Source organism: Stomoxys calcitrans, chromosome 4, assembly GCF_963082655.1.
Source record: "Stomoxys calcitrans chromosome 4, idStoCalc2.1, whole genome shotgun sequence".
Taxonomy (NCBI): Eukaryota; Metazoa; Arthropoda; class Insecta; order Diptera; family Muscidae; genus Stomoxys; species Stomoxys calcitrans.
In genome coordinates this window covers 61,948,298-62,092,476 of record NC_081555.1, presented here as the reverse complement: position 1 = coordinate 62,092,476, position 144,179 = coordinate 61,948,298, and the positions used below count along the sequence as shown (strand labels likewise).

Below are 144,179 nucleotides of genomic sequence, written 5' to 3'. Positions count from 1 at the left end.
CCGCCAATTATCATTAATCGTTTAATACTTTTTCTCCTTCGAACTGGCCATAAAATAAACAAATGGAAAACACTATTTTTATTGGCCGAAAAGCAAACAACTGTTTCAGTAATGATGATGATTGCGATTTTCTCTGATCGTATCGATAGATTATCAGTGCTACGTTTAATGTAGGGGTAAAGATTGGGACCTCCTTGGGAACATCCAATCACTCATTTACGATCGGCAGTTCAATGACTTGGCATTCTCCATTTGTCTTTATTTAAATATAAACATCCAGAATAAACAAATATATCAAATGAATATCGTTTCCCTGTAATAATGCATGCTATATATTTTAGTGGCAGTTTGATTTTATCAATTCTTTCCATTTCCAGCATAGTCGAATGTTAATAAAGTCAAAACATTGTTTGGCCTTGAAGCTAGCAATGAATTTTTCCTTAATTTCAATTTTATTTTACTTGTATTTTCACATGAAAAACAGATGAACGCCTTATAATTTATTTTTTTTTTAATTTCTAACTAGCCCACCCACCCAAGCACGCTCCCATGTACAGTGGCGGCACCCATTGACAAAAATCAAAAAAAAAAATGGTATTGCGATTTTGGTGCAAAAATGAATTAAATAGTTTAAAAAGACATTAAATTTTATTGTTTTGAAGAGTTTTTAGTGTTATATAACAGTACATTGTCTAAAAAGTGATGTAAAAGATGACCTATCAAAGTGATGACATTGATGATTATAACGGATGGACGAAGAAATATTAAATATTTTTTAATGCGATTTTGATGGCTAGTAAAAGCTTTAACTGAAGCTTAAAACATCTCATGAATCGATTGTGTAGATCGAATTTAAACAATTCGACAATTTTTCGGATATATTTAGAGTTTTTCAATATCGAGTTTTAGGGCATTGACCCTGCGAGTTTCCTGACAAACTATACACCAACATGTTGACTGGGATCTACAAATTACAACTAAAAACAAGTCGGCTGCAGAAACCGTGTGGCATCAATTACCCTAAGTCAACCTCCATGTTTAGTAGTAATTCTATGGCCTACATATAAAAATTAAAGTTCTATGGGGTTAAATATAAAGATAAAGTTCCTTGTACACTCTTATAAAGAGTCGGGAGACTAGACTAGGCAAAGAACCTAAAACGATGACATCAAGCAGTGCAGTGACAGGAAAGTCAATGCAGTCTAAAGAACAGGGAGCAGACGATGAGATCATCACCTACTCCCATGATGCCCATTTACTGGAGAACCAATGATTGAGGCGAGACTACTACATACGCTCTGATCACTTTATATGTCTTCCGACTCTCCAACACCCCCGAGCTGCAACGGCTAGTGAGGAAAGCAAAACAGACAGGAAAAGAGGTACTTATAGGGTGCGATGCGAACTCTCACCACATTTCGTGGAGTAGTACGACCTAACAACACTTAATATTGGTAACACCGCTATCTTTGTTAATAGGATTAGGAAGGAGGTATTAGATGTGACGATATGTTCGGAAAATCTAATCGATGAGGATCAGGATTGTAGGGTCTCCATGGAACACTCTTTTTATGACCATCGCTACATTATGTTTAGAATAGCAGGGCCAGCGCCGAATCCGATAAGCTTCCGGAATAAGCTGAAAACCAACTGGACAAAATTCGGAAGGCCACTCAGAAGAAGACTTGGGCAAGATAATTTAGATTGTCCAAGCATAGAAGAGATTGACGAGAATGTGAACAGGATTACGACTGCACTTGTGGGATGCTTCGAAGATAGTTGTCCTCTTCGGGAAAGGAAATCAGCCCAAGAAAAACCTTGGGTGACCGGAGAGATTCGCAATATTGGGAAAGAGGTAAGCAGACCTTCGCAAAAAAACGGAAGTTTATTGGGATGTGTATTACACACAGATCAAGGACTACAATAAGATAACCAGAGCGGTAAAACGTGCCTCCTGGAAGCTTTTCTGCGAACAGGTCGATAGCGTTAATGACGCCGCCAAGATAAAAAAGTTTCTCCCAAAAACCCATGTCCAAACTGAAACTTTAGTAGACGAAATGGGAGTGAGAGCAGAGACAACGGAGGACATGTTAAGGCTTTTGATGAAAACCCATTTTCCACAGGATACGACGGGACTCACGGAGACACCGCAATCTTGGAATAATGACATTGGTCGAAGGTTAATAATTTCGGAATTTATGGTAAAGGAATCCTTGCGGAGCTTCAAACCATTTAAGTCACCCGGACCCGATGGAATATTTCCGGTGTTACTACAGAGAGGCAGACTATCGGCACCTCATCTGGCCGAAATTTTCACAGCGTGCCTAGGACTTGCATATATTTCGAAAGCCTGGCAGGAGGCAAGGGTGGTGTTTATACCCAAGTTTTCTACTCAAAACCATAGAACGTATTGTGGACACCATGATAAAGAGTAGAGCATCCAGCGAACTGCTCAAGTACAAACAGCATGCCTATGTCAAGGGAAGGTCGGTGGAGACTGTCCTGCACGAGGTTGTACATAAAATAGAAGAATCCTTCTATGCCTAAACGTACACACTGGCGATGTGACATCGAGGGGACTTTTAACAATGTGCTGACTGACACTCTGATCCAATCCTTAGACTAGTACCGGGTGGACCCGGTCCTTAGATACTGGATAAACCTTATGCCAGGGAACAGGTGGATAAATTGTGTGTCCCATGGCATAAATATAAGGGAGAAAGTGGCACAGGGCACGCCACAGGAGGGCATTTTATAGCCACTCCTATAGGTAACCACCATATATGACCTATTGCGGATGCTGACTGAGGAAGCTACGCAGACGATGTTTTAATACTTCTAAGGGGTAAGGATCCGAACGAGCTATGCAGAAGGGCCGAGAGGGTCTTGCATATGACACATGACTGGGCTACACCCACAGGGTCTCAATATTAACCCAGAGAAGACTGAAATATGCCCGTTCACGAGGAAGACGAAGGTGGGCTAATTTCACGCACCACATTTCCTCAATAAGATGATTTCGATATCTGACAAGGTCAAATACTTAGATGTGGTGTTGGACAGGAAACTGAATTGGAAGTGTCACATTCAGGAGTGTACTGAGAAGGCTCACAGATGTTGCGGCAGCCACTGCGGCTATGAGACTCAAGGCGGTGGGAGAATGGATTGAGGATGGGAGCAGCTCATACCATCGCGGTATAATCCAGACGACGATATGAAACCTGGAAGGAAGGGAAGAGTGTGTGTGTGTCGAGACAAATTTAGAATTTCTCAATATATATGTAGAATTTTAGTGCCTTGTCCCAGCGAGGTTCCTGACAAACTATGCACCAAAATACCGACTAAGAACATCAGGTTACAACGAAAAATATTTCAGCTCAGAAACTTGCAGATGAATAAGTAGTCCTATTTATACTAAATCAAACACGATATGAACTAAGAATTTTCAATATTTTTTAAGATTTAGTACTTTGTACAAGCGAATTTACTGACAAACTCTACATTATATTTTTGTTCCCATGCGTTGTATTGTTATTCGTCTAGCTGAATTCTCAATATTTTCATTTTTCTCATATTGTATGTATTATTGTATGGTGACATCTTATCTAGACACAAACCATTAACAACTTTTTGATATACCACACCAATTACAATTACATCATTTACAAATTAAAATCGCTTAAAAGTCTAATCAGTTGTTGAACTAAATTGTAAAAAATTAAAAATAAAAAAAACAAAACATTGTAATCATTATCAGTTCAAAACCAAATTGTCCAGTACGAAAACTAGAGGAACCAATGGTTGCTTGCTGGTTGTGTTATACCCCCTATCACGCAGTGTGTCGATTTAGCTGCTCGAACTGTAGACAACATATGCGAGGACAATGGCCTTCGCTAATGCTGCCAAAAAGGCTAAATTTTTGATGTGGCATTTTACTTTTTTTTAAATGCCCGCACGGAATTTGTATTGGTCAACAATGATCTCATTGCTTTGACTAAAAATTTTCAGAATAAAAAATACCTTTGAAAGTGCGTCCTGTTTGGAAAAATGTTTGGTTTCGCGTGATATCTCGTTGCGGAAACGTAAAAATACTTCTAGTCCTGTAATTACTAACGATTCTTCTTCTACTAATATCGATACAAATTCTAAAAATGCACCAAACAACACGTCGAACATTGCTCTATCAAATTCATCAAATGCTATGTTATCAAATACATCAATCAATGTTAATGCATCACAATCATACACCTTCTTTATCTACTCCAACTGCTTCAAACCAGCTAACCAGTAATGATTCCCCTGCTGCAGCTAAAGACTCCTAAACAGCTACTGGTTACTGCAAACAAAAAGACTGTGCTTGCTGCTAGATTCGCGCCTGAAACAACCATTGAAGATGTCTCCTTCTATATAAAAAAATGCGGAAGTCGTTTTAAATGACTTTTAATTTAAATACCGGGACAAACGAAGCAAAGCATCATTTCGAATTATTGTTCCTGAGGAATTTAACACTGTAGTAAATCCAAATTTTTGGCCACCTAAAGCATTACGTTTTTGCCACATACCTTGAATAATGTTCCAAAAAACTAGAAAATTCTTTCGATAATAACATTTCTATAGCATTCCAAAACGTTATAGGCTTAAATACCAAATTATGTACGCTTTTTTCAGATAGCTTTGATTTTAACTTTCACATTATAGCTTATACTGAAACATGGCTTCCTAATAAGGTTAACGATATGGAGATATTTTGTTCAAAATACTCAATTCACAGAGGTGAGGAAAACTGGCAGCGGTGTGCTGATTGCAGTATCCGCCAAATTACCCTCCGAGCAGATAACAATTCCATGAATGTCTGGTATTGAAATTGTGGTTGTTAGAATCCTTTTGAAGAATGTATTATTATTTGTCCCTTGTCCTTACATTCCATATTCATCTTGAGCCTTACTCGAAACACGTTGAAGCTATTACGTCTGCTTTTCAAAAATCCCCTTCAAATGACGCTTTGATTGTCTTAGGTGATTTTAATATACTGTATATGTAAATCACCTAAGCGGTGACATACCGGTATACCGTCTATTAAAATCACCTAAGCGGTGATATACCGGTATACCGTCTATTTCTTGGATACGCTCGTCATATTCTAATAGTTTAATACCAGTTGTTACTAGTGGTATTTCTAATGATTTCCTTATTCTACTTCTGACTCTTTCAGGTCAACCTTATGTATAAAATTGAATTTGTGTTTGTTTGTTTTTTGGGGCGGACCCTCCCCCTTACCCCAAAAGTACTACCAAAAAATAAAAGTAAACCGGTCGGGACAATATGGGACTCAAATGAAAGGTATTCAGGAGTAGAGTACGAATTTAATTTTTAAAATTGGGTCCAAGTAACTGGGGGGCCTCCCCACCGCCCCAATCAGGAAGGAGAAATAGGCTTTATAATTTGTTGATTTTGGAAGAGGGCGGACCCTCCCCCTTTACCCAAAAACAACACCCAAATCAAAAATGGACCGATCGAGAAAATATGGGTATCAAATTAAAGGTATTGGAAAATAGAATGCGAATATGGTATTAAAACTTGGGTCTAAGTACCCATTGGGCCGCCCCGACCCTAAAATTCCCCAAACAGACATATTGGGCGTTCATGACAATATGGGCCTTAAATGAAAGGTATTCGGGAGTAGAGTACAAAATCAGATCGAAGTATATATTCTTGATCAGCGTAAAAATCTGAGACGATCTAGCCATGTCCATCCATCTGTCTGTTGAAAATACGCTAGTCTTTAAAAATATAGATATTGAGTTGAAATTTTACACAGATTCTTTTTTTGTCCACAATCAGGTTAAGTTCGAAGATGGGCTATGTCGGACTATATCTTGATATAGCCCCGATCCGCGGATTTAGGGTCTTAGACCCATAAAAGCCACATTTATTATCCGATTTTACTGAAATTTGGGACAGTGAGTTGTGTTAGGCCCTTCGATATCCTTCTTCAATTTGGTCCCGATCGGTTCAGATTTGGATATAGCTGCCATATATATCGATCTCTCGATTTAAGGTTTTGGGCCCATAAAGGCGAATTTATTTTCGCCGAAATTTGGGACAGTGAGTTTCGTTAGGCTCTTCGACATTCTTCTTCAATGTAGTTCAGATCGGTCCAGATATGGATATAGCTGCCGTATAGACCAATCTATATATTTAAGGTTTTGGAGCCATAAAAGGAGCATTTATTGTCCGATCTCGCCGAAATTTGGGACAGTGAGTTGTGTTAGCCTCTTCAACATTTTTCTGAAACTTGGCCCAAATCAGTCAAGATTAAGATAAAGCTGTCATATAAAAGGCGCATTTATTCCGATTTCACTGAAATTTGACACAGTGACTTATATAAGGCTTTTCGACATCCGTGTCGTATATGGTCAGATCGGTTTATTTTTAGATATAGCTACTTAAAAGACCAATATTTTGTTATACACAATTGAACAATGACTTGTACTTATAAGTATTTGGTCCAAATCGGAACATATTCCGATATAGCTGCTATTAGGAATAAGGTATGCATTTTCCACCGCATTTTGTCGAAATGTGGTTTACATGTACACCCGAAATTAACGCCTTTTTATTTTTTAAGATATCGTATGGGGGCGGTGCCTCCCCCTACCCCAATAACGCCATCCAAAACCAAAAGTGGACCGATAGGCACAACATGGGTATCAAATGAAAGGTATTGGAAGTACCCAGCGGGCCTCCCTAACCCTAAAACGCCTCTAAACAGATATTTTCTACGTTCATGTCAATATAGGCCACGATATTCGACACTAGGTTAAAAATATGGCATAAAAAATTAGCTACAAGTAATGGGAGGTCACCCCACCCCCAAATACCCCGAAATGGGCATATTAGCAGACCATGTCTATATGGAACTCAAATGAAAGGTATTTGGGAGTAGATTACGGATATGACATTAAAATTTGTGTTTAAGTCTAGGGAGTAGATTACGAATATAACATTAAAATTTGTATTTAAGTCTAGGTGGCACTTTTCTTTCCAAATATAAGTCAAATAAGTTGATTGGCCCATTATGAAAATATGGGACTCAAATGAAAGGTATTTGAGAGATTATTAATAAAGAATTTTTCATCAATTTTCAGGGCAAAATGCCGGTGGCCGCCACAGCCCAAACATTTCATATTTACTGACCATGGCAATATGGCCATGGCAACATTACTGAACATGGCAACATTAAATGGATAAAAGAAATAGTAATGTTTAGCGCAGGATGGAAACGATCCTCTGGATAAGTGGCTGAATTGGAAGATCATAAAGAATCGAGTAATTTACCAAATGAATTATATACATTACTAGCCGAACAGGGCCCGCTCCGCTGCGTCTTCTTGAACTCTGTAATATGTTTTTAGGGTTGGGACACTTCGCCTTGAATGTGTATATCGAATTCGTACCACTGTAGCCTATGTCCGCCTGTAACGCTGAACGCCTGCGTTCAAATCCTGGCGATAATATCGTACAAAATTTTAAGCGGTGGTGATCCCCTCATAATACTGCCGACATTTGCCATGCATGGTTTTGTAAAAAATTCTCCCCAAGGAGATGTCGAACTCCATTCGGACTCGGCCTTAAAAAAATTCCCTTATCATTGAGTTTAAACTTGAATCGAAAAGCTTTTAGTGGGAGAAGAAATGTGAGAAGTGTGCCCCTTCTCGGTTCCTGGGTAAATTTTTACTCCACTCCCAAATACCTTTCTTTTGAGTCCTATATTATTGTATTGGTAAATATTTCCGGTTTAGAGAGATACTTGGCGCTTTATACTCTACTTTCAAATACATTTTATATGAGCCTCATAATGGCATGATCGGTAAATAAGTTCTGTTTGAGGGTGAGATGGACCCCAGAGACTTTGTCCCGAAAATGAGTATCAATTTCCCGAAAATCAATCAATTTAAACATGAAATAACTTTTATATAATAGAGAGGTGTTTTCGGTTGGGACAGTTCCCCAAACACATGGCTCCTCAAAAATTCGTTTTTTTTTTCTCTCAAGCACCTTTCATTTGAGCTCTATGTTGTCGTGATTGGTCTATATACCCATTTGGTGGGTTTTGGACGGCCCCCGAGGCATCCGAACCCAACAATAAAAACCATGTTTTGTTTTGACTGTGGAAGTGAAAATAAATTTCGAAGGAATCACATTACCAATCTCCGAGAGTGCTTTTTAGGGGAGGGATGGCACTCAGACATTTCGACTCAAATATAGATATGAAACTCGTGCTGCACTCCCAAATCCATTTAATGTGAGCCCCATTTATCGGACAAAACTATATATGGGAACTATCTAAATCTGAACCGATTTGATCCAAATAAAGCACATTTGAAGAAGATGGTGATGTGCAAAATTTCTTTCAAGTCGAAGCAAAACTGTGGGTTTTGTTGTCTTATATACGAAAATAGGACAAACAGTTATATATATAGTTCCAATTTTCGCGGGTTATAGTGAAAGGATCAACACCATTTTGTATATTTCAAATTATGTCCCTGCCACGAACTCATACTAAAAATTGCAGGCCGAAATATCAATGTTTACTATTTTGGTCACCTCTCCCATACAAGTCCCACCACTGTGAGATATGATCTAAATTTATATCTATAATCTAAACTACTAGGTCTCATGGATGTATCTCGACTTCTAATATACTGCACATTGTTGGCATACACCACCTGTCAATACCTTTCGGTTGGATTCAGTGAATTTTTCAAAAATTTATGAGCCGCACAGGCACTAGCCCAAAATGTTTTTCTTTTAATTTTCATTTATTATTTGTAGGATTCGTACCCCATGACCCATATTGTTATTATCGAGTTATATGTCATTTCAGATGCTTATTATTCTTTTACATGTAAACGGAACAAATGTTTACCCTGCTGCTATATACCCTACATTTGAATATCATATTGCCATTATTCGGCTAGGTATAAGGTATAAGGCGGACTCTCAGCTACTTATTAAATGTTATTTTTTTAAACTTGCATCAAGTCCTTTTTGGAGGCCCTTTTCAAGTCTAGATTACGCCACATACTTTTGGAAAGCTCATAGCCTCCTCTTTTTGACTATCTATCATTCATTGTCTTTCGGGCCTGGTCCTGAAAACTTAGCTTACATGTCGCTAGAGGCATACCACAGATTCCCGTTTCTCAGGAATGTGTAAGGTTGTCCCTAGTCTTGCAAACTCGTCCGCTTTACAATTCCCTGGAATATCTTAGGTGAATTTTGAGTTGTTCAGCCATCTCGTTGAGAGATCTGCGACAGTCGAGGGCGGTTTTTGTATTCAGAAATATGTTCTCTAGGGATTTTATTGATGCCCGACTGTCCGAGAAGATATATATGTCAATAGTCGTTATAACATTATATCTTAGCCATTCCACCACATCCTTAGCTGCTTGATACACACTGCAATGGTCGGGTAACCGTTTCGATATGACCAGTTCTAAAACTTTAGAGTACAATCAAAGCCCACCTGGTCGTCTAGTTTGGAACCAGTCGTATAGAAGTCTATGTTAATTCTATTACCATGGATATCGTAGTTCCAATCGGTTATATCAGGAATAGTGCTACAGTAATTTTTATCAAATAGCGGCTAAGGTAGGGAGTAATCCACAATGCCTGGAATATTGGACTTAGTATCAACGATAACACAGTGTCCGTAGCCGCCACATGACCAACGAGAAAGCTCCCTTAGCCTCACGGCAGTGGTCGCTGCAATTTGTCTAGCTACAATATCAAGAGGCATTAGATGTAGCATTGAATTTAGTGCATCAGATGGTGCCGTCCTCAGTGCGACTCTAATGCACAAACATATTTTGGATCCGGTTGACTATTGAACAGTAGGTGTACTTTTGAAGCGCCGTCCACCAGACCGCAACACCATAAAGAATTATCGGTCTGACAACTGCAGTATATACCCAATCCATGACGAGCGGTCTAAGCCCCCAAAATTTGCCAATGGCTCTTTTGCAGGTATATCGCCTTTCTCGCCCTTTCCAAAATGTTGGATTTGAAGTTCAATTTCCTGTCCAACAAAACACCTTGGCATTTTGCGCTTTCTGTAAATGGAACATTCTCTCCTCCTAAGAAGACAGTTGCCACTGTAGTTAACGGCTACCGTCTTGCACGGATTTACTCCTAGACACCCTTCGGTAGCCCACTTTGCACTTAGAGCTTCCTGAAGAATATCTCGAAGAGTGCTCGGAAATTTTTCCATAACGGCAATAGCCACATCATCTGCATACGCGACCACTTTTACACCGTTTTTTTCAGAGACAAAAACATATTGTTAATGGCTATATTCCATTGTAGAGGAGACAGTACACCTACTTGAGATGTTCCTCTGCTGACCCATCTTTTTAGATCCACAAATCCCAAGCCAGCAGTAATGGTTTTACATTATTGAAAGCAACTTCAATGTCAAGAAATGCTATTATTGTATATTCCTTGACAGCGAACCCTCTTTGAAGCCGACTAGGTCGTGAAGGGCTGTTTCAGTGGATTTGCCTGTACTATATGCATGCTGCTGCAGCGACAGGCGATCTCCGCGGATCTACCTCTCAAGAGTCATCGGCATAAAGGATGACAAACTTACAGTACGAAAATCTTTCGTCTCCGTGTGGAAGGGTTTTCCTACTTTCGGAATGAAAATGATCTTGTGTCCCTCTATCCCACACGTATATATGACATGCTGATACAAGCAGAGTATATCTCCCTTAACCAAGGAACCATTCTATCAGACACAGCTTGTAATTCAACCGGTGATACATCATTAGGGCCTAGCGACTTAAAGGAGGCAAAACTTCTTATCGCCCAAAGGATTTTCGGCTCAGATACAATTTCCCTAATAACATCCGACGCATGGATACAAGTTACAACCTCTTCTAGAGCCACGTTGTCCGTTGGAGAATTTTCCGGGAAATATATATCAACGAGTAGTTCTATTGTCTCCTGACTAGACAGTGTCCATACATTCTTTGACTTCTAATAATACCCCACCGTAATAGGTCTCGAGGACAGAATCTTCCTTAGTCTAAAAGCCTCAGATGTATCCTCCACGGAGCTGCAGAATACCACCCAGGATTTGTTCTGAGCCTTTCTCAGCTTTCCCTTATATTTTTTTAGCTCAGCCTTATAGATGTGCTCTTGTGGCTTTTGCTCTGTTAAAGAGTTTTCTGCAGTTCTTCCTTAGACCAACCAGCTCTGGGGTCCACCATGGCGGTCGCTATTTGCCGCTCATTGTCTTGACACTAGGACATTATGACACAAGCGAGTCATTCAAGGACTCCGTTATCCGCTTAACCATTATGTTTATATCCTCCGTTGTTGCTGCTTCCTTTCTCCCTCTCCCATTCCCCGTACTTTTGAGTAGTTTAAATTGCGAAATTTTTAGTCCATGAACCATTCTTCCGCACACCCATGGTTTCTGGATAAGAACCACGTCAAATCCCCCTGCCTTTAGTGTCGTCGAAGCGGCCTTACAATGTTGGAGATTTATCTGCAGAAACCAGAGCATAGTCAGGATTCAGAACTTCCACCACTGTTGTGTTAGACTCGTCTTCTGATTTCGCCAGGAGTTCATCCTCACAAGATTCGTTATATCTTATCATGATGAGCTTCCGTACGCATCCAGGTGTAGGTGAGAAAACTGTGAAACCTCTCTTCCTCAGGACACTGGACACTTGCAGTGTGGACGATTCCTCCTTAGATGCTTCACTAACTGCTGCTGTCGAAGTACTTTTTGAGTTCGGTCCCTCCCCACTAACACACACCTTGAGCCCTGTCCAGATGACCCACCCACACAGGGCTTGTCGGGTCCCGTTTCGATGCCTTCCCCTACTGTCTCGATTGTGGCAGGGGGATTTTCAGTCTCCTGCAATTCGCCAGACATTAGCGATGTGGTCTATTATCCCTCGGGCAAATGTTCAGCAACAACTGCTGAGTCGTCTCAGGATTCCATAAAACCACCGCTTCTATAGACCTTCAGTTTCAACTTGCTGAATCCGTAGGATAAACCCCTTCAGACTTGTTTAGGTCTGGAAGACAGCCGAAGTTTAGTACGAATACTGCATGTCTCCGGTCACCATCAGCCTCATCCAATCTTCCAGTAGGTGGTTGAAAGATTGGGATTACATTCCCTTAGTCTTCCAAGCATCGATTCATTATCTGAGGAAATCCTTGGTATCCAAGCATGCGTTATTGGTCGGGAAGGAATATCTTCCTTCTTGACTAAATATAGTGCTGCGCCTGGAAAGTTCTCACCAATCTTTTTTAGGGCGCAACGATACACTTCATTTGAGCGTTGATAAGCGAAGGCAATTAGTCTGTATCGGTCCCGATACAAGCCTACATCGTCACAACCTGGAGGAGACCCAGGAAATTCCGCAAGGACATCGGAGTATACTGATGACAGTCCATTGACTATACCACTCCAATTATTCCAAAAATGCAGCCCTCTTCTTCTCCCTTGTCGGCAACTGCCATCACCAAACTTTCCCTAGCTACTTTAGCAAAGGCTCTTGGACCCATCTATCTTACCTATTTCTTTAAGGCATGGGACGCCCTCCAAGCGACCGCAGACTTTTGGCGTGTAATTTTGGGGTAACCTGTGCAGCAAGTCCCCTGCTATCAGTACAATAAAAACGTATGTTCTTATAATTATTTTCTTTAATCGGTCATCACAGCAAATTTATTCCTCTAGCCGAACGTAGAATAGATGGCCAAGCGCCTCGATCTTCTGCGCTTCTTCTCTAATCTCTGACACTCATTTTCGAGATGTCGCAATCCACGTGGTCACTCGAACGGAGTTTTGATTTTCCCCTTTTGCGTTTTCTTTTATGATCGCCTTTAAAAGACTTCTTTGCTGGAGCTTCTTCATCCATTCTTACAACATGATTTTACAATACGCCAACGTAACCGTTGTATTTTGATGCGTTTAACTATGCTATCGTTATCATACAGCTCGTGGTTCATACGACACCTATATTCTCCATTAACGCAGGCTGGTATATATATTTTACGAATGATTTTTCTTTCAAACACTCCTTCGTTTTATTTCAAAACTGCTGTTTCGGTTACAGTGGTGCAAAGTTGTTTCTTTTTCGACACATTCAAAGGCTGCAATTGCTTCCTCCTGTGAACGACCCATAATAACGATATCATCGGCATAGGGGAATAGCATGTGTTCTCTTGCGAGTAATGTGCAATGCCTAATCACACCTTCCCGTATAGTCTTCTTCAGCAGAATATTAAAGAGGTCACACTATAGGCTATCACCCTGTCTGAAACCTCGTTTGGCATTGAACGGTTCGGAGAGGTTCTTACCTATTCAGTTTTGTAGGAATATCAAACTCAGACATGGCTTGAAATACCTTTGAACGTATAAAGCAGTCGAAGGCGACTTTAGTCAACGAAAATATGGTAGTAGTCAACGAAAATATGGTAGGTGTTGATTTGTCCTTCTTGGGTCTTTCCAGGATTTGACTCAGTGTAAATATCTGGTCTATGGTGGACTTAAAAGGTCTAAAGCCTCGCTGTTAGGGCCCAATTATTTCGTTGATTAAGACTATACTTTTACACACTACTCACAGAGAAAATATATGAAAATATATATATGTTCAGTTTTTAACATATTGTTGTTGTCGCGACAATGCCATTGTTGTGGTAAATATACATATTGCAATTTGTATCACATAAACCAATTTTTGACAATATAAAACAACAAAAACCAACGAAATTTCAGAATAAGGTCCAAATTTTACAAAATAATATAGTTGTCGTTTGTCATATTTAATTTTTTTTTGTTCAAAATATGGTAAAGAGCGTGTGGCAAATAATAGCAATCTCCTATGGTGAGATGTTAAAATGACGGGTGTAAAATACACGGGTGAGAAAAAAAAATTAACTTTGCTGTGCCAACCGACCATTTTTTCTAACACTGACAAATTTTGACGTTTGTCAAAAAACAAAATTAAACAAGATGTGCACGCCACATAATAATACAGGAAAATGACAGAAAATAATAATTATATTTTAATTTTTGTTTTGGAAAAGAGGAAAACACGGCGAGAAGGCAAGTAATGTTTTTTTAAACACATCTGTATTAATTATTTCCCAATTTTAGAAAGTTTTGTATATGGAACCTTCTTCACGAACCATTACTTCACGAAAAATGAATGCAAATGCAAAATTGTTTCTATTTTTATACCCACCACCGAAGAATGGGGGTATGTTCACTTTGTCATTCCGTTTGCAACACATCGAAATATCCATTTCCGACCCTATAAAGTATATATATTCTTGATCAGCGTAAAAATCTAAGACGATCTAGATATGTCCGTCCGTCTGTCTGTTGAAATCACGCTACAGTCTTCAAAAATTGAGATATTGAGCTGAAACTTTGCACAGATTCTTTTTTTGTCCATAAGCAGGTTAAGTTCGAAGATGGGCCAAATCGGACTATATCTAGATATAGCCCCCATATAGACTGATTCGGCGATTTAGGGTCTCAGACCCATAAAAGCCACATTTAATATCCGATTTGGCTGAAATTTGGGAAAGTGAGTTGTGTTAGGCCCCCAATATCCTCCGTCAATTTGGCTCAGATCGGTCCAGGTTTGGATATAGCTGCCATATAGACCGATCCTCCGATTTAGGGTCTTTGGCCCATAAAAGGCGGATTTATTATCCGATTTTGCTGAAATTTGGGACAATGAGTTGTCTTAGGCCCTTCGACTTTCTTCGCCAATTTGGCACAGATCGGTCCAGTTTTGGATATAGCTGCCATATAGACCGATCCTCCGATTTAGGGTCTTAGACCCATAAAAGGCACATTTATTATCCGATTTTGCTGAAATTTAGGACAGTGAGTTGTCTAAGGCCCTTCGACATCCTTTGCCAATTTGGCTCAGATCGGTTCAGATTTGAATATAGCTGCCATATAGACCGATCTCTCGATTTAAGGTTTTGAGCCCATAAAAGGCGGATTTATTGTCCGATGTCGCCGAAATTTGGGACAGTGAGTTGTGATAAAACTTTCGATATTATTTTTCAATTTGGCTCAGATCGGTTCAGATTTGGATATAGCTGCAATATAGACCGATCTCTTGATTTAAGGTTTTGGGTCCATAAAAGGCGCATTTATTGTCCGATTTCGCCGAAATTTGGGACAGTGAGTTGTGTTAGGCTCTTCGACATGTATCTGCAACTCGGTCGAAATCGGTCCAAATTTGGATATAGCTGCCATATAGACCGATATCTCGATGAAGAGCCTTGGCCCAATAAAAGGCGCTTTTATAATCCGATTTCACTGAAATTTGACTCAGTGACGTATGTTAGGCTTTTCGACGTCCGTGTCGTTTATGGTTCAGAGCGGTTTATTTTTAGATTTAGCTACTAAAATTTTGTTTTACAAAGTTGAACAATGACTTGTACTTACTATATAGCTGCTAGGAGTCATAAGGGATGCATTTTTCCCTTATTTGACGAAAGGTGGTTTATATATTGGGTTGCCCAAAAAGTAATTGCGGATTTTTGTGGAAAGAAAGTAAATGCATTTTTAATAAAACTTAGAATAAACTTTAATCAAATATACTTTTTTTTACACTTTTTTTCTAAAGCAAGCTAAAAGTAACAGCTGATAACTGACAGAAGAAAGAATGCAATTACAGAGTCACAAGCTGTGAACAAATTTGTCAACGCCGACTATATGAAAAATCCGCAATTACTTTTTGGGCAACCCAAAAATATTGGCAACCCAATATATGATAAAAAGTGACAATATACTTACAATATATATCATGGAGGAATGTGACTTCCAAAAGGAGGCCACAGCCTTCACGGAAGGGGAAATGGTGTGGAACATGTGTGGAACTCTGTAAAGGGTTCACCCATTCAAATGATGAGATGCGAGTTTAGAGGGGACATCTTTACGCTGCGTTTTGCGTCGGCGGAATGTATTGATACCGTCAAACAGCTCGTAGGAGGTATCCACGCTCGCATCCCAGGGAGCGAAGCTCGAACTTGTGAGAAAGTAGAACATCACCCAGCTCACAAAGACGACGGTCTTCATCAAAGGATCGCGCAGTAAATTTGCGACGGAACGTATGTAGGGATTCTTGGGGGGAGCAAAATCAAGGTTTAGTCGCAAAGAAGTGAGAGGCCTTCCACAGGGAGCAGAAGGAGGAAGGAACTCTCTTTGTGGTTAGCATTGATCAAGCCTCCGTGACTACTTTGGCTAAGACTAAAGGCATGACGCACTACGGGAGCAAGGCTGTATTTTTCAAGATTGGGAAGAATAGAATAGGCAGAAATCCTCATATTCAGACATCAAGCCGTGCAGTGGCGGGTGACTTAATACCGCCCAACGAACAGTGGGCTGACGACGAGACAATCACCGTCTCTCTCAATATAGGAAAGAGTAGGATAAGCAAAGATCCTAATCCTAAAATATCAGGCAGTGCAGTGGCGAGATACCCAATTCAGCCTAACAAACAGAGACCTGCTGATGGATCCATCACCGACTTCAAAATTCGGAAGACTAGGATAGGTAAAGGTCCTAATATATGCAGTCCAAAGAACAGGGAGCAGACTATGAGATCATTACCTACTCCCAAAATGCCCATCTACTGGAGGAGAAAATCAGCAATGGCAAGATTCATATTGCCTTAATTCAGGAGCTATGGACGAACAAAGTTTCTGGAGTGAATCATATTAACTACAAATTATTCTATGCTAACACTGGTAATCGGCCGAGGACCTGCGTTATTTGTCATAAAAATTTTAATAATATATTTTCCCCAGATTTGTCAACGATGCAACAGTGGTGAGACAGGGAGACGGTGAAACATACCTGTCATCACTTTATATGCCTTTCGACTCTCCAACAACGCCCCCACGTCGCAGCTGCAGCGACTGGTGTGGAAAGCAAAACAACAGGAAACGAGGTACTAAAACGGTGCGATGCGAACTCTCACCACATTTCGTTAGGTAATACCAACACTAATAAGCGGGCCAAGCCCTGGCAGAGTTCTTGAATACTAACGAACTTATAACACTTAATATTGGTAACACAGCCACCTTTGTTAATAGGATTAGTGAGGAGGTATTAGATGTGACGATATGTTGGAAGGTTCAAAACCAACTGGACACAATTCGGAAGACTACTCAGAAGAAGACTTGGGTAAGATAATTTAGATTGTTCAAGCGTAGAAGACATTAACGAAAATGTCAACAGGATAACGAGTGGACTGGTGGGGTCATTCGAAGATAGTTGTCTTCTTCGGGAAAGGAAATCAGCCCAAGGAAACCCTGGATAACCGGGGAGATTCACAATATTGGGAAAGAGATCCGCAGACTTTTTAACACAGCACGTCGTAAAAAAGCGGAAGTTTATTGAAATGTGTATTACACACGGCTCAAGGAATATAATAAGATTAACAGAGCGGCAAAACGTGCCTCCTGGAAGCTTTTCTATGAACAGGTCGATAGCATTAATGACGCCGCCATGATAAAAAATTTTTCTCTCAAAAACATTGGAGTGAGAGCAGAGACAACGGAGGACACGTTGAAGCTTTTGATGAAAACGCATTTTCCACAGGATACGACGGAACTCACGGAGACACCGGAATCTTGGAAGAATGATGTTGATCTAAGTTTTATAATTACGAAATTAATGGTGAAGGAATCCTTGAGAAGTTTCAAACCATTTAAGTCACCCGGACCTGATGGAATTTTTCCGGCGTTACTACAGAAGGAGGCAGACATTCTGGTGCCCCATATATTCCGAAATCCTGGTAGGAGGCAAGGGTGGTATATATACCCAAGCCCGGCAAGGCAAGCTATGCGATACCAAAGGCCTACAGACCTATAAGCATTACGTCCTTTCTACTCAAAAAAAACTGGAGGTATGCATTGACATGGAGGGGGCTTTTAACAATGTGCGGACCGACACACTGTTCCAATCCTTACACCAGTACCCGGTCGTTAGAGCCTGGGTAACCATTTTCCAAGAAACAGGTGAATGAATTGTGTGTCCCATGGCATAAATATAAGAAAGAAAGTGGCACAAGGCACGCCACAGGAGCGCATTTTATCGCCACTCCATAAATGACTTATTACGGATGCTGACTGAGAAGGGATTTGAAGCCATCTGCTTGACAGATGTTATGATACTGCTGAGGGGTAAGGACCCGAACCAGCTATGCAGAAGGACCGGAAGGGTCTTGCCTATGGCATATGACTAGTCTAGACCCGGAGGTCTCAATGCTAAGCCAGAGAAGACTGAAATATGCCTGTTCACGAGGAAGACGAAGGTGGGCCAATTTAGCGCACCACATTTCCTCAAAGAAACGATTTCCATATCAGACAAGGTCAAATTCTTAGGTGTGATCTTGGATAGGAAACTGAATTGAAGTGTCACATTCAGGAGCGTAATGAAAAGGCTCACAGATATTGGGCACTATGCAGACCTGCGTAGGCTCAAAATGGGGCCTGCATCGGAGGATAGTCAAGATGAAACTGAAGGTCTATATAAGCGGTGGGGTTGGGGAATCAAGAGACGACTCAGCAGTTGTTGCTGAACACTTGCCTGAGAAACTATCGACCACATCGCTAAAGTCTGGCAGACTGCAAGAGACTGAAAATCCCCCTGTCACAATCGAGACAGAAGGGGATGGCAACGAAACCGGACCCGACAAGCCAAGCAAGTGGGTAATCCAGTTAAACTGGGCTCAATGTGTGCACCAGCGGGGAAACACGAAACTCAAAAAGTACTTCGATTGCAGCAGCTAGTGAAGCATCTAAGGATCCACACCGCAAGTGTCCAGTGTCCTGAGGAAGAGTGGTTCCACAGTTTTCTCACCTGCCCCTGGATGCGTACGGAAGCTCATCATGACAAGATCTAACGAATCTTGTGAGGATGAACTCCTGGCGGAATCAGAAGGCGAGGCTAACACAACAGTGGTGAAAGTTCTGAATCGTGACTATGGTCCGGTTTCTACAGCTAATTCTCCACCATTGTAAGGCTGCTTGTGCGTCACTAAAGGTCCTCCTGATGACAGGGGGATTCGACATGATTATTATCCAGCAACCATAGGTGTGTGGGGAGGAATGGTTCGTGGACTAAGAATTCCGGGATATAAGCTACTCAAGGGTACGGGGAATGGGAGACACAGAGCCTGTCTCCCTTGCAAAAAGTAGTTTAAATGTTTTTCTTCTTCCGTTCCTTCTTCCACTGAAGATTTAGTAGTAGCTTCCCTATATATGGCACACGATTCATAGATGCCGCCTTCAAATCTTAAGTCGATGGTTCAATCCGCTTCTGTAGGGAAGAAGACCCTCATTATAGGAAATGATGCTAATGCACATCACCAGATATGGGAAGTTCGGATGTCAGCGTAGGGGTGAGCTGCTTATTGAATACATTATAAGTTACAGTCTGGCGGTTTGCAATAAAGGGGATGAACCGACCTTTAATATCAGGAACAGGCAGGAGATACTATTTAGATATTACCATTGTTTTGGAAGATATAAGTGGAAGAAAATACTGCAGATGTGGTCCCTCGGCTAAACAGAAGAAAGGCGGGTTGGGACCAGAGAAGGAAGTGAAAACTACGGATGATATAAACACAATGGAGACCCTGAATGACTCGCTTGTGTCAGCATGTCCTAGTGCCACAAGAACATCACACGATTGGGACATCTATAAGGCTGAGCAAAGAAAATATAGAGTTGGCTGAGAAGGGCTCAGAACAAATCCTGGGTAAAATTCTACAGCTCAGTGGAGGATAGATCTGAGGCCTCTAGACTAAGGAAGATTCTGTCCTCGAGACCTATTACGGTGGGATGTATACAGAAGTCAGAGAATGCATTAACAATGCCTAGCGAAGAAATACTTTAAATACTTGTTGATACGTATTTCCCGGGAACTTCTCCAACGAACAACGTGGCGCAAGCAGAGATTGTCACTGATATGCATTCGTCGGAGGTTATTTCCCTATTGTGTCTGAGCCGAAATTCTTTTGGGTGATAAGAAGTTTCAACTCTTTTAAGTCGCCAGGCCCTGATGATGTATCACCGGTTGAATTATTGGGTTGCCTAAAAAGTAATTGCGGATTTTTTAAAAGAAAGTAAATGCATTTGTAATAAAACTTAGAATGAACTTTAATCAAATATATAATTGCCATTTTGTTCGATAACCTTTTGCATTCTTCCTGGCAAATTTAGTATTCCACGCTCATAGAACTTCTGGCCTTTATCTGCAAAAAACTGAACATAGTGCGATTTTATAGCCTCATCATTGCCGAAAGTTTTACCTTTTAAGGAGTTCTGCAAAGATCGAAATAAATGGTAGTCTGATGGTGCAAGGTCAGGGCTATAGGTGGCCAAGCTCACTCAGTTTTTGGCGAGTGACTAAAGATGTGTGCGGTCTAGCGTTGTCCTGGTGGAATATGACACCTTTACGATTGACCAATTCTGGTCGCTTCTCCTTTATGGCTGTATTCAATTTGTCCAATTGTTGACAGTAAACATCAGAATTAATAGTTTGGTCCTTGGAAGCAGCTCAAAATATACCACACCCTTCCAATCCCACCAAACAGACAGCATAACCTTCTTTTGGTGGATATCAGCCTTTGAAGTGGTTTGAGCTGGTTCACCATGCTTGGACCATGATCGTTTTCGACTAACGTTGTTGTAAACAATCCATTTTTCATCTCCAGTTATGATTCGTTTTAAAAACGGATCGAATTCATTGCGTTTAAGGTGCATATCACAAGCGTTGATTCGGTTTGTTAAATGAATTTCTTTCAATACATGTGGTATTCATTTTAAAATTGACGCCAAACAAACAAATGTAAACAAAATTTCGCGCACTTTTTTTCTAAAGCAAGCTAAAAGTAACAGCTGATAACTGAAAGGAGAAAGAATGCAATTACAGAGTCACAAGCCGTTGAAAAAATTTGTCAACGCCGACTATATTACTACCATATTACCGACAATTACTTTTTGGGCAACCCAATACAAGCTGTGTCTAATATACTGTTTCCCTGGCTCAGGGAGATATACTATGCTTGTATCAGAATGTCATATACCTGTGGGATGAAGGGACATGAAGGTCACTTTCATTCCGAAAGCAGGAAAACCTTACCATACGAAGGCGAAAGATTTTCGACCTATTAGTCTGTCATCCTTTATGCTGAAGACTCTTAAGAGGTTGGTGGAAACATATCTTAGGGCAAAGATCCCTGGAGATCGCCTGTCACGGCAACAGCATGCATATAGTAAAGGCAAATTCACTGAAACAGCCCTTCACGACCTAGTCGGCAACATAGAGGGTTCTCTCGCTGTCAAGGAATATACAATGGGAGCATTTCTTGACATTGAAGGTGCTTTCAATAATGTAAAATCGACGTCAATCATAAAGGAGTTGGAGTTTCTAGGCATCAACTCCACCGTAAAAAAGTTAATTAATAACTTACTAAAAGATGCATTACGGCAGTTTTGGGGTCTGTGGATCTAAAAGATGGGTCAGCAGAGGAACGCCTCAAGGAGGTGTACTGTCTGCTCTGCTTTGGAATATTAATAATATATTATTGTCTCTGGAAGAAAAAGGTGTGAAAGTGGTCGCATATGCTAATGACGTGGCAATTGCGGTTAGGGGAAAGTTTCCCAGCACGCTAAGAGTTATACTTCAGGAAGCTCTACGTGCAACAACGAAGTGGGCTACCTAAAGTGCAAGCAAGACAGAAGTAGTTCTTTTCAACGGGAGATACAAGTTGCCTACAGCGGAACCTGTCTCCTTAGATGAAGAGAATGATCCATTTACAGAAAGCTCAAAATACCTCGATGTTTTGCTAGACAGGAAATTGAACTTCAAGTCCAATATTTTGGAAAGGGCAAGAATGGCAACTCTTGCCCTATACACCTGCAAGAGAGCCTTGGCAAAAGTTGGGGATTGAGACCGCGTATCATGCTTTGGATATATACTGCAATTGTCAGACCTATAATGCTATATGCCTCTGGACATTGTGGCTACCCAAACTGTAGCGACCAATGCCGTGAGGTTAAGGGAGCTTTCTCATTGGTCATGTGGCGGCTACAGACACTGTGTTTTCCTTGATACAATATCCGATGTTCCAGACAGTGTGGATTACACCCAACCTGAGCCGCTTTTGATAAAAAATAGTGTACCACTATTCCAGATAGGACCGATTGGAACTACGATATTCCTGGCCACCGAAGTTACATAGACTTCTATACGGATGGTCCCAAACTAAACAACCAGATGAGCTTTGGGGTGTACTCTAAAGATCTAGAACTGGTCATATCGAAAAGATTACCAGACCACTGCAGTGTGTATCAAGCGGAGATCAATTAAGGAAGTGGTGGAATGGCTAAGATATAATGTCTTTACGACGATTGGCATAAATATCTTCTCAGACAGCCAGGCAGCCATTAAATCCCTGGAGAACGTTTTTCTGAACACAAAAACCGCCCTCGACTGTCGCAGATCTCACCAACGGATGGATCAGGTAGCTTCTTTACAGTAATATTTCACCAATTAAAATCATCTCTCCCAACAAAATTTCTAAAAAAATGCCTAAAGTAATCAAAACAAGTAACAGCAAACATAGAAAATAGCATAAACATTTTTTCAGCATATTTTTATACCCACCACCATAGGATGGGGGTATACTAACCTAGTCATTTCGTTTGTAACTCCTCGAAATAGTGATCTAGGGCCCCATAAAGTACATATATTCTTGATAGTTTCGAAGTTCTGAATCCGTCCGTCTGTCGAAATCACGATAGCGGTCGAACGCGTAATGCTAGCCGCTTGAAATTTTGCACAGATACTTGGTATCGCTGTAGGCCATTGGGAATTGCAAATGGGACATATCTGTTCAGCTCCCATACCAACTCCTGTTTTGACTTCTTGAGTCGCAATGTTTGTCCGATTTAGCTAACATTTTCCAGATAGTGTTCTGCTATGACTTTAAACTACTGTGTCAAGTACGGACCAAATCGGTCTATAACCTAATATAGCTCAAGAGCTTTAATTTTTGCTGGTTTGACAGAAGTTTGGTATGTAGAATAAAATTATGCCCTTCAACCAAGTTTATTTTGTATAAATTTTTAGCAGAATTCATGGTGGTGGGTTCCCAAGATTCGGCACGGCCGAACTTAGCACGCTTTAACTTGTTGTACCTAAAAAAGCAGAATTTGTTTGCTGACTTAGTGGCCGAAATGTTTGGTAATACAGCAGCCTTATGTTTCCTGAAACAGCAGTAATGTCTGCTTTTCCATTTTCAGCAGACAAAAACTGCTGTTTTAGCAAACATTTTTGCTGTTTTGAATAACAAATTTGGTTGAGTGTAGGAATGGAAGAGGTTTCCGATCGTATACCTGAGAAGATACTTGAGGTCCAATGTGAGGCACTGCTGCCAACGGCACAGTCTTGGATTGACGGAACCCTATTATTGCTATCTGGAAGATCATGTTATGGATGGACCACGGATGGATTAAAGCTAGAGAACAGAGTGGGGCTGGGGGTCTACATTGAGAACCGAGGAACTGGGATCTGTTTTAGACTGCATGACCAATATTACGGTCCTGCAAGCGGAGATCCGGGTGATCACGGAATGCGTGAGGTGGTGTAGTGTTAACGCGAGGACATCTTTGCAAATGCAAATTTGCCCATGAACATTCCACTAAAGAATAGGGGAAACTTTTCATATACCAATAAGTGCAGTCCGATTCAAGTTTTAAACTAATTGATAAGGAACCTCTTTGGGGAGAAGTTTTAACACGACACAGTACCTCACAAATGTCGCCAGAATTAATAGTGGATAACGACTGCTAAAATTTTTTCTGATTTTCTCGCCAGGATTCGAACCCAGGCGTTCAACGTCATATGTGGACATGATAACGTCTGCTCTACGGTGGCCTTCATGAACATCTTTACGGACAGTAAAATGGCAATAAGGCCAATAACATCCAGGACTGTAAGATCACGAACAGTGTTGGAATGTAAGAAAGAGATTAACGCCTTCTCTGATGATGGCACGATCCGCATCATTTGGATACAGGGTAACAATTTGCAGTGAAGGCCAGAGAACTGCCGTCAATAAACTTCGTTAACCCGAAGCCTTTTGGGTCGACGCAGTCAGAGTGAACTGCGTGGGCGACGAACGCATGTAACATTGTGGAACCGCGAAGAAGTCGGTAGGACGCGAAAATCCTATGGGGAGATCCAGATCGTGAGAAGACGGACCTTTACAGAAAGGAAGTAAGAAAGACTATGATCTCACTTATGTAGAATCGTTGCGGCAAGTAATATCTTGTGTAGGGCATGTTGGGAAGATGATGAGACGTTGAAGCATTTTCTATGTCATTGGCCGGCTTTCGCGTTTAACAGAACTGACACTTAGTTAAGGACACAATGCCAGATATAAACGAACTTTGGGGCGTGGCCCAGTTGTGTTGAGTGGAAGTTGGGCAAATGTGTTTTGTTGTAATACTTGAATGTCTTCTTTTGGCAGAAATAAACAAACTCCACGTTTGTTTTCTTTCTTGCTGCGTTACAAAATGCCTTTTTGGCAGATCCTAGCGACGAGTTTCGTGTGGTGCCAAACGAAATCGCGATCTAGGAAACCAGTCAAACCACGGTCTGCAGCAGGACAATATCCGATTGTATACAGATAGAATATTATGCCCTCATTCACAAAACCTAATGCAGCTTTAAAATAGTTTAAATTGACAGATTTCCTTTATAAATCTCTCATATAAACTCTTATAAAATCAACTGTTTGCTGATTTAAAATCAGCAAACAGTTTTGTGAATACCTGTGTTAATGTTATACATGAGCTACATGTTGACGTGGAAACAGAAATCAAGGCGTTTAGAAAGCAGAAACTATGATCCAGATTCGTCTGTCTAGACGGTTATAGGTGTTAACTTTGGGTAAGTCGTACGTTCTTTTGACACCGACGAACCAATTTATATATCCAAATACTTCCTTTACACGAATTATGGACTATATTCGTTTTTCACCGTTGAAAAACCCTTGTTTTTTCCAATTACTTTTTTAAATACTATGCAAATCTTATAAATAAAAATCAATTTGTGCTTGTTTGTAGGTTTGTTTGTTTTTTTGTGTTTGTATGTTTGTGTGTTCCTTATAGACTCAGAAACGGCTGAACCGATTTTCTCAGATTTTTCACAAATGGTGCGTAATGATCCCGTGGTGAAAATAGGATACTACATTTTTTGACATCTGAAGGGGGGCGGACCCTCCCCCTTACCCTTATTTTCAGAAACGCCAGATCTCGGAGATGGGCGGTGCGATTTAAGCGAAATTTTGTGTGCTCTCATATAATACCCTTAAAATAAAAATTTGGTATCCAAATTTCGGATGGGGTACCTAGGGGGGCCGCCCCACCCTAAAACCTACCAAACTTATATTTAGACCAATCACGACAATATGGGACTCAAATGAAAGGTATTTAGGATAAGAAAACATATCTGATATCCAATTGTCGGACCAAGTGCTAGGGGGGCACCCCAACCCCTAAATCGAATATATTTACCGACCATGGGAATATGGGACTCAAATGAAAGGCATTTGCGAGTAGAATACGAATCTGATATCCAAATGTGGGACCACGTTTCTGGGGTTCCACCCCTTCCCCAAAACACCCCCCAAACAGAACATATTTACTGACCATGGGAATATGGGGCTTAAATAAAAGGTATTTGAGTGTAGAATTCGAATCTGATATCCAAATATGAGACCAAGTGTTTGGGGGCCGCCTCTCCCCAAAAACCTCCCCCAAAGGGGACACATTTACGACCATAGCCACATGGGGCTCAAATGAAAGGTCTTTAGGAGTAAAGCACAAATCTGATATATATTATATATTATTCGGGAAAAGTGTCTATGGGGCCACCCCACAACACCACCCCACCCCCAAAACACCCATTAATCGGACATATTTACCGATCATGGCAATATGCGACTCAATTGAAAGGTATTTGCGAGTAGAATACGAATTTGATATCCAAATGTGACCACGTTTCTGGGGGTCCACCCCTTCCCCAAAACACCCCCAAACATGACTTATTTACTGACCATGGGAATATGGGTCTTCAATACAAGGTCTTTGGGAGTAAAGCACGAATCTGATATCAATATTTGGGAAAAGTGTCTATGGGGCCACCCCACCCCCACAACACCACCTAAATAGTAAGTATTTGCTGACTTTTGCAATATGAGTCTCAAATAAGAGGGTTTGTAGAGTGGAACACGCATCCGATTTATATTTTCAAGGCCAACTCACTGAGTGGCCGCCCATCCCCTAAAAAACCCCCCAAGTCGGTCATGTTTGCCGACTATGGAAATATGGGGCTCAAATTAAAGGTATTTGGAAGTAGACCACGTGCCTGATTTCAACATTAGGGACCAACTGTCTAGGGGACGTCCCACCACCATAACAACCCCCAAATAGGCCGTATTTTCTTACCAAGACAATTTGGGTCGTAAAGAGAGTGGAACTAAATATTTATAGTTTTTAGGGCCAACACCCCAAACCGGAAATATTTGCTGACATTTGCAATAAGGAGTTTTAATGAGATTTGAAAACGAATTTGATATCCAATTTTGAGGCCAATGGCAATATAGGGGTTCGAATAAGTGATATATAGATATATGAGAATAGAGCACGTTGCTGATATATTTTACGGGCTTAGTGTTTGGGCGACCACCCCAATCTCCAAAACACCCCTAAATCGGCCATATTTGCCGACCATATCAATGTGGAGATTAAATGAAAGGTATTGGGGGGTAGAGCAAGAATTGATACCCATTTTCGGGGGTCAACCCCTTTCCCAAAATACCCCACAAGCAGCAATTTTTTAGTGACCTTCGCAAAATTGGGCTCAAATAAAGGTATTTGGGAGTAGAATACGAATTTGATATCTAAATTTAGGACCATGTATTTAGGGCATCACCACTTCCCCAAAACATCCCGCAAAGGGTAAAAATTTGTCGACAATGCCAATATGTGGTATTTAAGATTATAAAACGAATTTGATAACCTATTTTGGGCCAGGTGTTTGGGGGACGCCTCATCGTGTAAACTCCCCTAAACCAATGGCAATATGGGGTTTAAATAAATGGTTTTTGAAAGAAGAGCACGATGCTGATATTTTTTCAGGGCCAAGTGCCTGGGGGACCACCTCACCCCCGAAAACACCCCCAATCAGATATCATGAGAGTAGCGGGCTGAAATAAAGTATTTTAAGAATGGAGTACACCTTACATCCAAACTTAAATTCGTAGACCAATAAAGATCATATGGGATTCGGACAAAGGCACTTATATTGTTAAACAATAAATATTCCAAGAAAACTTTTGTTCCATGTAAAGTAAAAGAAGGCACAGCGGAGCGGGCCCGGGTCAGCTAGTAACAATGATAAAATAACAAATTTATTAAAATTTTACCATAAGTAATGAGGGAAAGTCCCATTGAATGAAATCAGCAAGTTTTTAATAGAATTGAAATTCTCATGCATAATACCGTGAACGAAATCAGAACTCACGACACTAATCACAACTCGCAGGCCACTAACGAGTCACAGAACACGCACGTGATACGTCCGGCTCACGAGAAACCCTTGACTAAAGGCTAAAACAGAAAGAGAGCGTGAGGTTTGTTTTATAGCGTTGGGTTGAAAAATGCAACTCTGCAAACCAATCCCACAAGAGCAACGCGCAAAAGTTAAACTATTTTTAATTTTGATCCTAAAAAAACTACTTTATGTATGGCAACACAGATTGACATTCGATATTAGTTGTCACAGATCTTTAACTTTTGCGTGTTGCTTTTGCTTTGCAGCAACGCTCAAAAACAAAGTTTTGGCCCTAACGACTGAGGCTGGTACTAGGTTTTTTTTTTTTTGAAAATTTTCCCTTAATCGTTCTTTCGGTGGATTGAGAAGGTTGCCACATTTGATTTTTTTGAGTTTCTTTGGCCAAAATGTTGTCATTAACATATAAAAATTCATATGGCACCAACCAATTTATCAGCTGCTTACGTACATGTTTACATACAAATGTGAGTGTGTGGACCGTACTCAAATTCATATATTATGTTGCAATTTCAACCAAAACCCACCCCTTCGAAATTAATAAATAATGAATCGCGAGAATATTTTAAAAGAAACAAATTCAGCTCTTGTTTGTAAAAATAATCATATTTTGTAATATTTTCATTAGTATAAGTTAAACTTTTCAAAAGCCTTTGCCAGCATCTTCCACTTGTATAAAAATAATGTCGTTGTAATAGCAAGACCAAAAGCACAAAACTTTCACAATCGATATTACTTCGTACAGATTTATTGCAATAGCTTCTTATGAAAGAAACATTTATTTTTTATATACAATATTTAAGAAGTATATTTTTATATATATTTATATTTATATACAAATATTTTCTTATTAATATATAAACTGAATATAGTACCAACCTTAAACGAAAAATAAAATTTTTTGCATGCGTCTCAAATCATACGGTATTTTAACGTTCGATTTTTTAAAGCGATCTGGATGGTTCAATGGCTGGGAGGAATCTTCCTTCTGTTCCTGTGGTATCACCATGAATGAGAACGTCTAAGTGAAGTAATTGCTTCTATGCATTAGCTAGGAATATAAGATTGAATTTTCGTGTGTTCCATTGTTATTGTGAATTCACATTTTTAAAATGTTTCCACGATATTTACTTGGTTTTTTTTAAGTATTTTTTGTAAGTTAATTAATTTCTACATATTTTTATGGCTGGCAACTCTTTCCATTGGCTCTGCTATTGCAGCTCTCTACATTTCTTAAATGAACAACTCACCATGCTATCTCATGGTGAATACTTTTACTACTACCTTTTGGTAACAACTCTTCACACTACAAAAACAACAAGCGTAAACAAACACGAATATAACACATACGACAAGGCACGCACACATACAACATTACAACATGTTATTTCCCTGCAAACATTTTCAGTTGCCAAATAATCTCCTGTGAATCTTCTAGATGTAGATTATGATCACGGACGAGCTCCTCCGTCGTAAAGTATTGTGTACTCAAGGCGAATCATCCGGAAAAGTACTCTGCGAATCTTCCTTATAAGTTGCTAACGAGTAAGTCAAAAGAGTCTTAGAATACATTAGAATCGTGTGGACGAGTAACAAATTAGTGTTTTGGCATCAAATATGTGTTCTGCAAAAGTTGCGCATTACTCGCCTGAACCAGTAACAAATTAGTGTTTCATAACTTTTATTAAATATTGTTTTCTTGGGCGATCTTAAAATGCATACCTATCGAGATTAATTTGTCCATCGATAACACATCAACTATGAAAAAAATATTAAAAATGTTGGTATAACTCGTCAAATTCGTTGCAAGAGAATCCTATATTCTTTACTTAGAATTGCTAAAACATCCGAACACCACCCAAAGGATTGCCCAATGATGTCCTAAAAGAGGTTTTAATACGGAAGAAAATTGCGTAGAAATCTAGATGATAGTTTTATTCATCGCGGGGACAAACCTCTTCCAAAATGATGAAAAATGTTTGCAGTATTATCATTCACCAAAGAGCCTGCCTGCCAGCGATGCACACATAGGAGAGTATCTCAAAGAGCAATGAAAGGCAGAGACAGAGTATAGCAAACAGAATTAATTTACAATTCGAACGGATCGAAGCGAAGGCACGGACGGTTTTATTTTTTTTTTATTTATTATTGTCTGTTTCTCCTATAATGCAATAATAATATAATACGAGCGGTGAATAAAAAAAAGAACTCGATACAAATAGCCAACGGCTTAAAGCAACAAAAAAAGAACATCGAAACAAATAAAAGCGGTGAAAAAGAATTTGATACAAGTAGACTACGGCTCAAAGAATACCTTGTGTTTTGAAGAAAACTCATTTTAACGGTAGTTAACAAAATCTATTTTTATGTGATGATGACGACACTGTTTTTAAGTGTAACAAATTTTTTTTTAACAAAATCCTATTTCAAAGGAAAATGCATTTTCTTTTTCTCTTATTTGAGTGAAGAATGTCAGTGAGTGATGATTGTGTGTATGTCGAAACCAAACAAGTAAAGTACGTCACATGCATACATCTGAAGAATGTGAAGTACTTGCAGCACACATAAGTTAATGTATATATCGATAATAGTAGTAATATGAGAATGAACAAACACACTGCCGCCGTCATAATATTTTTTTGCCTCGTAGTTGCTTCATAATTTCTTTTTCAAATCCAAGAGAGCGCAGCAATGTTTAAGTCGGGTTGAGTAAAGTGAGCCTCTGTTGTATCCAACCGACCGACAGACAAATCGAAGCACTCCCATTAGCTTGTGTGTGTGGAGCAAAGAAGTAAAAAAGTAAAAGAAAATTGAAAATATATACTAGCAAGCAATTGCAAAACAATGGAATTTATCAAGTAAAGGCAAGCAACAAAGCTAGAAAAAACAACAGCAACAACAAAGTCAAGTTTGTGAACAAAAGTAAATGTAAAACAAAAATAACAAAAACCTTAAGAAGCAACAAAAGGCGCATTTTCACCAGCAACTGACAACCACAATAGCAGTAAAAATAATAACAACGAACCAAAAAGTTTAAGTTCATCAAATATTTCTCTTTGTTGCAATGACAACATCAGCTATACAATTTGCAAACAATGCATTTTTAATTAAACACACACACACACAGTGAAATAAAAAAAAACCCTTAAACAAACGACCACCACCGCCGACGACACAAATAAATGCTCATAATTTTCCCGAGAAAAGCTAATAAATTGTGTGAGAGTGTTTGAGAGCAAAATACTCGAGAGTATTAAAAATTTTAATTGCATTTTTATGAATGAATTTATAGCGTTCATTACAAAAACAAAAAAAAAATCTAGCGTAGTCTGTTTTCTACAAGCAGGGCAACGAATCAACTGCCCTGATCGCTGAATAAAATGAAAATGTGTGCGTTTACAAAAGAAAACAAGAATAGTTTGTGTACAGGAGGAGGAAAAAGTATCGTAGTTGTAAAAGCCGAGACAGGCCAGTCCAGAGGATTATGGACTCTTTTCTACGCATTAGGCATCATAATCACCGCTATACAATTGCAACGAAGCCCACTGCCCTGTCAGGCTTTGGTTATGATGGAAACCCCAACACCACCAATGCAACAAACAAACGACAATTTGGCAGCTGCCACTGAATACAACAACAACTCCACATATTTGACATATCCAAACCGAACAACGACAACAACAATATCAAATAATGCAACTAATAATGTATCACCCAACTCACTCCTTGGTAGAGCGCAACAAAAGTTTTTAGCAACAAACTCACTACCGGCACCCTCATCGGCGCCTCAACGCATGCCACCACCCCGTGTACTATTGAATAAGTGTTGCCACTTTGGGGAATATCTGGACAAAACGAAAACCTGCGTGGCCGGAGCTTCTGACAAATGGATACCATTAATTTATCTGATAAACCGTAAAGATCATTTTCGGCCTCAGGGCTCCAGTCCGAAATTTATAACATTTCAGGATAACATCTTTCCTATAAGTCAGGCTCGGAGTGATGACGACGATAACAATGATAATTCTCCGGACACTGTAGACTGTACTGTAGAGGATTTAGTTTTGTTTACTGGAACCGATAAATTTGTGATATTCTCGAATGGTTCGCTTTTTCTCTCGGAACGTAGTGTCCTCATGCCACCCTCTCGTTATTGTGTTGACCAACAAGCGGCCTTGGTGTGCTTGCCGAAGCCAAAACATCCAGAGCCTTTGCTAAAGCTTAAGAAATGTTGTGGGCCCCATGGCATATATGACAATCAACAGAAAACCTGCCACTTCAATGCCTCGCGCAACAATATTCTGGATTTGCAGCTACCAGAAAATATCACGTATCAGACGATCTATGGCTTTCCCGAATGTCATGAGGATTCAGTGAAATATGCCATTGCGGGTGATTGGTCTGGTTCTCCACTACTCTCCCATACAACGGGTCATTTGCATTTGCCTAACCATCAATTGAATCTAAGTTCATCCGATTATTGTTTGGAAAAATTACGCTCGAATAATGAAACCTCGCCCAACGAAGCAGTAAAGGTTTTTGCATGTTTACATCACTTTGGAGTGGAGAAAAACGATATCAGCTCCAGTAATAGGCGCCAAATAGCGGCTTTAAGTTTTGGTCTAGTCATATCAGTGATATTTCTGGCTGCCACTCTGGTGGCCAGTTACTTAATGCCCTCCATCCATCATGTTCTGCATTGGAGATGTCAAATCTATTATGTCTTCTGTTTGTTTATTGGTGACTTTCTTTTAGCTTTTAGTCAGTTATTTAAGCCATTGATTTTGGAGGTGGCCCTGTGCCAAATAGTAGCTAGTACCATGCATTTCTTTTTTCTGGCGGCCTTCTTTTGGCTTAACACCATGTGTTTCAATATCTGGTGGACATTCCGTGATTTCCGTCCCAGCTCGCTGGAGAGAAATCAGGAGCTGATACGTTTAAGACTCTACTCGGCCTATGCCTGGGGTATACCTATTATTATAGCCGCCATAGCTGCGTGTGTTAATTTGGTTCCCGATTCACCTCTATTACGACCTGGTTTTGGAGAACACAGCTGCTGGTTCAACGCTGAACATTTGCCCATATTCGCCTATTTCTATGGACCCGTTGGTATTTTACTAAGCATCAATATAATGCTCTTTATATCGACCACCCATCAGCTGACCTGTGGTCTCTGGAAACGAGATGATGTTAAATCGACCACTGAGAAAACAGCCTTGGGCAAAGTTTGTCTAAAACTCGTCGTGGTTATGGGTGTCACCTGGATTGTGGATGTCTTGTCATGGATTATCGGTGGCCCTGATAGTGCCTGGTTTGTCACCGATCTTGTCAATGCCCTACAAGGTGTCTTCATATTTCTTGTGGTGGGCTGTCAACCTCAGGTATGGTCTGCCTGCCGGCGTTTCTGTTGTCCCCGCTCGCGCCAAGAGATTACCAATACCACAAATGGTGTTCAACATTCTTCTTCATCCCAGGGCTTACCTTCGATGGGAGCATGTGGTGGTGAAATAACGCAAAATACTTCAGTTCATCATAATACAACAATTGGCAGCAATGCTGGCAGTATAGTCGCCGCAACAGGAGGATCAGGGAGAGCAGGAGATGGGGGCGGTGGTGTTGGTGTTGGTAACCATACCCCAGCCACAACCGCAAAAATGAAAATTCCCATGGAGACTGTATGCTAACAAATGAATGGTAAGTAGGCAGGCAAGCAAGCCTATATTTGTTTTTGTTTCATTTAAATTTACAATGCATTCCTCACACTCACTCCATTCGAACTCTAAACGGCGGCATGCTTTATTTTGCTTCGAGTTGTAGGGCCACAAACAATGATGTGGAGAAGCAGAAGGGAGGTTGGGGGTTCTTCCCTCACACAATACTGATGGGGAGTAAATTTATGGTGTATCGTAAAATTTATATAGTCATACAGGTCATCCCAAAATGGATTACCCCAAAAGGATTTACACTTGTCCGCTGGCCCTTTGCTGCAACAGCTGCTAGGGAGTACTACGCAACTGAACTTGATGGTCGTTAGACTTTCCACTTTATATTTTTTTCTATTATGGAATGCATTTTGTGGCCATAATTTGTATAGACCAAATGGATTATGCGATTATTTGATTTGAAATGCATTATAATTAAAAACCCAAGACCATGCTCTTGGATTGGTACTTTACATTGGGAGATCCCATAATGTTTCACATTGTGAGCGGTTTACCCCCATCTCGACTTTTATGGTACCATTATTATCATCATTTTGGAATATAAAACTATATCAACTATGTCTTTCTATACACTTGAGTTTTCCCATAAAATTTAAGTATAGACGAAGGGGAGGGGGTCAAAACACGTGTTTTACATGTTATGTCAACATTTCGGATTTATTGAAATAAACCTTAATGTTCAAACAATTATTCTTAAACCATCAATTGGGATTTCAAAGTTCGTGTCAATATACAAAACTCCGGGCATTTCACAATAAAAATCTTCATTGTATGAAATAAATGAAATGAAATGAATTTTCCTTACTAGCTATGGGCAAAATATCTGTAAGTTTTAAAATGCATGACATCTTGTCAACTATGTTATTTCTTAAGGTACGCAAAAACTTTTCCAAATATCCCCTTTGTTCTCAAGCTTAAAGAGATGTGAGTAAAAATATGGTTAGATGTATCGATATTTCTGCCTGCATTCATACCAATCTTAATTAGAATTTTTGAGTGACTCGAAATTATGATTATGTTTAATGGAGCTTGCCCACCTACATGAGCAAGTCAAGCTCCTTCCGGTCCGATCGCCGCGGGAACAGAGTGGCCATTGATTATTTGAAGCCGCCAATAATTTGCCTTGACATATCTAGCATCATAGGCACCCAGTACTTTTGAGCCGGTGCCGCCCGGCCTCTCACTGAGACTCCGCTCGATACCGCTGATTGTCCGCGACCACCGTTGCAGCTGCTACGTATAGAGCATTCCACTATCCGCCAAGCTTCTCGTGACAGCAATGAACACCACACACATCGGACCTCAATGTTCCAGCCTGTGTCGTGCTCCCGTGCCGGGAATGCTGTATCCAGATGGTAACAATTCGCATAAAGAAAATGTCATAAAATCTTCAAACTTTTTTTTAAACTTTTCCTTTACTTTGTAGTATTTGTTTTTTTTTATTTTCACAAAATTATGGTTTAAATAAGAGCAGCAGAAATATCTGATAATAAAATATAAATAGTTATAAACCTTAGGTTATGTCTAAAATATACTTGTGCAGTCAATAACTTGAAAGGAGTTTCTTTAAAAGTTAAAACAAAACTTTCTTTAATATGATGAAATCACCGATTTATGTTCGTTCCATTTTTTATTGTTAATACAATATGTAGGTATATAAATACCTTCTGTTATGGACTTGAGTTTGTAAATAAAAAATCCCTTTTGTTTCAACAGTCCCGAATTTTCTTAATTTTACAGTCCTTGTGTTTTCCTAACATAGCGATACAAAATTTTCAATGTGTAAGGACTTTTCCTTCAACTTATCTCAAACGCGCAACGACATCTTTTAAAGGGGGTGTCCATTTCATAGCTGGCCACTTTTATGTTTGACCTGAAAAAATCTTAAATTATGATTTTATATGATTCGTCCTTCGCACTTAAAAAGATGTGACCAACTGTGACCCCTTCTATTTTTTTACCTGATTTTGTACAAACCTTAATTAGAACTTCTAAGGGCCAATTGCCATATGCATCAACAAAAGCGATTACCTAAATTCGTACTGCCATGGCGTTAGTTTTTTTTGAAAACCAATTCTTGGAAGGCGTTTCAAATAACAACTACGAGAAGATTTCTTGTCATAGGGACAAATATTTTAAATGGACGTGAAGTAAATAAATGTAATCTGCAAATGCAATTTTGCTAATGAACACTCAGCGATTCTTTTAATCAATGAGTGCTGTTCGATTCAAGATTAGGTTCAATGATAAGGAGTTCGCCATGTTAAGCTACATTTATTTAATTTGGACTAACTATCCCTTCTTTAAAATAAAAACATTTGCAAAAACGACACCAAAAGTTTTTGCAAATAAAAAATTAAAAATGTGGGGATTTTCCATTGAGTTGGAGCCATATTTTAACCAAAGAATTCTTAAAGTTATTGTCTTCAAATGCGTTTTTTTATCGTCCTCTCTACTAAAGCTTTATCTCAAATCAAGTCTGGACTGTTTTTCACACATCCACTGCTATTACCACTACCATTTAAATTGCCCACAAATTATTCCAGATCAATATGGCAGAAGCAAAAACTCGACACAATGCATTTTTGATGTGCATTTTCAAATACCATTAGTTTTGAACTTATGCATTTGTAAATATTTACACAAAATATATAATACACAAAACAGCCGCCAATTAAGGAATTGTTTGTTAAATGCTTTGTGAAGAAAAATCACTTCAAGTTGGAAATCATATTTGCATACTTGATTGAACACATATGGGCAAAAAAATACGAGCTAATATTTTCCTTTTTGATGTTCGATTAACAAAAGTCCACGGTCTATTGTGTAGCTATACATATGTGTGAATTGTCGTAATTAAGATTTTGAAAAATTGTTTACCATTGTAGATAAAAATATATCCAGCTATGTTCTCTTTTTAAAGTTACGATCAGTTTATATGATTCTATGTATGTACTACAGGAAATCTTGAGAAAACTTTACGCATATCTTTATTTTTGAGACTTTAAGGTTAAGTGTTTGTTAAAATTAATGTAAATTGTGTTTGGTATTCAATATTTGGAAAAATTTAATTCAAAATTAGGGCTTCATGAGAGTTCTCATATGATTGAAGCTGTAAACAGTCGGGCGAACATTGGTTGGTCAAATAATCATTTATTTCCTTTGGGACAAATCAACGAACCTTATTCGGGGAGGCTCTAGCCGGCACTCACCGTGGAAAACGCCATAAATTTTCTTTATTATGTTTCTAATTTTATTTCAGTGCTATAAAAAAACACTTAATAATGTTAACTTTAACTTGCAAAAAACAAAATTTGATATATTTCTCAAGTGGAATTGTTCTGAATATGTAATAGGGTAATATGGTATCCAAAGTAATGGAAATTTTGCCCTTACCAAGTGAAGTGACGCCGAATATAGGCCATATGGTGCTCAAATTAAAGACATTTTTGAGTAAAAGTTTACCTAAAATGGAAAGTCTTAAAGCAATTTTTTGCGAAGAACTTATTTAGAGTACTATGTTGTCTATATCTTAATGGCGGAAGGCCCCTTTGGGGGGCCCCAGCACCAAGAACGGACTTTATATTCGTGCTCCTGGGTAATTTTAGAGGGGTGTGCAAAAAATTTTATATATTTTGCCATTTTCCCGGTAATATGCACCTTTGCTTAAAAATAAGAATTGGAGATATGGATTTGATTTTAAAATTGAGCCCTTATGATGAATTATGCTTTTTATTACTGATAGAAATATAACTGACTTGCATAAATGGCATGCGGAACAAAAAAGCTTTAATTCTAAAAGATTTTTTATAAAATTTACTGAACAAGTTCAATGTGGATAATTGTATCAAAATTTAAAAATAAGCCCAGAATTGTGGTAGTTGGTGTCAGTGCTGAACTTGGTATGGATGTTGGATGGTAAAAAACGTACACTTTACATACAAAATTTCAATTCCAATCGCGTGAAATCACAAAATTAATTTATCCAATTAATTTTTTATTTGAAACTACTTCAATCACGAAAAGTATAATATCAATCAAAGTTTTTGAAAAAGGCGGTTGAAAAATGTTCAATTAAAAAAATGATTGACAATTTTTAAAATTTTCAATTAATTTCTTAATTGATTCAATTAAAAAAATAATTGAAATTTCCGAAATATCCAATTAATTTTTTAATTGGATCAATTACAAATTTATTGAAAATATGCAAATGCCATATTAAAATTTTTGCGAAAAGCTCGCTTTTTAGGGCGCACCCTCGCTTTCCATGCAACATGATTCACATATGTAAAACTCCTGGAACACGAATTTGAGGTTTACGTTTGAGTCCAGGATCACTCCTTGGAAACAAAACACTTCAGTCTTTTTTGTTCCAAAAATGCAAAGGAAAATATTGTTTATCGAACCATTACCATAATTAATATACAGTTGAACTTCTCTAAAACGAACTTGCTTATAACGAATTGTTCTCTATAGCAAATAAAAATTTAAAACAACTTTTTTTCCAGCCATTTTCATCTATTTTTAACCTCTATGCAACGAATTGTTTTCAATGCGCAAGTTGAAATCCTGTATAGCGATTTTTTTTGCAAACGAAACGAAATGAGTTTTGGAAACGAAACTCATTTCATGTAGATCATTAACGCAATTGCAGACAGGCACAAAATAAAAATGCCTAGTTTCTCGCATACACCCAGCAAGGCTTGTGATGGATTTACGTGTTCAAAAACAAACGTTTTGTTTGGCGTGTAAAATGGTACAGGTTTAAAAAAGTGTTTGTAGTGGCCTGTCGACTGATTGGAAAATTACGAACAAAAAAGGAAATATATTAGTCCAAAATAAATTTTGTAATGATCGGACGACAGACAAAACAAATTTCAAAACGTAAAGGTTGATCTATTGAAGAAAAATACCATATTATATATCAAATGTTCATGACGGCTTTAAAATAAATAGGAATATCGGTTAGAACACTCTCAAATATTTACTCCCAAATACCCAAAAAATCAGTTGTTTTCAATGAGTTGGCGAACGAATCGAATGACAAAATGAAAAAGAATTAGAGGTGCAGGCCGTTTTTGTTTAATGGAATAAGATCCAATTTTCAATCACATTTTATAATTAAAATTTTTTAAGATTCAATTTAAAAATTTCAATTACGATCAATTAATTTTTTAATTGAAAACGACAAAAATTTAAATTATAGTCCTAATTTAATTGGCCCATTTAAATTTTTTATTTGAAAACAAATTTATTTTCAATTAAATTTTTAATTGAAAAAGAATTCCGTGATATTTTTTTTCTGTATATACTGTGTATACCTTCTTCAGACCGAGAATGGAATGTTATGGTTGAAACTACTTGACCGAGTTTAATTGTGGGAAAAATCACACCTCAACAACTGTAAGTTAGCCACTTTTTAACCGATTTAAGAAATGTCTTGTTTGATTTGTATATAACATTCGATATTTCTAAAAAAAAAGAACAATTCATAGAAATCCGTTGTGAAACAAAGAAGTTATGCCTGAAAATCTACGAAGCCTCATTTTTCTCTACATTTGTCGATATAAAATCACTTTATTTCGTTTTTTAAGAAGAGAGAATTGGTACGTCAGAAACTCTGAATAATTTTAGCGCATCACAGTGGTATACGAAAACTCAGCTTAATTAGGTAAAATCCAATTTTTTTTCCCTTGAAGAAGTTATGGAGTTTTTTCAATATTGACAAGCTCATTAGAGAGAATTGTAATTATTTTTCATTAAAGAAATAAATAAACAGTGATAATAATAAGAGATTTCGCACAATTTATATATTTATGGAAATCTTACCTATTGATCCGTTTGATTTTAGAATGGGGCATATAAAATAGACTTGTTTGCCAATACCCATCGAACGCAAACTTGACCACTTCCATGCTTTGTATACAACCCCAAACATTCGATACGGCTGGCACGCCATGAGTGAAGAATGAATAAGTGAGCGAGCGCGGATATTTTCACGCACAGGCATGTACGTGGAAATTGTTCATTAATGTTCAATAATGGCATTATTTATGCTCAAACATCAAAGAGCAACTGGTGTGGAAAATCCAAATCGCTACCCCTCAAAGATCGACAAATGGCGAAGGAGGAGAACAGGCATGCCACATGGCATGGAAGAAGCACATCACCGCTCGTTCAATAGTCTCTTCTCCACTGATCACCACCGTTGGAGACCACAAGAGCAAACGACGCTGCAGAAACAAACTAATGGCAACAGATAATTGCTGTGTTTTATTTACCAGTCTAGCAGATTCGCTAGCTTATGGATAATAAAATTCTCTTCCTGCTAAATGCTTTGTACTTTCACGTTGGCAGCACTGACACCACATCCGAAAAAACCAAACATCCACAAAAAAAACAAAATAAGTCATTTTAATTTTAAAAAAATATTTCTCGGAGTTCATAAATGTGATTTTATTAAAATCCTAAGCAGCTTTGCCACTTTAGAAAAATAATCAGTGAATATTTAAATTTAATGATGACACCATACCTTTTAATAAACGACGATGTTAAGCGGCGATAAGATTAGCCGCTTATCTAAACGCGGATAGCATTTTTCTCCTAACAAACTAAGCGAGAAAATCCGCTTAATGGTTAAATAAAGCACCCCTAATATTTCTTAGAATTCAACAGAGGTGTCTCTCAAGGTTCTACAATATATTGGAGCCACTTCTGTTCTCTATGTACATCAATGATTTGCCACATCAACTTGAAAACTTTCATATATATGCAGATGATGTGCAAACTTTATTCATTGTCCCAAATCGATTCCAAATTATCAGATGGTGTACTGAAACTAAACCACGATCTTTACAAGATGCATACACGGGCCATAGCGAACAAACTTCTTCTCAGAATTCTATACCAAACTGTTTACTCCCACAGCAACATATTTGAACTCTTCTTACCAAATCATACTTACTACCAACACTGATGTATGGTTCTGAAATGTTCGGAAGATGTGATTCAAGAAGCAAACAAAGATGGCAAACAGTCTAACTATAACGCCATAAGATATGTCTACGGCCTTAGAAAATTTGAAAGCTGCTCACTATTTTCCCAGCGATTGCAAGGGATTGATTTTATCAATCAACCAAATGTCAAAGTGCTTATAATGCTATATAAAATCATATACAAAATAGTGCCAGACTATCTTTACAAGAAACTGGAGTTTTGGCAGAATAAGCAGAAGGATACTGATCGTCCCCAAGCGACACAACTACTAGTGTCCGAATGGCATTTCTTAATTCAATCCGTCTATGAAACTTTTTACCAACATCCATACAATTTTTAAGCAACGAAAGCATATTTAGAATGTCCTTATTCAATATGTTTTCAAGATTTTTATACAACTAATAATTAGTTTTTTTTTATACCCTACATCATAGGATGGGGGTATACTAACTTTGTCAATACGTCAACTAAACGACGGACAATTATATGGTGTTTAATTATATCCGTGAAGATAAAGTTAACTTTAGCCAGCAGAGACTCAAACCCACTCAATTAGCAGCACCCTGTTACGAGCTTAGCAGAGCTTTGCTAACAATTTAACAGAAAAGATTTAAAAATAAAATCAAGAAAAATAATGAAAAAACTCATAAAAAACGACAACAAGAGCATTAAAAGGACCACAAACATTGCGAATTTTGTAAAAAATTATCTAACAAAGTGAAAAATGCACAAATCTACAACATCAAAAAGTCCAAAGCGAAAAGCGGAAGAACTAAGAGGGGTGCTGAGTACCCACTTATAGTGAAGGAAGCTCTTGATGCCTAGGATCTAAATCAAAAAGCAAAATATCCAAAAAGTCGACAGTATTTGAGATAATTGGCATTTAAAGTTAAAGTTAAAATTAACAGAATGGCCCACTGTGTAAAAACTAAGAGGGGTGCGGGGTACCCACTTATAGTGAAGGAAGCTCTTGATGCCTAGGATATAAATCAAAAAGCGAAATATCCAAAAATTCGGCAGTATTTGAGGTAATTGGCATTTAAAGTTAAAGTGAGAATTAACAGAATGGCCCACTGTGCAAAAACTTAGAGGGGTGCGGGGTACCCACTTATAGTGAAGAAAGCTCTTGATGCCTAGGATCTAAATCAAAAAGCGCAATATCCAAAAAGTCGACAGTATTTGAGATAATTGGCATTTAAAGTTAAAGTTAGAATTAACAGAATGGCCCACTGTGTAAAAACTAAGAGGGGTGCGGGGTACCCACTTATAGTGAAGGAAGCTCTTGATGCCAATAAACTTGGTTAACCCCAAGCCTTTCGGGTTGACGCAGTCCGAGTTAAGAGCGTAGACTACGAACGCATGTAGCACTATAGAACAGCGAAACGGTTGGCAGGACGACGAAAATCGTATGAAAAGAAGTAAGAAGCAGGTCAGTATTGCTATTAGTATCATAACACCACACATAGGACTGCGAGCTAACTTATGCAAAATCGGTGGGTATGTGTGATACGGTGGTATCATGTGTAGGGCATATGGGGAGGATGATGACACGTTGTAGCATTTCCTATGTCATTGCCCGGCTTTCGCGGCTAACAGATACCGGCACTTAGGTTTGGACACAATGCCAGACATAAACCAATTAAAGGGCGTGTTATGAAAAACAATTAGGGATTTTGTAAGCAGCACGGAGTTTCTGAGTTAAATGTTCTTTTTCGAGGTTACTTTTTAGTATATAGTGGCATGGGGCGGATTAATATCCGTACCCTCTTTTCAACCTAACCTAACCTAACCTAACCTAAGAGTGTCTTAAATCGTCACAACGATCTGCTTATAATCTGCGTTTAGTCTCCTATCTTCAAGTCAATGATCTTTCAAATCAAGTACATGTTGGACTCTTCCGCATCATATATACCGAAAACAAAGACTGGTAGATGCGGGTGGAAAATTATGAATGTAATTATTAGTTTATTCCTTAAGTGATAATTTAGCATTGGGCATTTCCTGTGAATGATTAGTCAACTTCGTGGACGGATAACATCATAGTGACTGTAATGATCTTTTCCGTAATTAGCCATATTAAGATCTACTTATATAGGTCGTATCTAGGGAGATTTGTGAATGCCATTGTGAAAGCAGCCATCTATTGTGTTATGGTCCGGCTGATGTCTATCCCTTTTATAAAATTAAATGAACAGATTAACAACTTCCTTTCTGTGGCTGCTGACGACTAATTATCTAATTTACAGATTGATACACTTTCTTCCTCTAAGTAGAGTACAAGAAAAGGGCTCCTATCTTTGCAGAGAAGAGCAACGCATTGTTCCCATGCCTTCTTTGTTTAAATAACAACATACCCTCATAATTGGAATTTCCATTGGAGCTAATTTAATTACATGCATGTCTGTATGTAATTTAATTAATTGAACGATTCGCCAGAAGATACATGAGGGCTCTGCTTTAAAATGTCCATCAAAGAAAGTTGAATGAATGGAAAATTGAAAATAGAAAATATTGGTATGGCATTGATTTCGAACTGCTATGTAAGAAAGCAATTCGATACTTGTTTCATTTCAGTCCATCATCATCATTCAGTTTGAAGAGCTATATATGTTTGTGTTTTATTTTTTAACTATCTTCGATACGCCACTACAAAATGCTTTGTAGTGAAGCAGAAGAAATAAAATCAATTTTCCAAATTAAATTTAAAAAAATCGACTATTATCACAGACAAAGCGTAAAAGAAACGTAAATGGATTTCAATCACGAAATTGTTTTATGCAATTAATTTTATGTGTCAATCGAATCGCCATTAAATAATGGCGAAAATGAAATTTGTGAGTCGATTATGGATTGCAACCCAACTTCACTTGAGTTGCCAACCGGGAAATTTGTTATAGAAATTTCCATTTCTGTATTGAATTGCATATTTTTCTACAATTTACTTACTAACTGAACATTCAAAACACCGATATTGAATGGAACTAACAAAAATTGCTAATTTTATTCTAATTTTAACTTCATGATTTTATCTTCTTCTGAGTTGCCATTCTTTGTTTGTTTTTTTGTACGTGCAATATTTGTGAACGTCAAAATGCCCACCGTGGATTTCTTGCATTGATAAATTTTTTGTCAAAGGGCTGAATTCATCCAAAATCCACCTAAACAAAAAAATTCATGTTCCACTATTCTGCGTAGTAATTTCTGAATAAGCAAAACAAAAATAATGACCCAAAACAAAAATAATACCTTACTTAAAATTTCTACCCCCGAGAAGTCTTGAACAAACGGGGTGTATGAAATGAACTTTAATTTCCTGTTTTCAGCCCTAAATTCAACCCTCCTCAAATGTTTTCATGACGAAACAAAAGTGTCCATGTGCGCATTTCTTGTTCTTTTCAAATTTATATCCATTTCCCGTTGATTTTAACCTATAGCCCTTTGTCTGAAGCGCTTGTTTACATGAAGTGGTGGCATAGTACATACATCTATAAGAGTCGTTCATTCGCAACGACTTAAAGATACATGATAAATGAATTTATGATTATTACAAATAAAAAACAAGTAAGGACGGACTAAAATCGGGCAAAGCCGACATTTTGATACCATATACCACAGAGTACCCTCTGCAGGCTTAGTCGTCGAAATCAAAGTTAGTTTAAATTTTAAATGAAGAATTGTGGGAGTCATAGAAAAATTGCTGTGCAGTGCTGTTGTGAAGATCGGTTGATTTATGCGCATGCGAAGGCTAGAGAAGTAAAATCAGGAAATGCATATAGATGGGAGAAATTCATCAGTGTTTTGAAGAGTCACATAAGAAACAACCATGCAAAATTTCCTGAGAATCGGTTTACAAATCATCAAATTATTGAAAATCTGTTAAAAATGTCGCCGACAAAAGCTCCACAATGAAAATCGGGCGATACATATATATATGGGAGATATATCTAAATCTGACCAGATTTGTATGATATTCAATGGCAATGTCGTGAGTCATAAGGGAACCTTTCGTGCCAAATTTCGTGAGAATTGTGCCATTACTGCAATGTAAGTCCAAACCGGAACATATATATGGGAGTTATATCCAAATCTGAACCTTTTTTGAGGTCCAGAAGTGAAAATCGGGCGACACACAGAGATATGTCTAAATCTGAACCGATTTCTGGCGATAAATGTCTGTGCCACATTTGAAGATGGATGGATGAAAATTGCGACCTGTAATTTGTGCATAAATTAACATGGAGAGACAGACTTACCTCAGGGAAATAATTATATGTGCATTATATATTTGATTTTTTTTTTTAATAGGAAATACAAATTATTTAAAATTGGTTTAATAGCAAATATTTATGCGTGCATAATTTAAGTTTTTTTTATATTTCATAATGTGGGATTATGCTTACTCGATTGGCTCAATTAATCAAAACACTTATATTTAGTTAGTCAAAAATTTTAAGAAAAAGTTTAATGGGAAATGTTAGGGATATTTAAATGATTTACAAAATATAGGGTTGAATAAAGGAATAATATATGTCGGGTTGAGAGTGTAGAGAATTGTCTTGGCACGTCTTTACAATTTTGTCGTCGTAACAACTGAACTGTGGTGGTTGATTGACGCATGTATAGACCTATTTTCGCTCTTTCTACAATAATATATTGTGTTTTGTCGTAAACTACATAGTGAGTACGATATTTGTTAGTCCTTGTTTACACAAAAATAATATAGACCTAAATTTGACCGATTAAATATGGCATTGACATATAAAAACTTGTTTAACAAGGTGTTAATTGCTTTAACAATTTTTGACATAGAAATTCGATTTTCTTTCTTTCTTTCATACGTTGAATATATTTTGAATTGTACGAAGTAAATTATTATTTAAATAGTTTGATCAATACACAAGATCAGGATTATATTGCGTTCCCTTTTACACATGTAATGTAATGTAATGCGAAAAGAAGTGAGAATAGTTCAACCCGTCCCACCACCTCGGGTATATATGTAAACCAGCTTTAGTCATAGTCCGGTGAAAAATGCATAATTTATGCCGCTATGATATCCAAATATGGTCCGATTTGACCAAATTCGGCATGGACATTAAGTAATCTAATAAGTACAAGTCATTGTTCAATTTGTAGAACAAAATATTTTTCTTTTGGGTAGCTGTATCCAAATATAAACCGATCTGAACCATATACGACACGGATGTCGAAAAGTCTAACATAAGTCACTGTGTCAATTTTCAGCGAAATTGGATTATAAATGCGCCTTTTATGTGACCAAGAGTTGAAATCAAGAGATCGGTCTATAGGCAGCTATATCCAAATCTAAACCGATCTGGTCCAAATTACAGAAAGATATCGAAGAGCCTAACAAAACTCACAGTTTCAAATTTCGGCGAAATCGGACAAATAATGCGTCTTTTATGGGCTCAAAACCTTAAATAGGGAGATCTGTCTATATGGCAGCCATATCCAAATCTGGACCAATCGGGCCAAATTGAAGAAGGATTTCGAAGGGCTTAACACAACTCACTATCCAAAATTTTGGCAAAATCGGACAATAAATGCGCCTTTTATGGGTCCAAAACCTTAAATAAAGACATCGGTCTATATGGCAGCTATATTCAAATATGAACCGATCGGGGCCAAGTTGCAGAAAGATGTCGAGTGGCCTAACACAACACACTGTCCCAAATTCCAGCAAAATCGGATAATAAATGTGGCTTTTATGGGCCTAGGACCTTAAATCGAGGCATCGGTCTATTTGAGGGCTATATCAATGTCAAGAAATGCTATGATTGTATATTCTTTGACAGCGAGAGAATCCTCTATATAGCCGACTAAGTCGTGAAGGGCTGTTTTAGTGGATTTGCCTTTACTATATGCATGCTGCTGCCGAGACAGGCGTTCTACAGCGATCTTTGGCCTAAGATATGTTTCTATCAATCTCTCAAGAGTCTTCAGCATAAAGTATGACAGACTAATAGGACGAAAATCGTTCGCCTTCGTATGGTAAGGTGTTCCAACTTTCGGAATGAAAGTGTCATTTATGTCCCTCCATCCCACAGGTACCAGTTACAACCTCTTCTGGCGCCACGTTATCCATTGGATCATTTTCCCGAGAAATGTGTATCAAGGAGTAGTTCTGGTGTTTCCTCACTTGACATTGTTCATACATTCTCTGACTTCTGAATATACCCAACCATAATAGGTCTCGAGGACAGAATCTTCTTGAGCCCAGAGGCCTTAGATATATCCTTCACGGAGCTACCGAATTCCATCCAGGATTTATTCTAAGCCTCTCAAGAGTCTTCAGCATAAAGTATGACAGACTATTAGGACGAAAATCTTTCGCCTTCGTATGGTAAGGTTTTCCAACTTACGGAATGAAAGTGTCCTTTATGTCCCTCCATCCCACAGGTACCAGTGACAACCTCTTCTGGCGCCACGTTGTCCATTGGATAATTTCCCGGGAAATGTGTATAAAGGAGTAGTTCTGGTGTTTCCTCACTTGACATTGTTCATACATTCTCTGACTTCTGAATATACGCAACCATAATAGGTCTCGAGGACAGAATCTTCTTTAGCCCAGAGGCCTCCTCCACGGAGCTACCGAATTCCACCCAGGATTTATTCTGAGCCTTTCTTAGCTCGCCCTTATATTTTCTTAGCTCAGCCTTGTAGACGTCCCAATAGTGTGTTGCTCTTGTGGCTTTCGCCCTGTTGGAGAGTTTTCTGCAGTCCTTCCTCGGACCAACCAGCTCTAGGGTCCACCGTGGCGGTCGCTGTTTGACCCTTGGCTTGGCACAAGGACATACTGACGCAAGCGAGTTATTCAGGACCTTAGTGATCCGCTTGACTATTATGTTTGTATCCTCCGTAGTTTCCACTTCCGTTTCTGGTCTAGAAGGGGTAGACATGCAGAATATGTGTCGAAATTTATCCCAATCCGCCTTTCTTCTTAGCCGAGGGACAATTTTTGCAATACTTTCCACAAGCCTGAAACTAATATAACGATAACAAGAAGCTGTGGTCATCCAACACTGCCCAGTTGCATATTCTTGCGCTTGTGTCTTCCGATAAAAAGGTAATATCTAGTACCTCCTGCATATTCCTGGTAATAAAGGTCGTCTTGACCCTTTCTTACAAATCGCCAGATTGCAACTTAAAAAATATTCGATAAGCAACACACCCCTTTCGTTGACATCCAAAATTACCGTATGTGGTGATGCGCATTAGCATCACTTCCTACAATGAAGCTCTTATTCCCTACAGACGCGGCTTCAACCAGCGACTTAAGGTTATATATAGGAAAGCGAGCCAGGATTGAGACTTATTTATTGGGTTGCCCAAAAAGTAATTGCGGATTTTTTAAAAGAAAGTAAATGCATTTTTAATAAAACTTAGAATGAACTTTAATCAAATATACTTTTTTTACACTTTTTTTCTAAAGCAAGCTAAAAGTAACAGCTGATAACTGACAGAAGAAAGAATGCAATTACAGAGTCACAAGCTGTGAAAAAATTTGTCAATGCCGACTATATGAAAAATCGGCAATTACTTTTTGGGCAACCCAATATTTCAAGGCTTGCTATTACTGTATCCTCAGTGCTTATCGACGGAAGAAGAAAACGATTTAGACTACTCTTTGCAAGGATACAGGCTCTGTGTCTCTCATTCCCCGCACCCTTGAGTAGTTAAAATCCCGGAATTCTTAGTGCAATGGTGCCTGGATAAATCCACGTCAAATCCGCCTGCCATCAGGAGGACCTATATTGCCGCCGAAGCAGCCTTACAATGGTAGAGATTTATCTGCAGAAACCGGACAATAGTCAGGATTCAGAATTTCCACCACTGTTGTGTTAGCCTCGTCTTCTGAGTCCGCCTGGTGTTCATCCTCAGAAGACTCTTTAGATATTGTCTTGATGAGCTTCCGTACGCATTCACGTGCAGGTGAGAAAGTAATGGAACCATTCTTACTTAGTACACTGGACACTTGCGGTGGGGACAATTCCTCCTTAGATGCTTCAATAGCTGCTGCTGTCGAAGTACTTTTTGAGTTCCGTCCTTCCCCGCTGGCGCACACTTTAGGAAAGTCCAACCGGATGAGCCACCCACAAAGGGATTGTCGGGTCCCATTTCGATGCCTTTCCTTCTGTTTTGATCATGGCAAGGGGATTTTCATTCTCTTGCAATCCGCCAGACATCGATGTGATCAATAGTTCCTCAGGCAAGTGTTCAGCAACAACTGCTGAGTCGTCTCCTGATTCCCCAACCCCACTGATTTATAGACCTTCAACTTGTTGTATCCGTACTGGATGTCTCCGGTCACCATCAGCGTCATCCAATTTACCAAGTCAGTGGTTGAAAGATTGAGATTATATTCCCTTAGTATTCCAAGCATGGATTCAAGATCTGAGGGAATCGCCTGAACAGATCTCACCAATCTTTTTTAGAGCGCATCGATACATTTGAATTGAGCGTTGATCCCCGAAGACAATTAGGCTGTATCGACCCCGATACCAGCATACATCGTCACAAACTGGAGTAGACCAAGGAAATTCCGCAAGAACATCGGAGTATACTGATAATAGTCCATTCACTATCCCACTCCATTATTCCTAGGTATGCAGACCTGTTCTTCTCCCTTGTCGACAACTGCCATCACCAAACTGTCCCTGGCGACATTAGCAAGTGTTCTGGAATAGGTTCAGCCTTATCCTTAAAAGTCGAACCAGATCTCTTCATCAAAAGCTCCTGCTGACCAGTCATCTGTCGGCTATTGGGCCCTGGAGCAGCCGCTCTACCAGTCGAGGTTTCAGTAGCGTGCTACGACGTGATACCACCACCGCAGTTGTTGGGTCTTGGGATTCCATTCTAAGCCTACTCCCGGGCTCTAAATCTCCCGCTCCACTAGAAACTAACGCAGATTATCAACCACCTAATGTTGTGCGCTCTAAATAAAAAAGTAACCTCGAAAAAGAAAATCTAGGTTAGGAAATCCTTGGTACTTGGTTTTCCATGCCACCCCTCTAAGTTGGTTTAGGCCTGGTATAGTGTTCCCATCTAATTGCCGGTATCTGTTAGACGCGAAAGCCGGGCAATGACAAGGAAATGCAGCGTAGCAGACGGGCTCAAACCCCTCATCAGTCAGTCCGTAGGTCATTTATGGTGGTCACCCATAGGAGTGGCGATAAAATGCCCCCCTGTGACGTGCCTTCTGCCACTTTCTCCCTTATATTTATGCCATAGGACACACAATTTATCCACCTGTACCTTAACATATGGTTTATTCAGTCTCTAAGGACCCGGTCCACCCGGTACTGGTCTTAGAATTGGATCAGTATGTCGGACGGCACATTGTAAAAAGCCCCCTCGATTTAAATGCATACCGCCAGGGTGTACGTTTTGGAATCGAAGGATTCCTTTATTTTATGCACAACCTTGTGCAGGGCAATCTCCAACAACCTTCCCTTGACATAGACATGCTGTTTGTATTTGAGCAGCTCGGATGTCTTACTTTTTATCATGATGTCCATAATACGTTCCATGGTTTTGAGTAGAAAGGACGTAAGGATTATAGGTCTATAGGCCTTTGTTGTCGCATAACTTGCCTTGCCGGCCTTGGGTATAAATACAACCCTTAACTCCTGCCAGGCTTTCAGAATATACGCAGGTCCTAGGCACGCTGTGAATATAGTTGCCAGATGAGGCGCCAAATAGTCTGCCTCTTTCTATAGTAACGCCGGAAATATTCCATCAAGTACGGGTGAATTAAATGGTTTGAAAATCCGAAAGGCTTCCTTTACCATAAATTCCGTAAGGATAGGCCTACGATCAACCTCGTTATTGCAAGATTCCCGTGTCCCGGTGAGTCTCGTCGTATCCTATGGAAAATGGGTTTCATTAAAAGCCTAAACATGTCCTTCGTTGTCTCTGCTCTCACTCCCATGTCGTCTACTAACGTTTCCAGGAAGCACGTTTTGTCGCTTTGTTAATCTAATTGTATTCCTTGAGCCGTGTAATTAACTTCCGCTTTTTTACGACGAAGAGGGCAACTATATTCGAACGACCTCACCAGCGCAATCGTTTTCCTGTTAACAATTTCGTCAATGTCTTCTATGGTTGGACAATCTAAATTATCTTGCCCAAGTGTTCTTCTGAGTAGCGTTCCGAATTTTGTCCCGTTGGTCTTCAACTTATTCCGGAGCTTACCATGGAGACCCTCCAATCCTGAACCTCATCGAACAGATTTTCGGAACATATCGTCACATCTAATACCTCCTCCCTAATCCTATTTACAAAGGTAACGGTATTACCAATATTAAGTGTTATTAGGTCGTTAGTATTCAAGAACTCTGCCAGCGCTTGGCCCAGCTTATTAGTGTTGGTACGACCCCACGAAATGTGGTGGGAGTTCGCATCGCACCCTATTAGTACCTCGTTTCTTGTATGTTTTATTTTCCTCACCAGCCGTTGCAGCTCCGACGTGGGTGGCGGCGTCGGAGAGTCGAAAGCAGATAAAGTGATGCCAGCTATGCTCAGTCGTCTCCCTGTCTCACCACTGTTGCATCCGACGTTGGCAACTCAGGGGAAAATATATAATTCAAATTTTTATGACAATAACGCAGGTCCTCGTCCGAGCATCAGTGTTTGCATAGATTAATTGGAAGTTGATATGGTTCAGTCCAGAAACTTTGTTTCGGGTCTTGCATGGCTCCCGAATTAAGGCATTATGAATCTTGCCCTTGCTGATTTTCTCCATCAGAGCGTGTGTATTAGACTCGCTCCGGTGGAGGTTTATCTGGATTACCTCAATCATTGGTCCTCCAGTAGATGGGCATATTGGGAGTAAGTGATGATCTCATCGTCTGCTCCCTGTTCTTTACACTGCATTGACTTGAAAAAAAAACCTTTCTCCCGTAGTGCGTCATGCCTTTATTCTTAGCCAAACGGAGACTTGATCAATGCCAACCACAAAGAGAGTCTCTTCCTCTACGACCTAACCTTTGTTTTGCTTGGCCAAGAATCCCAAAATGCGCTCCGTTGCAAATTAACTGTCCCATCCCTTGATGAAGACCGTCGCCTTGGTGTGCTGGGACATGTCCATCATTCTCACCAGGTCGTTCTGTGCGACCTTCCAGAGAGCGTGGATACCTCTGACAAGCTGTTTGACGGTATCAATACATTCCTCCGACGCAAAACGCAGCGTTAAGATGTCCACTCTGTACTCGCAGCTCATCATTTGTATGGGTGGACCCTCTACAGAGTTACACACATTTTCGAAAATCCGCTCGTTAACCAGATCCTCCACTTGGGACTGATGATCTGGTGGAAACCTACCGGATGCACAGCCGATATTGATAACAGCTCATCTCTGTTGTGCTTCATTACCACTCTGGCGTAAGAGGGCGGCTCCTTACCATTGGAATAACGCATATTTGTTACTTCCCAAGAGTTCCAAGTGCCGCTAATACTTTAAGGGATACGTGGCCAGCACTCTTGCGAAGAATCCCCTTCAATATATATGATGACCCTCGGGTCCATCATACAATTCGAATGGGGACTGTTTGATTTTTAGCTCCGCAAACGTTATTTTTCACTAACGCACATATAAATATTTTCTATGTTTTAAGTTATAGTGGTAGTGTATAGTATAGTGTAGTGTATAGTGTAGTCCTAAACGACTGAAATTAATAATAATAATCTCAGTCGGTATCCTGCCTCACTGTAATTATTAAGAAATTTCTCAGTCTTTATTAAAGACTTAGGCTTTAATATGATTAAGCATTCGGTTCGGTTTCGGATTGTATTGTATGGAGATTTATCCTTTAACGTGCTAACAGCTGCATAAAATTATTTGCTCATGAGCGATATAAATTTGTGTACAGTTCTTGTTTGTCATCGCGGAGATTCTCTGCTATCTTTCCTATTTTGATACAGTCTTTCTTTTAATTCAAAATTTTTTAGTGAATAGTTTTGTAATAACTTTCATTACTACGCTAAGTTGAACATTCTATCTAGTAAAAAATGCATTTAGCATTTTTTTCAGATAAAGTTTCCATGTATAACGATTTTTACATTTGCATTCTTGAAATCACAATTCACAATTTTAATTCAATCTGCCATGCGAATCTATGTTTCAACCTTCAATTACCATGCCAAATCTTTCACATAAACTGATCTTTTTTTACTTCTTGGGCATTAAGCATTCTTGAGCATTAAGTGAGTTTGATCTGTCGATATAATTCAACCTAACTAAATATAATTTAAGTGAGTGTGATATCTGAAACAGCTCCTATATAAACCGATTTCTTATTTCAAATAATATTGCAGAAAATTGTAAGATTTTCTAAAAACGTCGTTTAGTTATATTCATTTGACATAGCGAACGCGATCCATTGAGTATATATATTATATTATATATATCTTCTATATCTATATATAAAAGGGTTACATGGCTGACAGGTTGCTGACTGACTAATCATCGCCCAGCCAAAACGGTTAAACCTTGAATCATAACATTTTGCTCGAATGTTGGTCTTGTTTCATAGGCACGGGATAAGGCTGGATTTGATGATATTCGTTCGTTTAGGTACTAAAAAGTACGATATGGTACATATTTTCCCATCGTGAATGGAAAGGGCTTGAATTATGTTCACGAGCTCAAAAAAATGATAAAAAATAACGATTGGTAAAAAAATTACAGATGGAGCTAGAGGTTTGATATTTGGCATGTAGGTACAAGGAGAAAATATATAATGGGTTACTAAATGATCCATAAAAAATTCGTAAATTTTGGAACCAAGAATTGAAAATGGCTTATCTTCGCCTACATTAAACGGGGCCTGCTAAAATTAAGTAATTTGACTAACATTATCGCAGACTTGATAAAAATACAATACGGTGTAATGGGCACTTTAAAAGAATATATAGGGCAACTAGAAGATATTTAATTCGCATATTGAGGTACTCGAACGTACAAAATGGTAGCAGTTCATAATTTTCATGGAGAAATTAATCAATTTTTAATTTTCTTCGTTCGACCCCATCACTCATATGTGTTTGAAACCTTTTCGTTCAATGCATTTAACTGAGTTCAAAGTTTTTCCAACATAGATGTAGTATTTTTTTGCATTCTCAATAATAAGCGCTTATTTCAAAAGCAATTAGCACAATGCACATTGTCCGCAGCCTCCATTTTTTGTTATCCGGCGTTTTCCAATTTCCTACAATTGACTGCCCGTTGCAAATGCGCGTTAATGGCAATCGTTTTTTCCTTTCCATTCATTGCGTTTTATACTCATGAGGTTTTACAAAATACTTTCTTGTGAAAGCAATTTGTAAACATTTACATTAACTTCTGATCTCAATTTTTCTTTTGTTTTTACGACTTTCGACGTTTGTTGTGTTTTATGTGCCGTTTGCTGATGTGGTTTGCGTTGCTGTTGGCTTTTCTCGAATTGCATTTGCAAGGCAAAGAAATGTGGTTCCTAAAACGAAATGTTTTCCATAACGATTTATTGCCTCATTTCACATGTACGAGTATGTATGCTTATCTGGGGTGGAAAAGTCATAACTTTTGTACTTATTTTCGTACATTATCGAGGAGTTGTGTAGTACACCCACGATTGATTTAGTGGTTCTATACAAATACGATGTCGATTTTTCATGTCAATCCAATTGTCTAAATCGCAGTAATTGAGCCATATCGGTTTGTATTTTAATTCTCGTATATATGTGGAGGCCACCTTAGCGAAGAGGTTAGGATGTCTGTCTATGACGCTATGAACGCCTAGGTTCGAATCCTGGTGAGAATATCAGAAAAAAATTTTCAGAGGTGGTTATCCCCTCCATTTGTGAGGTACTTTATCATTTGGAATGACAGCCATGCAAAAATTTCTCCACAAAGGGTTGTCGCAGTGCGGCACTCCGTTCGGGTTCGGCTATAAAATGGGGCCCCTTATCACTGAGCTTAAACTTGAATAGGACAGCTCTCATTAATATGTGAGAAGTTTGTCCTTGTTCCTCCATAGAATGTTCATGGGCAAATTTACATTGTATATATCCCATTCAAAGTTATCCGCCTATTTGACTTAATAAATAGCGAGTAGAAGGCTTATTTGTTACGTAAAGTATTTAAATGTTTTCTAACATCCCAACCAAATAGGGTCTGAACGGTTCCAAATGCCTATGGATTCGCTGGAGGTAGTCTTATGGAATACCACAATTCGGCTCAGGTCCGTAGATATATTTCGTCCCAATATAAACTGGATCCCACTCTGACGAAGACGTTAGCGTTACACGTTTTCAGAAAATAAAATTCTTTCATATTTTTTTGTTCTTTTTTTTTTTTCTTAGTGCAATAAAGAGAAGTAATCTTTCAGCCAAAAAAGTGCCATTTTAGTATCATTGAAAACTTTGTATTTACTTAAGCTTCTTCTTTTTATCATATCTACCTTAAACACTCTATAGAATCAAATGAATAAGAAAAATATGCACACACAATATACATACATGTGTACAGTAGAGTCGAGATAGAGTGAATTAATTATGCACTTTATCCACTGTTCACTTAATCCAATAAGTTCACTTTAACTAGGTTGAGCAAACAGTTCAAACTAGTTCGTTTTAAATATAGTGCTAAAAAATACTCAATTTGGAGTGAATATAAAGAAATTCTTTACCTATATTTTTTTTTTTGGGACATATATTGAGTTCTCGAATATGATGTCCCGAAATTTATGTAAAACTAAATTATTTCCATAATCGATGGTATTATTCTCTGCCCATTTAATTCCCATATCAAAAATGTTCGCTGCTACCTTGGCAGATTCCGACTCTTCTGGGCTAGATTACTAGTCTCTTCATCGCCATCTGAAGAAATTATTATATCAGGAATGTAGCCGAAAAGATTTTGTATAAAGAAAAAATTTAAATTAAATTTATTCTTAACAAAAAATTGCAGTTCTTTAAAATGACAAAATTTCATATTTCAAATATTCTACAAAGTCAACATTTTGCTGAGGTCATGGCGGCCTAAAAATGATTTTTTAAGGACAATATTGTAATGAAATTCTTAGCAAAAACAAAATTTTAATGAAAATTTTTCTATGGTATGGTATTATTCTCTGCCCATTTAATTCCCCTATCAAAAATGTTCACTGCTTCCTTGACAGATTTCGACTCTTCTGACACTCCTAGATTAATAGCCTCTTCATCGCCATCTGAAAAAATTATTATACCAGGACGTAGTCAAAATGATTTTGTCTAAAGAAAAAATTTAAATTTATTCTAAACAAAACAATTGCAGTTTTTTAAATGACAAAATTTAATATTTTGCTGAGGCCATGGCGGCCTAAAAATTATTTTTTAAGGACAACATTTTAATAAAATTTTTTCTAAACAAATTTCAATGAAATTTTTCTGAAGACAAAATTTCAGCGTAACATTCTCGAATGACAAAACTTCAGCGCGGGCCGGACCGTGCTGAATGATATTTCCGTCGGGTCCCATGGCTGCAAAAACAAAGTTGGCTCGGTAGAATACGGGCCGGTGAAATACCCAAGCGATCAATAGGTTTCATATCATGGCATTAAATTTGAATTTTCCCTAAGTATGTCAGAAGTTAAAAATAGAAAATATACTAAAGTATCAGGGAACAAAAGGAAAAAACATAGAAAACATTTATAGAACTGTCAAATAAACCTATTTTAAAGCTTCATTAAGTTTGGTGAATACGGCTGGTAATGTTTTGACTGCCATAACATATTTTCATAACTTACCTCCACTTACTGAAATATGTTCTCGTCGTTGTTGAAAACCTAGAGTTCTTTCGACGCGATAATATTCAGATTTTTAAAATTTTTCTTTTAACTGCACTTTCATCCACACACACATGTACCACAAAAAAATAACGGAACCAAGTAGCAATTGACAAAAAGGCACCAATTTTTAAGTTCGCTTTACACAGGTTTCAAAAGTTAAGTCTTTGGAGAAGGTAAGGGTGAAATAGGGTGCGGATATTAATCCGCCCATGCCACTATGGACATACCCCTAAGCCAGTCATCGGCTTGTTGTGCGCTCTAAATACTTAATAGTAACCACAAAAAATAAAATTTATGTCAAGAATTCCGTGCTCCTTACAAAATCCCTAATTGTTTTCCATACTACGCCTCTTAGTTGGTTGGTTTATATCAGGTATTGTGTCCCCACCTAAGTGCCTGTGGCAGTTAGCCGCGAAAGCCGGGCAAAGACATAGGCAATGTAATAGCCTCATCTTCTCACAATCCGAATCTCCCCATAGGAGAGAGATTTCGAGAGTTCGTCAACCACGCTCTTAACACGGACAGTCCTCAGGCCTTCACTGCCAAATCGTCTGCTTTTTCATTCCTCCATTCATACTAAAGAGACGTTCACTCTATCCCGACTGTACTGTTTTCGTGTTTATTCTTACATTTATCCATATCAACTATATATCTTTATTGGCATATTAAGAAAGTATGTTCATATGTTTGTACACATCTATGTACATACACGTACTCTGTTTTCATTCATCGTTCAAACTAGTTTATCTGCCATTCCTTCTATCTATCACACAAAGTTCAAACAAAACAAAATTTCCAGATTCTCGTATCTCCATCGATTGCACACATGAGGTTCGCTTTGAACAAACACTATATCGCGGTGTTGCCAGAGGTTAAATGTGTTTTTGAGCTTCTGGGAGATTTCCATAGGAACTCAAGAGAGAAGACAGCCGCACTAAAATGTTCCATGTTCGTTCTCCTGAACGAGGAACAGCTTTTCGAGATATGCATAAATAATAAAATAATCAATGAAAATCACAAGAAAAAGAACTATTCTCTTAGTTCACAGATTAATTTTTTTTTTTGTAAAATACTTAAAAAGTTTTATAGTGAAAAGAAACAGCCCTTCACGACCTAGACAGCTACATAGAGGATTCTCTCGCTGTCAAGGAATTTACAATGATAGCATTTCTTGACATTGAAGGTGCTTTCGATAATGTAAAACCGAAGTCAATCATGAAGAGGTTGGAGTTTCTAGGCATCAACTCTACCGTAAGAAAGTTTATGAAAAACTTACTTACTAAACGATGCATTACGGCACTTGGGATCTGGATCTAAAAAGGTGGGTCCGCAGAGGAACACCTCAAGGAGGTGTACTGTCTCCTCTACTTTGGAATATAGCTATTAACAATATAGAATATTATGTCTCTGGAAGAAAAAGGTTTAAAAGTAGTCGCGTATGCTGATGACGTGGCAACTGCGGTTCGGGAAAGTTTTTCAGCACTCTAAAAGATATACTTTAGGAAGCTCTACGTGCAATAGCAATGTGGTCTAGGTACAAATCTGTGTAAGACAGAAGTAGTTCTTTTCAGCAGGAGATACAAGTTGCCTACAGTGACACCTGTCTTCTTGGGAGGAGAGAATGTTCCATTACAGAAAGCGCAAATACCTGGGAGTTTCGCTGGATAGGAAATTGAACTTCAAATTCAACATTTTAGAAATGGCAAGAAAGGCAACTCTTGCCATATACATAATCAATAATAAAATAATCAATGAAAATCACAAGAAAAAGAACTATTCTCTTAGTTCACAGATTAAATTTTTTTTTGTAAAATACTTAAAAAGTTTTATAGTGAAAAGAAACAGCCCTTCACGACCTAGACAGCTACATAGAGGATTCTCTCGCTGTCAAGGAATTTACAATGGTAGCATTTCTTGACATTGAAGGTGCTTTCGATAATGTAAAACCGAAGTCAATCATGAAGAGGTTGGAGTTTCTAGGCATCAACTCTACCGTAAGAAAGTTTATGAAAAACTTACTTACTAAACGATGCATTACGGCACTTGGGATCTGGATCTAAAAAGGTGGGTCGGCAGAGGAACACCTCAAGGAGGTGTACTGTCTCCTCTACTTTGGAATATAGCTATTAACAATATAGAATATTATGTCTCTGGAAGAAAAAGGTTTAAAAGTAGTCGCGTATGCTGATGACGTGGCAACTGCGGTTCGGGAAAGTTTTTCAGTTCTCTAAAAGATATACTTTAGGAAGCTCTACGTGCAATAGCGAAGTGGTCTAGGTACAAATCCGTGTAAGACAAAAGTAGTTCTTTTCAGCAGGAGATACAAGTTGCCTACAGTGACACCTGTCACCTTGGGAGGAGAGAATGTTCCATTACAGAAAGCGCAAATACCTGGGTGTTTCGCTGGACAGGAAATTGAACTTCAAATTCAACATTTTGGAAATGGCAAGAAAGGCAACTATTGCCATATACACCTGCAACGGAGCCATTGGCAATAGTTGGGGGTTTAAGCCGCGCGTAATGCATTAGGTATATACTGCAGTTGTCAGACGTATAATGCTATATGGTGTTGTTGTCTGGTGCACAGCGCTTCAAAAGTCCACCTACTATTCAATAGTCATGTGGATCCAAAGGATGGCTTGTTTGTGCACTTAATGTAATGTAACAACTAATGCCTCTGCACATTGACACATAGACAAATTGCAGCGACCACTGCCGTGAGGCTAAAGAAGCTTTCTCTTTGGTCATGTTGCGGCTACGGATACTGTGTTATTCTTGATACAATATCCGATGTTCCAGGCTTGTGGATTATACCCTACCTGAGCCGCTTTTTGATAAAAAGTACTGTACAACCATTCTTGATAGAACCGATTTGAAGTACGATATCCCTGGTAATAGAAGTTACATAGACTTCTATACGGATGGTTCCGTACTAGACGACCAAGTGGGCTCCACAGATCTAGAGTAGTAATATCGGAAAGGTTAGCCGACCACTGCAGTGTGTATCAAGCGGAGATCCTTGCAATTAAGGAAGTGATGGAATGTCTAAGATATAATCATCCTTATTCCCGTTGTCGAAGGCGAAAATCGACAGCAGTCATAGTCGAAGGCGAATTTCACATTTCACGGGCCGGACCACCCTAGATGATTTCAAGCGGATATCTTGAAATTTTTCTTTTAAAGATAACATTTTAATTAAATTTTTTCTAAAGACAAAATTTTTATAAAAACAAATTTTAATACAATTTTTTCTAAAGACTAAACTTTGAAGATTTTTTTTTTAAAAAACTTCGCATTTTGCGTCACTACATTTTACATAAACATTTTTAAAAGTCTTTTTTACGATTTTCTGTCTCAAACGACATTTTCCCTTAAAATTACAGACGAATTCGATAAATTTTTGAAAACACAATTTTAAATAAAATTTTATATATTCATAGCATTTTTTTTAAATATTTAAAAATCGTTGAAAAAAAATCTTTTTATTTCCTATGCCCTACAACAAAACAAATATTTTCTTAATATTTTATGACCATTTAGCTTTCAAAAGGAGATTTATTGCCATAAATTTATCAAATGCCACAAGACATTAAAAGGGATTCCAGAAATCTCACTCCTAAGAATTTTGAAAAACTTTTTCGTTTGATTTTTGAGATATAAAAAATTGCTGATTTTCGCCAAGCCAATTTTTCCCCAAAGTTAACGGACAAATTGTTGTAACTGATTTAAGTCGTCCACTTTACGCACATCCAAATTTCATTAAGCTAGAATTTTTATATTTATTATTTGTCGTTAATGGGTAAATGGAAATTTTTTAAAGACCGAATCGCAATATTATTTTTCAAAAGAAAAAATTTTTGTGATTGTTTTAAACGAAAAGTAGTTATAAAAAGTTTCCTTAAACCAAAATCTTCATGGAATTTTCTTGCCAAAAAATTTTTATTATGAAATTTTTTTCGAAAGACAAACATTCAACGAAAATTTTTCTTAAACATAATTCTATATGATTTTTTTTTTAATTCTCGTTTTATTATTTTAATTGAAATTTCATCTGTAGGAAAAAATGTTTTAAATGAAATATTTTGCTTGTTAGTCTGAAAAACTTTTCCAAAGAATAATTAGTAATACTTATGTAATTATAAACTATTTGAATTGCATCAGCAATGAAATGAAAAATTTTAAGGACTCGGAAACACAATTTTAAAACCCCGAAATAATCACCAAGATTAATTAAGATTTTTAAATAATTATTTCAAATAAAACCATTCATTTTCTTTCTTGAAATTCCATTATTCAAAATAAAGTATTTAAGGCAATTGATGCGAAGTGACGTAAATTCTAGTAGAAATTTAATAGTTCTGTTGGTTTTGACCATAGATTTGAGCAAAGTGAAATATTATTTAAAACATTTTAAAATTTACTTTTTGAATTTTTGATTTTCTTCCAAGAAAATCTTGTTACAATGAAAAGATTTTGTGAATAATGACTTCCTTATGTGTTATGTACAAATATCTTTAATGAAATTCGACGAGTCAAATTGTTTTTTCAATGCTTACAAAAAGGTGGGAATTAAGTTCGTGTTTCACAGTGAAATATCCATGTTTTTCATCATTGCATTTTTGGAAAACTTCAAAAATATCACTGATAACATATGACTTATATTTAAATTTTATCATAAATAGGGTGTTGGCAATCAGTACAAAATTCAGCTCTGACTTTATGACCAAATGTCACCGCCGATGGAATTATTTGAGGTAACCGTACCAATTTCTATACCTGCGTCCCTGTTTGTGAGGTACTATACCATACATAGAAGACATGTAAAAACATCTCCCTAAGGATCTGTCGCATTGCGGCACGCCATTTGGACACGGCTTTAAAAAGAAGGTTCTTTATATTTTAGCTTAAGCTTGAACCGTACAGCACTCATTGATATATGAGAAATTTGACCCTGTTCCTTAATGGAATGTCAATGGGCAAATTTACATTGTTATTAAAAATAGTTAAAAAGTTATAAAATCGTAGACAATTAAAAAAATTATGAGATCAGACGTAATATACACGGCTACCTTTTTTACCATCTGAAAACAGCAGAAAATATATGCTTACAGCAATAAATTATCGGGCTCCCATATTCACCTGGCTTGCCAGACGGCCAACCATTCATCCAGTCAACAAAAAACGTTATCTGATTTTGAAAGACGGCCATTATCGTCATTGTAATTCCTCCAACAGCAATGCATCACATGTAACAAATAACCTCCAACATTAGAGGTGTGCACGTGAGTCGTGAGTTGCCGTGTCACGCGTGAGTCACGTGATTCGTGATTGAGTTCTAAATCCAATCAGGTGATCGTGCGTGACCGTGATTGAATTAAAATTCTTTGTGCGTGAGCGTGAGTGAGTGAAATCACGTTCACGACTCACGAGCAAATCACGAAAAGTAGTTATAAGGATGATTTTCTCGCGAGTACTTCGTGAGCCGTTAGTGTCTCGTGAGCGTGCGTGAGTAAAATTTTCGTCTCGTGAGCATGCGTGAACGTGAATCGACATAAAAAGTCGTGCGAGACTATAATTTTTTTCTCGTGAGCGTGTGTTAGCGTTGGTGGAAAATCACCCACGCGCACATCTATCCCACATAAAGAGAGCTCATTCGTATTGCAAGCATGTGTTGATTAAAGAATAATACAATAATTTTATTGTTTTTGATGCTGTGCTTAAAGCAGCTGCCGCTTACTGCTACGGAAATGTGTGGGTTAAAAATTGCCTTTAAAAAGCACTACCCATTAGCCGAAATTCTTCATCCACCCATGTTTCCATTTGGAAACTTAAAATCAATCTCCGCCACGAGGTTTCCTGTATTCACTTTCACAAAATTTGCTGGGGTGTTGTTTTCATATTCGAATGCTTTTTGGGCGATTTTGCAAAACAGACCACTTCTTTTTGAATTGTGCTTTCTGGCCAGTGTTTTTCTTCACCAGAATTCTTAATTTCCTTCCCCAATTTTTTTGCAGCCCATAAATGTTTTATGGCATGCGCCAATGATTTCTTTTTTCATGTCCATTGTTTGAGTTATTTTCCACTGGCGGCAGCGCTAACAGCATTGGTACACTTCTCCGTTTGCTCGATTGGACAGAAAACCGATGCAAAAAATACGAATTTTCCAAAAATTTATTTCGTTGCGAATTTTTAAAGAACTCATAAACAATTTTCGTTTCCTATAGTGGTCATGGTGAAACCACAAGGCACACTCATGCTAACATACTTTCTGCGACTACCAGGCTTTCGAAAACCAGTGGGTGGGTTTGTTGCCACTGTGAAGTATATGTGCCAGCCCATCTGTTCATCAAACCGTGAAAATTCAACTTGTCTTACCTTAGATCTCGAGTAGAAACGAAAAGACAAAAGAGGAAACATCGAATAACATGATAAGCATTTAATTTGACCGTAAATAACAGCATGGCGTGCAATTCGAAATGAAAGCGATTAGAAAGCAATTAGAAAATACACGAATGAAGAACCTGTAAAAAAGAACTGAGTTGATTCAAAGTAATAAAAGATTGAGTTTTCTTTTGCCACTATCTGAGCCGCTTCGGATCCATTTCCTTATTTCCCTTAGATTTCTTAATAAATTGTTGATCCAAGAAATACGTTTAAGGGAATGGTATTCTCCAAAGGTCGTTCATTTGGCTAGGTTAGGTTGAAAAAAGAATGCGGATATTAACCCGTCCCATGCCACTATGGACATACATCTAAGTCAGTAATCGACTTGATGTGCGCTCCAAATACTAAAAAGTAACCTCGTAAATGAACGTTTAAGTTGGTTTTTGTCGCATTTTGATAATAAAATTCAATAATTTGCAAGAGTTGATCGTTTGTAAGAAGATCCATGGCTAAATTATAGTTAAAATTGAAGATATTTGACAGTGAAACAAAACACGAAACGTGCTTGAGCTGTTTAAGCCAGTGTTGCCAAAAAGATAATAGCTTAAAAATCATACTTTATTTTCATTTGTGTGTTTTAGCGCTATGACTCAAAACTTTGTGATTTCACTTTTAATCGCAATGATCTCATATTTAACGAAATTGTTTTAGGCTTGATGCCATAAAGAATTTTAATTCGAAACGGTCTTCCAAGACTTGGAAGAAGCAAGATAAGATGTTAGCAAAATAATCAGCAAGAGTTGATGTAATAATATTGTATCGAAAAAAATTATTTGAGCAAAGAAATGTAAAAGGTAACATTGTAAAATCCCAATAAATAATTTACCATCTAGAGGATGGGAATGCTACGGTCTATGTGTAGAGTATTTAGTACAACGTTTGCGGTTAAGGAAAATGTTTTGAAAAATTGGGTCGGCAGAATAGTTTTAATTCAAATTGAAATTTATTTGTGATATCAACACAATATATAATCTTATATGTGGCAGCGTTGGTCTTATGAATTTGATTATAAAATTGTAAAAAACATACATATGTATATAAAATTCATAATTTAAAAGTTAATAAAATAATTAGAATTATATAATTATTAAACCAACTGTATTCTCATTTAATTTTTATATTTTGTTTTGTATATAATATAGAACATAGAATACATTTTTTTATATTATTGGTAATAAATAAACAGCTCTTTCCTGAAATGCGTGGGGTTGCTTAGCGGTGAATATTGAAAGGAAGGTTATCCAGAGACGTATGGTAGCTATTCTAGGTGGTACAATTTTCATCCTTCTGTTGCATCCTGCAAATTTTATGTGTTCAAAGAGGTGTGAAGAAGACTTCTTATGCTAAGGTAGTTCTTGAACGTTACATTTAATGTGCATATAGTGAAATCTCTTCATGTTGTCATCTGTTAAAGATATATCTAGCAATGTCGCTGAATGCAAAATGTAGTTTTCGACCATCTTCAAAATTGCTGATAGAAAAAATTTCGCAACCAAATAGCAGACTAGGAATCAGATAATATTTTGGCAACAGCATGCGAATTCGTAATGGCGTTGAGTGACGAATTGCTCAAGGATTGCGCAACGTTCCCTATACTTTGTCAAGTGTTTTACTTATGGGATTCATTCAAGTCAAATTACAATTAAAATTTATACCCAAGTTACAAACAGTATCGACTAGAAGTATTGGATTATCATTAAGATTTTCTGTTAATCTATCAAGCCATAGTTGCAGCCTCTCTCTTTTCGGTACCCCGATTGTCTGTCAGATAGCAAGTTCTTCTCAGCTAAGAAATCACCAATTTGATCACACTTAATTCGCTCAAGAGCCTTAGACAAGAAAGGCAGTATGTCATTTGGACGGCACTTCTATTTGGTTTTGGTCCAGGTAAAATTTTTGCGATTTGCTCGCAATTAGAAAAATCACTTTAGTTAGTATTGTGTTGAAGATGAATATTACATAAGGGATTAGGTAATGCATTATTATCCGAAGAAAATGTGAATAAATATCTTCTATGTCCGTAGCTATGGATTTAATATTAAAGATGCTTTCGAAGACTTCATTCTCATCAAAATGAATAAATGAATTTTCAATAGGAAGTGCTCAGTTGCTTGTATACATCTGAAATTGCCTGCCATATAAAAGAAACGTTCGTTAAGTTCATTTATGTTGATACAAGCTGTATGGAAAGTTTCACCAATGCGAATTTCTTTCCATTTGCTTTTAGCATCGACAGCATTTTGAAATTTGTGTTGTTGTAAGATGATTTTGCTTTTTTAAATGTTTAGAAGTTGTTTTTCTTGCAGATTTGAATTGGCGATGAAGAAAGGGGGTTTTAAACCGTTTGTGTTTGTACGCAGTATTCCTTTCATCAATCAGTCTTTTTTATACGCTCATTAAACCATGGTGGTTGGTTTTAATTTGATTTACAACATTGCAGTCATATGTTTGAAAACTTGAAGGCAACCGTAGCGCAGAGGTTAGCATTTCCTCCTATGACGTTGAACGCCTGGATTCGAATCCTGTCTAGAACATCAGAAAAAATTTCAGCGACGTTGAGCGGACGTTTTGTTATTTCGCTCCGCAAGAATTTTTCTTTAACTCGTAATAGGTCATTATTTTTGGAAGAAAAATTTAGGTCACTCAAGGATAGCTACGATTGTGGTATCCATTAGGCGGTTGATGATCTACGTCTGTTTCCAGTGGAGCGACAGATCTAGAGCCCTTACGTAGGGTTAGAATGGAACCTCGACTGGTGGAGCGGCTGCTCCAGGCTCCACTAGCCTACAAACGACTGGTCAGTAGGGGCTTTTGACGAAGACATCTGGTTTGAGACTTAATGACGAGACCAAACCTTTTCTATCTTCGCATGCCTATAATTTGCCTAGGCCGTCGGCCTTCTCAGGCAAACCAACACGCTCTTTAAGTGGTTGGAACAATATAAGACGCATCGCTCTCAGGTTTATGGATAGTCTTGGTGCGAATAATCTTAAGACTCTAACTGTTAGGTGGAGAGACTCCCTAAATTGCGCTCGGGGATTCGCTGCACAGGCTAGCCCAAAGACTACACGTTTAGATTCGGAAACTGCATCGCAGTCAGCCAAAAGCCAAAAGAACTACGACGAACAACAGTAAGATGGGTCCAAGAACCAGTTGGGAGAAGAACAGGGCTGCATACCTAGGAACAATTGGAGTGGGATAGTCAATGGACTGTCATCAGTATACTCCGATGTCCTTGCGGAATTTCCTGGGTCTCCTCAAGTTGGGGACGATGCAGGCTGGCGATCAACGCTCAATTGAAATGTATCGTTGTGCGCTGAAAAAGATTGGTGAGATCTGACCAGGTTCAGCACTAGATTTAGTCAAGAAGGAAGATATTCCTTCTCGACCAATGGCGCATGCTTGAATACCACGGATTCCTCCAAATCCTGAAGCGATACTTGGAAGACTACGGGAATGCAATCCCAATCTTTTAATCACCCACTGGAAGATTGGTAGAAGATTGGCTGGAGGGCATCCCATGCCTAAAAGAACTAGGGCGAACAATAGTAAAATGGGTCCAAGACCTTTGCTAATTTCACTAAGGACAGCTTAGTGATGGTAGTTGCTGACAAGGGAGAAAAACAGGGCTACATACCTTAGAACAATTGGAGTGGGATAGTCAATGGACTACGGAATTACTTGGGTCTTCGTATGTCTGTGACGATGGATAATGGGATGGAAAAAGATTTGGTGGAAATAGTCTTTCATTTTTGGACAGATAAAGATGTCATCACGAAATTGCTGATAGCTTCGGTGTTAACCAGTTGATTTGTAAAATTTCAGGGTCCTAGAAGGTCCGGGGGCCCATTGGTGGGTCTTCAAAGTTGGTCACCTCGGGCTTACAAAATTTTGCTCGCGCTGTTTAAACGCATTTATATCCCGATCTTCAAAGTTTCTTATTTGCTGGAAAGTGCTCGAAAACCCCAAAAAACGTGCTTTGATGTGCGGGATATCTTTTATAGCGTTCAAGAAATTCGACTAAAAATTTTTTTTTAAATTTTCGCAGAGGCTGGTCCTTTATTTTGTTACTTGTGAAGGCATTTCTCAACCGTGTTTCTTAGACGACATGCAAAATTTCAGATCCCTAGAAAGCCTGGGCCCAATACGTGGGCCCTTTGATTAAGTCAACCCCTACCAATTTTTGTTTTGTTTCGAAATGTTAATTTGTGGTCCAATTTACAATATTTGATGAAAAGTGCTTCTTAAGCCCTATAAAACACATGCATTTTTGTGCGAAATATATCTAATTGTTGTGGAGATATTAGGATTACGAACAACTTTTTTCGTTTTTTTCGCAAGACCTAAAGAGGTGTTAGACTTGTGTTAATGCCGTTCTTACATCGAAGATACTCCTTCGCTGTATATTAGACATTGAGCCCGTCTCGAAAAAAAAAAATTTCATGGGATTTGATTGTGTATAAAACATGAAATATATTTCTTAAAACATATGCAAATGCAAATTTGGTCATGAACATTCAATTATGATATATCATTCCTACTTTTTGTAGCCAAGTCCGAACGGTGTGCCGCAGTGGGGACAAGTTTTTACATGCACAAAAAAAATTAAAGACTAGCTTAAATTAAGAAATTAATACATTCAATTAAAAAGTATGCTGCAATCGGTCTTATAAAGGAATTTGTAATATTGATTAACACTTTTGCAATTTGGATTTATAATAAGCTCAAAAATCCAATTATAGTGGTTATTAAATCCATAAATTAAATATTTGAATGTTGTTCTCCTTTAAAGCAACTTTTTTGATGTTTTAATAAAAATAAATAATGGATATTTTTCACATGAATAAAAAACTTTATTTCATTAGATTAAATTGCGTATAAAACGTGAAATATATTGCTTAAAAATTTGTATATATCTTATATAACGATCCCAGGCTTCGAAAAAAGAAGAAACATTTTCGTTTGTAAAGAGTATTATAAACTAATTAATTTTTATACATATTGAAAATGAGTCGTAATAAATAGCAATTTTAGCATTTTGCATTTTTATCTTCTGTCCTCTGCGCTGTTTTCCAAGTCAATATACCTCTATATGGTAATAAACTTTTAAAATAAGAAAATATAAGTAATATTTTTATGTTATATAACACGTTTGCATTCTACAATTTCCTCCAATTTGTTACTTTTGGAATATGTCAATTTTATTTGTTAACATCCTAATTTTTTCCACTCTTCGCTTTTTTAGCGTAACATGTTTTTATTTTGCAATTATAATTAATTAGATTTTATTTTGTGGAGAGGCATACATTTGCCTCATTCTTAGCTCTTTTCGCAATAGATATATGTGAAAGGGACCACAATTTAATCTTGATCAATGCACAGTTTATACTATTAAACAACAATTGAATTCGTACAATTAAAAATATGTTCAACTTATGTCGTGTTTACCAATCACTTGCGTGATACAAAAAAATCGAATTTCTTATTTCCATATATAATCCGTCAATTTAGATCAATATTTTTTCTGTGTGGCAAAGTACCTCACAAATGTCGACAGCATTAGGAGGGGATAACAATCGCTTAAAATTTTTTAATGATGTTCTTGCCAAGATTCGAACCGAGGGTTTCAGCGTCATAGGCGGCGATGTTAACCTCTACGCTGCGGTAGCCAGCGGTGGTATATATATATATATATATATATATATATATATATAGAAAGAGAGAGAGAGAAAGTGATTTAGTGCTAAGCTTTCTACCTAACTTGTCTACAAAACTAAAATACTTCCGAATTTTATCCAATTTTTTGTACCCGCAAAAATAATAAAGGAGCAGATGGCGCAGATTTTGGCATGTTTGCTTCTGACGGAATAATCAGAAAATTTTAAAAAAATTTCATTCGACTAATGCTGTTGACATTTTTGTGGTAATCACTCAGGTAAAATTGTTCTACGAAAAAGTGCCGCTAAGAATGGTTTGAAAGAAGGTTATATATCATTAAACAAAAACTTGGATTGGAAAGTACTCATTGCTATGAGAGGAGTGTACCCTTGAAATTCAATAAAGACACTAAATGGGACATCAAAATTTTTATGGGTGAATATTGTGTTTTCCCCAATTTTTAACCATTTGAATTTCTTACCCGTGGAATTGCCCATACATATTCTTCAGGTTAACAGATTCTTCGAATGACTTCTATATTGCCCATTGTACGGCCATGTGTTGAAATTTCTGCCATTACTTTGCCACTTGTCTTTCGCTTGGACTTATAAATCAAGACCGAAAGGTTATTCCATTTTACCAATTTCTCTTAAAACAAGTAATAGTTAGTATTTTTGTGTCGTTTGTTTTGCTTAACATTTTAATACATTTCTATTTGCGTCGTCATTCCAACCTTTTGCCTTGTTAATTACGTCGAGTAAATTAATTTACAAAAAAAAAAATAAACTGGAATTTTTGGCATATGCACTGAAAACAAAGTTGGCCCAAAATTAAAGAGTTTTCTTTATTCGTAGGATTTAAGCAATGAAAACGAGCCAAAGAACCAAAACTTCGAAATAGAGATGCTAACTTTAAATTTAATTTCCTATCGACTAATGGACATGACCATCCGTTTCAAATTTTGGAAGCTGATTGATTCTTATTTTACTTCATATTAGACTGTCCAATTATTATTTTTTGAAACATTCTTTTTTTAAACTAAGCATCTTAACCAAAAACTATCCTTTTTGTAAGTCTATTTTGCGTCTGTAACTACTGTTCAATGTTGTCTTGTCCCAATGTCAATTTCCCAACTTTCAACGATATTTTGAAATTCATTTTAGATGTTTGCCTTCAATAACAAGACGCAAAGTTAAGGAAGCAAAGATGTTAACCTACCATTTGAAATAAAAATTTCCTTATATGAAGGAAAATATTTTTCACCAAAGGGAACCTTTAAAGTTGAAAAATTGACCATCTTTAAATTAAGTTTGATGATCTTTTGCTCGAATCTTTAAAATAAGCGCAAACATTTTTTCAGTGTGGCTTGTTCATTCGGTTGGCAAAGGTCATATTCAGACATTGACGGAACTGACTGCCACTCAAGAATACATGTAAAGGGTGATTTTTTTGAGGTTAGGATTTTCATGCATTAGTATTTGACAGATCACGTGGGATTTCAGACATGGTGTCAAAGAGAAAGATGCTCAGTATGCTTTGACATTTCATCATGAATAGACTTACTAACGAGCAACGCTTGCAAATCATTGAATTTTATTACCAAAATCAGTGTTCGGTTCGAAATGTGTTCAAATTTTGACAAATTTTGTTCAGCGATGAGGCTCATTTCTGGTTGAATGGCTACGTAAATAAGCAAAATTGCCGCATTTGGAGTGAAGAGCAACCAGAAGCCGTTCAAGAACTGCCCATGCATCCCGAAAAATGCACTGTTTGGTGTGGTTTGTACGCTGGTGGAATCATTGGACCGTATTTTTTCAAAGATGCTGTTGGACGCAACGTTACGGTGAATGAACACATTTCGAACCGAACACTGATTTTGGTAATAAAATTCAATGATTTGCAAGCGTTGCTCGTTAATAAGTCTATTCATGATGAAATGTCAAAGCATACTGAGCATCTTTCTCTTTGACACCATGTCTGAAATCCCACGTGATCTGTCAAATACTAATGCATGAAAAACCTAACCTCAAAAAAATCACCCTTTATATGAACATGGCAAAACAGACCATTTTTCAGTTTTCTGGTTTTGAATTCAAAGTGTGTACTGATTTCCCATGTGTATACATATTCCATGAGATATATTAGCCTACATTCGAATTTAAATTCGCATTTGAAAAATAAAACGACTTGCTTATTGTATTTTTAATGACACATGTTGTGAATTTTTCCGCTTATGCTAGTGTGGCCCAGTGCTCAACAATTCTCAGTAGAAAAATCATAATTGCAATAAAAGAAAAAAAACCAAATAAACAAGAATTCATGATATGGTGCGGTATAGAGTAGAGTGGGGTTGTGGTTATTTGACATGATATAGAATTTCTGCCATATGCAAGACGAACGTGACTGCGTTACTAAATCAAAAACAGAAAACCCCGATTTTTTGTTTGCTTGCTTTTTATTTGGTTTTAGTGACACATTTTCAATTTGTGGTTATCTGCCTATGATATCAATAAACTATTTGCAATTTCATTTTTTTAATGCACTGTGTAAGCATAATACTTGAAAATAAGAGCATAATTTTTTTAGAATAAGAACATGTTTTATTAATTGCTATTGCCCTTAGGATGGCGACTTTGCTTACTCTACAAAATCTATGTACAGCGGTCAAAAAAAGTATTCATCATTCAATGTTTTTTTTTTAATAAGTCTACAAAAGACAATTGGAATAAAAACATATTAAACTAATGATGCAGTAGTGCTTGTGTGATATATATGTACACAATTTCATTGTTTTTAAAGAAAAAAATAGTATTTATTGGAACAAAAAGGGCCATTTTACAGCTGAACACAAAAAATTAAACAAAAAAAGTATTCATCATTGCAAAAAAACAAAAAAATAAATAACATAATTTAAAAAAATTAATACTTTGTTATTCGACCACCGCGTCTTATAACTTCTTTCAAACGGTTTGACATCGATTGGACTAATTTAGCGGTTATATTTTGGTCTATATTAGTCCATTCCTCCATTATCACCTGTTGCATTTGACTCTTGCTCGAAAAATTAAGCGTTCTCAATTTGCGTTCGAGATGTTCCCAAAGATGTTCAATTGGGTTCAAGTCGGGACTTTGAGGAGGAGTTTTAATGACTTTGGGGCAGTTATACAGCATCCACATCTTGGTATTTAAAGCAGAATGTTTGGGGTCATTATCTTGATAATATTGAAAGTTATTACCAAGCCCAAGTTTTACAGCACTATCTTTTAAATTCCTCTTTAAAATGTCAATGTAATACTTATGACCCATTACTCCATTAATAATTTCAAGATTTCCCGCTCCTGAAGCCGCCATACACCCCCAAACCATTAAACCACCTCCACCATGTTTTACAGTAGCAACTGTGTTTCGTTCTTCAAGCTCTGTATTTGGTTTTCTGTACACTATGACCTTTCCATCGCACCCAAAAAGATTAAACTTGCTCTCGTCTGCAAAAATGACTGTTTTCCAAAATGATTCGGGCTGTTTTACATACATTTTTGCGAAGTTTAGCCTTTTCACTCGGTTTATTTTATTTATAAAGGGCTTCTTACGTGCAGTTCTTCCTCTGTAACTATGCCTTTTGAGTGTATTTCGAATTGTTTGTGTAGTAACTTCCTTCCCTAAATATTCCATAGTGTTTTTACGAAGAATGGTCGCATTTGTCTTCGGAGTTTTCTGAACTTGCCGCACTAGCCAACGCACATCTCCAACTGAAAGTGCTTTTGGTCGACCAGATCTTGGTTTATTGTCAACAGTTTTCGTTTCTGTCCACTTTCTGATGATGGATTGTATAGTAGATCGTGGTCTATTTAATATTTCACTGATAGTTTTTTGAGTTAAACCATTCCTGTGGTGTTTTATTATCAAAACTTTTACCTCATCAGAAACCTCGTTTTGCTTACGACCCATTTTGACAAAAACTATATTTTCAATGAAATTAAATATTTGCTGTCAAGGGCAAAGCCTCCTTTACTAAATAAAACAGAAAAGGGGGATTCCCAAATAATATTTGAATTTGACTTTGATGATAGCACATCAATGATGAATACTTTTTTTGTTCTGTTTTTGGTGTTATTATATAAAATTGCATTTTTTGCGCTAATTAAATTTATTTTTTGAATTTATTTTAAAACATATTACGAAAAATAAACTATTGCATAAAACTGCATTATTTGTTTACTTTAAATTTTCTTCAATTACCCAAAATAAGTGAATTTATTATCAATTTTGCTAATGATGAATACTTTTTTTGACCGCTGTATAAGAGGTACTTAGAATAACATATATGTATGTAAGTATGAAGTGGATTTAAAAAATCAGTGGTAAACAACAGGCAATTAAAGACGCAAAATCAACAGGCATGAAATAATACTATGTGCCGTGATGATCGGTGAACATATTTTCAAATAATTGCAGTATTAGCTGAAATCGAATGATACGCTTATTCATGGATGGTATTTCTAAATCTGAACCTAGAAGAAAATATTGTGCAAAATTTTTAGAAGATCGGCTCTTACAGTGAAAACCAGACGATTCATATCTGATTTCTAAGGAATAAACATCAATATCAATTGTTGTTATATTTGTCCAAACCGGATAAAACACATATAGGTGCTTTATCTAACTCTGCATGAATTTAAGGATCCGAAAAAATGCGATAAGTTCTTTGCTCGCAAATTAACATGGAAACACAGACGGACATGTCTATGTGGTATTAGTGAGAGTTTCTCAGACGATCAGTACGCTTAACAATATCTTCTTGTTTTTTGGATTTTACACTATTATTCACAATGTTAAAATATCCAGTACCACAGTAGTAGTGTATATCCATAGAAATTTCATAGTAAAAATAACAAAAATTTTAGCTCGCTCGCTTTTTTGTTATTGCTTTACTAATGTGTACATGACTGACACGGCCTTTTATATCTTAATTTAAAGAAAAAATATTATGGAAAGTTTACATTCAGTGTTGATGATTAACATCCACATCCACATTTGTATTTTATTTTTTCTTCTAACATCCCCTTTATAATTAAACAGCAGTCATTTTTAGCAAACAACATACTTTTCTGCAATAAACCTGCTGCTCTGGAGTTGCATAACTAATGCTACAAAAGCAGCAAAATAAACTACTAATATTCAGCTGACATTGTTTGCAAATTTCAGCTAACTTTTTTCTATGAGTGTGGACTAGCGTGCCGGTATACTGGTCTGTCTAACTCCAAATTATGATGAAATAAAATTATAAAAGTTCCCTTTCCCTACACTCAACAATAAAACATTTGGAGTATTTGTACAACAAGCAAAATATTTTTATTACGAAGTTTTTCTTTTATTACGAACAGTGTAACGTTTCGCTTCGTTGGGCACTATGTAGACGGGCCGTTGGCTCGAAATGGGGCCTGAATCTGAGGATAGTCCACTGGCTCTACAGGAGCGTGATTAGACCAATACTTACTTACGCCTCAGTAATTTGGTGGACCGCGATGGAGAAAAAGTGCAACATAGTGCAACATTTTGGCATAGGAGGAGTGATAGGGACCACGCTCACTATGGCACTGGAGACACTTCTAAATATCCGACCCATTGACATACAGATTAAGTGTAAGGCAGCCACTGCGGCTATGAGACTTAAAGCGATGGGAGAATGGATTGAGAATGGGAGCAGCTCATACCATCGCAGTATAATCGAGGCGACGATAGGAAACCTGGAAGGAAGGGAAAAGGTATCCGATCGGATACCTAAAATTAACCTTGAGGTCGAGTGCGAGGCACTGCTGTAGCGGCACAGTCTTGCATTCACGGAACCCTAGTATTACCATCTGGAAGATCATCTTACACGGATGAAAGCTTGGGGAAATAGTGGGCCTTGAGGCGTACATATAGAACCCAGGGACTGATATCTGTTTTAGACTTCCTGACCATAATACGGCGCTGCAGGCGGAGATCCGTGCTAATGCGAGGACGTTGAGTGTGAAATATGTGAAGTAAAATGGCCATAAGTGCAATAACAACCAGGACGGAAAGGCCACGAACAGTCTTGCATTGTAAGAAGGAGATTAACGTCTTCTCTGAGGATGGCAAAATCCGCTTCGCTTGGGTGCCGGGCCATAACGGAGTAAGGGGAATGAAAGGGCAGATGATTTTTCGTTGAAGGCAGAGGACTGCCGTCAATAAACTTGGTTAACCCGAAGCCTTTCGGGTCAATGCAGTTCGATTTAAGGGCGTGGGCGACGAATGCGCATGCAACACTGTGGAATTGCGAAACGGTCAGTAGGATGGCGAAAATCCTATGGGGGGATCCAGATCGTGAGAAGGCGTGCCTATTACTAAAAGGAAGTAAGAAGTATTTGGTATCATGACGGGACACAGGACTACGAGCTCACTTGTAAAAATTCGGTGCGGCAAGCAATAGCATGTGTAGTGCATTCGGAGAAGATTACTAGACATTGGAGCATTTCCTTTGTCATTGCCCGGCTTTCGCGTCTAACAGATACCGCCACTTAGGTGGGGAGACTATACCAGACATGAACCAACTTAGGGGAGTGGCATGGAAAACAATTAAGGATTTTGTAAGTAGCACCGAGTTCCTAAGTTAGTGTGTCTTTTTCGAGGTTACTTTTTAGTTTTTAGAGCGCACAACAACCCGATTACTGGCTTAGGTTTATGTCTATAGTGGCATGGAGCAGATTAATATCTGCACCCTCTTTTCAACCTAACATAACCTAACCAACTTAGGGGCGTGATATAGAAAACAATTAAGAAGCACGGAATTCCTGATTCGATTCATTTTTCGAGTTTATTTCTTAATATTTAGAGCACATAACAAGGCCATTACTGGCTTAGGTTTATGTCAAAACTGGCATGGAGCGGATTAATATTCGTATCCTATTTTCAACCATACTTAAGCTATATTTGTCACAAATTGCGAATTGCAAGAATTTATCGCAAAAAATTTACTTTCTTTTTTTAAAAAGACCAACGTTTTCCTTTATGTGAAACGAATTATTTTTTTGCGTGATGTCATCGCATCGGCTAACTAAACCAAAAAATTAATAAAGAATTGTGCTAAATAAAGGCCAAAAATGGAGTACAACTCACATGTATGGGCTGGAGCTTCAAAATCATCCCTGGAGCTACTGGACCTTGCATAGAGGAGAGCGATGGCGTTAATTGGGAACAGTGGGTATACAACTCTATTGCCCCCCTTGAACATGGTCGCAATGTGGGTTGTTTGGCGCTGTTCTATCGGTACTTTGATGGTGTGTGTTCGTCTGATATTCGTCTTCTTATTCCTGATGTAAGGATGTTTGTCAGGGATACTAGACATTCCAGGAACTGACACCCGTTTGTAATTAATTGGTCAGCGGACAGCACAATGCATTATAGAGAGAATTCTTATTTCGCCCGAACAGTTCGTATGTGGAATCGACTTCCGTCTAATGTTTTTCCCATCCACTTTGACATCCGGCGATTTAAGACAAAACTCAATAAACTCTACATCCTTTCCCCCCTCCAATTCCTTATTTCCTTTCGCCAACGAAATGCACTGCATTCATTGGGGACATCCCCTGCGTGTTGGATGATAGAAAAAAATAAATAATAATAAAAAGTTACCACTCAACCAATGGTGTAAATAATATCCAATCTATGTATTTTTTTTTTAGAAAATTAAATTATAAAAAATTATTATTAGCAAACACTCACGAAGAATCAATGCGGCATTTTGGAACCAATCGTGATTTCACTTTTTTTAGACCCAAATGATTCTTTAAATCTGTGTTCACTGAACCCTTCGAAATTCCGAGGTCTCCGTCTGTTAATCGTCGAGTCTCGAACAACAATTCCTTGATTTATTGACATATTAATCGTGAGTCGATGTTGATGGCCATGTTTCCACCCTCTTTGAATAATTTGTACCAATCAAAAACACTTGCTCGAAACAGACAATTATCACCGAAGGGCTTATACAACATTCTGGATGTTTCGGCTCCAGAAATTTTATTCCGCACACAAAAGTTAATAAAACATCTTTTTTGAATAATTTCAGTAATTGTTAAAATCGACGTTACTTTTAATACTTCTTTCTGACGTTTTGTTCTGCCAACAAAACTTTAATTATAAAATTACCTTGGAGCATTTAAACAAAAAGACAAGAAATAAAACAAGCCGTCCCATTTACATAAATTACTTATAAATTACAATTCATTGAGCAATATTCCAAAAATTCATTAAACACATAATTTGTTTTTTTTTACTTTGGGAAATCTAATTTAAGTATAAAACAATTTTTTCAACTGAAGTAGATTGCGTAAAAAGTTGAAGATTCAGCTGTCGTGCAGTCTCATTCTGCATCGAATCTATCTAAAAGCATCCTTTCATGATGCTAACATTTTTGGGAAATGGAGCAACGCGATTGAGTATCTATACCACATCAACTTGCCCCTAACTTCTATGAATTTCTAAATATACACTCGTGTGGATACTTTCGAGCTCGTTCATCCTCAAACAACAGTAGCTATCGTTCGTTTGTTCTCCGTAGCAATTTTTTGCTGCAACGTACGACGAAAAGAATATTCACAACTAAGATTAATTAATTTCAATTGTAAATTAAACCAAAGTCATCCATCCACCCATTTAGAACGTGAGCGACGATCGGCCGTTAACCAAAATGCTTTTTGTCATCCATATCCTTATTAATTTAATTCTTCCCATTCCTCTAAACGTTGAATATGCCTACCAAAAAATTTCTTGATTTTCCCTCATGTCTGAAAGGCATGTCCTCAGACTTTGGACTCGATTACCTTTAGCTGACTTTCATATTCGTTAACATGTCTTTACCTATTTCCGATTCAGCCTTCGTCTGACTACTGCACACATGCGTACACGCCTGAATTACTTTCTTTACCATGCAAAATATTTTGTGCAGAAAGAAAAGTTACAAATGAGATGAACGGTGTATTCAGTTCATCATGCGAATAAATAAATTAAAAACTTCATGCAAATAGTCTATTGGAACTTATTAAAATGTTGGCAAGCATGCAACATTGCCGTTCCCATTTACTGAAGTACGAGACCCGCTTGACAGAGAATGTGTAATTTAGGTATTCACAAATACTAATTAATTCTTTTATGAAATATTTTGCTAGTCCATACGCTTTCTTAGCGATTCGGTACGTTAAATCTGCCGAAAATAAAAAAAAAAAAAACAGAAAAGTTGCTTTCGCCGCCTTTGGGTGGGTTGGTTAACAATCAAGTAATTCTGTTTGTAACACCTCGAAATATTTATCGGAGGCAAGTTTCGTGAAAATCGGTTGAAAATTTTAGTAAATACGCCCTTATAAGTGTAACTTCGCCCTTATAAGTGTAAATATGGGATCTATATCTGAACCGATTTTTACCATAATTCATAGCGTTTGTTTTTAGCGTTTGTTTTCATAGACTGTTTAGCGTTTGTTTTCATAGCGTTTGTTTTTAGGCTTAAATAGTGATTTGTGAACAAATGCAATTTGCACCTTGATTACAAAGAAACTACAGACGGATAGTCATCACAGAAAGGATATGTGGCAGACAGTCATGGCTAAGCCGAATCAGGAAGAAATTCTGAGTCGAACTTTAAATTTAATCACAGTCACAGTATTGGTGCAATGTACTATATGTTTTTTAAAATAATAAATTCTATATAAATGTGGAAAAGGAGAAAATAAAATCTAGGTTCAATTAAAAAATTTGTTGAAATCTGTCGTATAAAGAAATTTGTGTTATTGGTTAACAATTTTGCAATTTGGATTTTTGATAAGAAGCTCAAGAATAAAATTAAAGTGGTTATAACCTCCATAAACCAATTATTTGAAAGTTGCCCTTTCTTTTAAGCCACTTTTTTACTGCTGTAATAAAAATAAATAATTCATATTCTTCAGACGAATATATACCACGTTTGCATTCTACAATTTCCTCGAATTTGTTGCGTTTGGAATTTGTCTATCCCAATTTCAGCGTTTTTCACTATTTCTGCGTAACGTTTTTCACAATAAATTTTCGTTTTACTATGCAATTATAAATCATAAAAAAGATACACCATCCATTTTTCTCGATATATTTTTTTACTTACGACACTTTGTTTATGTATATGATAGAAGCGAGACACATATTTGACTCATTCTCACTTCTATTCGCAATGTATATATAGAATATAATCTTGATCTATGCACAATTTATACTATTGAATAACAATTTAATTCGTTATAAATATGTTCAATGTATGCCTTGTTTACTAATCACTTGCCGCGATCCAAAGGAAAATCGGGTTTCTATATCAAAAATTATTGAAGCAATTAACACCTTGTTTGAAAAGTTTTTTATAGGTCAATACCATAAGTAATCGGTCGAATAAAGGTCTATATTTTTTCCATGTAAGTTAGATTGAAAAGAGGGTGCAAATATTAATCCGCCCCAAGCCACTATGAACATTAGGGTGATGACTTTTTTACAACCTTATATCTCTGTTCCATATATTGATGAGTTTTTATTTTAGAATATAAATATAAATAAAATTTTACATATAAGGTGATTCGCAAAAAATCTCGCCCACAAAATGTGGTTTCTGCGTGATCTTTTACTGTTTAATAGACAATTCATTCGTAATTTTTGAGAAAAAAAAACCAAAAAGTTATCAACCTAATGGACAATTGACTTGCCGGCCAGAAACGTAGTGTAGGCAAAGAATCCTTGTTGAATACTTATTAGGGCAATAACTTTTATACAACTTAGTTTCCCTGCATCATATTTTAATGGGGTTGTATTAAAAATTAAAGAAAATCTTAAATATTAGGAGATCCAATAAAAAACCTCACGCACAAAATGATTAAGAAAATTTAATTTGCGCGCGACATTTTTCAATATTTTTTTTAGTCATTAATAGGTGAAAGTTCATTCATTTTTGCAACAGAAAAAAATTTTTTTATAAAAAAAATTCAAAAATCATCACCCTTTGGATATACACCTAAGCCAGTAATCGGCTTGTTGTGCACTCTAAATACTAACAAAAAAAAAACTCGAAAAACAAAGTCTATGTTAAGAATTCCGTGCTACTTACAAAATCCTTAATTGTTTTCCATACCACGCCCCTAAATTGGTTCAAGTCTGGAATTGTTTCCCTTCCTAAGTGGCAGGGTCTGTTAGCTGCGAAAGCCGGGCAATGATATGAGAAATGCTCCAACGTCTCATCATCCGCATGCCGTACAAATCCTATCACTTGCCGCACCGATTTTGCATAAGTGAGCTCATAGTCCTATGTGTCCCGTTATGATATCAAAAGCTACACTGATCTTCTTCTAATTCCATTCAGTAATAGCCTCGTCTTTTCACGATCCGGATCTCCCCATAGGATCGTGAGAAGACGAGGCTATTTCTGATAGGAAATAAGAAGGAGTACTTAGTTTACCAATTTCATGCCGGGACCTTAAATACTTAACTGGATTCTTTAGGCGTCGTGTCGGCACGCATTATAGGTAATCTATCGCAATAATATTTCGTTGTTTTCTTAATGGGATCAAAAAGGAAATAAATGGAGGGTATGCGTTGCTCTACTTGTCAAAAAAAATCTCCTTAATAGCATGTCACGGGCTAATGTTTATACCCTTCAATGCTGTAAGCCATATTTTTACACCATTAGAATTTCGCATGTGAAGAACGTTTATGTCTTCCGACACCAGCTTAAAATCCAGGCCTGATAAGAGACATACCCCTTAAAAAAATTGATTCCGTGCTTTAAGTTTATTAGTCTATGAGTCCATAAGTCTCATATTTTATCATAATTGCTTAAAATTAGGTTCGAGGAGTACACTCATGCCCTCTTACCTCCACGTATACGCCGCCCCAATAAAAATCAAGCTCCCAATGTTACTTCTTCAAACTAATACAAAAGTAAACTGAGTAAAATTTCACATACTAGAAATTTTTAGTAGAATCCATTGTGGCGGCTAGCCATAAATCGATTTTTTTTTAATATGGACTATGTTACCCCCAGATTCGCATTTGAACTGTTTTAGCATCAATCAATCAATCTGTCCATTGATATACAAGTTTAGATAAAAGTATGCAAAATAGATATTTTATTCTCTCTAGTTTTAGTTCTCGAAATGGGCGTCTTTGGAATTCTCCTTTGAGTCTAATAGTCGAATGATCGAGTGTGTAGTCGATCTATCAGAATTATACTGACTTATTTATCTTCTCCTAAATTGCAACCCCATGGGGAACCTGCTCAGCCGGCTGACTTTGTCATGTTTTATTTTTTTTTTTTTTGTGTTTGTTATTATTTCTTTTTTTACAAGTGACTAGTTTTACTGCCATGGGTGGAGCTCTTTCTTGGTTACAATATGTTGTTAAGTTTACTCCATCCCACTGAAAAAGAAATGTATGCGAATTTGGTTTATGGTGCCCCTAACATACATGTAAATGTGTCTGCGCCGTCGTTTGAGCACCGGTTGTTAATGGAAGCTCTTGCGTAATGCAAAATTTAGTAACAGCGTTTTTTATCGTTTTCCATCTTCGAAATGTTCAAAGTTTATGCGGTCGAATGCGGTTGTTGCGGTTTATATTATTGCTATTGTTGTTGCAGCTGATGGGTACTGTTGGCCAGTTGGCCTTTGTAAGCTGAACTCGAGTTGAGTTGCACGCATAGCACGAACTGAGTGCATTGGATAATAAGGCTTCTCATATGAGCAATTCCAAGCTAATTTCACATATCGGTGAGAATAATTTTTGACTATAAATCACCCAAGTTTTTTCAACTGTAAATATTTAAATGAACTCTTTTAACACCAATTTTGTTTAGACTTCTTGTGAGTCATTGTATAAATTATGGACAGATGGACGATCTGACAGCTGTGAAATTTCAACATCTAAATACAAACAATGCCGTAGAATTAGCATCACATTCCTCTGGCTAATTTCATCACCATGGCCAATAACAATTAAACCAGTCGATTGTAATGGACCACTCGCACAACAATTCAGGATAATACGAAGCAATTAACAAAGACTTCTTTGGCAAATATTGAATTGGGTTTTCGACGTCGACATCGATCTAGACGATTTGTTTTTGGGCAAAAATTTAAGTTTTAGGCATTTGTGATGAATCATCAAAATCTAATAAAATTTATGATCTTATACAAATTTAATATACATATAATAAGCATAAAGTGTACGGAAGTAGAAAGTATACAGTATTTTGCAAAAGTTAAAATTAAAATTCAGTTTAAAATATCTTAATCGGGTGAATTTGCTTGTAGTCGACAAATAGATGATACATTTCTATCTACCTATCTGTTTTTCGTCTATGTTTATTTGTCTACAAAGGCGGGTATAATTTCTGAGAGCAAGAGACAAAGACAATGTATTTATATTGGTTCATCTGTTCAGATTTATTTATAGCTTTTACGTATGCATGTTTACTAGATTTTTACTAACATTCCAACGTAATGCGCATTTCTTAATAAATCTTCACGATATTCGTTCTAAAACGTGTGAGTATTGTGGAAATAGGATCACGCTCTAATAAAGGAAGTAGGAAGGTCTCTAGACAAAAGTTCAGCCTCCAGCCTCCCCTTGCTGACTTTTTTTTTTGGGAAAAATTCCATCAATATTGTGTCTATAAGAAAATTGAATCGGTATGTTCTTCGATCTGTCATTTGAGGAAATATTATCGGCTTTATTTAAAGAATATATGACTTAAATTTTATATTCTCGACCGTTTTAACCGGGTGATAAAACAAACATATTTTTCGCATAGTTTGAAAACCTGTTTTAGGAAAAGGCCAGTTTATTGTTCAACAACCGAGGTAAAATGCAGTTGAGAGACACAAGACTCGAGGATGAAAAATAGGACGAAGAATACAGATAGAGAGAATCCAGGCACGGAAAAAAGTGTTAACCCATAGTCTTGTATCCTGTTCTCGCAATTGCGGAGCAACGACACAAAAGATGCCCGACCGCCTCCCACTCCCTTTCGTCATCACTTACCCTACAGAAGTCCACCTCCCACTGTGTCCAACACGACGTCAAAGATCAAATTGTGATCTTTTTGTTTTAATTAGTCAATACTAAAAATGTGCATATTCCGTATATTATGCTGTTTGTATTGCTTGTATGCCAATTTTTGTCCAACCTCTTGGGCACATAGTTCAAATAAATATTACTTAAGTTTGAATAAGTGATCTGAGATTTTATGCAGATCTATTTTCTTAATCTCTGTTGCTATATATGTAAGCACACTACTCTATAAAAAAAACTGGACATTTTGATTGACATTTTTTCGAAATTTTTTTTTATTCCAGGGTATTTTAAGTGTATGGCTCTGATTTAAATAAAATTATAAAACAATCAAACTTACATACTGATAACAACCATAAAATTTATGTGATGTAGTGCTATGCTCTATGTAAGGGCATTTACTGTTTTATTCTACCAAATAGCTTGGTATGCATATATATTAGCATTATATCTAAATCTGATTTGAGTTACTTAAAATTTATCACATGTTTCCTCATTTACCAATATTTGTGGTATATTGCGGTCTAATCGGTTGATAAATGTAGGACAACAGCATTTACAAGGAAAATCTATAAAACTGTCCCAATACATACCTGGACCAATTTTTTTAAAACTCCCCATACATTTTCTCTTAAGCTTCAACAACATTTTCAGCAATTTTCTGCCCAATCGGTTGTTTAAAATTGATGTTGTGTCACTTTAAAGGGATATACCAAAAACTATATATATTGGAACTATATGGAAATCTGAACCGATTTTTTGGAAATTCACAATATATCTTTTCCCACACAAAAAAATATTGACCTATATTTGACCGATTAATGAGAAAGAGACCGATAAACCAGAGGGATGCACAGTTTGTGCCCAGACTTTAAGTAATGGTGGCGTTTCTGACTCAGATTCAGACAGCGACAGAGTCAATGAAACAGTCATCCCAGCCGAATCGAGAGATGGGGGCAGCGGAATGACGGCGGAAGTGAGCGATGGCTTTGCTAAGATCACAAGCAGACCGAGAAAGCGATCCGGGGCACAACGAAGGAGACATAGGAGTATGTACCGACAGCGCAATCGGGCGAAAGTGCCGGATGCTGGAAGGGATGGAACTGACATTCCAAACACTTCTACGGAATCTGGAAAGAGAATCAGATCTCCCGAAAAGCATAACACTGCTAATATGCTGAAAAAGAAAAAGAGCTCCCCACTTCAAGTTCTCTGGGAAAATGAAGACTCCAAACAGTGTCCTGCAAAGGTAGACAAAGTCGGAACAGGAACAAAGGAAGCGCGAATGGCCCCCGAGTCTTCATGGAGGACTGTGAATTCCAAAAGGATGCCACAGCCATCACGGAAGGGGAAGATGATCGCTGAGAAAGCTAAGGAGCCGCCCTCTTACGCCGGAACGGCAAGGAAGCACAACAGAGATGAGATGACTTATGCAGTTATCGATATCGGCTGTGCATCCGGTATGATTCTACCAGATCGTCGGTCCCAGGTAAGGCATTTGGTATACAAACGGGTTATCGAACATGTGTTGAACTCTGAAGGGGGTCCACCCAAACGAATTATGAGCTGCAAGTTTAGAGGGGACATCTTAACGATGCGCATTGCGTCAGCGGAATGTATTGATACCGTCAAAAAGCTCGTTGAAAGTATCCACACTCCCTGGGGCGCAAAGCTCTACCTTATGAGAAAGATGGACATCCCACAGCTCACAAAGGCGACGCCTTCATCAAGGATGTGGGTGGCGAACACGCGACGGATCGCATGATGGAAATTTTGAACAAGCAAACCCAAGATTTGGTCGTAGAAAATGGGAGATTTTCTACAGGGAGGAGAAGGAGGAAGGAACTCTCCTTGTAGTTGGCATTGATCAAGTCTCCGTGACAAGTTTGGCTAAGACTAAAGGCATGGCGTACTACGGGGCCATGGCGGTTTTTTTCAAGATTGGGAAGACTAGAAAGGCAAATACACTCACATTGAGCCATCTGGCGGTGCAGTGGCGGGACACTCGATAACGCCTGACGGACAGTGGGCCGAATCACTCTTTCAACATTGGGAAGACTAGGATTAGCAAAAATCCTAACACTAAAACATTAGATTAAATTATGTATTTTTCCCAGGGTTGTCAACGTCGGATGCAACAGGGAGACGGTGGAGCATACCTTACATCACTTTATCTGCCTTTTGACTCTCCGATACCACCACTTACGTCGGACCTGCAACGGTTGGTTGGGAGAGCAAAACAGACTAGAAACGAGGTACTAATAGGGTGCGATGCGAACTCTCACCACATTTCGTGGGGTAGTACCAACACTAATAAGCGGGGCAAAGCCCTGGCAGAATTCTTGAATACCAACCACCTAATAACACTTAATAATGGTAACACCGCTAGCTTTGTTATGAACATTAGAGAGGAGGATTTGAATTTGGCAATACATTCGGATAATCTATTCGATGAGGTTCAGGATTGGAGGGCCTCCATGGAGCATTCCTTTTCAGACCATCACTACTTTAGGTTTAGAATAGCACGGCCAACGTCGAATCCGATAAGCTTCCGTAAAAAGTTGAAAACCAACTGGCCAAAATTGGGAAGGCTACTCAGAAGAAGACTTAGGCAAGACAATTTACATTATCCAAGCACAGAAGACATTGACGAAAATGTCAATAGGATTACGACTGCACTGGTGGGGTCCTTCGAAGATAGTTGTCCTCTTCAGGAGAGGAAATCAGCCCAAAAAAAATCCTGGTGGTCTGGGGAGATTCGCAACATTGGGAAAGAGGTCCGGAGGTCTTATAACAGTGCTCGTCGTAAAAAAGCGGAAGTATATTAGAAATGTGTATTACATACGGCTCAAGGAATACAATAAGATAACCTCCTGGAAGCTTTTCTGCGAACAGGTCGATAGCATTAATGACGCCGCCAAGATAAAAAGTTCCTCTCAAAAACCCATGCCCAAACTGAAACGTTAGTAGACGACATGGGAGTGAGAGCAAACACAACGGAGGACATGTTGAGGCTTTTGATAAAAACGCATTTTCCACAGGATACGACGAGACTCACCGAGATACCCGAATCGTGGAATTATAAGGTTGACCGAAGGCTTATCATATTGGAATTGACCATAAAGAAGCCTTGAGGAGCTTAGTACCATTTAAGTCATCCAGACCTGATGGAATATTTCCGGCGTTACTACAAAAGGAGGCGAACTATCTGGCGAGGGATATAATACTTTTTAGGGGTATGGATCCGACCCAGCTATGCAGAAGGGACGAAAGGGTCTTGCAGATGGCATACGACTGGGCTAGACCTAGGGGTCTTAATGTTAACCCAGAGAAGACTGAAATATATCTGTTCGCCAAGAAGACGAAGGTGGGCCATTTCGACCCACCACGTTTCCTCTACAAAACGATTTCGATATTTGACAATGTCAAGTACTTAGTGATCTTGGATAGGAAACTTAATTGGATGTATCACATTCAGGAGCGTACTGAGAAGGCTCACAGATGTTGGGCACTATGTAGACGGAGTAGGCTCGAAATGGGGCCTGAATCTGAGGATAGTCCAGTGGCTCTACAGGAGCGTGATTAGCCCAATACTTACTTACGCCTCAGTAGTTTGGTGGACAGCGATGGAGAAACAATGCAAAAGTGTAAGGATCATACAACAGGTTCAGAGAACATGTTGTCTTGGCATAGGCGCAGCGTTGAGGACTACGTGCCGGGCCATAACGGAGTAAGGGGGAGGACTGCCGCCAATAAACTTGGTTAATCCCTAACACTGTGTTAAGTATTTAACAATGTGGAACAGCGAAACAGTCGTAGGACGGCGAAAATCTTATGAGGTGTGTCTGTTATCACTGGCTCTTAAGTGGGACATAATCGCAGACATGAACCAAATTAGGGACGTGGCATGGAAAAAGATTAAGTATTTTGGAAGTAGCACCGAATTCCTATATAGTGGCATGGGGCGGATTAATATCTGCACTCCATCCATCAGTCTTATCCATTGGGTAAAGAAGTGAGAATGAGTCAAATATATTGCTCGCTTCTATTATATACATACATACACAAAATATCAAGAAAGATAGAAATTATAGCTTATTTAACTCCCCATAAAATATAATTTATTTAATTATAATTGCAAAGTAACAAAAAAAATTTGTGAAAAACCTTACGCTGAAATATTGAAAAAACAAATTAGAATGTGAACAAATAGAATGGACAAATTCCAATCGCAACAAATAGGAGAAAATTGTCGAATGCAAACGTTGCATATATAACAAATAAGTTTTATTGATTTTATCTTATTTTAATAGATTATTATCCATATAGAGATATATTGACTTGGAAAACGACGCTGAGGACGGAAGATAACATTTGTGTTAGATACACATGGTTCTGTAGGCAAATGCTAAGATTGGTATTTATTACGATTCATTTTAAATATTTATATAAATATATTTGTTTATAATACTCTTCACAGACCGTGTCCCCGTCAATGAAGAGAGATTCAAAATTTTTTCCTTTTAAGTATAAAGTGTATTTATATTTTTAAGCAATATATTTCATGTCTTATATTCAATTTAATCCAAGGTATTAAAGAGTTTTTTGTTCGTGTCAAGAACATCAATTTTTTTTAAAACAGTAAAAAAGTTGCTTAAAGGAAAGGGCAACTTTCAAATATTTGGTTTATGGAGTTAATAACCACTTTTATTGAATATTTGAGCTTATCATAAATCCAAATTGCAAAATTGTTTATCAATAAAACAAATGTCTTTATAGGATCGATTTCAGCAAATTTTTTTGTTGAATGTACATATTTTTTAATTTAACCTAGTAATTAATTTTTTCTCTGCAGGTATCGGCAACATTTTTAAGTATTTTAAAATTGTTTAGAATTATAAACTAAAATCAATCCGGACCAAATGACCCATTTGCAACGGCCAACGACCTACATCAATAAGAAGTATCTACGAAAATTTTCCTGGGGATAGCCTCACTCGTTCGAACGTTATTGTGATTTCAACTATCTGTTCAACGGATGGACGAATATGGGTAGAAGAACTTAACCCATTAACGACGAATTCGTAGAAATATATCCAAAAATAGGACTGTCTTAGAAAAATTCTGGCTCGACTTAGGAAAGTGGTAATCTAATGAAATTTGTATTGAACGAGTGAAAACAAATTGTTCAAAACAATTTTCCCGTCATATAAGGTTATATTTTGGGAGAAAATTTCCTTGTCGAAAGTTGGCAATTTTTTTGTAGCTCAAAAAATCAAACAAAAAATTTTCTTAAATTTCTTAAGAGTGAGATTTTTGTAAACCGTTAATAAATTAATGACGATAATCCCACTACACATTTCTTCGCTAAATGGTCATAGAATATTGAGAAAATTATTTCTTTTCTTAAAGCATATTGGCTTAGGCAATGAAATGATTTTTTTAATTATAATTTTTTTTAATGTTTTTAAAAATCAGGTGCTCGGAGTCGATTCCGGAATCGGAGTCGAGCAATCTTCCTAGAGTCGGAGCTCCAAAAATAATATTTTGAATGCTGATTTGAATTTGAATAATATTTTGAATGCTGATGTTTGAAATTCAGCAGCCTTTTTAAGGTTTTGGTTTTCATTCCTTTGCCCTTGCGGTTTTGGTTTTTACTAACAAATTGGTTTTAGTGTAGTTTATTTATGTTTAGTCCCTTTTTTAACCGATCTCGGATTAATCTTCTTAAGATATAAAAAGGGCAGAAAAAATGCCATCACCACATTTTCAAATTGATTTTGAAAGCGAAAGTTCGGAATCAAATGGTTAAAGATATTTTACTGCAATTCAATCTACAAAATAAAATTCGAAGATTCTGAGAGGGCATGTTACGTACACTTCCCTTATACCCTACGAATTTTATTGCTATACCGTCTTTTTATAAACTCAAAATATTTCAGATACAGATTTTGTATTATTATTTCTACATTTCCTTGGTTTGCATTTAAAAAAACGTAAAGTATTGCCGAGTAAAATAAAAATTACTCTAATTTTTTTTTTATGTGGTTGATAAATTTCCTATATTGGCTGTTAAAGACGATGGTTTGTGGTTGTGGGAAAATTGGCTTGTCGAAAGTTGGCAAATTTTTTATAGCTCAAAAAATCAAAAAAAAATGTTCTCAAATTTCTTAGAAGGGAGATTTTTGGAAACCGTTTAAGAGTCTTGTTGCATTTGATGGTTTCTATATTAAAAAAATAAACTAATAACGATAAGCCCACTACTTTTGAAAGCAGTTGCGGTTTTATGTCAAATTTATTAAAATCCACATTTCTTCGCTAAATGTTCATAGAATATTCAGTTATTCAATTATTTCTTTTCTTTAAGCATATTGGCTTAGGCAATGAAATGATTTTTTTTAATGTTTTTAAAAAATTAGGTTCTCCGAGTCGACTCCGGAATCGGAGTCGAGCAATCTTCCTAGAGTAGGACCTTCAAACATTAATAAGATGTTAGTAAATATTTTGAATGCTGATGTTTGAAATTCAGCGGACTTTTTGAGATTTTGGTTTTTACTAATAAATTTGCTTTAGTGTAGTTTATTTATGTTTAGCCCCTTTTTTAACCCATCTCCGAATAATCTTAAGACCCCCCATTTTCATCTGGAATATAGTATAAGAAGTGCAGAAGAACTGCCATCACCACATTTTCAAATTGACTTTGAAAGCGAAAGTTCCGAATCAAATGGTTAAAGAAATTTTACTGATATTTAATTTACAAAATAAAATTCGATGATTCTGAGAGGGCATGTTACGTGCACTTCCCTTATACTTTACGAATTTTATTGCTATACCGTCTTTTTATAGACTCAAAATATATCAGATACAGATTTTGTATTATGGCAGCCCTTACCGACGAAGAACTTCAACTACGTACAACCGGCGGCCATGGGATGTTATGTGGTAATTTTCAATTGCTCTTTTATATTTTCGTAATAAATGCAAAGATTATTTTTATATTAAAATTGTATGCTATTTTTTTACTTGCCTTAAATATATTATATGTATATATATATTTTTTACTTCTGTTTCTTTGCAGACCGGCGTAGTTATTGGAAGGAATTTTCGCGGACAAAGGCAAAATACATCAGCCAAATTATTCCGTTAATAAAACCTCTGCTCATCTTAAACAAAGATTTGAACACACACCAAAAAAGTATAAAACGCAACAAGCCATGGAAGAGACTATCATAAATTACATCGATGCTATGGAAGGGTTGCCAGCATCATTCACATCTTCATCACTGTAAATATGTGATTATTATCATTAATCATGATTAATCTGCTCTGCAAAATACTATAAAGGATCCAAAGATCGAAGGCGAGCATGACCCCTGTGTTTTCGGAAATTTGTAATGATGATAACGATTACCATCATCATCATTATCACCACAATCATTTTTTAATGTAGTGAAAATGATTTTCAACTCTTCCTCTTTGAATGAATACTTATGGATTTAAATTCCATTATTAACCTGTTAACGAAATATGAGTTTATTTAGCCGATACTTGTAAACAGTATTTTATAGATGTCTATGTTTTAAGAAATCCACCCCACCCACGGAATTGAAAATCCTACCTTAACTCTATCCCCAGGCGCCAATTCGATTTGACCAACCAAGTATATAAAGGGTGATTTTTTTGAGGTTAGGATTTTCATGCATTAGTATTTGACAGATCACGTGGGATTTCAGACATGGTGTCAAAGAGAAAGATGCTCAGTATGCTTTGACATTTCATCATGAATAGACTTACTAACGAGCAACGCTTGCAAATCATTGAATTTTATTACCAAAATCAGTGTTCGGTTCGAAATGTGTTCATTCACCGTAACGTTGCGTCCAACAGCATCTTTGAAAAAATACGGTCCAATGATTCCACCAGCGTACAAACCACACCAAACAGTGCATTTTTCGGGATGCATGGGCAGTTCTTGAACGGCTTCTGGTTGCTCTTCACTCCAAATGCGGCAATTTTGCTTATTTACGTAGCCATTCAACCAGAAATGAGCCTCATCGCTGAACAAAATTTGTCAAAATTTTAACACATTTCGAACCGAACACTGATTTTGGTAATAAAATTCAATGATTTGCAAGCGTTGCTCGTTAGTAAGTCTATTCATGATGAAATGTCAAAGTATACTGAGCATCTTTCTCTTTGACACCATGTCTGAAATCCCACGTGATCTGTCAAATACTAATGCATGAAAATCCTAACCTCAAAAAAATCACCCTTTACTTATGATCACGTTCTCAGAGACAACTCGTGGTTTCGTTCATTCGTTCTGAACTGAATTATGATTTATGACTGGAATTAAAGACAATTGAAAGCCGAACGACACCATCATCATATCTTCATCGCTTTTAAATGTGGCAGCTGCTTTTGTAAATTAACAAATGCGAGACCCCCTAACCGAGTAAACAAGACACCAAATAGCACAACAGTTTGTTCGCTCCGCTAAAGAAGGAATAAAATGAACGGAGGCGCAATTCATTGAAATAACAATCAACAGTCATACCCCATTCCCATCATCTCCGCAACCACATCCCATGATGTCCGTACTCATTGCCCGTGCAATAGGCCGCCAAGACTCAAGTGATAGCGGATAACGTCGCCCCAGTCAACAATGTGGCGGCGAAGAAGGGAATTTCGCTGACTGGCTGTGGCTTTTTTGTCTTCTCCAATTCTGTTTGAAATCAATGCTTTGAATTGTGATGTGATTTGATTTTAATTAAGTTTTTCACTGGAACCGCAAAACTAAAATAAACGACGACAGTGACCAGCCATCCAGCCAGTTAGTGGATCCCGAGCTCATCCCTTGACAAGGCAAAATGCAGCAAACCATACAACTTCTAGGGAATATATATATATACACACACCGCCATTCAGTCACCAGCAATCACATCCTATATACAATCATCACAGCCAACCTCACAAAAAAATGACTGAATTAAACTTCGAATATTTTCACATAAGCACAGCTAATGCGGCGGATGGTTTAGCGTCCAGGAGAGAATCAAGGCCTTCTTGTTATTTTTATAAGGCTTCTTATATTATTATTTTTTGTTTTGTTTTTAATTCTTTTGTATTTATAATTTTTTAAGTAGTCTGACTCAGAAGTTTATGTTTAATTTTTTTGAAAACTTTTTTTCTATTTATTACAGTGTGTATATTAGTTTATTAACGATGTAATTTTTTTTTTAAATATTTCACTTTATTGACTGAACTCAAGTTTTTTATTCTACTCAAAGAAAAACTACAAACACTACCATAATTTTAATGTTAATTAACCTATAATGTATGTACATATTATTTAAATTAAACCCATTCCTCTATACTTTTGTATTACTCATCTAAGATTTAAATATTCTTGCAGATATTTAGATACATCTGTCAACAATAAATTCGTATCTAAAGAAGATTTGGCCATTTAAAACACTGTGCTGGGAGATGATGTTCTACGTAGTATTTCAAGACATAGTGGCACTTTAAGAAATCGTAGTACTATAAGAAGGTAGTTGATGTATTTTATTTTGGGACTATACGAGATCTGATCAAAAAATATCAGTTATTTTAAATTTTTTAAAAAAGTATTTATTTATTCATCAATAACTATCTTGTCCCCTTCAAAGTAATACTAACATCGTCCTTACGTTTGTAGCTCATCGAAGTTATGATCTGAGAGCCAAAAAAGTATACGAGATCTGACAAAAAAATAACCATTTTCTTACATTTTTTCAAAAAGTATTTATTTATTCATCCATTACTATATTGTTCCCTTCAAAGTAATCCCCTTCAGATTTTTTTCCGATTTTTCCGTTTCTTCCCATCCCCGTGCGACTTCCGAAACGCGCTTTTTGGTTACACATAACCTAATACAGTTTCTTTGATCCATTTTTTGAATAGTAATAAATCGGGAAACACACTAAAACACGACTAACCTTTTTAACTGTCAAAAACGAACTGACAATCGAAAATTGTTGATACTACCAAAAAATATATATCAGATATGTGTTCCAACATAACAGGAAAAAAATCCGAAAATGGAACATGCGTAACTCACATAATTTGAAAATAACGGTTATATTTTGATCAGACCTCGTACAGTGCAAATCTGTCGAATGTCTGTTGCCGAATGATATTTATAATAATCCAGTACAGCTGTCCTTCATCGGAGAGAATTAAAATAAAACACGGCAAGTATTTTGCACTTGAACAGTTGAAGCCGTTTACTGACACTTTGCATTTTGTAGCACTTCTACGTGGCTCCGAACCTTAAGGTGAAATAGATAACTATGATGGTTATTATTTCAGTTCTGTTTGGTGCAAATAACGTATTATCTGCTGTTGTGACATGTTATCGATATCACACCGCAACTTTGCGCTCGATACCTATACAGTGCAAAAAATGTGGGCTATGTTACATTGGGTTCAGTATTAGATCTGTACATGAAGTTTCTAATCTTGGATAAAACAAAGAAATTTCTTTCTTCTATCGAAGAGATTCAAAAATGTATTGACATTATAAAGTAAAGGGTGATTTTTTTGAGGTTAGGATTTTCATGCATTAGTATTTGACAGATCACGTGGGATTTCAGACATGGTGTCAAAGAGAAAGATGCTCAGTATGCTTTGACATTTCATCATGAATAGACTTACTAACGAGCAACGCTTGCAAATCATTGAATTTTATTACCAAAATCAGTGTTCGGTTCGAAATGTGTTCATTCACCGTAACGTTGCGTCCAACAGCATCTTTGAAAAAATACGGTCCAATGATTCCACCAGCGTAAAAACCACACCAAACAGTGCATTTTTCGGGATGCATGGGCAGTTCTTGAACGGCTTCTGGTTGCTCTTCACTCCAAATGCGGCAATTTTGCTTATTTACGTAGCCATTCAACCAGAAATGAGCCTCATCGCTGAACAAAATTTGTCAAAATTTGAACACATTTCGAACCGAACACTGATTTTGGTAATAAAATTCAATGATTTGCAAGCGTTGCTCGTTAGTAAGTCTATTCATGATGAAATGTCAAAGCATACTTAGCATCTTTCTCTTTGACACCATGTTTGAAATCCCACGTGATCTGTCAAATACTAATGCATGAAAATCCTAACCTCAAAAAAATCACCCTTTAGTTTCACATAATAATGAATTTATAAATGTCTATCCGTGTTTTGTCATGCTTGGTAAAGAGAACAAAGACTAAAATGATTATTTTTTTAAAGAAATCATTAAGCTTTACACACAATTTAACATGTCATCTTTATCAAGAAAAAATTTACAACAATGGAATGGAAAACAGTAGTTTCAAAAAAAACGTTTTTTGTTTGATTCATCAAGATTGCCATGTTTATAACTTTTTGCACGTTTCAAGACCAGCATGCAAAAGTTCGGTAAAAACTGGATTAATAGACTGTTACCACTTTTGAGATAAATCATAAGATTTTAACACTGTTTTGTATAGAGTTTCTAATGAAAGCGAAGTGACACTGAATAGCACGTTCACTTGCCAATATTGGCAAAATTTTTGTCTCAGCTGACCTATGTAATTTAGAATGCTTTTCTTTTTCCCATACTATTATGGGAAATAAAGTTCTATAAATTTTCAAAACGTAAATGCTATGTCTAACATTAAATACGATAATAGAATACCATGGTATTTCTAAAATAAAGTGTGTTCGTGAGAGTGTGGTAAAATCAGTGGTTTAAATCAAATAAATAGCAAAAGCGGGTAAAGGCTGTTCCTACCTACCTATAGTGTGCAAGAATTTAAATTTTCAAATTCGATAAAATCCATATACAAAGTTTTATGAAACAAATTAACTTCGTCATGGGCTTAATGAGTTTTGTTAGTACCTATTGATGTCTATTTTATTTTGATCTTTAAAATCTTTTCGTAGTTTTTACGAATATCTTCCAGCTCGAGATCATATTAAATGCTTTCTATTCAAAGAATCGCATAACAAAGAAATTATAAAAGTTGAGCAAGAGTGAGTTGTTATTCAAAACACTTTGATTGGCTAGTGTATCATGATGTGGTTTATGCCATGTAACTTCATCAGCACTTTTGGCAAATTGATTAAGGTGCCCACATATCCCAAGACTATTGAGTACGGTGTAGAGTACACTTTTGTTTTAAAACAGAATAAAAGCGTTGAGCTTTGTTTTTGAGCGTCGCGTTGCATAAATGCAACTCTGCACAAAAATTCCGCAAAAGCAACGCGGAAAAATTGAAAAATTGTCAACTTTGACGCTTGACGTCGAACGTCTTTTGGTGTAGCCACATTTGGAGTAGTGTTTTTGGTCATCAAAGTTAAAAATTGTTTAACTTTTGCGAGTTGCTTTTTTGACATTTGTTTGCAGAGTTGCATTTTTCAACGCGACGCTCCTCATTCTGTTTAGGCCTTAAGTTCTCCAACTCTTCTTAGAGCGGCAAGAGAGAAGAAATCCTAACCTTCCACTGTTCCGATACGAACTAATCATTAATGCTAAGAATAACAAACACATCAACATTGCCAAACTCTTGTTTCATACTAAACAATTTTTGGTTTAAAGAGTTGAAAGACTCTCTCTCTCACTGGGTATTGCTACAAATGGGAATATAATGGGAATTATATAAATTCTGTTCTCCTTTTTCAATACGTGAGCGAGTTCTCTGTATAGATAGCTTACTGTTAGATATGAATGGACAATACGTGATGTTAAAAAAATATGTACATATGAAACATTGCCCATTAAAAATACTTTTGCAATATTAGAAAATTTATTTGTATTTGCCTATATCTATTTATGTAGTCTGTTATTGTTAAGAGAAATTAAAAAGTATAAAAGTTATTTTTCCCATTCCATTATAAGTTTGATACACTTGAAGTCATCTTTTGAACTGACCAATGCAACTTGAAAAAATCCCTAAAAATAACCGCCACATTTTGGGTTAAAAACATGAAGCTTCTAATGAACTCAGTCATTGGACTTCAGGTAAAAGAGTGTCATCTTGTATTCCTATTTAGAAGAGTCAGCTCACTTGTGACTCGTGCTGTAGCGATAGCTCAACAAAAAAATACAAAGGGAATATTGAATAATATAGATTAAATATTAGAACCCAATTGAACAAATGTGTGCAGATCACCATAGCACTCGTGTGAGGAAAGTGGCCACCAAGTTGGGCGCCAATTGAATAATATATTTCGTTATTTCATTTAATAGCCTTCAAAGTTTTTTAATCGGAATAATAAGAAAATTAATGAAAACAATGTGTTGCCATTAAAATTCAATTTATGGAATTATAATGTTACCATAGCTTCATAGCCAATGGCGCAACATATTACAAATTCATTTAAAATGTTTTCTGGTTAATTGCACAAACAAAAAACAAATACCTATATTCTTTCAATCATACTAAATCTATACCTCCCCATTGAGCCTAGTCATCGCAGAACAAAAATATTTTCAATCTACTGTGAACCCACACGCACATTCAGTTCGTTTTGGAGAAGTATACAGGCAGCTTGACTTTATTCGTAGAATTGAAAACAAATAAACATTTTATATATTTTTTATTTTGTTTTTATCAATGAATGAATTATGACAAAAAGTGAGACAGACAGACAGACAGACTGATCGATTGATCGATTGGTGGACAGACGTTATTAGTATAACCTACGTAAAACAAAATTTAAGCAAAACCCCTTTTCGGCAACTACCTCCACTATCATGTATTGAATACTTTTTTTTGTTAGTTTTAAGAAAAAGATGCGTATTTTTTGTTCTTAATTGTTCTCCAAAAGTGTAATTGTGAAGAAACTATAATGAAGTACAATTTAGTTAATGAACTGCAATCAACTTTTTTTATTTGTTATTTCTTTAACCAAGCTTTGTATAATATTATATGTATTTATCTTATGAATGTATGTATCATTTAATTAAGTAATTGTGATGAAGAAAAAAATGTTTGTTAGTTTTTAAGATTCAACAACGAACAAATTTGAAAAAAAAAATAAAACGAATTGCATTTTTATTTATCAAATATTGATAGTGAAGATAAACAAATGATTTTTTATTTCCGCTTACCCCTCTCCATTGGTACTAAAGAGAAAGTCCTTGAATTAGTGCTATGCTCAAAGGAATGTCGAGATGATTTGATTGTCAGTTTGCTTCAGACACTTCAATGAATTTAAGAAATTTTCAAGAATGCTAATGTTCGAAAAAAATTAAAATTCTTGTCAAGGCGTATTTATAAGGTGGCCGCATCGGCGAATTGCTACAACAAAGCAACTTTTTTGGGAACTTCATATGCCAAAATTTGTGAACAGGGCGAAGAAAATTCAATTCGCCGTGACATTTAAAATGTTCGACAAATTTGCATCGACAAATCAGAGCAAGAAGAAGAAAGTTTATTAATTTTTGAGAGACAAGCTAAAAAAAAACAAATTTAAAAATGTTCAAAATTCCTATTAGCTTCAGACAAAAGCATCAATAGGGCAGGTTAAAATATAGTTCTCACTTGGTTGTTATAGCGGTAAACTAGCTACCAAGAATGCAGAGTCCAAATCCCTCTGTACGCACCCCGTCGCAGAGTTCCTGGGTCTTGACACTCAACAGAATCAAGCAGACAAAAGATAGAACACAACAACAATGCATTTAACCTTCCTCGGTATACCAGGGTTGTTCTAGCTCAACTAAAATGGGGCTGGGATTGATTCCAACATCATAGGCGTTTGTCACTATTATAACCAGGGACCACACATCACATGTGTCAAATGCATGACTCTCTGGGGGACATAAGGATTCCTCCTGAATTGAGTTCATACGATGGTCATGGGCAGGATTAGCAAAGGGCTCCAATAGGAATATTGTGACTAGAGCTAGGGATTTTTGGGTCATTTTAAAAGGAGGGGGCTAAAGCTTTTATCTTAGAGTGTGATGGTTCAGAAAGCATATAGTGTGCTGCCAAGATTGGCCAATGGACTTGTCGTAAACCCCCGAAAGATAAAGTTGGTGCTAGTCATCAATATGAAGTAATTTGGTGTGTTTGGGGAGCTCTCCTAGATGGGGAGTTGCTAACGCTCTCACTACTGATAGGGCTTCTAATAAGCAATTGCAATTTCAGGACTTTGAAAGCGCCCTGGTTGACAGTTGTGCAATTATTGTGGCACTGCCTGAATTGGTTCAAGATCAGAGCTAAATGAACGCTTTTTCCTGTCTAAATTATTTTCAGGCACATAGTACTTTTGCCATTTTTTGACTGCAATATGGGCTTGAAATGGCAGATTGGAGGGAACTTCTTCGGCACGCGTGGCCCCCATTATTGTCTTGAATGTTGGTTCCTTATCTTCTAGTTTAGGTTAGAATGACTGTCTTTAAAACAGACTAAAAAAATCATACGATAAACACATTCAAATTCATTCACCTTTTTTTCTATTCATATAAATACGTTTCTTAAGACCCACCCAATTTAGTAGTTAAACTCCTCTTAGTGTAAATTATGCCTTGGGGTATCAAAACTCCCTTTTTATATTTTATGTGATAATTCGCTAGCTATTTATTACAACATATTTCGAGAACTTTTTTAATGTTAATCGTGCGAGTTTCGAACAGAATGGTATCTGTCATAGAAGTATAAAAGTATGTGGTTGTTGAGTAGCAGTGATGCAATAAAAAAGGTAGTTAAACATTATTGGGATGACTTGGAACTTTTTCTAAAAGCCACTAAAGGCGGTGTGTAAACTTAGAAGCTGCTATGAACAGTTTGATTTGGACTTTTGCGGCATGCCGTTCGGACTCATCTGTAAAAAGGAGGTCCTTTATTATTGACATTGTCGTCAATAGAAGACATTGATGACAACGTCAACAGGATTACAACTGCACTAGTGGGGTCCTTCGAACATGGTTGTCCTCTTCGAAAAAGGACATCAGCCCAAGAACCCTGGATGACCGGGAAGATTCGCAATATTGGGAAAGAAGTCCGCAGACTTTTTAGCAGAGCACGTCGTAAAAAGGCTGAAGTTTATTGGGATGTGTATTACACACGGCTTAAGAAATACAATAAGATTACCAGAGTGGAAAAACGTGTCTCCTGGAAGCTTTTCTGCGAACAGGTCGATAGCGTTAATGACGCCGCCAAATAAAAACCCATGTCCAAACTGAAACTTTAGCAGACGACATGGGAGTGAGAGCAGAGACAACGGAGGACATGATGTTGAGGCTTTTGATGAAACCCCATTTTCCACAGGTTACGACGCTAGTCACAGAGACACAGGAATCTTGTTATGAAGGAGGGAACTATCTGGCGCCCCATCTGGCCTGTATTTTCGCAGCGTGCCTAAATCTTGCCTATACTCCGAAACCATGGCAGGAGGCCGGACAAGGTAATTTATGCGACACCAAAACTTATCTGAATCCGAGGATGATCCACTGGCTCTACAGGACCATGATTAGACGAATACTAACATACGCCGCAGTAGTTTGGTGGACTGCTTGGAGAAAAAGTGGAACGTTAGGACCATACAACAGGTTCAGAGAACATATTGTCTTGGTATAGGCGGAGCGATAAGGACCATGCCCACCAGGGCACTGGCGATTATTCTAGATATCCGACTCATAGACGTTAGTAAGTCTATTCATGATGAAATGTCAAAGCATACTGAGCATCTTTCTCTTTGACACCATGTCTGAAATCCCACGTGATCTGTCAAATACTAATGCATGAAAATCCTAACCTCAACAAAATCACCCTTTAGATTATGTGTGAAGCAGCCATTGCGGCTATGAGACTTAAGGCGATGAGAGAATGGATAGAGGATAGGAGCAGGTTATACCATCCAAATATTATCGAGGTAACGATTGGAAACATGCAAGGAATGGAAGAGGTTTCCGGTGAGGTCGAGTGCAAGGCACTGCTGCCAGTGGCACAGTCTTGGATTGACGGAACCCTAACATAGCCATTCGGAAGATCGTGTTACAGGGATGGATCAAAGCTAAAGAACAGAGTGGGCCTGGGGTCTACATTGAAAACCTGGGAATGAGATCTGTTTTAGACTGCCCGAGCATAATATGATCCTGCAGGCAGAGATCCGGGCGATCACGGAATGCTTGAGTTGGTGTGGTCTCCACGGACAGTAAACTAGCCATCAGGGCCATAAAAACCAAGGTCACGAACAGTCTTGGAGTGTAAGAAGAAAATGAATGTCTCATCTGAGGATAGCACGAACCGCATCGTTTGTATGCCGAGCCATAGCGGAGTAAGGAGAAATTAAGAAGCAGACGATTTGGCAGTGAAGGCCAGAGGACTGCCGTCAATAAACTTGGTTAACCCGAAGGTTTTCGGGTCGGCGCAGTCGGAATAGCGAAACGGCAGGACTGCGAAAAGCCTATGGGGAGATCCGGAACGTAAGAAGACAAGGCTATCACTGAAAAAAAAATAAGAAGAAGGTCATGTGGGGAAGATGATGAGAGGTTGGAGCATTTCCTATGTCATTGCCCGGCTTTCGCGGCCAACAGACACCGGAACTTAAGTGGGGATACAATACCAGATATGAACCAACTTAGGTATGCCCATAGTGGCATGGGGCGGATTAATATCCGCACTCTCATTTTAACCTAACCTAACCTATTATTGAGCTGAAACTTAAATCGCCCCCTTGTTTTTGAATGGAATGCTTGTGAAAAAATTGCCAATTTGGTAAAATACTTCGGTTTTACTTAAGAAATCCTATGATAGAAACTTATGAAATTGGGAAAGTGGAAGTGAAACCCAGAACACACCCGACTAAAATTGGAAGCCACATGTGTTAAAAATTTCAAGCATGCGATGTTAATGTTCAGCGTAACATTTCTTACTCATCTCGTTATATCGGTATCTCGCATCCATATATTTAACGTTATTCCAACTTGAAGCGCCTATCTTAAATTTTGTAAAATCATATTTTTCCAGAGCCTTAGACATCGTAGATCCTTTGTAAACCAAAGTGGCACAGAGGAACCAAATTCACGTCGCGACGCAGGTATGCATAAAGAAAAACATGATTTAAGAAGGTCATAGAAAACCGACAAATTGTCCGAAATATCCCCACAAAAACTTGGCCGATAAATACGGGGTAAGGTACTTCAAAGTAAATTAAAATTAATGAAAAATGTGAATACCTTAATAAAATGAAACGGGACCATACATTACTTTACCAAGTTTCTGTTCGCTCAAAGCATACTGAAAACAGTAGTATGCTTTGAGCGAACAGACAGACAAACGGATGTAACTCAAGTGCTTCGAAATTCGAAAATACAAAATTGATTGCAAACAGTATATATAGATTCGGCCGGGTCGAATCTTACATACCCTCCACCATGGATCGCATTTGTCGAATTCTATGCGCGGTATCTCTTTTTAGGCAAAAAAAGAATATTGAATATGAACGGTTATGCTATTGGTGCTATATCAGGTTATAGTCCATTCGGATAAGAATTGCGCCTTGTAGTGGCTCAAGGCGCCGGCCGATACGGGATGACTATGAGCACCACACAGGCTGGAACTTTGAGCTTCGGCTTGTGTGGTGCCCATCGTTATCACGGGAAGCTTAGCTGAAAGCTACCGGGCGCGTCCACAGGTTGCGGATGGTGGAAAGCTCCGTTTTTATGCGGAGTAGCTGCAAATGCGGCCGCGGGCAGTCAGCGGTTTTTGGAGAGGAGAGTCTCAGTGAGGAGTCAGGTGGCACTGGCTCTTAACTGAATACTGAGTGCCAATGATACTCGAGATGACAAGGCGAGTTATTGGCGCCTTCAAATAACCAATGGCCAACATCAGCGTCTGTTCCCAGGTTAGGGGAGGCTGGCGGCGAGCGTCGGATCCTGGAGCAAGCGGCTCGCCACAACGAGGGATACATGCAATCCCACAAACCCATGCGGTTGGGGCGCTGGGCCAGTAACCCGCCCCGGAAAACATAGAACTACTATGAAAAACAAAGGAATAGTAAAAACGGACCCCCAACGTTGACGACCCACGCAAACGAAAAAAGGACCATGATTTGCGGATCTGCACCTGGAATGTCCGCACTCTTTATAGAGAAGGTACAGTATACGCGCTGGCGGATGTATTAGAGAAGTACAAGGCAGACATAACCGCTTTACAGGAAGTGCGATGGACTGGGAATGGCGCCACTACAACACCAAACGGTGACGAACTATACTATAGCTGCCATAACACGAGGTTAGTCGAAGACTGAAACACCTAGTCTCCAGCTTTACTCCGGTGGATGAGAGGCTAGCCACAATCCGCATAAAAGCCAAATTCTTCAACATCATTCTTATTTGCAAATGCCCCGACGGAAGACAAAGACGAGCAGACCAAAGATATTTTCTACGAGCGCCTAGAGAGAGAATATGACCGCTGCCCCGCCCATGATATTAAAATCGTTCTGGGAGATTTGAATGCGAAAATAGGGAAGGGAATTTTTGGTCCAACAGTCGGAAAGTTTAGCCTCCACGAGATAACGTCCAGTAATAGGTTGAGGCTGATAGATTTCGCCGCGGCAAAAAACATGGTAGTTAGTAGCACCAGATTTCAACATAAAAATATCCACAAAGCCACATGGCCGTCACCCGATCAAAACACGAGAAACCAAATTGATCACGTTGAGATAGATGGAAGGCATTCATCCAGCGTGTTAGATGTACGATCGATCCGTGGAGCGAATATAAATTCGGATCATTACCTTGTTGCAGCAAAGGTTCGCACCCGTTTAGCAATGGCGAGGAAAGTACGATCTGACACTGCACGGAAGCTGGACATTGAAAAGCTGCAGACACAACAAATGGCAGCGGGATACTCCACTCGACTGACCCAACTGCTTGATGAAAGCACTCCTTGTTCCGATGATATAATGGCGCAGTGGCAAACTATTTCCCACTCCATGGAAAATGCCGCGAAATCCGTACTTGGGTACCGAAAGCCTCCTCCAAAAAACCCATGGTACGACCAAGAGTGTCGAGATGCTACTGAAGCTAAGAATGCGGCATATAGAGCAACCCTGCAATCAGTAGCAACGCGCCAGATGAAGGAGAGGTATCGGGAGAAAAGGAGAGAGGAGAAACGTTTATTCCGCAGAAAGAAAAAGGAAATGGAAAGACGTGAGTGCGAGCGAATTGAGATGTACAGGAGTCAGAATGAAGTCTGGAAATTCTACCAAAGAATTAAACACCAAACCGATGGCTTTGGTGCAGGCACACCCTCCTGCAGAGACAAAGAAGGAAATCTGGTAACTGACACAGACAACATGCTGAGGATATGGAAAGAACATTTTACCCAACTGCTAGTGTCCGATGTTGGCGGCGAAGAGGATACCGCAGAACCAATCCCTGATGATGGTATAGAATGTTTACCTCCTAGTCAGAATGAGGTCCAAGTTGTAGTAACCCGACTAAAGAACAACAAGGCAGCAGGAGCCGACGGGTTACCCGTTGAACTATTTAAGACCGGAGGCGACACGCTGATAAGGCGTATGCATCAGCTTATCTGCGCAATCTGGCTAGAAGAACGCATACCCGATGATCGGAACCTCAGCATACTATGTCTCGTACACAACTGTGTGTGAAAAATTAAGACCTAAAGTCAATGAGATAATTGGGCCATATCAATGCGGCTTTAGACCTGGTAAATCCACCCTAGACCAGATATTCACTCTGCGCCAAATCCTGGAAAAGACCCGAGAAGGACAAATCAACACCTACCACCTCTTTGTTGAATACAAAGCCGCCTTCGATACTCCTTTACGTTCAAAGGTATTTCAAGCCATGTCTGAGTTTGGTATCCCTGCAAAATTAATAAGACTCTGCAGGATGACACTTGCTGATACGCGTTCCTCAGTAAGAATAGGAAAGAATCTCTCCGAACCATTTAATACCAAACGAGGTTTCAGACAAGGAGACAGCCTCTCGTGTGATCTCTTTAATATCCTGCTGGAGAAGATTATACAAGATGCAGATGTGAATAGATATGGCACACTAATCACAAGAGAGCACATGCTACTCGCCTATGCCGACGATATCGATATCATAGGTCGGTCACCGGAAGTAGTAACTGCAGCCTTTGAAAGAATCGAAAGAGAGTCAGTGAAAATGGGTCTGGCAGTAAATGGAGATAAGACGAAATGGATGGTCTCCACTCCCAAAAAGCCTTGTACAACCGAGCAGATAAAGAATATGGAGAAAGTTGGGAACCACAACTTTGAGATAGTCAGTAACTTTATCTACCTCGGCACCGCCGTAACCGAAACGAATGACACCAGTTTTGAGATAAAGCGAAGAATAATACTGGCAAACAGATGCTACTTTGGACTAAGTAAGCAGAACTATGGTTCTGAAGCATGGGTACTTGTGAAAGCAGATGAGGCAGTGCTTGGAGTATTTGAGAGAAAGATTCTTCGTAAAATATATGGACCAGTTTGCGTTAACGGAGAATATAGGCGACGTATGAACCACGAGCTGTATGAGCTGTATGACGACGATAGCATAGTTACACGCATTAAAATACAACGGCTGCGTTGGCTAGGTCATGTTGTCAGAATGGATGAAGAAGCTCCAGTAAAGAAGTCTTTTGAAGGCAAACACACGCATGAAGGTGGTACACGCCAACCGGGAAGACCAAAAGCCCGATGGAAAGATCAAGTTGTTGGAGACACCTCGAAACTTGGTGTCAGAGATTTTAGAATGAGCGCAGAAGATCGAGGCGCTTGGAACGCTATTCTACGTTCAGCTAGTGGAGGAAATAAATATAATAGCCAATTAAAGTAAAGTAAGTAAGGGGCTCAAAAAGCAAAATCGGGAGATCGGTTTATATGGGAGCTGTATCAAGCTATAGATCTATTCAGACCATATTAGACACGAATGATGAAGGTCATGAGAGAATCCGTTGTACAAAATTTCTGCCAAATGGGATGAGAATTGCGTCCTCTAGAGGCTCAAGAAGTCATGATCCCAGATGGGTTTATAAGGCAGCTATATCAGGTTATGTACCGATTTGCGTCGTACTTAGCACCGTTATTGAAAGTCATAACAAAACACCTCATGCAAAATTTCAGCCAAATCGGATAATAATTGCGCCCTCTATCGGCTCAAGAAGTCAAGATCCAAGATCGGTTTATATGGCAGCTATACCAGATTATGAACCGATTTGAATCGTACTTAGCACAGTTGTTGGAAATGATACTAAAACACCACGTGCAAAATTACAGCCAAATCGGATAAGTATTGCGCCCTCTAGAGACTCAAGAAGTCAAGACCCAAGATCGGTTTATATGGCAGCTATATCAAAACATGGACCGATTTGGCCCATTTACAATCCCACCGATCCAACCGATCTACACTAATAAAAAGCGCCAAGCTTTACTCCTTCGAAAGTTAGTGTGTTTTCGACAGACAGACGGACGGACATAGCTAGATCGACTTAAAATGACATGACGATCAAGAATATATATACTCTATGGGGTCTCGGATGCATATTTCCAGGTGGTACAAACTCCACCCATCCTATGGTGGCGGGTACATCGTTTCGTTTATACTTGCAATTGTTTCAATATATGTATTGCATCCAAATGTCGGGATATCCCATATTTTTGTCGAGTAATCCTCCGGCTTGCCTATATGCCCAAAATTTACAACAACTTTAAATTTGAATTCTGAAGTAAACAACTCCATTTGAGGTAGAATTCCCCACGGTGCGTCGTGAGGCGGCATCTCCGCGCCGAACCTGCAAACAGATAAAGGCTATTAGTTTCATTAAATGAGATTAATACAAAACATAAAACAAAATCAACTGACCATTTAAAATAAGCAGCAGAGGAAAAACAAAACAGCATGGAAATGTTTCAAGCAAAAGGTCGACCGAAGCAACTGAAATCTCAAAATAAGCAATCACCTAGCTTTAATGAATTCAATCACAATGAATTCCGTAAATAAAAATAAAATACATAATAAATTAGGATATATTTACATGAATTTTTTCATCAAAAGCACATTTATTATCAACACGACATTAATAAATTAAATATCACAGGTATTTGTTTTGCAACACGATAACTTATTATCTTCAAGTAACTTCAAATCAGGTTAGATTTGATGACTTAAATGCAACTAAATTATGTGCAATATGAATGCAGTAACGAGCAAATGTTTCAGTATTTGTATTTCAGTATACATTTGACCAAAATCTATTTTTTTATTATTAATTTAACATGTTTGAAAAGAAATGCAAGTTAATTTACAAATTTGCTCAGTTTTGCACGTTTAGTACAATTTTAGGAAAATCGAAATTTGCCTGTGCGGCTTTTCAAAAAATTTATGTAAATTCTTCAATTTCTGCCACCAAGGAGATATCTTCATCCATTTCTGTCCCTCGTTGATGCACTAATAGTCAACTGACTTTTAGTTGGAGCTTTTTCTTCCCTTCTCACAACATGACCCAAGCGTTGTAATTTTATATGGAGAACGCAGTCAATGTAATTGCTTGTGTAAGTTAGGTAAGATTAGCGTGGCAGTCTGTAATCAGTCTCACACTTTTTATTCTATTGTGGTGCCATAGGAGCAGGAAGCGGAGTATGCCTTCTATTTTTTTACCGTTGAACCAGTCAGATCGCTTTAAAAAGCCTAAAAAAATGCGAATGTTTACATCCGCTAATTCAGTGGAACTATAATTTCCTCCATGTATAATGTGTAGTGGGACTAAGAAAGAAAACGCTGTTCCACAGGAAGTGAAGTAAAAATGAACCCAAAAACTAATTAATGATTGCAAATATCTCATCATTTAAAAATAACACAAAACGCTCGGAGTTAAACGTAAAACGCAATCAATCCTACTGCGTCTTAAAAAAAATACAACAAGAGCTCAATCGGGCTGTAGTCGGTCCCACTATTCGAAAACCGTTGTTAGAAAGTACCTTATTCGAAAATAATACAAGAATGGTACCATTGCTATATTTTGCGTTTTAAATGTGGACTACCTGCGCGCGGTGGTTTTCGGTGTTTAGGTTCTATCCAAAGTTATCAACAATTTAATAAATTTTAATTTTTGAAATGATCCATTATATGGGGATATTGTGCTCCGAAGTTGGAAAGCTAAAGATATACAAATTTTCTGAAAATTCCATTCAGAAATGTCCAAACTAATATTCGCGTGCGCATTCAAAACAAATTGAAATATGTCGGATTTCTGTAATGAGTTCGGTCAACATCAAAACATTGGCGGATTCTGCTCCATTGGGGCTTTCATTTGAAATACACTTTTCTGCTTTAATCTCGTTTAGAAATGTTTAAAATGTGGCCCCCAAAGTTTATAAAAATGTAGGAATCCATTTTGTGGATGTGTGTTTCAGCTACAGAAACGCTGATCATATGGGGGAATAGTACTCACTTTTAGCTTTCCAAACATGTAGATTTTTTTTGGAAAATTCCTTCCAGAGACGTCCAAACTGAGGTTCGCATGTCCTTTAAGAAAAATTTAAATATCTCGATTTCTATAACGAGTTCTGTCAACATCAATATATTGGCGGATTCTGCTCCATTTTTTTTTCGATTAGAACCTGCTCTTTTCCTTCTGTCAAAAACATAAAGAAATCATCTTTTTTGTTGTCAGTCGAATGAAAGCAAATGTATGATCCAGACAGCTTTCTCACAACTTCTACGCATAAAAAAATAAGCTTTTGCTTAAATTTTAAGCTTATGTCATACGAAAATAACATACAGGTGTGATATCACAAATGATGAATCGTATGTAAATTGACAATTTTGACAAACATTTTCAATTACATGTGAATACAAAAAGTGGCATGTCATAAGACATGTACATGCCGTGTAATAGCGCCTTTACCAATAACAAGAAAATACAAAAAGTTTTAGGTCTCTGAGTCTTAACTTATATCGACGTTATTCTTTTATATGCAGCAATGCAGTTTTATAGACGACTATTGCAAAAAGCAGACTTATTTGGCGATCATTCGTATTTCAAGGCTAAGTCAGTGCATTTGCACCTAAATCTTAGTGTTATACTGCTACCTGCCTTAAAATATATAATCGAAATGCTTTACCTAGAATCCTAGCAATCCTACGCAAGCCACCACAGCGACGAAGAAGAAACAAATCGAAAGAGTTCGACAGGCAAAAGCTAGCCATGGACTAACACCCTGAGTAAAAAAAATTGATATGGTCAGATCGAAATATATCTATGATAAGATAAAGTTAGATCCAAATGGATCTGTAATATTCAATTATATATAATTATATCTGATGCTCTATATAACTATATCTGGTAGTAGATATAATTGCATATGTGACCAGATACAATTATATCTGCTATATATAATTATATCCAAAGAGATATGCTATATATAACTATTGTATATCTGGCCTTGGATATAATTATATCTGGCATTAAATATAAATTTATATTGGGCTTGTAATGTATATGTATATCTTGCGCTATAAATAACTGAATTTTGTTCTTTCAGTGTTTAAAGTAGAAATGTTTAATTTTATTCTAAATTATATAATATATTTATCTTCTATAATATATAAAAATAAAACTAGCAGGACAGGGCCGGCGGCGCCTTCTTTCACTCCTTTATTTAATCTGAGCCCTATGCTGGCACGGTCAGAAAAAAGTCCCGTTTGGATATCATATTGGTGCCCTACTACCAAAATTCTTTTATTTGAGGTGTTTTTGGGGGTGAGATGGACCCCAATGTATTAGATTCGTGCTGTAGTCTCAAAATTCCTTTCATTTGAGCCTAATATTGTTATTATTGGTTTAAATTTCCATTTATCTGGCTTTGAAGGTGGGGCAGCCGCCTACAAATATCTGTTTTTGAGTTATCATAAACAAACTAAATTTCGCGTAAATCGGCCCCCACATATCCGAGATCTGGCGTTTTTGAAAAAAGGGTAAGGGGAGGGTCCGCCCATTAAAGTTTGAATGTTTGATCTACTTCATTCTCTTGGTTTTGGTGTTGGATTGGAGTAGCCAAACCGTGGATATCAGATTCATACTCCACTCCTAAAAACCACATTTGAGCTACATATTGCTATAGTAGGTATATATGTGTGGTTTAGGGGGAGTTTATGAGATGAGTCGTCCCTGAAACACTTGGCCCTAAAACAGTATCAGATTTGAGTCCCTTTTTGCCATAATCTACAAATATGTCCAGTTGGAGGGATGTGTAGGGTTAGGCGGTCATCCATGCACTTAGCCCTGAAAAAAAATATTCCTTTTATTTGAGCTGCCATTGCATTTGGTTTAGGGGGATTTTATGGGGTGAGAGTACGATTTTGTTTGAGCCCCATAAAGTCAAGCATTTTGAAGGTGGTGGTATTCAGGGTTACGGATTTCGTTCTTATCCACACTAATTAATTTTTTTGTATTGGTTATCTACTTTCAAATTCGTATTTCAAAGCTACCACTTGGGCTACCACATTTTTAAAGATCCACAGGTCCTCCTGTGTCTATCACAATTTGAAGATAAAAAGTGTACTTTCCTACCAAAGACCTTTCGTTGCTGTCGCATTCTATCCTGATCGGCCTTTATTTATTATTTTCAATTTCTTTTTTTTTTTTGTAGGATGGGGGAGGGAAATACCCTCTGACACGTCCTTTCAATAGAATATATTCTCGGTCGTCCCACATGACAGTTCGGTGTTGTTTTTATGGGAAGGAGATAGTCCATCCCCCCGTCGCCAAGATCCAAAAGACAATTTATTTGAGTCCTTTAATGTCGAGATCTACATGTTCGGCTGAACAGCAGGACGTGACCCAGATACTTGAATCCTTATAATAACATTAGATTCGAACTCTACTGTCATAGACCTTTCGTTTGATTCCCAAATTATCCCGATCGATCGGCGCTCCCACGTAATACGCTTCAATAAGACGTGTATTATTGAAGCGTATTAGGTGGGAGGACCGGTCGCGGACTCTGTCCTAAATGTTTAGATCAGATTCGTAAGCAAATCTCAAAGACTTTCCATTTTATACCAATTTTGTGTATGTGTGTGTTGAAGAGGTCCCGTAGACATATTAAACCAAATTCTTATAGTATATGTGTACTCAACTTCCAAACACCATTCATTTGATACCCTTATTGTCCAGTCGGTAAATATGTCCTGATGAGGTGTTTTGGGAAGGGTGGGGCGCCTCAGACACCAATGAATACATTTTTTATCAGCTTTTTACTCACCTTTAAATACCTTTCATTTGATATCCATATTATTCCAATCGGTAAATATGTCGTGCTGGGGGTTTTGTGGGATGGGGAGGCCACCCAGGTTATTTGACTCCAAATTTCGTTTTTTGGGGTACCACAATTTCGTTTAAATCGGTGTACCCATCTTTGAGATCTGGCGTTTTTGAAAATAGAGATAAGGTGGAGGGTGCAAATACCTTTCGTTTGAGCGTTTTATTGCTATGGTCCAGTATGGTGATATTTTTAAGAGTGAGGTGCACCCCATATATCAGATTCGTGCTCTATTCTCAAAAACCTTTCATTTGAACTCCATATTGTCATTATTGGTTTATATTTACATTTGGCGGGCTTTGGAGGTGGAGCGGCCCCCTAAACTTGGATTGGTTTATGGTGTGAGATGACCCCCAAATACTTGGCCTCAAAATTGGATATCAAATTTGATTTCTACTATCAAATACCTATTATTTATTGCCATAGTATGCAAACATGGCCTGTTTGAAGGGAGTTTAGGGATTGGACACTGAAATAATATCAGCACCGTGCTTGTTTGAGTCCCAAAATGTTAAGCAAAGGTGGCTATCAAAATATTCAGGACTAGGGGATCGTTCAGATCCACACTAATGAATTTTTTTGTATTGTATTGGTTTTCTGCATTCCATATCATATTTCAAAGCTATTTTTGTGCTACCACATTTTTAAAGATCCGCGGATCCTGTGTCTATCCCAATTTGAGGGTAAAAAGTGTACTCTACTACCAAAGAACCTTTTTGTTGTTCCACTCTATCCAGATCGACATTCATATATAATTTTTAACTCCTTTCTTGGGTAGAATAGGGGGAGGGGATTGCCCTCTGACACATCCTTTCATTTGAGTACAATATATTCTCTATCGTCCTACATGACAGTTTGGTGTGGGATGAGAGGGTCGGAGCCACTGACGCTAAGACCGAAAAGACAATTTATTTAAGTCCTTTATTGTCGCGATCTACATGCCCTGCTGAACGGCAGGACAACTCTACTGACATAGACCCTTCATGATGGTCTAATATGCCCACTTGGGAGGGTTTTTGTTTTGGAGCGGCCCCTTAATAATTACATCCAATTTTAATATTCGATAATCATATTCGTACTCTACTCTTGAATACCTGTTATTGGAGTCCCATATGGTCCTGGTCGGTCCACTTTGTATTTTGGGCGTTACTGTTGATACGGTTTTGGGCTTGAGGCGGCGCCCTGGGTAATTGTTTTTTTTACATCATATTCGTATTCTACTCCCGAATACCTTTCGTTTGAGTCCCATATTGTCCCGATCGTTCCACTTTGATTTTGGGATTGGGACGGCTCCCTAGATACTTGGATCCAATTTTAAGTATCATTTTCATACTCTACTCCCAATTACCTTTTATTGGGGTCCTATATTGTCCCGATTTTTAATACAATACTCGTATTTTGCTCCCAAAAGCCTTTCATTTGAGCCCCATATTGTCCCGATCGGCCCACATTGATTTTTTGGTGGTACTTTAAGGGTGTTTTTGAACTTAGGACGGCTCGCTAGGTACTTGGACCCAATTGTAAATATCATATTTATATTCTACCCCCAAATACCTTTAATTTTAGTCCCATATTTTCCCGATCGGTCCACTTTTGATTTTGGGACGGTTTTGGGCCTGGGGCGGCCCCTATGTACTATGTCCTGCAGGGGATTTTCGGGGGTGGGTAGGCCACTCAGACACCAAGGAATACATTTTTATGTCATGTTTGTACTCTACTTCTTAATATGTTTACCGTTTGGGACAACATGGGTATCAAATGAAATGACATACAAATTTATTCCTTGGTATCTGAGGTACCTCCCCACCTCCCAAAACCCCCAGCAGGGCATATATACCAATTGGGGCAATATGGATATCAAATGAAAGCTATTTAAAAGTATAGTTAGAATATGATGCGCCTACGGGGCCTCCAAACCTTTAAAATCCCCAAAACGGACATGAAAAAATGGACATCAAATGAAAGTATAATGAAGGTTAACTACGAATCTGGTATACAAATTTGGTAGAGTCTGGGACTGGCCCATCCACTAAATACCCTTCAATAGGACATGCAGTTCGATCGGGATAATATGGGAATTAAAAGAAAGGTCTATGACAGTAGAGTTCGAATATGATATTGATATAAGCATCCAAATATCGGTCACGTCCAGCCGTTCAGCAGGACATGTAGATCGCGACAATAAAGGACTCAGCAGTAGAGTACACTTCTTGCCCTCAGAATGATAATCAATACAAAGAAAATAATGAGTGTGGATCTGAACGGGACCCGTAGCCCTGAATGTCTTGATCATCAGATCATCAAAAAATGCTTAATGAAAAATACATTTTCAAAAAGCCATTTTATGGTGAAGCGAAACGCAACGGGCCAGCTAGTATTACATAAAATCGGATAAAATAGAGATACATATTTGTATGATTTTTTTTTGTGTTTTGTAGAAGAGGTGATACCAACAAAAAGTTTCCTACAGATATGTGCAATAAAGTTTGACGTTTTTTAACAGTGAATATAGCATTACTTGTAAATCGATTTTTTTAGTAATTTTGCTGCCATTTTTTCGAAAAATTTTACAAATATTTGGCAAAAAAAAAAATATATATTTTTCTTATTGACATTTTTAAAATTCTAAATATATAGACATGATTCTTATTTTATTCTGTGCATACAAATTGATGGAGTTGTTAAAAAAAACACACTGAATAGAACCAAGTCTACATTTCGATATTTAAAACTTATATAATGCAAGTCTCATTAAAGGTACACGATGGCATGAAACATTGTCTAGGTTGTTTTAAGATCTCGACTTTCTCCGGAATCCTAAATCATGCAAATTGTTTGGAGAATTTAAAAGTGCTAAATTTTGACAGCCTGTATCTCAGCCTGTGTTAGAGATATGGAACTACAACAACACTTTCCTTAAAGCCTATGCCCTCCTCTACAAAGGCCTAGAACATTATGTACGCTATAATCAACAGGTAAAAGAGTTGTAGACCTATTTCCAATTTTTGTTTGCGGTTTGGCCCACTGTTTGGCGCTGTTTGTTCTAAGACAATTGTATCTTATTCCCTTTAGCCGCGCACATTGGCTGAATTGGTAGCGCAATACAACTAGCAAACGAGGGGATCCATGTTGAAACCCCACTGGCGGCAAAAAGTCTAATATTGAATAATGGTAAAAAAATAATTTAAATGTATAAGAAACACAAAAAAAGATTAAAAAAAAACAACAGCAATTTTTTTTAATTTAAGATCCAATTAGATATTATTATATATAATTGGATCTGTTTATTTCTCGGACAAATTCGAGATACAATTGTATCAGATTGTATCAAATTAGATATCTGATACCAGATATATAAAACATATATCAAAGCTATAGCAAAACAACAGATAATTCTTAGGTGCTTGTATAACATCAGGCATTAAGGTGGTGGTTATTACTAGAGTCATTAGACCAGAATATGAAAACAAAATAAAATTGTAAATACAAAATGATAAATTAATAAAACACATAAATGAAACTTACTTTACTTAATTTGCTATGACAGAATATTTTTTCCACCAGCCGAACGTAGAATAGCGTTCCAAGCGCCTCGGTCTTCTGCGCTCATTCTAAAATCTCTGACACCAAGTTTCGAGGTGTCTCCCACAACTTGATCTTTCCATCGGGCTTCCCGGTTTGCGTGTACCACCGTGTTTGCCTTTAAAAGACTTCTTTGCTGGAGCTTCTTCATCCATTCTGACAACATGACCTAGCCAACGCAGCCGTTGTATTTTGATGCGTGTAACTATGCTATCGTCGCACAGTGGGCCAAATGGCAAAAAAATTGGAAATAAGTCTACAACTTTTTATCTGTTGATTTTAGCCATACAAAATGTTCTAGACATTTGTAGAGGAGGACATAGGCTTTCAGAAAAGTGCTGTTGTTGGTCCATATCTTTAATACAGGGTGAGCTACAGGGTGTCAAAGTTGACCACTTTTGACTTCTCCAAGCTTCTGGGGGCCATAACTTTTGATCTACTCAACCGATTTACATGATTTAGGACTCTAGAGAAAGAGCTTGACAAGATCTAAAAAACTTATGCATAAAGTACCATGCCATCGTGTACTGTTAAGGAGTTATGAATTGTTTAATTTTAAAATATGAAAATTTGGCCTTGGTTTTTTTCAGTGTTTTTTAAATAACTCCGTCAATTTTAAAGCTATAAACTTCATACTTCACACAAATTATGCCAGCATATGTGTGCATAAAATACAAAAGGAATCACGTGAATATCTTTGGCGGTTTAAAAATGGCATCGTTTTCAATATGAAAAATATTTTTTTTGTCAAAAAATTGCAAAATTTTTCAAAAAAGATACTCCCATTTCCTTTAAGTTTTCGCAAACTTTGGCCGTCAAAGCATTATCATTTCTTTCCATTTTCACAAAGTCGAGGTATTAAGAAAAGTTTTAAGTGCTAATTTGGCTAATTTCGATATCAAACAACACCGTTATCTTAAGACCAAAATGGCCAATTTTTTTACTAAACTTCAAAAGTTTCTCACTGGAAAAAAAGTTCCACGGGGATTTTTTCGCTTTTTTTGAACTTAAATGAAAGCTTAAAATGTTCCCAACATTTTAAGGTATGTCTCGCCATATCCTAGCCATAAATGAGATCGTAGCGATCAAAATACTGAAAAAAGTCAATTTTCAAGTAGTGCTATATTCATTGCTAAAAAACAAGTATTACGTCACATTTTATTGCAAAGATGTTAAATAAACTTTTATTTGGTAACACTTCTTCTACAAAACACAAAAAGAATCATGGAAATATCTCTATTCTATTCCATTTTATGGAACCGGCAATAAAAAAGTCAATTTTTCAAAAAAGTCGAATTTCCCAAATTTTGTTTTTGTTGTCCTAATTGCACATGACACACTATAGCCATATTTACGCAACATACCTTATCGTAAAGGAAATTTTCATACCTTTCCAACAATGTATAAAACATTTCTCAACTCGGATTCTATCTACTCTAAAATTCATTTACACTTCATTAAACTCTATATAAAAATGTCTATTTGTGAAATGGAACCTTATATGGGGCCTACACTAAAACATTGATAGATTTGCCCAGGGTTTACAATACAAATGTGTTAGAATAAAAAAAGGTCTCCTGCCAAAGTTTAAAAAAATTGGAATAAAAATATGTGTTTTAGAGCGAAAACACTTCGCATCGGCGTGCGTTTATATGTATATTAGCTACTCCCAAAATAAAAAAGCATTTTAGTTTTGTATTATTTGATTTTATTCTCTACCAAATAATCTAAGGTATCAAAATTTAAAAGCTCTTTAATTTGAATGGCATCGGGATCGTCCTTATCTATATCGTCACATATTTTTGGTAGCCATTTAGTTCTGATGCTGTATAGTACCGGATCAGACGATAACAATAAATATTGAAGTAAATCATAATTTTGGTTAAATTTGGTGCTCTTTCGGGTATTGAAAAGCCGGAACTGTTTAACATCTCTATTACGGGATTCCTGAGCTTCTTCTGTAAGTTCTCCTAACGGAAGTATGTTGTATTCCACAATTTCCTTGCCATGATGTAAGACTTTATGTACTGTCGGTGTTAAAGCTTTCCACGAATATAAATCAGATAAAATGTTTTTTGTGTCATTACTATAAGCTTCAAATTTGGTTGAATTTATCATCTTTTTGCTATTGATTACAGCCAAAATCACTTTGAATCGTCTTAGCAAGTGTTCATCAAGACCGGTTATTTTAGATGTCGATACGGGGTCCTCAAAAAACCGCCTTGCCGAGTTGCCATCATTTGTGCTTCCGTATCCGTAAAGAGGTTTATCTATTATAAGTCCCTTTTGTTTAAACTCCAACTGGATTCGATTCTTCTCTTCCTGCCTCATTTTGTGAAGATCTTGGTTGTTTCTAGCAGAGACATCGCGGTTTCCAGGGCTAGTCCGATATTTAAGGTCATACGATAAATGCAAACAATACTCCATGAATCGAATTCTACAGTGCAGGGGCGAAATACCGAAATTGAGCGCATTTTCGTTTACTAAATTTTCATCAGACTTGTCCTCGAATTGCCCATTCTTCTTGCCACAAATATTGCATCTCCAATTGGACATAACGCCAGTTAATGCGTTTGCCACCTTTCCATCGATCATAGTGAGTTGTAGTTGAAACGAAACTTTTATATTTCTTCCCAATTGGTTTATAACAATCATGGGTAATGCAGCAATTTCTTCCTTTATTTCGTTCACCAAAGATCGTGTTGTGTTCCGGTCTTCCTTTGTATACTCAAACCGAATTGGGCGACATAAATATTTTGACCCAGGTGTTCTATTTATCCATATATCTTGAAATGCATTTTCTTTCGATGATGAAGATTGGTCCTTGTACAATCTCATTCTCAATGGTACTAATGATGCCATGAAAATTGATGCGAAGTTGGTATCTATTTCTGTTTGTTGCTTATATTCGGAAAATCCAGATGATCCATCACAACCCCATTTGCTGATCAAAACCACTTCGGAATTATTACATGTGTTCAACTGTTCTTCAGTAAAATTAGAAATAATTCTAACAGCTGTATTTTCAACAAGATCAGCAAGTTTCACTCTTGCTTTTAATTCGTCCACGTATATATTTGATGGCACCATTTTCGTCCTGGTGTTGTACAATTTATGTTTTGAGGGTAAACAACCCCATCCTTTTTCACGAAGAGCCTTCCTCATTGTTGAGTATTTGTTTCTTGAGAGGCCTAGGTTCAAAATCAGGGCCAGTGCATCTTCCTCCGTGAATTCTGTAGTCGATTTTGGAGTTGGAATACTTTCTACCATTCTCTTTACCCTTTTCGGAGATGCTAATGGTAAAACATCGACAATTCGTCCAACATTTTTTGGTTGTGTTTTTAACAATGCTGTTTTGAACGTATCTTTTATTAAATTTGGCGGATGTGCCGCCAATAGTTCCTCTTGTTTTTTCTTTTTGGTTTTCTCCGTAACTTCGTCGTATGCTTTGCTAGGCCGGCCGGGAATCAGCGGTTTAATTTCAATAAGTAGATCCGATTTCAGCCACTTCTCATACATTTTGAAAAACTTGATTTTTGCGAATGAACATTCTGGCAACCTTCTCTCAAATGATTTGTAGAATTTTTCAAGTTTGTCTAAAGCGTCTTTATTTAGCCTTATTCCATATATGTGGTCCAAAGTGTAAACAAGTTCCTTAAATGACTCCGTGTATGATTTGGAATCATTTTTGATGTCCCATACAATTTTCGAAAGAGTGGAATACTTCAGTATGACTTCCATAACTTATAAATGTCCTTTACGCCTCTACAAAATATAATGAAGAAAATTTGGATTTTGTTCAAATATTTATGCAATATATTCACAATTAATGACCCATTTCAGGTATCAGACGCAATCGTAAAAAGGGGTCCAAAGTGCCTCTTTTTACTTACTCTTCTATAATTATTTACCTGGACTCGAATTTGGTTAAAAAAAATGACAATGAATTTTTTATGGGTAGGTTTTTTCACATTCATTGATACGGTGGATTTCCTGGGAATTCGACATAGCGAAACAGGTAACATTTGTCTGCATCAAATCTTAACACAAATATATATATATATGCAGGTATATTTCTAGGTTACTTTTTATTCAAAAATCATCAGCTTGCATTAAAAATAGATGTAGGTACTATACAAACGCACGCCGATGCGAAGTGTTTTCGCTCTAAAACACATATTTTTATTCCAATTTTTTTAAACTTTGGCAGGAGACCTTTTTTTATTCTAACACATTTGTATTGTAAACCCTGGGCAAATCTATCAATGTTTTAGTGTAGGCCCCATATAAGGTTCCATTTCACAAATAGACATTTTTATATAGAGTTTAATGAAGTGTAAATGAATTTTAGAGTAGATAGAATCCGAGTTGAGAAATGTTTTATACATTGTTGGAAAGGTATGAAAATTTCCTTTACGATAAGGTATGTTGCGTAAATATGGCTATAGTGTGTCATGTGCAATTAGGACAACAAAAACAAAATTTGGGAAATTCGACTTTTTTGAAAAATTGACTTTTTTATTGCCGGTTCCATAAAATGGAATAGAATAGAGATATTTCCATGATTCTTTTTGTGTTTTGTAGAAGAAGTGTTACCAAATAAAAGTTTATTTAACATCTTTGCAATAAAATGTGACGTAATACTTGTTTTTTAGCAATGAATATAGCACTACTTGAAAATTGACTTTTTTCAGTATTTTGATCGCTACGATCTCATTTATGGCTAGGATATGGCGAGACATACCTTAAAATGTTGGGAACATTTTAAGCTTTCATTTAAGTTCAAAAAAAGCGAAAAAATCCCCGTGGAACTTTTTTTCCAGTGAGAAACTTTTGAAGTTTAGTAAAAAAATTGGCCATTTTGGTCTTAAGATAACGGTGTTGTTTGATATCGAAATTAGCCAAATTAGCACTTAAAACTTTTCTTAATACCTCGACTTTGTGAAAATGGAAAGAAATGATAATGCTTTGACGGCCAAAGTTTGCGAAAACTTAAAGGAAATGGGAGTATCTTTTTTGAAAAATTTTGCAATTTTTTGACAAAAAAAATATTTTTCATATTGAAAACGATGCCATTTTTAAACCGCCAAAGATATTCACGTGATTCCTTTTGTATTTTATGCACACATATGCTGGCATAATTTGTGTGAAGTATGAAGTTTATAGCTTTAAAATTGACGGAGTTATTTAAAAAACACTGAAAAAAACCAAGGCCAAATTTTCATATTTTAAAATTAAACAATTCATAACTCCTTAACAGTACACGATGGCATGGTACTTTATGCATAAGTTTTTTAGATCTTGTCAAGCTCTTTCTCTAGAGTCCTAAATCATGTAAATCGGTTGAGTAGATCAAAAGTTATGGCCCCCAGAAGCTTGGAGAAGTCAAAAGTGGTCAACTTTGACACCCTGTAGCTCACCCTGTATTAAAGATATGGACCAACAACAGCACTTTTCTGAAAGCCTATGTCCTCCTCTACAAATGTCTAGAACATTTTGTATGGCTAAAATCAACAGATAAAAAGTTGTAGACTTATTTCCAATTTTTTTGCCATTTGGCCCACTGTGCGTCGTCATACAGCTCATACAGCTCGTGGTTCATACGTCGCCTATATTCTCCGTTAACGCAAACTGGTCCATATATTTTACGAAGAATCTTTCTCTCAAATACTCTAAGCACTGCCTCATCTGCTGTCACAAGTACCCATGCTTCAGAACCATATAACAGCACGGGTAGTATCAGTGTCTTGTAAAGTGTAGTCTTCGTCTGGCGAGATATGGCCTTGTTTCTAAACTGCTTACTTAGTCCAAAGTAGCATCTGTTTGCCAGTATTATTCTTCGTTTTATCTCAAAACTGGTGTCATTCGTTTCGGTTACGGCGGTGCCGAGGTAGATAAAGTTACTGACTATCTCAAAGTTGTGGTTCCCAACTTTCTCCATATTCTTTATCTGCTCGGTTGTACAAGGCTTTTTGGGAGTGGAGACCATCCATTTCGTCTTACCTCCATTTACTGCCAGACCCATTTTCACTGACTCTCTTTCGATTCTTTCAAAGGCTGCAGTTACTACTTCCGGTGACCGACCTATGATATCGATATCGTCGGCATAGGCAAGTAGCATGTGCTCTCTTGTGATTAGTGTGCAATATCTCTTCACTTCTGCATCTCGTATAATCTTCTCCAGCAGGATATTAAAGAGGTCACACGAGAGGCTGTCCCCTTGTCTGAAACCTCGTTTGGTATTAAATGGTTCGGAGAGATTCTTTCCTATTCTTACTGAGGAACGCGTATCAGCAAGTGTCATCCTGCAGAGTCTTATTAATTTTGCAGGGATACCAAACTCAGACATGGCTTGAAATACCTTTGAACGTAAAGGAGTATCGAAGGCGGCTTTGTAGTCAACAAAGAGGTGGTAGGTGTTGATTTGTCCTTCTCGAGTCATTTCCAGGATTTGGCGCAGTGTGAATATCTGGTCTAGGGTGGATTTACTAGGTCTAAAGCCGCATTGATATGGGCCAATTATCTCATTGACTTTAGGTTTCAATCTTTCACACAGTACGCTCGAGAGTATCTTGTATGCGATGGGGAGGAGACTTATTCCTCTGTAGTTGGCACATTCCGTCTTGTCTCCTTTCTTGTGTACGGGACATAGTATGCTGAGGTTCCAATCATCGGGTATGCGTTCTTCTAGCCAGATTGCGCAGATAAACTGATGCATACGCCTTATCAGCGTGTCGCCTCCGGTCTTAAATAGTTCAGCGGGTAACCCGTCGGATCCTGCTGCCTTGTTGTTCTTTAGTCGGGTCACTGCTACTTGGACCTCATTCTGACTAGGAGGTAAACATTCTATACCATCATCAGGGATTGGTTCTGCGGTATCCTCTTCGCCGCCAACATCGGACACTAGCAGTTGGGTAAAATGTTCTTTCCATATCCTCAGCATGTTGTCTGTGTCAGTTACCAGATTTCCTTCTTTGTCTCTGCAGGAGGATGTGCCTGCACCAAAGCCCTCGGTTTGGTGTTTAATTCTTTGGTAGAATTTCCAGACTTCATTCTGACTCCTGTACATCTCAATCCGCTCGCACTCACGTCTTTCCATTTCCTTTTTCTTTCTGCGGAATAAACGTTTCTCCCCTCTCCTTTTCTCCCGATAACTCTCCTTCTGTTACTACTGATTGCAGGGTTGCTCTATATGCCGCATTCTTAGCTTCAGTAGCATCTCGACACTCTTGGGAGTGGGAAATAGTTTGCCACTGCGAGATTATATCATCGGAACAAGGAGTGCCTACATCAAGCAGTTGGGTCAGTCGAGTGGAGTATGCCGCTGCCATTTGTTGTGTCTGCAGCTTTTCAATGTCCAGCTTCCGTGCAGTGTCAGATCGTACTTTCCTCGCCATGTTCAAACGGGTGCGAACCGTTGCTGCAACAAGGTAATGATCCGAATTTATATTCGCTCCACGGATCGATCGTACATCTAACACGCTGGATGAATGCCTTCCATCTATCACAACGTGATCAATTTGGTTTCTCGTGTTTTGAGCGGGTGACAGCCATGTGGCTTTGTGGATATTTTTATGTTGAAATCTGGTGCTACTAACTACCATGTTTTTTGCCGCGGCGAAATTTATCAGCCTCAACCCATTACTGGACGTTATCTCGTGGAGGCTAAACTTTCCGACGGTTGGACCAAAAATTTCTTCCTTCCCTATTTTCGCATTAAAATCTCCCAGAACGATTTTAATATCATGGGCGGGGCAGCGGTCATATTCTCTCTCTAGGCGCTCGTAGAAAATATCTTTGGTCTGCTCGTCTTTGTCTTCCGTCGGGGCATGGGCACAAATAAGACTGATGTTGAAGAATTTGCCTTTTATGCGGATTGTGGCTAGCCTCTCATCCACCGAAGTAAAGCTGGAGACTAGGTGTTTCAGTCTTCGACTAACCACAAATCCGCAGCCAAATTCATGCCTCGTGTTATGGCAGCTATAGTATAGTTCGTCACCGTTTGGTGTTGTAGTGGCGCCATTCCCAGTCCATCGCACTTCCTGTAAAGCGGTTATGTCTGCCTTGTACTTCTCTAATACATCCGCCAGCGCGTATACTGCACCTTCTCTATAAAGAGTGCGGACATTCCAGGTGCAGATCCGCAAATCATGGTCCTTTTTTCGTTTGCGTGGGTCGTCAACGTTGGGGGGGTCCGTTTTTGCTAGTCCTTTGTTTTTCATAGTAGTTCTATGTTTTCTGGGGGCGGGTTACTGGCCCAGCGCCCCAACCGCATGGGTTTGTGGGATTGCATGTATCCCTCGTTGTGGCGAGCCGCTTGCTCCAAGATCCGACGCTCGCCGCGAGCCGCCCCTAACCAGGGAACAGACGCTGATGTTGGCCATTGGTTATTTGAAGGCGCCAATAACTCGCCTTGTCATCTCGAGTATCATTGGCACTCAGTATTTAGTTAAAAGCCAGTGCCACCTGATTCCTCGCTGAGACTCTCCTCTCGAAAATCGCTGACTGCCCGCGGCCGCATTTGCAGCTACTCCGCATAAAAACGGAGCTTTCCACCATCCGCAACCTGTGGACGCGCCCGGTAGCTTTCAGCTAAGCTTCCCGTGATAACGATGGGCACCACACAAGTCGGAGCTCATAGTTCCAGCCTGTGTGGTGCTAAATGAAACTATTAAAGCAAAATATCAAAAAATAGAATAAATATGTTTTAATTTCCAACATATTCAATTTTTTTGGAAAATTCGTACCAGAGATGTTCAAAGTGAGGTTCGCATTCAAAAAAATTTAAATATCTCGATTTCTATAACGAATTCAGTCAACATCAATACATTGGCGGATTCTGCTTCCTTGGGGCTTTGATTTGAAGGCCACTTTTCTGTTTTAATCTCCTCCAGATATTTGGCCCCTTAATTTTATAAAAATTTGGGCATCCATTTTGTAGGTGTGTGTTTCTGCTACAGAAAAACTGACCATATGGGGAAATAGTACTAAAATAAACTAAAAGTGAAATAGTTTCACAGTTTTTTTGGTGAAATCTTTCATACGGGTCACCTCATTTCACAAGTATTTCACATTAGCCTACGAAATGAAACCAAGGTCAAACCCGATAAAATTTTTTGGAAATTTTCCTTCCAAAGATGTCCAAACTGATGCGAACCCTAGAAAAATTTAAATATCTCGATTTCTATAACGAGTTCAGCCAACATCAATACATTGGCGGATTCCCTACAGAAATGTCCAAACTGCGGTTCGTATAACTAACCTTAAAAACTAAATATCTGGATTTCTATAACGATTTTTTACTTTGAGTAAATCTGCTCCCTTATGGATTTCTTTTGAAATTCACTTTTCTTTTTTATCTTTTCTGGAAATGCCCGAAAAAAGCCTTTAAAATGTTTCGCCAAAATTGTATGTCAATTCACAGCTGTACAAATGAAGCTATAGAAGTGAGACCATCTGAAACGGATTCTTTCCGCCTCAGGAGAAATGTGAAATAAAAAAACAGGAAAAATGAAAAACGATCAATTAAGAAATTTGTACATTTAATTAAAACATTTGCTGAAATCGAACCTATAAAGGAATTTGTATTATTGATTAACCATTTTGCAATTTGGATGTATGATAACCTCAAAATTTCAATTAAAGTGGTTATTAACTCAATGAACCATTCATTTGAAATTTGTCATTTCTTCTTAATAACATTCTTACTGTTTTAATAAAAATAAACATTTTTTTTAATAATAATTTTTTTTTTTTTTTTTTTTTTGTTGCGTTTGGAATTTATCCATTCTAGTTGTTAACATCCGGGAATTTTCTGCATTACACGATTTCAACGTAACATTTCTTATAAATAATTTGTTTTACTGTTTGCGCTTTCTTTTTTATACCCTCCACCATAGGAGGGGGGTATAGTAATTTCGTCATTCTCTTTGTAACTGCTCGAAAGACCGAAAGACCCCATAAAGTATAAATATTCTTGATGGTCATGGCATTTTATGCCGATCTAACCATGTCCGCCCGTCCGTCTGTCTGTCGAAAGCACGCTAACTTCCGAAGGAGTAAAGCTAGACGCTTGAAATTTTTCACAAATACTTTTTATTAGTGTAGGTCGGTTGGGATTGTAAATGGGCCAAATCGGTCCATGTTTTGATATAGCTGCCATATGAACCGATCTTTTGTCTTGACTTCTTGAGCCTCTGGTGGGCGCAATTCTTATCCGATTTGGCTGTAATTATGCACGTGGTGTTTTGGTGTCACTTCCAACCAATGTACCAAGTACGGCTTAAATCGGATAATTACCTAGTATAGCTGTCATATAAACCGATCTTGGATCTTGATTTCTTGAGCCTCAAGAGAGCGCAGTTATTATCCAATTTGGCTGAAATTTTGAACATCGGCTTCTCCCATGACCTTCAACATTCATGTTAAATATGATCTGAATCGATCTATAGCTTGATACAACTTCCATATAAAGCGATCTTCCGATTTTGCATCTTAAGCACCTACAAGGAGCAATTCTTATCCGAATGGACTGAAATGAAACACAATGACTTCTACAATGTTTAGCATTCAATTCATTTATGGTCCGAATCGGACTACAACTTGATATAGCTCCAATAGCATAACAGTTCTTATTCATTATTCTTTTTCTGCCTATAAAGAGATATCGCGCAAAGAACTCGACAAATGCTATCCATGGTGGAGGGTATATAAGATTCGGCCCGGCCGAACTTAGCACGCTTTTACTTGTTTTGGTCTTAAAATCTTATTGAGATTCCATTGCAGGATATTGTCCGTCTTTAGACCATTATTTAATGCTTTCTATTCAAAGAATAGTATAGCATAAAAGCATTTAAAAAGTCGGCAAAAAGTGTGTTGTTGCTAGCATCGTTGGAAAAGTTGGATTTGAATAAGGGAAGTAAGATTTGATTTGTTTTCTATTGCCCTATGAAACAAGTCGACTTAAAGAGCCCTGTTGAAATTCAAATGTGTGCTTTACAACTTACTCTAGTTGGAATGGTTGTAAAGCACCCATAATACATTTGACATCTCTGACATCTCCTGAAATCGCGATAAAGGAAACCAGTCCAATGCTTCTAGCAAAAACACACTTTAATGTTTTTTTTTTTTTTGCTCTGCTATTCTTTGAATAGAAAGCATTAAACAATAGTTTAAAGCCGGACAATATCTCAATCTCAATAAGAATAAGAATTTTAATAAGAATTTGTTTTACTTTAAGATTATAATAAAAAATGACATTTTATATAGAGATAAAGACCACGCTTCAAATTTTCTTGATATATTTTTTTGTCTAGCCACGCCACTTGGTGTTTGTTTATGTTAGAAGCTAGACATATACTTGACTCTTTCACAATTCTTTTCGTGGTGCATTTGTGTAAAAGGGAACACAGTATAATATTGGTCAATGCATAATTTATACCAGTAAATAACCATTTAATTCGTACAATTAAAGATATGTTCAGCGTATAGCTTGCCGTGGTACAAAAAACACCTTTGTTGAAAAGATTTTTATAAGTCAATACCTTGCTTAATCGGCCAAATATAGGTTTATATTTTTTGTGTGGACCACGCACTCGTTAAAAAACAACTGGCTGTTATATTTTTAGATTTTTTTTTCTTATTTCAGAAAAGTTTATATATATATATATATATATATATATATATATATATATAGAGTCTCAGTGAAGAGTCAGATGGCACTGCCTCTTAATAAAATACTGAGTCCCAGTGATACTCGAGATTACAAGGCGAGACCAATGACCAACATCAGTGTCTGTTCGTAGGTTAGGGGCGGCTGGAGGCGGGCGTCGGATCTTGGAGCAAGCGGCTCGCCTCAATGAGGGATACATGTGCAATCCCACAAAACCCATGCGGTTGGGGCGCTGGACCAGTAACCCGACCCCGGAAAACTATTAGAACTACTATGAGAAACAAAGGAATAGTAAAAACGGACAACCAACAGTTGGTCCAACAGTCGGAAAGTTTAGCCTTCACGAGATAACGTCCAGTAATGGGTTGAGGCTGATAGATTTCGCGGCAAAAAACACAAATTTCAGCATGAAAATATTCACACCCCGGGGCTGTCACCCCGATTAAAACACGAGGAATCAAATTGATCACGTTATGATAGATGGAAGGCATTTATCCAGCGTGTTAGATGTACGATCGATCCGTGGAGCGAATATAGGTTCGGATCATTACCTTGTTGCAGCGAAGGTTCGAACCCATTTGAACATGGCGAGGAAAATACGATCCGGCAATGCGCGGAAGCTGGGCATTGAACAACACAACAAATGGCAGCGGCATACTCCACTTGACTGACCCAACTGTTTGATGAAAGCACTCTTGTTCCGATGAAATAATGGCGCAGTGGCGAACTATTGCCCACTCCATGGGAAGCCTCCTGCAAGAAACCCATGGTACGACCAAGAGTGTCGAGCTGCTACAGAAGCCAAGAATGCTGCATATAGAGCAACCCTGCAATCAGTAGCAACGGAAAGGTATCGGAAAAAAAGAAGAGAGGAAAAAAGTCTATTCCGCAGAAAGAAAAAAGGAAATGGAAAGAAGTTGGTGTGAGTGTGAGCGAATTAAGATGTACAGGAGTCAGAATGAAGTTCGGAAATTCTACAAAAGAATTAAACATCAAACCGATGGCTTTGATGGGCACATCCTCCTGCAGAGATAAAGAAGGAAATCTGGTAACTGACACAGATAACATGCTGAGGATATGGAAAGAACATTTTATACAACTGCTAGTGTCCGACGTTGGCGGCGAAGAGGACGCCGCAGAACCAATCAATGATGATGGTATAGAATGTTTACCTCCTAGTCAGAATGAGGTCCAAGTGGCAGTGACCCGACTAAAGAAAAACAAGGCAGCAGGATCCGACGGGTTACCCGCTGAACTATTTAAGACCGGAGGCGACACGCTGATAAGGCGTATGCATCAGTTTATCTGCGCAATCTGGCTAGAAGAACGCATACCCGATGATTGGAACCTCAGCATACTATGTCCCGTACACAAGAAAGGAGACAAGACGGAATGTGCCAACTACAGAGGAATAAGTCTTCTCCCCATCGCATACAAGATACTCTCGAGCGTACTGTGTGAAAGATTAAAACCTAAAGTCAATGAGAAAATTGGCCCATATCAATGCGGCTTTAGACCTAGTAAATCCACCCTAGACCAGATATTCACACTGCGCCAAATCCTGGAAATGACCCGAGAAGGACAAATCAACACCTACCACCTCTTTGTTGACTACAAAGCCGCCTTCGATACTCCTTTACGTTCAATGGTATTTCAAGCAATGTCTGAGTTTGGTATCCCTGCAAAATTAATAAGACTCTGCAGGATGACACTTGCTGATACGCGTTCCTCAGTAAGAATAGGAAAGAATCTCTCCGAACCATTTAATACCAAACGAGGTTTTAGAAAAGGGGACAGCCTCTCGTGTGATCTCTTTAATATCCTGCTGGAGAAGATTATACGAGATGCAGAAGTGAATAGATATGGCACACTAATCACAAGAGAGCACATGCTACTTGCCTATGCCGACGATATCGATATCATAGGTCGGTCACCGGAAGTAGTAACTGCAGCCTTTGAAAGAATCGAAAGAGAGTCAGTGAAAATGGGTCTGGCAGTAAATGGCGATAAGACGATATGGACGGTTTTAACTCCCTAAACGCCTTATACAACCGAGCAGATAAAGAAAATGGAGAAAATTGGGAACCACAACTTTGAGATAGTCAGTAACTTTATCAACCTCGGCACCGCCGTAACGAAACGAATGACACCAGTTTTGAGATAAAGCAAAGAATAGTCCTGGCAAAAAGATGCTACTTTGGACTAAGTAAGCAGTTTTGAAACAAGGCCACCTGTCGACAGACGAAGACTACACTATACAAGACACTGATACTACCTGTGTTGTTATATGGTTCTGAGGCATGGATACTTGCGAAAGCAGACGAGGCAGTGCTTGGAGTATTTGAGAGAAAGATTTTCGTAAAAAATATAATGACCAGTTTACGTTAATGGAGAAATATAGGCGACATATGAACCGTTAGCTGTATGAGGTGTATGACGACGATAGCATAGTTACATGCATCAAAATACATCGGCTGCCTTAGCTAGGTCATGTTTTCAGAATGGATGAAGAAGCTCCAGCAAGGAAGTCTTTTCAAGGCAAACACGGTGGTACACGCAAACCGGGAAGACCAAAAGCCCAAGACACCACAAGTGGTGGGAGACACTTCGAAACTTGGTGTCGGGAATTTTAGAATGAGCGCTTGGAACGCTATTCTACGTTCGGCTAGTGGAATAAAATGTTCTGTCATAGTGTTTAAAAGTAAAGTAAGTAAGGCTTGTGTTTTGCGTTAGTAAAATGAAATTATATTTATTTTATTATCTTTTTTGCACATTTACCACAAGGTTAGTTTAGATTCTTATACAATATATGAAACCAATATTTTCATCGGTTAAAAATTTTTACTCCGTATAACTGGTAAACTTTTTATCGTGCTATTAAAAATAATTATATAACCAGGACCTTTTTTTATTTTCTTATACATAGATGCGTCTATTAATCACATACATACAAAATTAACAACAAATAAAAAGTATTCTATAAAACAATTTTTTTTGGAATATTCTATTATTTTCTATGATTAATAGTTAAAACAAACACATCTCACGGCCATTATCGTAAAGTTTGGACTATTTATTTCAACGTTTTTTAAACAGTGCTAAAAATGCTTAAATGTCGTTTGTTTTCTTTAAATAACAAGCTATAGCTCTTTAATATACTTCACATAAAGAAAATGTTGACTGGAACTCCAACATTGACCTCATAGATATATTGCATTTAAAGTATCTTAAAACACATATTTAACACACAACAAATAAAATTAACTATTACACATTTTAAATCAAAACAAAACCATCGCATTTGTTGCAATACTGTGTCATACCTAAATATTATGTTTTTATATATTCAAAATATATATTATTTTTCTACATAAATATCACGTTAGTCCACTAGTATATAAACACACAAACTTTCACGTTGTCCTTAGAGAATGTAGCGGTGATCGGTGCATATAACTAAAAATAAAGAAATAAATATTAATATTATTTTTAGGAATCGATAAAAAATTGTGTAACAATAAAAATGGTATTGATACTAGTATAAAAAGAACTACAGTACAATAACCCTATATAAAAACCCGTCCTTCATCGGCATGGGCTGCTGCCTCAGTGTACAACAGACTGCTAAAACAACAACAAAAACACCCCTATACGTCATTTATTTAATGTTTATTTATGTTTGGCCAATACATACCTAATAACAGTCATCGGCGTAAGTATTTCGATATAGGGCAGTTAAATGTTTTGCTTCCTGTTTTATTTGAAATTATGTGGTCATGGCATCGTAATATGGATCCTTTTTACGTTAGAATTCCAAAGAAATTATGTAAATCAAATGTTCGCGATTGTGAAAAATGAGGACATGAAGGGGGCTCAGTAATATTTCGGGGATGGGTTGCATAGGTATAACGGGCCGGGAAATTTTGTCCCCATGAATGGAACATTTGATTATAAAAAAATAATTATGAATTTTTAAATGAAAATCCATTTCCCTCTGGTGCTAGATTAATTGGCGTGCCACTTATTTTACAGCAACACAACGCTACATGCCATAAAGCAAAACTTTTTTCGAAAAAGAGATTATATAAAGCAAAACCGCAGTATTTTATTGTCATGTATCACAAAGACACAGAGACTGAAATTGAAGTTTTTTAATAAAATATCCTAATTGATTGTATTAAAACATTGGTAAACTCGATGCCAAGACTAGATAGATACTGCCACTCATATAGATACTTGATCTAATATATTATTCCTAAAAAGCACTATACAAATAATTATAAAGTTTGAGCATTTATGACATCTTTAGTCATACCAGGAAATTTTAGTTATTTAATAAAAAATCAATCAAAATAGATTTGTCTCAGTACAATTAAACATTCGTTTTTAATTTCGTCAATTCTTTTACCTGGGTCCGTTAACCCTATTTCGCTTAAAATTCTAGTTAGAATCATTCTACTCCCTTTGAGTACAACTTTGTAGTTGAAATGTCAGATTCTAACGAGTAGCTAACCCTTTCTCTAACTTTTACCAGCCACCTTTCCCTATCTTGTACACTTTACTCGTTATAAATCGTTCGAAGAATACAGTCCCTCTATTCAGTTTTATTACATATTGTTGTGATAATAAATCTAGAACCCCGTTTACACTTCTCATTAAATCCAGATTTACCTAACCTAAAGTGGAGCTCCTTCTGACTGCTAGTGCGGGACACACACACACAGATGGTGTTCTATAGTCTCTTCTTCTTCGATGTCCTCACAGCTCCTGCAAAAGTCGTTGCTGGCAACCTTCAGTCTGTCAGCTTGTTTTCCAATTAGACAGTGACCTATCATGACGGACACAATGACTGAGTCGTTTGTTTAGCCAATGACAGACAAACGGTAGACCTTTTCAAGTCCAGATTAGGCCACATAATTTTGGAATGCTAACAGTCCCCTCTTTGTGACCATTTAAGGGTCTCCGCTTGATACACACTGTAGTGGTCGGGTAACATTTTGATATGATCAGTTCTAGATCTTTACAGTACCCCCCAAAGCCCACCTGGTCGTCTAGTTTAGAATCATTCGTATAGACGTCTATGTAACTTCTGTTACCAGGGTTATCGTAGTTCCAATCGGTTCTATCAGGAATAGTGGTACAGTATTTTTTACTGCCTGGAATATCGGATATTGTATCAAGGATAACACAATGTCCGTAGCCGCAACATGACCAAAGAGAAAGCTCCCTTAATCTCACGGCAGGGGTCGCTGCAAGTTGGGTAGCCACAATGTCCAGAGGCATAAGATGTAGCATTAAATTCAGTGCATCAGATGGCGTCATCCTCAGTGCGGCTGTGATGCACAAACAAGCCATCATTTGGATCCGGTTGACTATTCAACAGTACACAACACAACACCATATAGCATTACAAGTCTGACAACTGCAGTATATACCCAATGCATGACACGCGGTCTAAACCCCCAACTTTTGCCAATGGCACTCTTGCAGGTGTATAAGGCAAAAGTTGCCTTTCTTGTCCTTTCCAAAATGTTGGATTTGAAGTTCAATTTCCTGTCCAGCAAAAACCCAGATATTTTGCGCTGGGAAATTTTCCCCTAACCGCAATTGCCACGTTGTTGTTGTTGTAGCAGTGTGTTAAACTGCTACAACAATAACAATTGCCACGTCATAAGCATACGCGACAACTTTTACACCTCTTCCAGAGACAATAACATATTGTTAAAGGCTATATTCCAAAGTAGAGGAGACAGGTGTTCCTTTGCTGACCCATCTTTTACATCCACAGACCCATCTTTTACATCCACAGATCCCAAGCCAGCCGTAATGCATCTTTTAGTAAGTTATTACTAAACTTTCTTAAGGTAGAGTTGATGCCTAGAAATTCCAAATCCTTCATGATAGACGTCGGTTTAACAAGAAATGCTGCCATTGCATATTCCTCGAGAACGTGAGAACTCTCAATATAGCCGACTAGGTCGTGAAGGGCTGTTTCAGTGAATTTGCCCTTAATATTGCATATTGCTGCCGCGACAGGCGATCTCCATGAATCTTGGCTCTAAAATGAATCTTGGCTCTAAAATGAATCTTGGCTCTTTATGAATCTTGGCTCGAACCTCTCAATTTTGGCAAAATCGGACAATAAATGCGCCTTTTATGGGTCCAAAACCTTAAATAAAGGGATCGGTCTATATGGCAGATATATTCAAATATGAACCGATCCGGGCCAAGTTGCAGAAAGATGTCGATTGGCCTAACACAACTCACTGTCCCAAATTTTTTGACCCATTATCAATGTCAAAAAATGCTACGATTGTTATTCTTTGATAGCGAGAGAATCCTCTATGTAGCCGACTAAGTCGTGAAGGGCTGTTTTAGTGGATTTGCCTTTACTACATGCATGCTGCTGCCGAGACAGGCGTTCTACTGTGATCTTTGGCCTAAGATATGTTTCTATCAATCTCTCAAGAGTCTTCAGCATAAAGTATGACAGACTAATAGGACGAAAACATTCGCCTTCGTGTCATATATCCCTTCCACAGGTATATATGACATTCTGATACAAGCAGAGTATATCTCCCTAAGCCAGGGAACCAGTCTATCAGACATATTTAGCTTGTAATACAACCGGTGATACATAATCCGGGCCTGGCGACTTAAAGGAGTCGAAACTTATTATCGCCCAAAGGATTTTAGGCTCAGACACAATTTCCCTAATAAACTCCGACGAATGCATACCAGTGACAACCTCTTCTGGCGCCACATTGTCCGTTGTAGAATTTCCCGGGAAATGTGTATCAACGAGTAGTTCTAATGTTTCCTCACTAGACAGAATGTATGGGCACATTCTCTGACTTCTGAATAAACTCCACCGTAATAAGTCTCGATGACAGAATCTTCCTTAGGCTAGAGGCATCAGATGTATCCTCCACGGAGCTGCAGAATTCTACCCAGGATTTTTCCGGAGTCTTTCTCAGCTCGCCCTTATGTTTTCTTAGCTCAGCCGTTTGATGGGACAATCGATAAAGTAATCGCTAACATTAATTGTGTGTTTGTGACGTTGATACACTTGAAAGTGAGTATGTGTAAACGTGTGCGGAAATACGTTACATTATTGTGAAATTCATACTTGTGTCGTAATGAGCAGTGGACAATAATACGGCTGAAGGAAAAGCTTCGAAAAAAAAACGGTTTTAAAACGTCGGGTAATAAGGTAGATCTTATTAAACGTTTAAGGGACCCAGAATCTCAAAGGTACAACGACGTCGATGTCTCGAAGCAGCGGATTAGAGCAACAGAAAGAATTCCAGCAAAACGACGAGGTGTCAACAACAGCGAAGAGTGTGGTGGAGAAATTGAGGAGTGTCGTCTTCAGCGGACAATGGATTTGCTCACTCAACAATCTCAAACATGCTTAACGACGACGTCGACGATGGGCACAAACGTGATGCTGCCGATGGATTCTGTTACGGAGAAATTTGAAAATTTAATTGCCGTTTCAGAAGGAGGAGACAAAGAAAGTTCCACGACTAAGCGCAAACGTGATGCTGCCGATGGATTCTGTTGCGGAGAAATTTGAAAATTTAACTGCTGTTTCGAAAGGAGGAGACAAATAAAGTTTCACGACTAAGCGTGCGGACAAAAAGACGGAGCAGCAAAGCAGACACGAAAAACAACCACTTTTATAGTCGACTATAGCAAAGACGAGAAGGTGAACAGCGAGTGTGTCTCTGCATGTTTTGAGGCCAAGACGCTTGCGTATCCTAGCGGGAAACTTAAGAAGACCCACATTTATAAACCTTCCACATGGCCTATAATTTAACATAAAAAAAGAGCTTAACAAGCTTTAAAGGTCCTCCCAAAACTTCCGTTATATAACACCTGATTTTTTAATCTTTTTATACCCTCCACCATAAGATGGGGGTATTCTAATTTCGTCATTGCGTTTGTAACTCCTCGAAATATTCGTGGAAGACCCCATAAAGTATATATATATTTTAGATCGTCATGACATTTTAAGTAGATCTAGCCATTTCCGTCCATTTGTCTAACGTAAGCACGCTAACTTTCGAAGGAGTAAAGCTAGCCGCTTGAAATTTTGCACAAATACTTCTTATTAGTGTAGGTCGGTTGGGATTATAAATGGGTCATATCGGTCCATGTTTTGATATAGCTGCCATATAAACCGATCTAGAATCTTGACTTATTTTCTGATTTGGATGAAATTTTGCCTTTCGACTTCCAACAATTGCGCTAAGTTTTAAAAGTATCAAAAGTAAAACGATGACAATCGCCATCGACAAGTCAAAGCAAAAGAAATAGCGACGAATTCCGAAGAAAAAACAACGAAGTCATAAAAACCAGTTTGGTTTCAGTTGTTTGTTGTTGTTGTAATTTATATTAGGCTTTTGATGAAGTCATTATTCGGTGTGCAATGGCCCAGTATATAGCACATTGGTTTAGCAAACAGAGGGTCAGTGGATCAAACCACGGCGAAATCAAAGTAAGTTTTCCAAAATGTAAAAATAAAATTTCTTATTTTTCAAGTTTTTTGCCTGTTAGGGCGAAGATCATTAAATTTTATAATTTTTGTTTGTTTCTCTTTCGAGACGAGCTTAATGATCGGAGATGCAAATGGAAAAGGAAAGCAAAATATAGCAACACACACCAACCACTATGGGACGCGTTTCGTCTTTGGTTAGAAGACTTTTCAACCATATTAAAGTCCATTATAACGCGTGCTGTGTGGCATGTGACATCGTCTTGTTGAAACCGCATGTTATGTAAAGCTTGACTTTCATAACATGCGGTTTCAACAAGACGATGCCACATGCATTTTGGTCAAAAAGAATATGTGTGTGAAAATATATTATAATATGTTATATTGGGTTGCCTAAAAAGTAATTGCGGATTTTTCACAGCTATTCCGCAATTATTTCACAGCTTGTGACTCTGTAATTGCATTCTTTCTTCTGTCAGAATAAAATCATAATACAGAAAATCTAATACAATTATACCAAAATCATAATACTATTATGTATGTATTCGAATTTTTTGTCTAATACAAAAATGACATATGTACATGATATTCTAATACAAACATTATGAAATACAAATATAGATAAATCATATAAAATGTTTCGCCAATATTTGGCATTTTTCCTTTTGATGCTCTTTCGGACACAATGGCCCACTGTGGCTAACTGGGAAGTAGTGCCCTGAAAGCGCTTACAGGAAATATTAAGCAGGCCATACCCAATGAAACAGTCAGTCAGGGAGCGCAAAGCTCGACCTGGCGAGAAAGATGGACATCCCCCAGCTCACAAAGGCAACGGTCTTTATTAAGGGATGGAGCTGCGAATTCGCGACGGAACGCATGCTGGGATTCTTAGGCAACCAAAACCAAGATTTGGTCGCAGAGAAATGCTACGTCTTCCACAGGGAGGAGAAGAAGAAAGGAATTCTGTGGTAAGCATTAAATAAATATCCGTGACAAATTTTGCTTTGACAAAAGGCATGGCGCATTACGGGTAAAAGACTGTCTTTTTCAAGATCAAGAAGACTAGGATTGGCAAAGATCCTCATATTGAGACATCATGCCGTGCGGATGCATGTGATCAATGCCGCCCAACAAACAGCGGGCTGAGGACGAGACCATCGCCGACTGTCCCAATGATGGAAAGACTACGACAATTTTTATTTGTCATAAAAATTTGAATAACATATTTTTCCCAGAGCTGTCAACGTCGGATGCAGCAGTGGTTAGACAGGGAGACGGTGGAACATACCTGGCATCACTTTATCTGCCTTTCGACTCTCCGACACCGCCACCCACGTCGGAGCTGCAACAATTGTTGAGAAAAGCAAAATTGGCAAGAAACGAGGAACTAATAGGGTGCGATACGAACTCTCACCACATTTCTTGGGGTAGTACCAACATTAATAAGCGGGGCCGAGACCTGGCTGAATTCTTGAATACTAACGACCTTATAACATTTAATATTGGTGACACCTACCGTCGATATTGTGGTACAGGGTATTATAACTTATTGCATTTGTTTGTAGCACCCAGAAGGAAGAGAGATAGACCCATTGATAAGTATATCGATCGACTCAGAATCGATTTAGCTATGTCTGAATCGTTCTGATTCGATTTAGCAATGTCCGTCTGTCTGTCCATGTTAATTTGTATACAAAGTACAGGTCGCAATTTTCATCCGATCGTCTTCAAATTAAGCACATACTTTTTTTGCGTAGAGAGGAAGCCTATTGATATTGGAAAAAATCGGTTTAGATTTGGCTATATGCGAATATATACGTTCGCCCGATTTTCAGTAATAATGCAATGAAATGATCATTTGTTAACCGATTCTGTCGAAATTAAGAAGGGAGGATTTTATTATGATTCTCAAATTTACTGGTAAATTCCATAGAAATCGGCCCTGATTTAGATATAGCTGTCATATTTATAAATATATCGTCCGATTTTCACTTCTGGATCCACTGTAAGCGCATTTATTGACCAATCTTGCAAAAATTTTGTATAACACTTTCCTCAACGACTACCACATTATTTCAGAAGTTAGTTCGAAATCGATTCAGATATAGATATAGCTTTAATAGATATGTTCGTGCGATTTTGAGAAATATTGCAATGAAGTGCTGAATTGTAAACCGATTCTCTCGAAATTTAGCAGCGATGATTTGCTAATGACTTAATATTACTGGTGAATTTCATAAAAATCGGTTCAGATCTACATATAGCTCCCATATATGTATAACGCCCGATATTCATTTCTAGAGCCACTGCAAGCGCATTTAATATTCACCTGTTTTGGATGCCGGGCCACAGAGATATCTCTGGGAATTGTAAAGCGGACGAGATTGCGTGACTAGGAACTACCTAACACAATCCAGGGGAACTGGAATCTGTGGGTATGTCTCTAGATATGTAAACTAAGTCTTCAGGATCAGGCCCGAAGGCCAACGAATGGTAGGTGGTCACAAAGGGGAGCTGTGAGCATTCCAAAATTATGTGGCCTGGTCCAGACTTGAAGTGGTATACCGCTTTGCTGTTGCTGGCTAGAACTGACGTCTCAGTCATTGTGTCCGTCATGACAGGTCACTGTCTGATCGGAAAACATGCTGACAGACTAAAGGTTGCCAGTAACGACTTTTGCCGAAGCTGTGAGAACGTAGAGGAAGAAGAGGAAGAAGAGACTTTAGAACATCTGCTGTGTGTGTCCCGCACTGGCAGTCAGAAGGAGTTCCGCTTCTCATTTCTTTGAGAACTTGTCAGATTTAGCGAATGTGAACATTCGCAAGTTGTTGGGCTTTAAAAAGCGATCTGGTTGGTTCAACTGTAGGAACTAGAAGGTATATTTTTTCTATGGTATCACAATGAACGAAAACGTTTAAGTGAGTCTGACACACTGCGACTTTAACCTTACCTAACCTAACCTAGCAGACACAATTATGCGTGGAATAGACAAAATGTGATGTACTTTTGTTATATTAATTGCAGACAAATAATAAAACAAACGGTGCAAAACGTAAATAGAACTATTTCTCACAAGCGCCTAATCTTCATGTCAAAAGATATAAAATAAAAACTGTCTCATGTAGAATTTGGATTTTGTCACTTACATCATTCTCGAGAGAAGGACTCGATTTAAAGTGAAGCTTTTAAATATATTTATTCAGAAGATAGATATATTCCTATATTTAACTCACATGAACTCAATGGAATTGTCCACATGTAAAAATATTAAGGTTAAAAGAAGACAACACTTTCACCATGCCAATTTATTAATGACGTACGAATACATACTATGTCTATAAAAAAACACAAGAGAAAACTTTTAACTAACATTATATGTATTTGCATGTTATGTCCTTCTTCATAGTTAAGTCAATCATAGACAAAGGAAATGTATAGACTTTTTTGGACTTTGAATCGATGTGGCAGAGTATTACTCTATATACCATCGTTGTTTTCTAAATCGGTGACCACACCAACTGTTAATTCAACACGTGTGTTTTTATACCCGAAAAAAACGACAGTATTCAGTTATAACTGTATTGGATAAAAAGCGATGGCAATGCACCGAACCCCGAACCATCCGTTTCAATTGAGATCCAAATGCAAAGTCAGATATTTACTTTGAAAACCAAAATGTTAATAACTCAAAACGTCTCCGCTCCATGTCGCCCGGGTTCCTTGCGCACTCACATATGAACGACTGAGAATTTGACATTTCTCCTATCTGTTAGAGCTTTTTTGAACATATTGTTATGAGTATAGATTATCTTTGCCTATGAGTCAATGCGATGTCATCAATGTGCCTAACACAACAATAAATACTTACGTCATTTTCGTACTTATAAGTTATGGTATGGTGAACGCTTTTATCAAGGCTTTCATACAAAACATTTTTATGTGGAGGTGGCGATCCTCGAGCTCCTTTAGGTGAGCAAGTTCGTTCCGGTCCAAAGAACCGATAGCCAAGGGAACATGGTGGCCATTGGTTATTTCAATGCGCAGAAATCATCCAAATCAATATCTTGTGGATAGGTATCCACCGCCCAGAAGCCTTAAGGTAGATCTACATGATCTAAAGCGTGAGGTCCAGCGTTACAAGAGAGAACCTCCAGATCAAACGGGTCTAGACAACATTTATTCAGACACGGTAGCAGGTAAATGGCTACCTGGTGAAAGAGGTTCTTAGAGAAGGAACGCCCCCTATTGCACCTGAAGAAACGGACTTCCCCCGGCACCCCAGCGAAGTTCTGAAACAATTACGAAGGCATGTTGCTGACTGCTGTTGAAGATGGTGACGACGATACCGAAAACGAAAAGAATGAAAACTGCGACGAGCAAGAAACCACGAGCGACGATGGAGCCGATCAAACTCTGGTAATGATTAGAAGCAAAAGTAATGAAGTTTAGGCTGACGATGACAAGGCAGAGAATGACGTAGCAAATGAAGTTGAGCGGGAACAGGATAATGACGTTAACTTGTGTGCCACACGACATTCTATAAAAGATGAGCATAGTTTGTCTGGACGAAGTAGCAAGCACCAACACAACGATGAGAGAGATGTCAAAGCGAAAAGATCAAATAGAACACCTTTTTAAGATTTTAGAAAAAAATCACAGCTGTGTTGTCAAACTTTGACATTTAGATTTACTGCAAAATCAAAACAAAAATAAAAAAATTTTACTCAGCTGTTCGCATGACATCACCTGCAACAGACAAAAGAGTCTTAAATCTAAACAAACATTGTTGAACACAGTGGAACGTGGCAAGCGTGAATGTATTCAGTTTTTCAATGAACTTCGAAGATTCAATTCGGTCGTTTGACGGATCAGGCACATCGTCAATCAAATCGTGGCTCGAATCGTGGCAACTCTCATGCATTTGAATGAATCCCAGAGATTTGTATTTGCAAAGAAATCACTGACGCACAGTTGGATTGAAAAATAAGTGGAAATAAGTCTGCCATTTTTTAACGGAGAGATATCTTCATGGAATTGGTTATGGTTATAGCGTTATCCAGTTTATATGCAAAATTTCAAGACCCTATAATTCCCAGGGGTCCATTGGTGGGCCTTCAAAGTTGGTCAACCCTCGGCCCTAGAAAATTTTGATCGGGCTGCCAAGCGCATTAATGGTCCAATTTTCAATCTTTTTTTGCTGGAAAGTGCTTAAAAATCCTTACAAAAAGCAGGCCTTAATGTGCGGAATTTGAAATTTGACTAACATTTTTTTTTTTTTTTTGGAAATTTTCGCTGAGACTGATCTCTTATTATGTTGCTTGTGCAAGCATTTCAGCTATAACCATGTAAAATTTCATGAAGATATCTGTATCCGTTCTAAAATGGCAGACTTATTTCCACTTATATTTTTCCCATCCCACTGTGAGACGGGTTTAGCGAAACTATTTGAGTCAAGTGAAAGAGAGATCACGACTTGGTTCAAATTGAAAAAAGCACTTTTAAGCGAATTTGAAACTTCCTTGAACAGTGCGCAATTACATCAACTTCTTGCTGAGAGCAAAATGTTTAGAAATAAAAATGTGCATGAATATTTTCTGCATATGAAAGAATTAGCATTAGATTTTAAAGAAGAGCTTAAATGTTATGAGGTGATGTGGCTAAAATACAGAAACCATAGCGAAAGCAAAGATTCCTTTTATACTGTTTTAACTGCAGTATAAAAGGAGACTCATCGAAATCTTGTAAAGACAAAAAGCAAGGACTCAATTGTTTTAATTGTGAGAAATTCGGAAATATATCGAGACGACATTATAAGAAATGTGAAATTTGGAAAACAAGATTTACTGGCGTTATTCGATACAGAAAGTAGATTTAACATTGTACCAAACGAATTGATTGTTGTACGAAAGGGAATACGTAACGAGATCATAAGAAACTCTCATGAGAGAGGACACTTCTCTGTTAAGAAGACAAACGAGTTGATTTCTAAAGAGTATTTTATTTCAAATAAGAAGAGAGAATCCAGAAACAGATATCGAACTGTATCCCTTGTATAGTCTCAAACCGAAAAGTGGTAAGCAAGAATGTGAATTTAGGCGGATAACAAAAGACGACATTCCATTATATAATTATCTTGTCGATTTTCTTGCCCATCTTTAAATAACAAGTAAACTTTATAACCACATTTTTGCCATGATCAAAAGTTTCACGAAACTTTCCCCTAACCGCAATTGCCACGTCATCAGCATACGCAACCACTTTTACGCCTTTTTTTCTAGAGACAATAATATATTGTTAATGGATATATTCCAAAGTACAGGAAACAGTACACCTCCTTGAGGCGTTCCACTGCCGACCCATCTTTTTAGATCCACAGATCCCAAGCCTGTCGTAATCCATTTTTTAGAAAGTAAGTGATGAATAAAATTTCTTACGGTAGAGTTGATGCCTAGAACCTTCAACTCCTTCATGGTTGACGTCGGTTTTACATTATTGAAAGCACCTTCAATGTCAAGAAATGCTACCATTGTATATTCGTTGACAGCGAGAGAACTCTCTATGTAGCCGACTAGGACGTGAAGGGCTGTTTCAGTGCATTTCCCTTCTGCTGCAATGACAGGCGATCTCCAAGGATCTTTGCCCTAAGATATGTGTCTATCAACCTCTTTCGCCTTCGTGTGATAGGGTTTTCCTGCTTTCGGAATGAAAATGACCTTCGTGTCCCTCCTTCCCACAGGTATATATGACATTCTGATACAAGCAGAGTATATCTTCCAAAGCCAGGGAACCACTCTATCAGACATAGCTTGTAATTCAACCGGTGATACATCATCAGGGCGACTTAAAGGAGTCGAAACTTCTTATCGCCCAAAGGATTTTCGGCTCAGATACGACGAATGCATACCAGTGACAACCTCTTCTGGCGCCACGTTGTCCGTTGGAAAATTTCCCGGGAAACATTGTCTAACTTCTGAATATACCACACCGTAATAGGTCTCGAGGACATAATCTTTCTTAGCCTAGAGGCCTCAGATTTATCCGCCACGGCGCTGCAGAATTCTACCCGGGATTTGTTCAAAGCTTTTCTCAGCTCGACTTATAGATGTCCCAATCGTGTGGTGCTCTTGTGCTGTTGAAGAATTTTCTGCAATCTTTCCTTAGACCAACCAGCTCTGGGGTCCACCATGGCGGTAGCTGTTTGCCAGATACGACGAATGCATACCAGTGACAACCTCTTCTAACTTCTGAATATACCACACCGTAATAGGTCTCGAGGACATAATCTTTCTTAGCCTAGTGGCCTCAGATTTATCCTCCACGGCGCTGCAGAATTCTACCCGGGATTTGTTCAAAGCTTTTCTCAGCTCGACTTATAGATGTCCCAATCGTGTGGTGCTCTTGTGCTGTTGAAGAATTTTCTGCAATCTTTCCTTAGACCAACCAGCTCTGGGGTCCACCATGGCGGTAGCTGTTTGCCCTTGGCTTGGCACTAGGACATGCTGACACAAGCAAGTCATAGAGGGCTTTAGTGATCCGCTTAACCGCTAAGTCAATATCATCCGTTGTTTCCACATCCTTTTTCATCTAGAATTTGTGCCGAAAATTATCCCAATCCGCCTTTCTCCTGTTTAGCCGAGGGACCAATTCTGCAGTATTTTCTCCAAGGCTGAAACTAATATAACGATGATCAGAGAAGCTGTAGTCATCCAACACTTCCCAGTCTCATATTCTACCAATTATATCTTCCGATATAATTTACCTTTTCTTTGACATCTACTGATGATTTATACATTGATATATATATGTATACTTATACATATGTAGAAATATATACATATTTATATATAACCATTACGCGGTCGCCGAGTGAAGAACAAGTGTTTTGCCAAAGGTGTTTGTGTTTGTTGCTATTAGCATCGTTGGATAAGTTGGATTTGAATAAGGGAAGTAGGATTTGATTTGTTTTCTATTGCGCTTATGAATCAAGTCTTCTTAAAGAGCCCTGTTCAAATTCAGATTTGTGCTTCACAACTTACTCTAGTTGAAATGCTTGTAAAGCACAGTGATCTATTTGACATCTCCTGGTGAAGATTTTTCTTGGTCAAAAATTAAATACGGGATACGGGAAACCAGTCAAATTACTTTTTGGGCAACCCAATATTTTGGGAACTTGATATGTCAAAATTTATAAGCAAGGCGAATAAAATTCTATTCGCCGTGACATTTCAAATTTTCGGCAAATTTCCTTCGACCAATCAGAGCAAGAACCTAATTTATTTTTGAGCGTCAAATGTTTAAAATTTACAAAATTTCTATTAGCTGCAAAGGCTTAACCCAAAAAAAACACCAAGATGGCAGGGTTCAATAGCTTTTACTAGGTTATTGTAGCGGTAGGTTGTTAGCAAGTGAAGCTGACATCGAATGCTGCAAAATAATTAGCTTACTACTAGCAAAGGGGCTCAAATAGGAAGATTGTGACTAGAGCTCAATCACCACAAGAAGGGCATTTGTATGACTTTTTGAAGATCTTGAATATCCGTGGGATGTTCAGGTCATTAGAAGAAGACAGTTAAAGTTTGTTAGCTACTAAGATGACGTTGTCATTACGGTGTGTGGTCGTGTGCCAAGATTGGCCAATGGGCTTGATGTATCTTCCGAAAGATAAAGTTTGTGCAATTCACCAATGGGGAAACTTGGTGTGTTCAGGGTATCTCACCTAGATAGGGTGGAGCTACCGCTCTCATCGCTCATGTTAGGACTTTGATGTCGCCCTGGACACATGACGGACTTACGTTTGATGTGTGGGGATGAGGATGAGTTATAGATGGCTGAGCACCTATTGCGGCACTGCCCTGAAATTGCGGGACTAGTTTCAGGATTATGGCTATCTTCAGGCGCATAGTCCTTTTACCATTCCTGACCAATATAGATTAATATGGCATATTGGTTGGAATAGACCTAAGTTCCCTGAGTGAAGCGTTCAGCGATTGAGGTTGTTAGACGCGTGCTGCTAATATAGTCTAAGTCTAAAACCATAACAGCAGCAAACAAAAATCAATTAAAAAAATATTTTTTTGAAGTTTATATCTTTGTAAGGCGAATTCAAAAATTAATTGACCTATCAAATTCTATCAGATGGGTTGTTGTTGTTGTAGCAGTTTATTGTGTTCTATCTTTCGTCTGCTTGATTCTGTTGAGTGTCAAGACCCAGGAACTCCGCGACTAAGATGGGGTGCGTCCACAGGGATCTGGGTCTGAGTCGAGTGGGTCTGGCCGGGCAGTTAAACAGGTGACGTGTATCGTGCGATCCCTGGTTACAATCGGGACATACATCTTGCACGTCGGCATCAATCCTAGCTCTGTGGGAATTGAGGCGGCTGCATCTGCCGGAACGTAATTGAGCCAGAACTACTCTGGTTTGCCGGGGGAGGTCGATTTCTTCGGGTGCAATGGGTGGTGGTCGTTCTCCAAGGACTACATTCACCCGGTAGCCAATTAACGCGTCTGCTACCGTGTCTGCATGAATGTTGTTCAGACCCGCTTGATATGCCGCTTGATATGCCGCTTGATCTAGAGGTTCTCTCTTGTAGCGCTGAACCTCACGCTCTAGATCGTGTAGATCTACCTTAAGGCTTCTGGGCGGTGGGTATCTATCCACAAGATGATGATTTGGATGATTTCTGCGATAACAGCCCAAAAGGTATTGCTTAGACAGCATGTAGTTATGTCTTCGCACTGGTAGGATCTTTGTCTGCTGATGGAGGTGGCCCACATGAGAACTGAGGAGACAGCCCGTCGCAGTTCGGAGGGCGGCATTCTGACAGATCTGAATATTATTCCACTGCGTGTCACAAAGTTGACGTGACCACACTGGCGCTGCATAACTTACCACAGACCGGCCAATTGCTTTGTACGTGGTCAACAAGGTTTCTTTGTCTGCACCCCAAGTGCTGCCAGCGAGTGACTTGAGGACCTTGTTTCTACTTTTGACTTTATTGCAGATTGCTGTGGCATGTGCTGTCAAAAGTGACGCCAAGTATTTTGGGACACTTGATGGTCGGAATCATTTCTCCATCGACCATCACAGTCAGCTCAGTATTCACCTCACGCGTATTTATAGTGAACAGTGTGGCTGAAGATTTAGTGGCGGATATCTTTAGATTTCTTGCAGCGAAATATGAGGCAAGCTCGTTGAGGTAGACGTTGAACCTATCGCAGATGTCATCAATGGGTGGGGGGCCTGATGCCATGATCGTACAATCGTCCACATATGATACGATCTCTATGCCGTCTGGAGGGGGTGGGATGGAGGATAGGTAGAGGTTAAACAGAGCCGGAGATATCACCACACCTTGGGGAACTCCCTGTTTCACTCTACGGTGTTTCGACCTCTTATCCCTAAATTCCACAAATGACTGACGGCCACACAGATAATTCGCGACCCAACGTTTCAGGCCTGGCTGGAGGGACGTGTTGGCGATGTCCTCAAATAATTTGGCATGGCTGACCGTGTCGAATGCCTTCGATAGGGAGATCGGTCTGTACGACTCCCCCAAACTCGGGTATTTTCCAGGCTTCAGTAGCGGGATCACTCTGCCCATTTTCCAGACATCGGGAACTATAAGAGTGTTCAATAACAGATTAAGGACAGTGGTAAGGTACTCAACTCCAGGTG

At 37.9% G+C, this 144,179-nt stretch overlaps 1 protein-coding gene across 1 annotated transcript; it reads left to right on the top strand.

Annotated features, from left to right (window-relative positions):
- The first annotated feature begins 29,780 nt into the window (after window positions 1–29,780).
- Window positions 29,781–90,176, top strand: LOC106084419 (probable G-protein coupled receptor Mth-like 1). The gene is made up of 3 exons (XM_013248090.2): window positions 29,781–30,044; window positions 30,381–33,394; window positions 89,518–90,176. Exon 2 carries the CDS (start codon window positions 31,081–31,083, stop codon window positions 33,382–33,384), a length of 2,304 nt encoding a protein of 767 aa, XP_013103544.1. The 5' UTR covers window positions 29,781–30,044; window positions 30,381–31,080; the 3' UTR covers window positions 33,385–33,394; window positions 89,518–90,176.
- The last annotated feature ends 54,003 nt before the right edge of the window (window positions 90,177–144,179 follow it).

Coding starts and splice junctions, on each gene's coding strand:
- LOC106084419 (XM_013248090.2), top strand. CDS start 31,081: ATGAAAATGTGTGCGTTTACAAAAGAAAACAAGAATAGTTTGTGTACA.